The sequence below is a fragment of the Mauremys mutica genome, chromosome 7 (assembly GCF_020497125.1).
Source record: "Mauremys mutica isolate MM-2020 ecotype Southern chromosome 7, ASM2049712v1, whole genome shotgun sequence".
NCBI lineage: Eukaryota > Metazoa > Chordata > Testudines > Geoemydidae > Mauremys > Mauremys mutica.
Window position 1 is genome coordinate 96,275,639 of NC_059078.1, and position 144,179 is coordinate 96,419,817.

Below are 144,179 nucleotides of genomic sequence, written 5' to 3' on the forward strand. Positions count from 1 at the left end.
ATGTTTTGGCTCTGGGCAGTTTTCCTATGGCTTGTACCAAAGCTTGTGCATCTATTTCAAAACAGCTTCTCCCAACAGGGATAACTGTTGGTGGGCAGTGGACATCAGGTGTCCGTACATCACCTAGTATTGCCTTTGTGCCTGTTCTTAGACCCATTTGCTTGTGCTAATGCCAAAGGAACAGGCGTTAATTGATGTTTCAAAATCTGTTACAAATTTACAGTCCTGCTGGCTTCACACACTGGTTTAGTCACTGAAAAAGATTTCAGTCGTAGCCGTGTTAGTCTGTATCAGCAAAAAAAAAAAAAATGAGGAGTCCTTGTGGCACCTTAGAGACTAACAAATTTATTTGGGCATAAGCTTTCATGGGATAGAACCCACTTAATCAGATGTATGAAGTGAAAAATACAGGAGCAGATATAAATACATGAAAGGATAGGGATTGCTTTACCAAGTGTGAGGTCAGTCTAATGAGATGAATGAATTAAAGCAGGATACTAAGGGAGGAAAAATAACATTTGAAGTGGTAAGAGAGTGGCCCATTACAGACAGTTGACAAGAAGGTGTGAGTAATAGTAGGGAGAAATTAGTATTGAGGAAATTAAGTTTAGGTTTTGTAATGACCCAACCACTCCCAGTCTTTATTCAGGCCTAATATGATGGTATCCAGTTTGCAAATTAATTCCAGTTCTGCAGCTTCACGTTGGAGTCTGTTTTTGAAGTTTTTTTGTTGAAGAATTGCCACTTTGAGGTCTGTTATTGAGTGACCAGAGAGATTGATGTGTTCTCCTACTGTTTTTTTAATGGTTTCAGAGTAGCAGCCATGTTAGTCTGTATCCGCAAAAGAACAGGAGTACTTGTGGCTCCTTAGAAATTAACAAATGTATTTCAGCATAAGCTTTCGTGGGCTACAGTTCACTTCTTCAGATGCATAGAATGGAACACACAGAAGATATGTATACATACAGAGAACATGAAAAGGTGGAAGTAGCCATGCCAACTGTAAGAGGCCAATCAATTGAGATGAGCTATCATCAGCAGGAGAAAAAAAACCTTTGAAGTGATAATCGAGATGACCCATAGAAGGTGTGAGGAGAACTTAACATGGGGAAATAGATTCAATTAGTGTAATGACCCAACCATTCCCAGTCTCTGTTTAAACCTAAGTTAATTGTATCTGTTATGATTCCTGATGCCAGATTTGTGTCCATTTATTCTTTTGTGTAGAGACTGTCCGGTTTGGCCAATGTACATGGCAGAGGGGCATTGCTGGCACATGATGGCATATATCACTTTAGTAGATGTGCAGTTGAACGAGCCCCAGATGATGTGGCTGATGTGGTTAGGTCCTATGATGGTGTCCCTTGAATAGATATATGGACAAAGTTAGCACTGGGGTTTGTAGCAGGGTTTGGTTTCTGGGTTGGTGTTTTTGTTGTGTGGTGTGTAGTTGCTGGGGAGTATTTGCTTCAGGTTGGGGGGCTGTCTGTAGATGAGGACTGGCCTGTCTCCCAAGGTCTGTGAGAGTGACAGATCATCCTTCAGGATAGGTTGTAGATCCTTGATGATGCGCTGGAGAGGTTTTAGTTGGGGGCTGTAGGTGACAGCTAGTGGCTTTCTGTTACTTTCTTTGTTGGGCCTGTCTTGTAGTAGGTGACTTCTCGGTACCCTTCTGGCTCTATCAGTCTGTTTCTTCACTTCACCAGGGTAGTTTTAAGAATGCTTGATAGAGATTCTGTAAGTGTTTGTCTCTGTCAGAGTGGTAGGGGAATTTTGTCTGATATTTAGAAACTTATAAATCCTATAGAATTTCTGAAAGAGCCTGATCAAAGCCTGAGATCAATAAGACTCTTTCCACCAGGAAAGATCAAGTCCTAAAAGTCTTGGTATGATAGCTTAAGTTTAAAACATACTTTACATATTGTACTTTATATTTCTAAACAGTTCTCAGAATGAGTTACAAGATTTGCCTTTTTTAAAAATGCAGGAATATTTTATGTTGAAAACAGAGTTCATAGGTGCTAGTATTTGTCCTGGGTGAGATTGATGGAAATGACATGGCTTTGACCTTGAAAGTAAATCTTCTACCATGAGACTCCATACTAGTACAGAGTTCTACATTAATATTGTTGGGACTCCATATTACTGTGAGGTCCTGTGCTAGCAGATGCTGTTGTAGGATATGGGAACTGATAATTTAATAATGAATTTTGAAAGCTAAATGAGGAAGTTGTTGGCTTTTTTCTTGCCAAAATATATAGAATTTTTGACAGAAAAAAGGTGCATTTTTGCAGATAATGAAACTAAGTGGTTACTGGACAATAAAGTATTGATTAAAAATTCTAAAAATGTACTCTAGCCAGTCTGTAATGATGATTCCACTATCCATTCTATTATTCTTGAGTTCTAGGTGGTCATCTATCTATTGCTGCTAAGTTAAGGTTGAGATCTTTTATTATGAGCATAACATTTCACAAATGTAAATCCACGATTAATCAAATATTTAATACTTGATTTAAACTTTTGAGACATTTGGGATTTTGGTGGTTAATGAAAGCTGATGTACTGTTTTTCCACATTTTTGGTATGCTCCTGTCTAAAACTTTCTTTTATATAGCAATTTCTTTTTCTCTGTTTGCTTTTATTTATATTTATTTGAAGCTATTTAAAAGGACAAGATTGCAAATAGCTGTCATGAACTGAAAAGCTCTCTAGAGACAATTACATGAACCTGGCTTCTAGGCACGCCATTGAAAATGAGGGTTGAAATGATTCTGTGCCACCCCCATCTTCCAAATTAAGACATGCTCATATCCGGTGAGTGCATCTGGCAGATTAGGTGCATTTTTGGTCCCCACTATTAACCACAATAATCTTGAATGTCACTGGGGGCATAACAGATGCTGTTTTATTGGATATTCATCATACAGAAGGCAATGCAGTGGTAAATGTTTTCCTCACTCTGTCAGACAGCTGTATTGTGAGAGTAGCCTGAGGAGATAATGACTATAATCAGTGCAAATGCAGGATCATGTAAGATGGAAAAGTGAGTTTTTCTAAGCTTTACCTCGTTCTTTTCAGCATAGCTCTTTATGCAATATGAGCGTGCCAGGCATAAATTGTATTAGCCTCTGTCTCATTGTTGTCTATCTGAGGAGAATTTAGTTTGGTTAGTCAAAAGGTTACAGGCATTAGTGACTTCCTCTTAATATATTATCTGCTCTGGGTGGCATGTAACAGGCCAGGGCAGCATGTTCATATTTAACACAGTTTCTGAAGCTGGTTGTGGGGGGAAAAATAACCTTGCTCTGATCAATGCAATGCCTCCTTGCAATTAAAACATAGATCCACTCAGTTTGCTTATGCCATTCTGGATATGGTGAACTTTGTGGTCTTTGCCTGGAGCATGGCTAAAAATTCAGAGATTTTCCACTTGGTTTGCTGGATTAAACTTTTTTAAGATAGAAATTTTGTTTGATACTGTGCTTCTTATGTTCATCCGTTAAGTCCCTATATTCCATCTCACCAGATTTCTGTGAAAAATAGAAGTATTTAAGCATAACAAGTGTTCCTCTTCCTACCAGTATTAAACAAATATTATCTTCCCCCATCATCATTTCAGTATCTTCGCTATATATTTGCATAAAATTATTATTCAAACTGATATACTACTGATACATTCATTATGCTTCAACATCTTCCTCATTCTCATTAAAATGGGAATCTTTCATAATTGCATAAGTAGATATTTCTCCTTTACTATTTTTCTTCTTTCTGTTTTTCATTGCTGCTTTGCTGTCCCTGAACACTCTGATTTTTTAAACACATTCTTATTTTGTTTCTTTTTCCTATACAGAAAGATCAAAACATTTATTTTTCAATTTAGATGATTTTTCTTGTTTTCCTTAACTTAAATACACAAAGAACCAATTTAAAGTCTGGGGGTGAGGGAGAAAACAGAGTGAGTGACTAACATTCTGTATGTATACTGAAAATATAAAATGGTGGCTGTCCCATACCTGCCCCTGCAGCAAACAAGGAGACTCCTCTATAGTTACTCTAGGTGAAATACGCAGGAAAGAATATCTCCTTTAATTTACACGGCTAGATACACTGCAGCCTAAATCATAAGATGTCCAATATTAATAGCTATTAAACTAAAACATCTAAAATAATGGCTCAGTGGGTAAATCTATTTTGGAAGAATGATTCTATATAGTATATTTCTAACTAGGAATACCTCAATAGAGACAAAACTACATTATGTCCTGTATTGGTGATATACATGTACTTTCTTCTCTGTGCTTTGTAAGAAAATTGTGGGTTCTTATGGAAAATAATTTCTACACAGTTCATTCCACTGGGTATAAAAAAATCTCATATTGATAAAAACAATGATGGGTTATGAAGATAGGAAATCTAGCATCTCTTCAGACATCCCAATTAGAAGAGGCATTGTCCAGTTTTTAATAATGAGAATTATCCTAATAGAAAAGGAACAGACTCCAAACTTGTAGCAGGCTTGGGAGTGAAGGATTCTGTGATTACATGTCTTCTGTCAGGTATTCTTGCAAAATGCAGGATTTCAGAAAAAGCCTGTCAAACTCTTCATTTCAGAGTATAAAGAATGCAGTCAAGTAAGAAGTCATGCAACAGAGTTCAGATAAACTTTGTTTTCTGGACAAAGTGAGGGAATAATTATTCTTTTCTCCAGAGTTAAGTAGAGCTAGTCAAAATATTTCTACCTAAATTTTTTCCCATGATTAAGAAAAATTTTTTTTTGCGAAAGCAATTTCATTTTTTACACTATTTTTACACAGAAATTTTGAAATCAAACTAAATAATTTTTGTTTCAAATTTAATTTTTCATTTTAGTTAAGTTTTTGAAAACCAAAAGAAAATTCAGTTTTTAGGTTTTGTTTTTGGACTTAAAACAAGAAGTAGTGGGTTTTTAATTCCTCTTGCTGCTTTACTTGAAAATGGGGGGGGGGGGGAAATCCACTTTCTCTACCCCTTTAACTTCCCCCGCTCCACTGGAAAAAGATGAAAAAGTTTTTTAAAATCTGAGAAACTAGCTTTGATGAAGTATTCTCTCCTCCTATTTCTTACTCTCGTTTTGTTGTTTTCAAATAGAAAAGGGGGGGAGTGGGTAAAAAAGTATGAGAAATTGCTACTTTCACTTTCAATTCACATTGTTCTTGACTTCCCTTGAACCAGAACTAGGCTAGCTAGAATCAGAACTAGGCACTCAATGAGGGTCATTATACAAGAACCTAGATATGAACTGAGGAATTTTGCATGCTAGGCGGAGCTGCCTGACTAAGCTAGTACAGCCCAAGTATTACCCTTTGAGGGTTTGAATGCTTTGGTAAATTCCTTAGCTTCATCATCAAAGTCTTGTAGCAGTATCAGGAAATGGACACAAGACTGGTTCGTATCCCTTACTTCTGTGTTAGACATTTGGAATGAGCCCATGGCCAATGTCTTGTTTCTTCCTCCCTCCCCATCTCTTCCCAATTCCTTTACCCTGCCTTGTGAACCTAGCAGCTGGAGACAGGGTATCATATTTGGTAGCCTTCCATGAGAGTGGTAAGTACTGTTGGTCAGTGTGCTCTCCAGGCCCTGCCAACCTGTGAGGTGACATGCTTGCATTTCCCCTGTGCCTCAGACAGCTCCCATATGATATCTCCATCTCTGCATCTCTTCTCCTAAGAGAAAAAATAAATTTGAAACAAAAATTCTCATTTAGTTTTATTTCAAATTTTCTGTGTAAAAAAATGAAACTGGTTTCTCAAAAAAAAAAATTTCTAGAAACCTCCAAAATTATGGGAAAATTTTTAGGTAGGAAAATTTTGACTAGCTCTATTAATCTCCTAAATTTTGGCTGCAAAATCCAGAATTTGATGTTAAATTTGTCTAATGCATATAATCAATTTCCCCTTTTCATCAGGTATCCCTATTAGACTTGAGAGGAAGTCTGTTATTACACCTATTTACATAGCTATTATGGTTCACAGAGATATTTATGACGCTATAATGTTTGACTTGTTTGAGGTGTAATTTGCTGAATTCTTCTTGTATTGAAGAATATAATTATAGTGTCATAATATTCCTTGAGAAATGCCCTTTCCTTTTATCCTTCACTCTTTCTTTGATCTAATGCAGGGGTCAGCAACTTATGCCATTAAAAATCCTGCACGGTACGGCCCAGCCCGCTCTTCTCCACCCTCTGCCCCCCTGTCCCCTCCCACAGAGCAGGGGGCAAGCGGCAGGGGGCAGAAGCTTGGTCCTGCCGGCTCCCTGGCCTCTTCCTGCAGTGTGCTGGGTTTCTGCCCCTCCTCCTCTTCCTCCCCATCCGTCCCTCCCTCCCTGCCTGCCGATCAGCTGATGGCCCTTGCGAGGGAGGGGGTCGGGGCTCGCTGCTCCCAGCGGAGGCAGAGAAGAAGCGGGGCAGGGCCTTGGGGAAGGGTGGTGGTGGAATAGGGGCATATCCCCTCCAGCCTCCTGCTGTGAGTACCCCAGAACCGCAGCCCACACCCCCAGCCCTCTGCCCTGACCCCCCCATCACACACACCCAGCCCTGAGCCCTGCAGCCCTGCACACCCCCAGGCCCCTGCCCTGAGCCCTGGAGCCCCCTCACACACACCCAGCCCTCTGCCCTGAGCCCTGCAGCCCTGCACACCCCCCAGGCCCGTTCCCTGAGCCCCGCACACCCCCCAGGCCCGTTCCCTGAGCCCCGCACACCACCCAGACCCCTGCCCTGAGCCCTGTACCGCCCTCACACACACCCAACCCTCTGCTTGACCCCTTCACCCTGCCACAATCCCAGCCCTGACTCTTGCACCCCCCCACATACCCAGACCCCCTCACCCCATGCACCCCCCACATCCTGACTTTTGTACCCCCCCACATCCCTACCCCACCCCTTGCACCAAATGGGAGCTGCCCAGGTAAGCGCTCCACACCCAAACCTCCTGCCCCAACCCTGAGCCCCCTCCCTCATTCTAGCTCCAGGCCAGACCCTACACCCCGCTCCTTCACCCCCAGCCCTGTACTCAGTGCACTTCCACCCTCAGCTCAGTGCAGAGAGAGAGGAAGAGAATGGGCCAGAACCAGGGAGAAGGTAGGTACCCACTGTATGTGGGCAGGGCCGGGACCCCAGACCAGCAGCGGGCTGAGCGGGTCCGGCAGCTGGGATCCTGGCTGGCAGGAGCCAGCGGATGGAACCCCTGAGCGGCAGCGGGCTGAACACCTTCAACTTATATTGAAGTTGAGGGTGCGCAGCCCGTTTCAAGTGCACTCACCACCTTCCAGGACTGGAAAGAAAACATGACCTTGTGAGTAAGGCCCTGGATGGTGACCTAGGAAATCTGGGTTCAGTTCCAAGCTCTGCCACAGACTTTCTGTGAGATCTTGGGCAAGTCACTTTCTCTCTCTGTGCCTCAGTCCTGTAAAATGGGAATAATACTTCCTTACCTCCTGCAGGGGATTGTGACTAAAAGTTCATTAATATTTGTAAGGTGATCAGATGCTGGGGGTGGGATGTAAGTACATAATTTCCTTCATATGTGAAATTCACATTCAAGTCAAAAGGAGTTTTGGCTGTGCAAGAAATGCCACATTGGGACTTTATTTTCCATCTGTCACTTGCTACTCATAAGACTGAGGTTACATGCATAATTCTATGATGGATCATCCCCAAAGATAATTAATAAACATTTTTAATTTTCATAAGTTTCTGTAGGGTGGTTGCATTAACTGATCGATCAGACTCCATCATTGTCTTCCTCCTCATTTCCATTACTTTGGCTAACAATTAGAGGCCCTGACTTGAAACACAAATTAAATAATAAACTTCATTTTCAAATTCAGTTTAAAAATAGCTTCCAGTGTCTTTTAAAGTTACTTCTAGAGGTAGTTGCATGAAATACAGCAAGCATTTTTTTCCTTCTTTGACTAGCTGAAAAGCTTTATCTATCAGGAGTTTTTAAATACGGAGTCGTCAGATAAGTGTAGATCATTGGCTGATTTTTTTTAAAAATCACTGCAGTACTTGTAAGTAGCAATTATATCTTGAACAGAATAATTTTGTTCAAATAATTCAATTACTACTTATAGGGGGGTAGCCTAAGAATAAGAGAGAGCTCATACAGTGCAGCTACTGGAAAAGAGGAAATAAGTATTTTATGTTTGTGGCAGAACAACTAAACCTTGGAAGGAATTAGAATGACCTTTGCACATATAAGGCCAAATTTGCTCTTATATCTGTGCTATGTCACTAAAATCAGCTGGGTTGTATCATGGAGCAACTCCATAGAAATGAATGGAACTACTGCAAGATGGAGAACAGAATGAGCCATAAGGAGTAAAGTTTCCATATCCATAAGTGAACCATCTGGTTTTTGTTGTCTTGTAATTTTTGCGGAGTTATTTTTTGAGCTTTTGAAATAATTACAAGTCTTTTTCAAAAGACAAAGCACTTGTAATAGAATAATACATAGCAGATAAAATACAAAAATAAAAAGACATTTTAAGTCCTGCTGGAAAAGTCCACAAAAATAAACACCTTATAGATGCCTAATGTGAGGGGGAGGGGGAATGTTGAGCACCTTACAGCTAAAATTAATTAAGTTATTGACAGAAAAATATATAACCTAAAAAGATTATTAAAAACACAGCAAGACAATATATTATTCATATTTGGAAGCAAAGATGTATTTGTAATTTTAACATCTGAATGTAGTTCTTCAGTACAATAATTTTTTTTTGTTAAGATGAGAAAGTAGGATAATTCTAGTATATATAAAACAATTCAATTCATTGTCTTTAACACGTTTTATAGGATTTAGGAATTCTGAGGTTTGGCAGCCCAGAGAAAAGAATCCAGCTGATGAAGTTAATAGTTTGCTGTGCTATTTTTAAGTTATTAGAGGCATATCAGGAAAAATGAACTTTGATTTTATTCAGCTGCTGATTTTTTTTTTCATTTTCAGACCTCACTTACTAGTTGGTCTTTGTCATATAATTTTTTGAAAATAATAATAGCTCTAAGTGAAATCCCTGCAAGCTGCATGGAAACTTTTTAAAGACACCATAATAGAGGCTCAACTTAAATGTATACCCCAAATTAAAAAACATAGTAAGAGAACCAAAAAAGAGCCACCATGGCTAAACAACAAAGTAAAAGATGCAGTGAGAGGCAAAAAGGCATCCTTTAAAAAGTGGAAGTTAAATCTTACTTAGGAAAATAGAAAGGAGCTTAAACTCTGGCAAATGAAGTATAAAAATATAATTAGGAAGACCAAAAGAGAATTTGAACAACAGCTAACCAAAGATTCAAAAAGTAATAGCAAAAATTTAAGTACATCAGACGCAGGACACTGGACAATCAAAATGCAAAAGGAGCTCTCAAGGACGATAAGGCCATTGTGGAGAAACTAAATGAATTCTTTGCATTGGTCTTCATGGCTGAGGATGTGAGGGACAGGGACAGCTCTAGGTTTTTTGCCACCCCAAGCAAAAAAAAACCCACAAAAACAAACCTCTGAGAGTGCAGCTGCCAAAGCAAACAAACAAACAAACAAAAAACAAAAACCTCTCGGAATGCTGCCCCTGGAATTATGCTTGGTTTGCTGGTGCCTAGAGCCGGTCCTGGTGAGGGAGATTCCCAAACCTGAGCCATTCTTTTTAGGTGACAAATCTGAGGAACTGTTCTAGATTGAGGTGTCATTAGAGGAGGTTTTGGAATAAATTTATAAACTAAACAGTAATAAGTCACCAAGACCAGATGATATTCACCCAAGAGTTCTGAAGGAACTCAAATGTGAAATTGCACAACTACTAACTATAGTCTGTAACCTATCATTTAAATCAGCTTCTGTACCAAATGACTGGAGGATAGCTAATGTGATGCCAATTTTTAAAAAGGGCTCCAGAGGTGATCCCAGCAATTACAGGCCAGTAAGCCTGACTTCAGTACTGGGCAAACTGGTTGAACCTAAAGTAAAGAACAAAACTGTCAGACATTTAGATGAACATAATTTGTTGGAAAAGTCAACATGGTTTTTGTAAAGGGAAATCATGTCTCATCAATCTACTAGAATTCTTTGAGGGGGGTCAACAAGCATGTGGAAAAGGGGGATCCAGTGGATATAGTGTACTTAGATTTTCAGAAAGTCTTTGACATGGTCCCTCACCAAAGGGTCTTAAGCAAAGTAAGTTGTCATGGGATAAGAGGGAAGGTTCTCTCATGGATTGGTAACTGGTTAAAAGATAGCAAGCAAAGGGTAGGAATAAATTGTCAGTTTTCAGAATGGAGAGAGGTAAATAGTGGTGTCCCCAGGGGTCTGTACTGCGCCCAGTCCTATTTAACATATTCATAAATGATCTGGAAAAAGGGGTAAACCGTGAGGTGGCAAAATTTGCAGATGATACAAAATTACTCAAGATAGTAAGTCTAAAGCAGACTGTGAAGGACTACAAAAGGATCTCACAAAACTGCGTGAATGGGCAACAAAATGGCAAATAAAATTCCATGTTGATTAAATGCAAAGTAATGCACATTGGAAAACATAATCCCAACTGTACATATAAAATAATGGAATCTAAATTAGATCTTGAAGTCATTGTGGACAGTTCTCTGAAAACATCCACTCAATGTGCAGCGGCAGTCAAAAAAGCAAACAGAATGTTGGGAATCATTAAGGAAGGGATAGATTATATAGAAGCAATATGATATTTTCTGTCTTATTAACCCATGGTATGCCCACATCTTGAATACTGTGTGCATATATGGTCGCCCCATCTCAAAAAAGATATATTGGAATTGGAAAAGGTTCAGAAAAGAGCAACAAAATTTATTAGGGGTATGAAATGGCTGCCCTATGTGGAAAGATTAATAAGACTGGGACTTTTAAGCTTGGAAAAGAGATGACTCAGGGGGGATGTGATAGAGGTCTATAAAATCATGACTGATGTGGAGAAAGTAAATAAGGAAGTGTTATTTACTCCTTCTCATAACACAAGAACTAAGGGTCACCAAATGAAATTAATAGGCTGCAGATATAAAATAAACAAAAGGAAGTATTATTTCACACAATGCACAATCAACCTGTGGAACTCCTTGCCAGAGGATATTGTGAAAGCCAACATTACAACATGGTTCAAAAAAAAATTAGATAAATTCATGGAGGATAGGTCCATCAATGGCTATTAGCCAGGATGGACAGTGATGGTGTCCCTAGCTTCTGTTTGCCAGAAGCTGGGAAAGGGTGACAGGATGGATCACTTGATGATTACCTGTTCTGTTCATTCCCTCTGGGACACCTGGCATTGGCCACTGTTGGAAGACAGGATACTGGGCTAGATGGACCTTTGGTCTCACCCAGTATGGCCATTCTCATGATCTTATGTTCTTAATAACAGTAGAATTATTTTAAGATGACTTCAGTAAAGATATACAACATACTTTAAATATATTTACAGGGTGGATCCACTTCAACCAATGAAGCTAAAAAAAATTAAATTTGAATGAATCCTTAGTAGAAGTAGACTAGGGGATTAAGTAGGGTATTTGTCAATCTAATGCTATTTGTAAATTCTAGTTTATGGAGAACAGATACAATATTTTGAAAGGTATTCCAGTTACAGTGTTACTGTCAAAATTCTGTACAGAGAAATACTTATTTTTATCATCAATCTCACTGATTTTTCTAAATACATAGTTCATTTTTCTAAATTCATATTATATGAAACAATCTAATTTTTATTCAAATGTCTAATTTAGTTTGAAGAGTTTTATTGTATTGCAAATTGTCTCCAATAAAATATTAGGAGTGGAATATGGTGAGGAACTGGAATCAGATTTCTGTTCTATTGATTTTAACTACTTCTAAAGTGGCTAAAGCTATAAGTGATTACAGAGAGGACAAAGGCTCTGTCCCACATCCTACTGAAATCAAGGGGAGTTTTTCTATTGGCTTCTGAGGGCTTTTGATCAGGACCTAAATTAAAGGAACTTAACTAACTCTTGATGTGGTTAGCCCTGCTTACAGTCACGGTAAGATCAGGGTTGAAACATCTGTGCCAACCAAGTACCTTATTCTTTCACTGTGTGCCGCTCAAAACAAGGAAAGAGGGATGGGATGGGGTAGAAAATCATAGAATCATAGAATATCAGGGTTGGAAGGGACCTCAGGATGACATCTAGTCCAACCCCCTGCACAAAGCAGGACCAATCCCCAGCTAAATCATCCCAGCCAGGGCTTTGTCAAGCCTGACCTTAAAAACCTCTAAGAAAGGAGATTCCACCACCTCCCTAGGTAACCCATTCCAATGCTTCACCACACTCCTAGTGAAAAAGATTTTCCTGATATCCAACCTAAACCTCCCCCACTGCAACTTGAGACCATTACTCCTTTTTCTGTCATCTGCTACCACTGAGAACAGTCAGATCCATCCTCTTTGGAACCCCCTTTCAGGTAGTTGAAAGCAGCTATCAAATCCCCCCTCATTCTTCTCTTCTGCAAACTAAATAATCCCAGTTCCCTCAGCCTCTCCCCATAAGTCATGCACTCAAGCCCCCTAATAATTTTTGTTGCCCTCCGCTGGACTCTTTCCAACTTTTCCACATCCTTCTTGTAATGTGAGGCCCAAAACTGGACACAGTACTCCAGATGAGGCCTCACCAGTGCTGAATAGAGGAGAATGATCACGTCCCTCGATCTGCTGGCAATGCTCCTACTTATACAACCCAAAATGCCCTTAGCCTTCTTGGCAACAAGGGCACACTGTTGACTCATATCCAACTTCTCGTCCACTATAACCCCTAGGTCCTTTTCTGCAGAACTGCTTCCTAGCCACTCGGTCCCTAGTCTGTAGCACTTCATGGGATTCTTCCATCCTAAGTGCAGGACTCTGCACTTGTCCTTGTTGGAAACTCATCAGATTTCTTTTGGCCCAATCCTCTAATTTGTCTAGGTCCCTCTGTATCCTATCCCTATCCTCCAGCATATACCACTCCTCTCAGTTTAGTGTCATCTGCAAACTTGCTGAGGGTGCAGTCCACGCCATCCTCCAGATCATTAATGAAGATATTGAACAAAATCGGCCCCAGGACAGACCCTTGTGGTGCTCTGCTTGATACTGGCTGCCACCTAGACATGGAGTCATTGATCAGTATCCATTGAGCCCAATAATCTAATCAGCTTTCTATCCACCTTATAGTCCATTCATCCAGCCCATACTTTAACTTGCCAGCAAGAATACTGTGGGAGACTGTATCAAAAGCTTTGCTAAAGTCGAGGAATAACACGTCCACTGCTTTCCCCTCATCCACAGAGCCAGTTATCTCATCATAGAAGGCAATTAGGTTAGTCAGGCATGACTTGCCCTTGGTGAATCCATGCTGACTGTTCCTGATCACTTTCCTCTCCTCTAAGTGCTTCAGAATTGATTCCTTGAGGATCTGTTTCATGATTTTTCCAGGGACTGAGGTGAGGCTGACTGGCCTGTAGTTCCCTGGATCCTCCTCTTTCCCTTTTTTAAAGATGGACACTACATTAGCATTTTTCCAGTCATCTGGGACCTCCCCCGATTGCCATGAGTTTTCAAAGATAATGGCCAATGGCTCTGCAATCACATCCCTCAACTCCGTTAGCACCCTCGGATGCAGCGCATCCGGCCCCATAGATTTGTGCTCGTCCAGCTTTTCTAAATAGTCCTGAACCACTTCTTTCTCCACAGAAGGCTGGTCACCTCCTCCCCATACTGTGCTGCCCAGTGCAGCAGTCTGGGAGCTGACCTTGTTTGTGAAGACAGAGGCAAAAAAAGCATTGAGTACATTAGCTTTTTCCACATCCTCTGTCACTAGGTTGCCTCCCTCATTCAATAAGGGGCCCAAACTTTCCTTGACCACCTTCTTGTTGCTAACATACCTGAAGAAACCATTCTTTTTACTCTTAACATCCCTTGCTAGCTGGAACTCCAAGTGTGATTTGGCCTTCCTGATTTCACTCCTGAAAGCCATGAGAGACAGAGGATACAGGTGGGATGCAATGCAGCGCCGCATGAAAATCAAGGACCCCAGACAAGGCTACCAAAAAATCAAAGCGGCAAACGGACGCTATGGAGCCTGCCACCACTGCCCCACCAGTGACCGTGGACTCTGACGATGGGACAGTGTCGACGGCCAGTTCCTCGGCGATGTTCGTGGACGGGGAAGATGAGGAAGGGTTTGTGGAGGACGAGGCAGGCGACAGCGCTTACAGCGCTGGTTTCCCTGACAGCCAGGATCTCTTCATCACCCTCACAGAGATCCCCTACCAACCCTCCCCGGCCATTAACCCGGACCCTGAATCAGGGGAAGGATCACTCGGTAAGTGCTTTAAACATGTAAACTTTTATTCTTAATATAGCAGGAAGCTGAAGTATGTGAAAAGGAGGTCTCTATATATATGGGGATAGAACAGAAATCCTCCTGGGAGATCTCCACGAAGCTCTCCTGGAGGTAATTGAAAAGCCTCCGCAGGAGGTTCCTGGGGAGAGCTGCCTTATTGGGTGCTCCGTGGTAGTACACTTTTCCGCGCCAGGCTTTCATGAGGTACTCAGGGAGCATTGCCTCCCCGAGCACGGCTGCATAGGCCCCTGGTTTGTGCTGGCTTTCACGCAGCATGCGCTCTCTATCTCCTTCAGTGACCCTCCTCAGGGCGATCTCGCTTGGCGACTCCTGCATCTAATTAGGAAAATTACCATAATGTTACACCTGGTCCAAAGTATTTTAAAAAAATCTCCGGACAGACGGCGTAGCAGAGAGTCAGCATGCTGCTGCATGACAAGCGTAACGGGAAGCCAAAGAATCAAATGGACGCTCATGGAGGGAAGGAGGGGGGGGGGGGCTGAGGACACAAGCTCTCCCACAGTTCCCGCTGTGTCCGAAAATCATTTGCATTCTTGGCTGAGCTCCAAATGCTTCTAGGGTCAAACACAGGGTCCGCGGTGGTTCAGGGCATAGCTCGTCAATGTACAGCCACCCCCCACCCCCAGAAGGAAAAGGGAAAGAAATCCTCTCTTGACTCTTGTAAATGTCACCCTATGTGTACTGAATGCTGCTGGTAGACGCGATGCTGCGGCACGCTACGGTAGCATCCTCGCCTCCCCTCCCCCGCCTCATGGGTGACTGATGGTGCAAAACGACTGGTACCCGTCCTCATCATCAGCCTTGCGGTAGATGATGTAGTGTAATAGGACTGCTACCTGTCCTCATCATCAGCCCATAAGTAGACGGCCTGCTAACCGTCTTCATCATAGCAACAGGGGGCTGAGCTCCATCAGCCACCGCCCTTCATGTGTAAAGAAAAGATTCTGTAATGCCTGGACTATCATAGCAGCTGGAGGCTGCCTTACCCTCATTTCATTTCCCTAACAAGTCACTGTTTCTTATTCCTGCATTCCTTATTACTTCAGCATACAAATGGGGGGACACTACAACGGTAGCCCAGGAAGGCTGGAGGAGGAGGGAAGCAACAGGTAGGGTTGTTGCAGGGGCACCCCCTGTGAATGGCATGCAGCTCGTCATTCCTGTGGGATCTGACACAGAGCGGCTGTGCTCTGTAGTTCTCTGATACACTAAAACCCTAGTACAGTTGCCCCATATTCTAGGCGGGACTGTTTCTATTTTTAGATACCATAAAGGAGGGATTGACTCGGGGAGTCATTCCCAGTTTTGTCTTTTGCGCCCCCGGCCGATCTCGGCCAGGGGCACCTATGACAGCAGCAGAAGGTGTAGTGCAATAGGACAGCTACCCGTCATCACCTTGCCAATTTACATTGGCGTGGTTGATGGTGCAATATGGCTGATAACCATCTCTGCTGTCATGCAAAAGCAAATGAATGCTGCTGTGTAGCGCTGCTGAATCGCCGCTGTCCGCGGCATCTAGTACACATACGGTGACAGTGACAAAAGGCAAAACAGGCTCCATGGTTGCCACGCTATGGCGTATGCCAGGGCAATCCAGGGAAAACGGGCTCAAAATGATTGTCTGGCATTGCTTTCCTGGAGGAAGGAATGACTGACTACATTTACCCAGAACCACCCGCGACAATGAAATTTGCACCATCACGCACTGGGATCTCAACCCAGAAGTGCAAGGGTCAGGGGACTCTGCGATGGGGTCGAACAGGGGCAGAGTTTATGCTTTCCGGATTGCCTGCTGCAGGAGTGCGGACGAGATAGGTGCTGTGCATGGTGTTGTTCACAGACACAGACTAGACTGTGTTCATTGTTCGCAGAAATGTATCTTTGCAAGGAATTCACTCCCTCTTTCCCATCACACAGCTTCGACTGTCTCCAGACCTGCCACAGCATCCCCCTCACAGAGGCTGGCAAAGATTAGGCGGCGAAAGAGAGAGACACGGGACGAGATGATCGCTGAAGTTATGGGGTGCTCCCGAGCCGAGGCGGACCAGCAGAGCCAGTGGAGGGAGACCCTCTCTCAGCAGCAGCGCTCACACAGCGAACGGGAGGAGAGGTGGCGTGAAAACTGTCACTGCACCCCAGCAGAGTGCTCAAGTACCCAAAAGCTCTCATACCCTAATTTTTGAGAATTCCTTCCCTTCCTGACTCACCCTAGCCCCAATCCCAGTTTCATCCCCTGACTGTCTGGTTAATTATTAAAAATACTTTGCTGTTAATTACTGTTTCCGTCATGCTTTTTTACACAACGCTGCGTTTGAAGGGGTGGGTGGGGAAGGGGGTAGGGTATTGCATAGGACAGTCACCTTTAGCAGGGTACAGAGACGGGGGCAGGATCAGCAGCAGGTCACACACACAGTGCAGTCAGTAGGCACCCTGGTCGGTATGGGAGGGGGTTTGCAGGTTCTGTGTGGGTGGGGGGGGGGTACGTGACTTTGTAGCGGGGGAGGGGGGTTACAGATCTCATGCAACAGTCCCTGTCCTGGACCACAGAGCCACGCAGCAGAGGAATCTGTATCCGTCCTCCCCCGCCACAAGGCCACATAGACCCGCACACAGAGTTCCAAAAAGGAGGGATGGCAGGCTCCGTTGAAACAACCAGTCCGGCACTGCAGACCGCTCTGGGAGCAGGAGCCTGTCATTCCTCGAGTTTAGAGGTGGTCTTTACATCACCGCACACTCTACCAAGCACAGTCTGCGTCCCAGTTTCAACCCTTTAATGCAAAGTCATCAATAAAGAAACCTTTGTAAAGTTACAGTGGAACATGTATTTTATTTTTAAACGTGTGTTGGAAGTGGGGGAAGCGGGGTGGATGGGGTATGTAACTGCAGATGCTGGTCAACAGTAACTTGGTAAAGAAACAGGGGCAGGTTCAGCTTCTCTGTAAAGAAACTGAACAGTCACAGGTCACGCTGCTCGCTGGTACTTGAAGAGTTCCTTGTCGCTGTGCAAGGTGCCTGCATAGGGCTTCACGAGGCAGGGCATTAGCGGGTAGGCTGGGTCCCCGAGGATCACTATAGGCATCTGCACATCCCCAAGAGTTATTTTGTGGTCCGGGAAGAAACTACCTTCCTGCAGGCGTCTAAACAGAGCAGAGTTCCTGAAAACACGCGCGTCATGAACTTTGCCTGGCCACCCGACGTTGATGTTGGTAAAACGTCCCCCATGGTCCACCAGTGCTCGCAGCACCATTGAAAAGTAGCCCGATTTCTCAGCAGCTGACTGTGGAAGAGGTGGACGATAAGGTGCGAGGAGTTGACAACGGCCATAAGTGCAGCGATGATCGCAGTGGGCTCCATGCTTGCAGTGCTGTGGCGTCCGCGCTGTCACTGACCAGAAAAGTGCGCTAACAGATTTCCCGCCGGCGCTTTCAGGGAGGGAGGGCGTGATTGACGGTTCAATGATGACAGTTACCCAAAACCACCCTTGACACATTTTTTCCCCAGCAGGCATTGGGGGGAAATCCCAGAATTCCAATGGGCAGTGGGGACTGCGGGAACTGTGGGATAGCTTCCCACAGTGCACCGCTTCCAAATTCGACGCTGGCCCCGTTACTGTGGACTCACACAGTCGAATTAGTGTTTTTAGTGTGGATACACAAATTCGACTTCGTAAGGTCGATTCCACAAATTCGACTTAAGTTCATTCGAAATAGTCTTGTAGTGTAGACATACCCTGAGAGTTCAGTGTCAGTGAGGCATCCAAGAGTACTCCTAGACTATGGACTGAATTTACCCTAAAAGCAGCAAAGAATCCTGTGGCACCTTATAGACTAACAGACGTTTTGCAGCATGAGCTTTTGTGGGTGAATACCCACTTCTTCGGATGCAAGTAGTGGAAATATCCAGGGGCAGGTTTATATATGCAAGCAAGAAGCAAGCTAGAGATAACGAGGTTAGTTCAATCATGGAGGATGAGGCCCTGTTCTAGCAGTTGAGTGAAAACCAAGGGAGGAGAAACTGGTTCTGTAGTTGGCAAGCCATTCACAGTCTTTGTTTAATCCTGAGCTGATGGTGTCAAATTTGCAGATGAACTGGAGCTCAGCAGTTTCTCTTTGAAGTCTGGTCCTGAAGTTTTTTTGCTGCAGGATGGCCACCTTAAGATCTGCTATTGTGTGGCCAGGGAGGTTGAAGTGTTCTCCTACAGGTTTTTGTATATTGCCATTCCTAATATCTGATTTGTGTCCATTTATCCTTTTCCTTAGAGACTGTCCAGTTTGGCCGATGTACATAGCAGAGGGGCATTGCTGGCATATGATGGCATATATTACATTGGTGGACGTGCAGGTGAATGAACCGGTGATGGTGTGGCTGATCTGGTTAGGTCCTGTGATGGTGTCGCTGGTGTAGATATGTGGGCAGAGTTGGCATCGAGGTTTGTTGCATGGATTGGTTCCTGAGCTAGAGTTACTATGGTGCGGTGTGCAGTTACTGGTGAGAATATGCTTCAGGTTGGCAGGTTGTTTGTGGGCGAGGACTGGCCTGCCACCCAAGGCCTGTGAAAGTGTGGGATCATTGTCCAGGATGGGTTGTAGATCCCTGATGATGCGCTGGAGGGGTTTTAGCTGGGGACTGTATGTGATGGCCAGTGGAGTCCTGTTGGTTTCTTTCTTGGGTTTGTCTTGCAGTAGGAGGCTTTTAGGTACACGTCTGGCTCTGTTGATCTGTCTCCTTATTTCCTTGTGCGGGTACTATAGTTTTGAGAATGCTTGGTGGAGATTTTGTAGGTGTTGGTCTCTGTCTGTGGGGTTAGAGCAGATACGGTTGTACCTCAGTGCTTGGCTGTAGACAATGGATCTTGTGGTGTGCCCGGGATGGAAGCTGGAGGCATGAAGGTAGGCATAGCGGTCGGTAGGTTTTCGGTATAGGGTGGTATTAATGTGACCATCAATTATTTGCACCGTAGTGTCTAGGAAGTGGACCTCCTGTGTAGATTGGTCCAGGCTGAGGTTGATGGTGGGGTGGAAGCCGTTGAAATCGTGGTGGAATTTTTCCAGAGTCTCCTTCCCATGGGTCCAGATGAATTTACCCTGTGTGTGTGTGCGTGTGTGTGTGTGTGTGTCCCCAACTAATGGTGACTGCAGTATGGTTGCAAGTTCTTCAAAATACTTTCCTCTGCCTACTAGCATCACCTCTCTCTCTTGCTCAGCTTCAGCTTCATTCAGCGGTTCTTCATCAAAAAGCTGATTTCATCCAAGCTTGGGTCATCTTGGTGGTAGTGGTGTGGTCATATGGGGTGAAGAATTGGTTGAGTTGTGTATCATATGCATGTTGCTGGCATTTGAGTCTGACCAGTTCAGCAGGTGCTTGCATGTATATGTTGAAAAAAGGAGCTGAGATAAAATTGATCCTTGTGGAACTCCACAAGGGAGAAGTCACCTAGTGATGGATGTGCAGTTCCCTATCAATCATTGGGTACGTCCCTCCAGGTAGGACTTAAACCATTTTAGCTCATTACCCTTCTATTCCCTCATACCCTCGAACACTTTGTCGTGTCTATTTGGACTGTAAGCTCTTCAGAGCAGGAATTGTCTACTTTTGTGTGTGTACAACAGGCCCACCGACAGCAATTCTCAGCCCCAGGGTCAATGGGTCCCCTAGAAAGGGATGTGCCTGCTCAGCTGCCTTCGCCATGGCTGGTACCACCCCACATATGCCTAGGAGCCAAGGCTGGATTAACTTTTTGTGGGCCCGGTGCCAAACATATTTGTGGGCCCCCATGTGGGCAATGGAGCATGGTGCGAGGAGGTCAGTATCCGGAGCGAGGGGCCAGCCAGGGGCAATGGGGCATGGCATGGAGGGGGTGGCCCCACTCTGCCCAGCCTAGTGCAAGGACACTGTTTACAAACTGGCAGCCAACAGATGCCCATCCGTGTGCTGCCAGCGTGCCGTTTCCCCTCTGGGGCAGGCCCATGCTGTGTCACACAGCCCCCCCACTCAACACCCCCCAACTCCCTATGCCCAGCCTCCCCTGGACCCTCTATGCTGAGTGCCCTGCCCACAGCCCCACCACAACTGCCCAGCACCCTGTACACCAACATCCCTGCCCAGCATTCTCCCTACCCACAGCCCCACCACAGCTACTCAGCACCCCCCTTGCCCAAAGCCCCAACACACACAGATCTCCCTGACCCTGCACTACCCAGTACCCTTCCTTACAGCCCCACCACAACTACACAGCACTCTAAACAGACCTCCCCAATGCCCAGCACCCCAACACACATAGGTCACCCCCATTGCCCAGAACCCCCCCCCCACACACCCAAGAGACCCACTCCCCCATGTCCTGCCCCGCAGCTGCACTCACTGGTCCTGCTGAGCCAGCGAAGAGCAGGGATCCCCCCTCCCAGCACAGTCCTAGGGGGCAGAACAGCTGAAACTTGGGATCACAGAGTGGTCCCATCCCCCGGGGCCCCACCCAGCCCTACTTGGTCGGCCCCGGCGCCCAGGGCAGAGAGGAGGTGTTTCCTTTCAGGGGCGCCGTGGGGCAGCCCCTGACTTCCCCAGCCCACCACTTCTGCAGAGCGGGGCCTCATGGCCTGCATGGGCGATTTTAAAGGGCCTGGGACTCCTGGCTGCTGCCACTACTGCAGCGGCCGGGGGGGAAGGCCCTTTTTAAATCAACCAGGCCCCTAGGTAATTGTCCCCTTTGTCCCCACCCTGTACATCAGGCCCGCCAACAATGTTGGAATAATGGATCCTCAATCCTGACTGGGGCCTTTAAGAACAATCAGAATATAAATAACTGTCTGTATCATGGTTGCTGTTAGGAAAAGATTGTGAATACATTTTTATTGCCCTTTTATTAGTACACTTTATTGATTTCCTTTTCTCCTAATAGTTGACTTTCAGTTTAATCAAATGCTATTGCTGAGAATGTACTCTGAAAATTCTTTAGCTAACTTATTTGGAAATAATCTACTTTTTCAATCACCCCACTGCAATCAGTTTAATGAGACCCAGCTAACTCCATAGATTGTTATACATCCTAGACACAAAAAAAGTCCTGGATAAGACTAATTCAGAAGTGCAAGCTTGGAACAATGCTGCTAAAGATTTGAAATGAAAATGTTTAGAATATATTAATAGAAAACAGTAGGAGAGTGCCATAAATACATTCCTAAACCTAGTGAAAGTGAGACACTGAACACAGCACACTACAATGAAACTCTGAGTTCAATCAGGAAATTAGAGAGAATAATTAAGGATAATCAACAAGAATTCTGGTTTGTGAAGGAATAATCAAACTCAGCTGACATCATAATAATCAAGGCGGAAATAATGATTGTGTCCATAGCAGAGGAGGATTTTTTTGAGTTAAACTCTAAACTCCCATTCGTTCTAGTCATTGTACCCTGTGCTTATTCCATTAAAAATCACTCTGGTACCATAGTCACGTATAATGTATGTCCAGATATGAGGTACTTAAAGAAAAATGTTTTATACCCATTCCTTTTTTATTCTTTGGCATTGTAGCCATTCAGATTAATACAACTATTCATCCCCTAAAGGAATAGTCAGTGAGATGTTAAAAGGTAAGAAAGATCGCACCCTGATTCATGTAGAATACAGTGCTATTCCACAAGTAAGGGTCAGAAAGCAGGACCCATAATGTTTGGAAAGTTTCTGACATTGTCATCTTCAGAGCATACCCTTACAGTCAGTTTGGAATGTTTTTCTTGATTAGCCCTTTGCATATTTATGGATATTTGATAACAAAATATCTTAAAGACAATTTTCCTTTAATAATATTATGACAGGCATGACTCTAGCAACTACTACTATTAAAGTTGCAACAGCTTCCATTGTAATCCCTTCTTTTCAGATATTCATATTTTTCTAAAACATTCATTTTTTGATTGAAATTCCCATCGCTAGGAGGTGACTTTCTTTAGAAAGTGTCAGCAAAAACCTTCAATGATTTGAGATGGGAGAGAACAAACAAGTCACTCGTCCTGCTGGGACAAATTTAAAAAATCCTTCTGTGATGGGGTATATAGACCCTACACTGAAATGGTTACCAAGGGGTTAATGGACAGAGCAGCTACTTACCCACCTCCTGCTAATTAATTAACCAGCAACAGTTGGGATAAAAGTCTACAGCTCAGGAAGAAAGGGACTACTGCAGGGGAGCCTGAGGATTGTGTCCTGGCCAGAAAGTGGGAGGAAGCAATGCGAGGGGCTGGAACTGCCAAGGACAAAACACTGGAACCAGCTCTTTGAAAGGGATCTGAAGGAAGATGTAGGTAAGAGATGGCCCACGGAAACAACAGTGAGTCTGAGAGAGCAGGCCTTAGCTGCTTAGTACAGGCTCCCTGGGCTAGAACACAGAGGAGAGGGTGGGCCTGGGGTCCCCTACCTGCCTCCAAGGGAGGGACGTAAGCCCTCCTGACGCAAGGAACCAACAATCTCAGAGCCCAGGGTGAGGCTGAAGACATGGCATAAGGTTGGTGGACTTCATTAACCTTGAAGGGTGTTGTTAGTAGCTACTGGTGTGTAGCTCTGCTCTTGTTTGATGATGATAACAGTCGGCTGTGTGCATGTTCCCTCTGTGTGCTGCCCCGGCGCTGCGCAGATAGCTGACACAGCAAACCCCAAGAGAACCCCCAAAGACCACAGACTCTAGTAAGGTACGAAGGAACCCAAGCCAGGTTTATCGTCAAACAAAGCACAGTAATAGTTTCCTATAGACTCTACAGGACATACTAGGAATATGTGCCCCCTGGCAATGGACACAGTCCAGTCAGTGGCGGGACTTTCCACTGCCCCCGAGGCTGGCCAAAGATGCGCACTCTGGGACCTACTTTTATACAGTTAGGCCTGGTCCACACTAAAAAGGGGGTTCGAATTAGGGTACGCAAATTCAGCTACGGGAATAGCGTAGCTGAATTCGAAGTACCCTAATTCGAACTACTCACCCGTCCAGACGCGGCGGGGTCGAACTCCGCGGCTCCCCTGTCAACTCCGCCACCGCCGTTTGCAGTGGTGGAGTACCGGAGTCGACCGCGGCGCTTCCGGAGTTCGAACTATCGCGTCTAGATCAGACACGATAGTTCGAACTCCGTGAAGTCGAACTCACCGCGTCGACCCGCGCGGTGAGTATGGACCTGCCCTTACAGGACAGATTACTCATCCCTACTGATGTATTGAGGTACAGCCTCTTGGCTCATTAGGGTGCTGTCTCCCCCTTGATCATGTTGTTCCAGACATACAGATCTATCCATCATGCTGTCCTGTCTTTAAGATGCACCTGCCTGTTCCTTGTTATATCTGTGGAGTGTCCTGATGTCATCTTGGCACAAGTTCCTCTTCTCGCTACTTCTGTGAGTGAGGCCTGCCTCTGGCTCACAGCCCAGCTTTTGCTTAGCAGTGCCTGGAAGTACTTTGGTTCAGGTTTTTAGGCCTCAGACTAGGCCTCTGACACAAGAGTTTGTTTCAGGGCCTCATCTTACTACATTCGCCCACTTTTTGTCTTTTTAAGGGGAGGATGTTTACGCATCATCCCGGAAAAGCATAATGCATGACCTGAGGACAACCAGTGGGCTAAACACTGTTATTTGGTTATCCCATTTTACCATCCATACACTCATGCCCCATCCGTCGTTCAGTCTGCACATTCCCTCGTACGACTGATAGACAGATTTTATTGTCCAATTAATTTTAGTCCCTTATTGTGGGCCTGGGAATGTTAGGTCCGTGGCCGTGACTGAGGAATGTAGTATTATGATTGAGCTTTAGAGGCACTCCCACATAATTAATATATATGAATAATATGGATATGGCATATATATTGGTAGTGCATATGGGCATGTATGTATGTATGTATACATATAACAACACTTTATATCCAAGCATAACAATTCTTTTCCACTTTGTTGTTGTAGTTTGGCCCTTGTGGTACTGTAGATAGCAACCCACTTTTATTAGAGCAATTACAGTTACCATTTGTATTATTATTAATAGTAGGTTGAGTGTTTTGTAATACTGGGATAGGGATTGTGATAATGTGCCCCACAGTGCTATATATGTGAGAAGTAAAACAGTTGTAAGTGGCTAACTATGATCTAAAATGCACAGATAATGTTAATGATTTCTGTAAACCAGTTGCCTCACTACGAATGTCAGTGTGTGGAATATCACATCCTTGTATCAAGAGGCTATGCTTGTTTTAGCTGATTACAGTTGGGGTCTGTTTACTAGCATTTGCCGTAAGCAGCATGATCTAGCAGCTATAGCACTGGGCTAGAATTTGGAAGACCTGGGTTCTATTCCTGCCTTTGCCATTAGTCTTCTGAATGACATTGGGCAAATCACTTCTCTGTGCCTCAGTTTCTGATCCCTAAAATAGGGATAATGATGCTGATCTGTTTTGTAAAGTACTTTAAGATCTATGGCTGGAAAGTGCTGTATAAGAGCTAGATATTGTCTGGTAAAAATCTTCCTCTAGCTGCAGTGAAGAGCACAAAGAATAATTTTCTTTGGTCCTTTTAGCCCAAGGCTATCCCCATGACCTCACTCCTGGCTATCTTGCTCTGTTCCCTCCCTTTGATTCCTCATGGTGTCTGGGGGCCTGTGGGTCACTCCATTGTCCAGAGTCTACTCTTTCTAAAGTTCTCACCTCTTCTTTCGAAGTCATTGAGTCATGCCCTGAAGCTTTCTTTTTGTCTCTTATGTCTGTTTTACAGAGAGAGACATTCTGTTACATGTGAAGAACACCACTGTACAACACTAAATTGTACTGTATTATTACTATGTTTTGCCTAGATTTTTCTGAACCATATTTTTGTATAATAACATGCTGTTCCACCCTGGGGGACATTAAGGACAATCACAGCTTCGTATACACTGACCTTTTAAAGACCCGGTTGCTGTACATGCATGTTCTTTCCCCTCATTAATTTCTGTTCCATTAATATTAAATTTTAAATGCATTTGATTTTCAATTGAACAGATTTTTCTTTACAGCGATTTTGTTACTGAATAAAATTCCCTTTGGAAAATCATCTTTATTAGATCCTAAGACATGCTGCAGACTGCCTAGCAGTTCTGAAAGCACCCTCTTACTTGTTACTATACAATGTGACAACTCACAGGATCAGTGACAAAACAGTGCAATAATCATAATGTACAGCAAGAACCACAAAATTAATAGGTGCATTAACAGTGCTCTATTCATAGATGTAGGGTTACCATACATCCGTATTTTCCCGGACATGTCTGGCTTTTTGGATCTCAAATCGCTGTCCGGGAGGAATTTCCAAAAAACCGAACATGTCCGGGAAAATAGGGAGGCATGGTAAGCCTAGAGTTATCTGTAGGAGCTGTGTGTCTGGGATGCTCGCCCGGCCCTGGCTAAACGTGTAACCCGCTTCCCCCTGCTGTGCGAGGGGTGCTGTGGCTTTGATGGTCTCTGGCCGGCCAGGAAGTGATGTCATTGCTCTTCCGGCCCCACCCTGGCAGGGGGCATGGCACTGTGGGAGTGGGAGCCAGGTGGGCCGCTGCCTGGCCCTGGGCATGGGCCCTGTTGCTGTAGTAGATGAAGTAGATGGTGAGGGAAGCTATGCTGGTTCATGGAATTTTAAAAAATGGTGAGAAAATTATGGGATATAGGTGACATTATGGGATGTAGACAGTTGCATGCTGGGAAGTTGACCCTTTGCTCCCAGTCATCCCAGCATGACTCATTTCTGCCCAACATGTATTGCCAAAACTTCCCAGAAGGCAGTGCACTGGATAGTGCTGGATTGTACATTGAGATATTATCCAGCTTGGTGAGCACACCTAGCTCCTTTCTAGCTGGGTCTCCTGGGCCTTGCTCACAGATGTCCATGTTCCTACAGCTGGGCCATAGCTGTACTTGCACAACCTCTTCTTCACACAGGCCCAGGAGATCCAATATCTTCTGTCTACTCCAAGCCAGAGACTCTCTGGATCGTATCACCAGCATGATCAGCTGGGCAGTTGCACACAACAATGAAGAGCTGCTAGGTGTGGTCACCAAGCTTGACAACCAGGAAAAGGTATTTCAGAACTTTGCAGGGCTTTAAAAGGGAGGGGCTCTTCCAGTCTCTCTGACCCCTGGGCAGTGGAGTTCAAAATTGTAAACAGAGTGGCTAGCGTGGGGCATTGTGGGACAACTGCTGGAGGACTGTTAGAGTCAACATAAATAATGCAGTGTCCACACGCATGCTGTGTCAACCTAAGTACGTTAACCATAGTTCAACCCTGCTCAGGAAGGGGTTGTTACTGCATTTCTCTAACAGGGTGCTTAAATCAGTGGGAGACAAATTTAAGTGTAGACACATACAACTAGATCAATGCAAGGTGGCTTATGTCAACTTAACTTTGTAGTGTAAACCAGGCCTAAGACACCCAAATTTACAAGGCAGATGGTAATACAACCCCTTATTGATCTATGTGATCCCCTAAACATTACAAGCATCAAAGCAGATCACCTGATAAAAACCCGTTATCAGTTCACTGAACTCCAGTAAGATATTAATTAAAAAAAGCACAACCACTTATACCTGCTATTGCATGTTACACTTCACATGCAGTTTTACAGCCTGTTGGGCAGGTGAGCATTTGAGCATGTTCTCTCTAAATGTGGACAATAGGGCCAAATTTTGAATAAAAAAGTTAGCTATCAAAGCTACTTATATTGTCTGCGCAATGATATTGCATTTTCTACCATGTGGTGATGGAACCCATGTGAAACCCGTTAGCAATTGGAGAGTAGGTATGCACCTCTTGTTCCAGTACAAAGACCCATCTGAAAACTGATTAACTGAATACTGAAAGGGGAATGATCAATAAAAGATATGGTAGACTTGTCTTAAATTAGAGAGCAACCTAGAAAGAGCCTGAGTAATGATGGTGGAAAAAATCCTGAGTGCATGTATTCTGTGGCTATGGTCAGAAAGGAAGGGACTGAGGGCACTGACAGTTCCCATTGGATGTGTGGGAGAGGGTTTCATGCCAAACTGCTACTGCCTTAGAGGACTGCAGATTTCAGGCACTAAGGGAGTTTTCTAATGTTTCAAACCAGCAATATGAGACCCAAGAGTGAGAATCCTGTGTGTGTATTCTTTGTTGATGAGTATGCTAGCACTGCTAGTATCTTTACAAAGAGAAAGGACTGAGTTCCATGTCCACTCAGGCCAGAAGAAATAAGGAACAGCTAGGGGCCTTTTAATTCCTTGGTTACAGAAAGTTGGAATGGAAGGGTTTTTGCACACTCCCCCGATGGCCAACTCCTTTGAAAAGAGTTCCATCGGTGATCTTGCATTGAGAATTTGCTGAGGCAATTAAATAAATGGGAGTTTTGCCTGACTGAGTGAGAACTTCAGGAACTGGCTCATAGAAATTATATATAATTCCTAAATTGATTCAGTTTTATCAGATTATCCACTTCAATAGAAGACTCCACTCAATTTTGTGTATTTCTGTATCAATACGTGTGTCTGTAACCTACTGGTTGACCAGGTATTTCACCCTTCCAGAACTTATGGGTGGTGGGGATTGTAGCTGGAGGCCCATACTTGGCAGCTTTCATCTAAAACATCCTGTCGATGGAGCTATCATCTTGTATTCTGTTCAAACAGCTTGGATATCAGAAAGTTTAAGCAGAAGAGCAGATCGCAGTAGAGAGTGGGGCTGACTGGCACGTGTTGAACTGTACAGGAGGCAAGAAGAGGAAGGTGTGGAGCAGGGGAGAGTGCAGGGTCTGGAGTGAGACAGAGAGAGGGTGGGTGCCAGAAGATGTATTGGTTGTTGGTGAATAGCCAAGAAAAGCCTGATTTGAACAGCATTTAATGTCAAACTATGAATTATTCATCCTAAATCAGCATGTGTTCTAACACTGAAGAAAATGTCTTTATTTGTAGTGTCCCCACTTTAAATTCCTTCTTTGGTTTAACCCTGGAATATCAGATTTTTTCATTTTAACATTGCAGTGATACCTTAGTATGGATTGTGAGCATACTCCCTCTGAAATGTTGCTATTTTGGGGGGATTTTTTTCAATAAAACTCTATTAGGTAATTCACATTTTCTGTGCACAGCAGCCAACTTAAGTATTTCAGTTGAAATAATACATTTGCTTTCTGACGTCATTATTGATCACCTCATTTTGAAATTTGATTGCCCTCCTGCTCCTATCTGGTTGCTATGATGATAAAAAATGAATTTCTACACATTCATCTCACACTCAGTTCTTGAGCAGATTGTTTGTTCCATGGTTTTTGTTCCTAGAATAAAATTTAAAAAAAAGACACCCTCCAACAGGAAAAATACTGGGAGAGATGTTCAGCTGGTGTAAATTGGCATAACTCCGTTGCTATCATTACCCTAGTTCTTTAAGACTCTGATGGGTTTCACAGAGTTCCTTGGAGGAGAGCAGAGAGAAATTCTTGATCTTCAATTCCAAGATGTCTTTTGACCTTTGAGCAGCAGTAGTAGCAAGTATATAGCAACTTTATCTTTGATTTTGTGAAAGAGCCCTCACTGAGGATTTGCCAGTTGCTTCATCTGCAAGGGGTATAGAACCATTAGAAACAATCAGATAAATTAGTGTAGGAAAATGACTAAATTGCATAATTGATCATCCTTCTGCTTTTGCAGCTCCCCACAATACATATCCTAGTGATTTGTCCACACTGGTTTGAGAGACTAAAGAGGATAACCATGAAAAAATAAAATGTTTTTCTAAAGTGAAATTTAAGACCAAAAGTGGTCTTGTGCTACAATAGAGCTTCCACAGTTGTGTTAGCCTTATTGATGTAGTTTTATCTAAGCTTTATGGCTCTGATCGTGAGTCTGGAACTACACTGAGTCGAAGACATGGGCAGGTGAAGCCATAGGTGATCTTTTCACCTCCTGATCACTGAAGCTGCTAAGGACAGTCTTTAGAATAAGCTAGAAGAGCACTGGGGCTCCTCTAATTTACATTTGGCTCCATGAGCTCCTAAGGCAGGAAGATACTGGTTATAAGCTTTACAATATAGGGTTCTTCATTTTTAAACTATTTGGATGCTTTACATTTTTGATGAGGCATTTAACATAGTAGTGGAAAGACACAGATTTCCTAGGCATGGTACCCTATATTAGAGAGTAATGGGATATTTTGGCTATGGAATAGGATAAATGTGTCTATTTTGATTATCAATCAATAGGGAGTATTGATCCCTCCCCCCACCCAGAGTAAACCTAACAAGAATCAATTGTCTTGTCAAGGGAAGAACCATTCTTTTCTACTTATAATGCAATATTAATTTTTTACAGAACAGTCCAAGTTCCTGGGAACAGAAGGGAAAGCAAACTGAGTTTGTGTAGTGGGAGCCATGGGATTTTCAGAAGTATTCTATTACGTTTCTGATAAGGCTCATGCTGAAATTGCCAACAGAAAAGTTACAATTTTTGCTTCTTAAATATCTTTATTATTAATCATTTGCATTTCTGTAGCATCTAGGTGCCCCTAGTCATGAACAAATACCTCACTGTGCTAGATGATGTACAAACATGGAACAAGAAGACTGCTTGCCCCCAGGAGCTTACAATCTAAGCATAGGACAAAAGAAAACATGGATGCAGATGGACAGGGGAGTACAAGGCAACAATGAGACAATACTGATCAGCATGATGGGCTGTATTCTCAGCATGCCAGCAACCTAACAGCTGTCAATTTCTGTAGGTATCACAGCAAAGGGGGGGTTTAAAGAGGATTTGAAGGCAGATCGAGGTGGCTTGGGTGTCTATGGGGAAAATTTCCCAAGTGTGAGGGGCAGGAAAAATTCAGGATTTAGCAAGAAGGTTCTTGTTTGAAAGTGTAACAGATGGTCAATGGAAGCTGGCATCATGGGTTGAATGGAGGTGGGAATCTACAGCTCAAAGCGAATGAGAGATGATAGGTACTGAAGTGGGGATAGACTGAAGGGCCCTGAAAGAATACCAGCAGCTTACATTTGATGCAATAGGGAAGGTGGTACAGGGATGACTGAGGGGGTGACCTGGTCTAAGGGTATGTCTACACTACGAAATTAAGTCAATTTAATAGAAGTCAATTTTTTTTTTAGAAATTGATTTGATACAGTTGATTGTGTGTGTCCCCACTAAGTGCATTAGGTCAGCAGTGTGTGTCCACAATACCAAGTCTAGCATCGACTTTCAGAGCGTTGCACTGTGGCAGGGCCGCCCAGAGGGGGGGGCAAGTGGGGCAATTTGCCCCAGGCCCCGGGCCCAGCAGGGGGCCCCACGAGAGTTTTTCGGGGCCCCTGGAGCAGGGTCCTTCACTCGCTCTGGGGGCCCTGGAAAACTCTCGCAGGGCCCGGGCCCCCGGAGCTTCTTCGCTCCCGGTCTTCGCTGGCGGGGGGGAGGGTTCCTTCCTCTCCGGGATAGAAGGACCCCCCGCCGCCGAATTACCGCTGAAGTGGGACCCGCCGCCAGAGTGCAGCCGGGTCTTCGGCGGTAATTCGGCGGCGGGGGGGGGGTGTCCTTCTGTTCCGGGACCCGCCGCTGAAGTGCCCCAAAGACCCGCGGTGGGGGCTGCACTTCGGCAGCGGGTCCCGCTTCGGCGGTAATTCGGCGGCGGGGGGTCCCCGCCGTGGGTCTTTGGGGCACTTTCGCGGCGGGTCCCAGAACGGAAGGACCCCCCCCCCGCCGCCGCCGACTTACTGCCGAAGCGGGGGGCCCCCACCGCCGAAGACCCCAGGCCCCCGAAATCCTCTGGGCGGCCCTGCACTGTGGTAGCTATCCCACAGTTCCCGCAGTCTCTGCCGCCCATTGGAATTCTGGGTTGAGCTCCCAATGCCTGATGGGGCAAAAACATTGTCGTGGGTGGTTCTGGGTACATGTTGTCAGGCCTCTCTCCCTCCATGAAAGCAATGGCAAAAAAACATTTCTCGCCTTTTTTTTCCTGGGTTACCCGTGCAGATGACATACCACAGCAAGCATGGAGCCTGCTCAGCTTACTGTCACCGTACGTCTCCTGGGTGCTGCCGGCAGACATGGTACAGCAATGCTACACAGCAGCATCCCCTTGCCTTGCCTTGCCTTGCAGATGGCAGACGGTGCAATACGACTGCTAGCCATCATCGTTGTCCCGTGGGTGCTCCTGGCTGGCCTCGGTGAGGTCGGTCGGGGGCACCTGGACAAAATGGGAATGACTCCAGATCATTCTCTTCTTTTAAGTTTCGTCTAATGGAGATTCAGTCCTGCCTGGAATATCAGGCCAGCTGGAGGCTTCTGCCTCAGGCTGTTCTCCCAATTGGCAGCACCGCGCGGTTGCACCTACCCCAGCCTACCCCTTGCTCCCATGGCTCATGAAGCCTGGACAGTAGTAAGGAGCAGTTCAACTATAGGCTGAACAAGTGCAGAATGGTGGTAGAATGTGCCTTTGGATGTTTTAAAAGCTCGCTGGTGCAGTTTACTGACTCAGTTAGACCTCAGCGAAACCAATATTCCCGTTGTTGTTGTTACTGCTTGCTGTGTGCTCCACAATATCTGTGAGAGTAAGGGGGAGACGTTTATGGCAGGGTGGGAGGTTGAGGCAGATCACCTGGCCGCTGATCACGCGCAGCCAGACACCAAGGTGGATCAGAGAAGCTTTGAAAACCAGTTTCATGACTGGCCAGGCTACAGTGTGAAAGTTCTGTTTGTTTCTCCTTGATGAAAACCTGCCCCCTTGGTTCACTCTACTTCCCTGTAAGCCCCTTTGCCACAGCACTTGCAGAGTCAATAAAGTCACAGTTGTTTCAAATTCATGCATTCTTTATTAATTCGTCACACAAATGGGGGGATAACTGCCAAGATAACCCGGGAGGGGTGGGGGAGAAGGGAAGCACAGGGGTGGGGTAGTTGTAGGGGCACCCCCTAGAATGGCATGCAGCTCATCATAGAAGCGGCATGTCTTGGGCTCTGACCTGGAGTGTAGGGATATTAAAGAAGGTTTATATTAGACATGGTTTATATGAAAAATAATTTATTGTTAGAAATGATTTATTGTTAAATGATACTTTATAACTGAAGGTTTATATTAGAAATAAATGTGATTCCCAACATTTAGCCTCTAACCTGCAAGCCACCATCTGTGACTGTGTGAAGCCTGCTCAAAGAAATACTTTGTATAAAGCTTGTTAAACATTAATTAACTCTAAGTAAGCCAAAACAGTAGCTGTTATAGTATATAGATAGAGACCCCCACGCTCTGTAAGTTTTCATCTCACTTTATTTTTGATTGTTAAAAGACAGGGAGTCACTCATAAATTGGTAACACCCCAAAAGGTAAAGAGACAGTGAAATAGATGTGATTAAGATAGAGAATGTATGTAAATGAGTGCCTAGTTTAAATAATGAATGAATGGTTAGGGAGTTACCAGCCTGAAGAATTCAGTGTCGGCTGAAGAAGGTGTCAAGTGGGATCAACCAGATGACCCCCGGAGGGCAAACTGGAATCCACCCCACCACACATCAAAGGAAGGAAAAACAAACATAACATGGAGCCAGCCACCTGCTGATTGATTTAGCAACAGCAGAATGAAGCAACTCTCATGGACTGACATAGGAATAAATTCCTATAAAACTGGACTCTGAAGACTGAGGACTTTGAGTCTATGGTTCTGCTGCCAGCCTCCAGGAGCATCAGATGCATCTGACACAGACTCGGCTCCATCCTCATGACCAAGATGCCTGGCCAGTAACTTGGCATGAGCAACATCTAGGCTGGTAACTATAACATCTGTACAGAACCTGAATGAATGTGTGTGTGTGTGTGTGTGTGTGTGTGTAAGGAATAAGTAGTGATAGAAATAAATAGTAAAACAACGTTGTTTGCTTTTATCTTTTGCTTTACTATTATGTTTACAGTAAATGTGGCATCTTTGCCTTAACCCTCTTAATAAGATCCTGCTAGTTTTTATTGGTATAACAGGAGTGGCCATTTGCTTCTCTGGTTCTTTGGTAGGCTTGCCTGAGCTCCTTAAGTTTCACACAGCACTGCTGCGGGTCTGTGTTATAACCTCTTTTCTTCATGCCCTTGGAGTTTTTTCAAATATTCCGGTATTTCATCTTTTGGAACGGAGTTCGGATAGTGTGGATTCGTCTCCCCATACAGTGATCAGATGCAGTACCTCCCTTTCGATCCATGCTGGAGCTCTTTTGCGATTCTGGGACTCCATGGTCACCTGTGCTGATGAGCTCTGCATGGTCACCTGTCCTGATCAGCTCGACACGGTGGCCAAACAGGAAATGAAATTCAAAAGTTCACGGGGCTTTTCCTGCCTACCTGGCCAGTGCATCTGAGTTGAGAGTGCTGTCCAGAGCAGTCACAATGAAGCACTCTGGGATAGCTCCCAGAGGCTAATGCTGTTGAATTGCGTCCACACTACCCCAAATTTGACCCAGCACGGTCAATTTCAGCGCTAATCCCCTCATCGGGGAGGAGTACAGAAATTGATTTTTAGGAGCTCTTTAAGTCGACAAAAATGCCATTGTCATGTGGACGGGTACACGGTTAAATCGCTCTAACGCTGCTAAATTTGGCCTAAACTCCTAGTGTAGACCAGGGCTAAGAGAGAGGCTAGGAAAATGCTCTTTGCAGCAACATGCTGAATGGTTTTGAGGTGGGACACAAGATTGGATTTGTCAAGCCAGAGAAGGAAATTGCAGTAATCGAGATGTGAGCGTGGATGCGAGTTTCAGCTGTGTGGATGGATAAGAGAGGCCATATTTTTAAGATGTTAAGCAGAAAGACATAGACTGGATATGAGGACTTAAAGAGAGGTTGGAATCAAAGGTGACCCTCATATTTTTAAGTTTAGTAGATGTAGTAATTTTATCATAGGTACTGATGCTCCTATTTCAGAGCATAAGCTAATACAGTATGAAGCATCTGTTACTGGCCACTGTTGGAGAGAGTACACTAGACTAAATGGTCTAAACGAGCCATTGATCTATTTCAGTTTTTATGTCCTTCTTAAATGTTCCGTAGTGCACCTTAGCTGTACATACCCTATAAATCAGAAGGAATGTGGTATTGATTTTGATGACACACTATTGGATGATGACAATACCGTCAGCTTCCCTCCCCCGCCTCAGAAAAGGAGAAACTATTATTGCAAAAGATGCAATCTCTGGCTGCTGGAGCATACCAATTTAGAATTAGAAAGATCCTAATTAGAAACATTCTTCAGTTAATGTACTGCAGATTTCAGGGGGAGCAGGGTGTGTGTAAATCCAGATTTACAGCAGAACTAGACTCTAGTTTAAAAATGGAAATCCTAAGGCAGTCATCTTAAAGTTTGATAATGAATCAAATCTAAACACTGCTCTTGTTCAGGTCTGAACCTTTTGTGGGGTGCTTTCTGTATAAAGAGAGCCGTTAGTGGCACCTAGTGATGCCTTTGTATTACTGACAATGAGATTAGAAACACTAATGAATAGCTAATCTCAACAGCAGATTTTCACAAACAATATTATAATTAAAATGGCTACCTTTTCCTTCCTAATACACATTGAAAGTAGGATCCTGTGACACCTTGCCACTGTAAAGAGTATTGTCCTCTTATTGTCTCTCTCTAGCTATCAGATAGTGGCAGTTGTAGAAATGGTTTGAAGAGCTATCAGACAAAGGGCAAAAACAAAAACAAATGTTCCTCACAAGGCGGATGCTTTCTTGATTAGTGAAGGAGAGACTGAATGAGATGGCAGATGCTTCCATTTATAGTGTTGGGAGCTGGGCGATGTGTATTTTGAAGCTGACTTTTCACTTCATTTTGTATCTCCACAAACCTATGGGAGGTCCTTGTATGTGCCAAGGAGATAAGATATGCTGATCAGATAAAAAGCAAGTCTACTATCAAAGGAAACAAATTGTTAGAATATCTCTCAGATGATAAAGAAAAGATGCTATGGTGAGAAGATAAGAGTAGAGAGAATGAGGAGATAAATCAGACTGCATTAAAAGAGGGAGGGATAGCTCGGTGGTTTGAGCATTGGCCTGCTAAACCCAGGGTTGTGAGTTCAGTCCTGTAGGAGGCCACTTAGGGATCTGGACCAAAAATCTGTCTGGGGGTAGGTCCTGCTTTCAGCAAGGGATTGGACTAGATGATCTCCTGAGTTCCCTTTCAACCCTGACATTCTATGTTTCTAAGAGTTTACAGTGTACTACTATTATAGAATTCATTACTTTACAGCCATGAGAGATTATCCTGGTTAAAATATCAGTCAAGATTTTTTCCCCTTTTAAACTGTTTATCACATTCATGCATCCAAGGTATGGTTATTAGCAGTTAAGAAAATTATGGTTCTTTATTACTGCAGGGCAATGTTTTGGATACCATATCTCATACACACTCAAAGATTGCTATTGGCCCTTGTTCATTTTCTAACATATGTTGTTTCCCAAATATCTCACACTCAGACCTCCTGTGTTTCAAACTATTTCCTCACAGATAAACAAGCACACATTTTTTTCAAGTTGAATCTTATTTGTAAAATTTCCTACCCATGGCCCAGGTCATCCTCCTCTTCTGTTCATTGACAGAGAGACTGTGCACAGATCTCCCTTCTCCCATGCAGAAGGGAAGGGGTTATCAACTTCTGCAATGTTTCCTCACCTTCCTCTCCCCTCCCCCCCTTCTCTGCCCCCAGTGGACAACTCTCAGGGGTTCATGGGTGGGGTAGGGAAGTAATAGGTGGAGACTAGCTGGGAGGACTGAAGGCAGGATTTGTCAGGCTGCTGAAAAGGCGGGGATTGAGTGAAGGGGGACATAAATTATTTCCCCTCTTGTCTCATGGCTCTCTGAGGACTTTTACTATGGCAGAGGATAATCAAGGTCCATATAGACTCATAGACTTTAAGGTCAGAAGGGACCATTATGTTCATCTAGTCTGACCTCCTGCACAATGCAGGCCACAGAATCTCACCCACCCACTCCTGGAACAAACCCTTAACCTATGTCTGAGCTATTGAAGTCCTCAAATCGTGGTTTAAAGACCTCAAGGTGCAGAGAATCTTCCAACAAGTGACCTGTGCCCCATGCTTCAGAGGAAGGCAAAAAACCTCCAGGGCCTCTGCCAATCTGCCCTGGAGGAAAATTCCTTCCCGACCCCAAATATGGCAATCAGTTAAACCCTGAGCATGTGGGCAAGACTCACCAGCCAGCACCCAGGAAAGAATTCTCTGTAGTAAATCAGATCCCACCCACTCTGATCCCGGGATATGGGAGGCAGGGGGGCCTGCAGGTTAGGGCAGGTTGTGAGATCAGATGGGGGTGTCTATCACAAAAATCCACATGACACCCCAAACGTTAGCTTCTGCAATTACATTCCTAACTTAGCTGGCTGATGTTAGAGCATTCATGAAACCTTTTTAGACAAATGTTTTGTGTGTTTAAAAAAGAAAAAAAGAAAAAAAAGCAGATTTGGGTCAACTAAAACATTTAGCAAATTCATGTCAAATTTGCTGACCTGTTAGCCATGAAAGAAACACATCTGAGTCAAAATATTTCACATCAATATTTTCAACACGAAACATTTTGACTGGGATTCAAATTAATTTTGTTTTGAATTTTAATTCAGTTAATTTTTTAAAATTGTGTGTGTGTGTGTGTATATATATATAAATAAAATTTGTTCTACCCAAAACTAATCCCCTGCCTCCTTTTTTTTGTGTGTTCCACTGAAAAAAATATTATTATTTTTTTAATTTGCGTTGACCAAAACAATTTTATAATTCTTTATTTGGTTACGGAACCGAAAAATCAGTTATTTGCACAGTGCTAGTTGATAGCTCCCTATTGGTTGTACTTTTGAAGAAGCTGAAGAGAATAATACATTATTTCTGCAGTAATTTTATGCTTCTAAATTATCCAGTGTTTTAATATGGTAGTATTAAGAACTTGGGTACAGTTGGATTAAAAGTGGGAAGATTTAGTAATGCTTATTTTAAAGAGTCAAATATAATAACTGGAAAACAACTTATTCTAAAGATCCACATATTTGGAGGATGGCAGAATACACACAGATTAGTTCATACACAAGGGGTACTATTGGCTCCTAATTCCAAACTTCAGCAATTTGCTTTGCCGATCTGGCAGGAGAATTTCACTTTATTTGTATGTGAATAAAACTAGATGACATGGCACAGCCCATAGGTGCTGGAGCTGGGGCTGCTACTTCACTCCCTGGCTTGAAGTGGTTCCATTATATACAGGGTTTACAGTTTGATTCAATGGCTTTCAGCACCCCCACTTTAAAATTGTTCCAGCACCGCTGGCACAGCCTGGAGGTCTGTGGCATAATATTGGCATACTGGACATATTCTTAGGAGTGATTTGAAATGTGGATTACATATCCAGATTTTTCTTCCTCTGATTATGCTAAATTTGGTGAAACTTGAGTCAGAAAATTAAATTTCTTTGTTACAGCATAAGAACGACCATACTGGGTCAGACCGAAGTATCCTGTCTTCCAGCAGTATCCTGTCTTCCAACAGTGGCCAATGCCAGGTGTCCCAGAGGGAATGAATAGAACCTGTCATCATCAAGTGATCCATCCCGTCGCCCTATCCCAGCTTCTGGCAAACAGAGGATAAGGACACCATCTCTGTCCATCCTGGTTAATAGCCATTGATAGACCTATCCTCCATGAAATTTAGTTCTTTTTTAACCCTGTTATAGTCTTGGCCTTCACAACCTCCTCTGGCAAAGAGTTCCATAGGTTGACTGTGCGTTGTGTAAAGAAATACTTCCTTTTGTTTGTTTTAAACCGGCTGCCTATTAATTTCATTTGGTGACCCCTAGTTCTTGTGTATGAGAAGGAATAAAGAACACTTCCTTATTTACTTTCTCTACACCAGTCATGATTTTATAGACCTCTGTCATAGCCCCAAGCCATCTCTTTTCCAAGCTGAAATGTCTCCGTCTTATTAATCTCTCCTCATACCCCTAGTCATTTGTTGCCCTTGTCTGAATCTTTTCCAATTCCAATATATCTTTTTAGAGATGGGGTAGTCACACAGTAGTCAAGATGTGAGTGTACCATGGATTTATATATAGGTAATATGATATTTTTCCATATTATCTATCCCTTTCTTAATATTCCCCAGCATTCTGTTTGCTTTTTTGAAAGCCACTGCACAGTGAGTGGATGTTTTCAGAGAACTATCCACAATGACTCCAAGATCTCTTTTTTTTTTTGAGTGGTAGCAGCTAATTTAGAGCCCATCATTTTATATGTATAGTTGGGATTGGAAAACATAACATGTATTACTTTTCATTTATGAGCATTTAATTTCATCTGCCATTTTGTAGACCAGTCACCCAGTTTTGTGCAATCCCTTTGTAACTCTTCACAGTCTGCATTGTACTTAACTATCTTCAGTAGTTTTGTATCATCTGCAAATTTTGCCATCTCACTGTGTACCCCTTTTTCTACATCATTTATGAATGTTATATAGGACTGAGCCCAGTACAGACTCCTGGGAGGCACCAATATTTACCTCTCTCCATTCTGAAAACTGACTATTTATTCCTACCCTTTTAACCAGTTACCGATCCATGAGAAGATCTTCCCTCTTATCCCATGATCGCTTACTTTGCTTAAGAGCCTTTGAGGGACCATGTCTAAGGACACTATATCCGTTGGATCACCCTTGTGCACATGCTTGTTGACCCTCTCAAAGAATTCTAGTAGGTTGGTGAAGCATGATTTCCCTTTACAAAAAACATGTTGACTTTTCCCAAATCATATTCATCTATGTCTGATAATTCTGATCTTTACTATAGTTTCAACCAGTTTGCCCGGACACAGCATAGGACACAATTAGGATACAGCATAGATTTCAATTCTGTTTTGCGTTAATGGAAAAACTAATTCCCTTCATCTCCATTTAGGAGTACTTGTATACTGCAGAATGAAAATAATAACAAATGTCCCTCTGTATCTACAATAAATACAACTTGGACTCCACAGCAACACCTCTGCAATAATGACATATGCAGAATACTATACTTTCTGTTAAAAGAAAAACTGCTTTCTATTGATATAATAGTTTTCCTAGCTGCTACAGTGCTTGAATAAATTAGTGAGCATAATTTTAGTAATCAGATAATTCAGACACTTTTCATCCAAAGATAATGTCTAAATATTTCATAACCTAGAACTCACAGATCAGAAAAAAAAGACAACAGAATGTAGCATCAAAATTAGTTTCACAGCAATTTAGCTTATTTTTTCTTTTAAAAATATCAGTAATGGAGTTAATAAGTTTTTTCTCTCTGATCTGGATCCAGGTGGTCTCTTTCAGATAAGAGCCTGTAAACACACATTAATATATTTAATTTGGAACTGTTCACTAGACGTCATACAATGTGTCACTGGAATAATTAACTCTTGTAGACACTACACAAAGGCTCCCATTGGAACATAAAATCACATTTGTGAGAGGAGATGGCTTGTGAGAGGAGTTTATCTGTCATTACGAGAGAAACATTTTGACAAGTTTTACAATCTAGAATCAAATTAAGAACGAGAGTTCCATTTTGAAAAGCAAAAAACCTCTCTAAATATCCAACAATGCAAACTGCTCATTGTCAAAGAATAAGTGATTTCAAAAATAGTTCAAAAAGAAGCTTAATAAAACAAGCTTATTAAAACAAGAACTCAGTATAGTTACTCTACTTCAGCCTTTTATATTCAAAACTACAATAGAATGTTTCAAATAAAGAATACACTTTTACCAAAAGACTGTACTCCAGACCACAAGCTAAATGGTAGATAGACTTCTCTACTTTAGGAAACTGCCATATGGTAGTCTTATGAAAGAAGGTGGGAGGGAAAGCTACCTACATTAGTGTACATGCTTAGAAGTCTTTCTTGGGGAAAAAAATGGAAGTTATTTTGAGATGCGGTGTTTGTGTCAACTTCTGGTGTTCAAGCACTGGAGATCCGTATGCTTTAGTCAGTAGTGCTAAAGACTGAATTTTGCAGCTTCTTTAGGCTATGTCTACACTACAGGCACAAGTGCGATTCCCAGTTTGTGTAGCCATACATACACTAGTTAAGCTAGTGCACTAAAAATAGTAACGTAGCCACAGTAGTACAGATAGTGATAGGGGCACAGGCTAGCCATCTCAGGTACAAACCTGCCTGAACCCCTGGGTATGTACTCGGGGCAACTGGCCTATGACTCTTGCTGCTGGCAGGGCCGGCTCCAGCCACCAGCCCAGCAAGCAGGTGCTTGGGGCGGCCAATGGAGAGGGGCGTCACGTCCGGCTTTTCGGCAGCAATGCAGCAGCGGGTCCCTCACTCTCTCTTGGAGCGAAGGACCAGCTGCTGAATTGCAGCCGAAGACTGAAGTGGCAGCGGTATAACTGATTGCGATCACGGCTTTTTTTTTTTTTTTTTTTTTTTGCTGCTTGGGGCAGCAAAAACCCTGGAGCAAGCCCTGGCTGCAGGTACAAGACTCAAGTGAAAATTCTGCACAGATTATATCCCCAGAAAATTAGAATTATAAGATAAATAATTATATCCCTCTTCACATGCTATTATGATTAATATTCACAGTATCACTGATTATGGTGCAAGGTGCTTTCTAGACACTCAGATTCCAAAACAGTCTCTGCTCCAAGGATCTCACTATCTCAGAGCTGACATCATGTGTCTGCAATGCTCCTCTGCCAAGTACTTTGGCCAAACCGGACAGTCTCTATGCAAAAGAATAAATGGACACAAATCAGACATCAAGAATTATAACTTTCAAAAACTAGAGGGAGAACACTTCAATTTCTCTGGACATTCAATAACAGACTTAAAAGTGGCAATTCTTCAACAAAAAAACTTCAAAAACAGACTCCAACGACAAACTGCAGAACTGGAATTAATTTGCAAACTGGACACCATCAAATTAGGCCTGAATAAAGACTGGGAGTGGATGGGTCACTACAAAAACTAATTTCCCCCTGCGGATACTCACAGCTTCTTGTCAACTGTTTGAAATGGGCCACCTTGATTACATTGGCCTCATTAACACTACAAAAGTGATTTTTCCTCCCTAGGTATTCAACCCTTCTTGTCAACTGTTGAGACTAGCCCACTTCCACCTTAATTGAACTGGCTCATTAGCACTGACCCCCTGCCCAACACACAATTGGTAAGGCAACTCCCATCTTTTCATGTGCTGTGTATTTATACCTGCCTACTGTATGTTCCACTCCATGCATCTGATGAAGTTGGTTTTAGCCCACGAAAGCTTATGCCCAAATAAATTTGTTAGTCTCTAAGGTGCCACAAGGACTCCTCATTGTTTTTGCTGATACAGACTAACACAGCTACCACTCTGAAACCAGAGTACAAAGTGCTTCTTATGTTATAAATTTTGAGGCTGGTTTGTTTGGTAAATGGGGTGTAGCTTCTCTCTTAAGAACTGGGTTCTAGTAAGCAAGAAGCACATTTCAGCCAAACTGCAGTAACAGGCATCTCTTTTTCTTAGAGCAAAAGATTAAAAGATGCACATTTTAAGCAGTGCATGGAAAAATTGTTGTTGTTTTTTACTCCTGTTTACATGAATGGGAATTATGTGGCCATATCCCCAAGCACTGCTTTTTCATGGTATGTGTAGGAATATAGGCTCATATTAGAGTTGGGTGAAGTGTGGTTTTAAATTGACTTGGGATATTAGCATGAACAATTGGCCCAAACGTGGAACCAGAAAGAATGAAATAATCAGAGAGAAGAGTTGTTGTTGTTGTTGTGTTAAACCTCAAAATACCAGTGTTATCTTATTTAAAGATTGGGCTGAAGTAATAGAAATGAAACACGCTTAATTGGGTCCCAGCTCAGTAAATTGGCTAGATGAGAAACTCGTTCATCTGTCCTTAGCTGAGGTCTTATGTCACTTCTTTGTTAAAGGATATAAAAAAGTAAACTCTTAAAGGGTTCATTGCTAATACTTGACTGACCAAATTGGAGCGAACCAATATGGATCTGAGCACCCCTGAGTTTAGCCCTTTTGTAAGTATCGTGATCAAATACTTATAAATGTTGTTACTGTTTAGATGCCATAAATAGCTTGTTATTTAGGTGTTTTAGGCATGTTTAGAGCAATTGTGCATATATCATTTGGCCTTTGGATTTAACAAAGGAATTTATGGTTAAATTAGTGTCTTTGTAATACCCTGCATAAATAACAATTCCAACAGTATGCCCTGAAGTATTCTTTGCTATTTACCTTCAGCATTTAGGAAACTCCAGCAAGTACCGAATGCTACAGCATACCTCCTCAGCAACAGTGGCTACTATAAATGTATCACACTCGTATGAGTGTGTCCTCCACTGCCTACAGTGGCTTCCTATAGAGTATCTAATCAAGGACAAGATCCTCAGTCCTTATCGTCAAAGTTCTCCAAGGCATGGGTCCAGGGTATCTAAAAGATCAGTTAAAGCTCTGATTGCCAACAATGTTCCTCTGAGACAATAGAACTCTCTACAAAAAGGGTGAAACTCCTCTGTGCAGGAGACAGAACTCTCTCACGGGCTGGTCAGTACTTTTTTTCCCATGGGTCTGAGAGTTTAAGCAAAGTTCAAATGGGATCAGTGAAGGGCTCAGGTCTTTCACCTAAGGTGCTGTCTTCATGCTACTCCCCCAGCTCCATTGCACTGCCCCCAGACTTGGACACTGCCGCCCAGCCATCACATGTGCAGGAGAAGGGCTCTACTGCTGCACCACTTGGCTCTGTTTACTGCATTGTCATTAGTTGTTTGGGAGCTGGGCGCACATCAGGTCAGTAGACACCTGAGGGTGTGAGCAGGGTGTATCCCCACCGAGGGTGAGGCCATAAACAGAGTTGGGGTGTATGACAGCAAACCCCCTCCCCTATGTGTGATGGAGGGGCCAATGAGTTGGCAGTGCCTATGTTGGGGGAGAGGGGCTGCTCGCTGGTGTGGAACAGAGTTGATCCTGGGGAGCAACAGCTGCAGCAGGTTTGGTGGGGCCCTGGTCCAGCCATCACCTAAAAGTTGTGGAGGGGATGGGAGGAGCCACTGGGCGCATGCACCCTTCTCCTGCTCACCAGCAAGCACCTTGAGGGACAGGTTCACAAGATGGAGCAGTAGGAAGAGACAGGAGCAGGGAGAATCAGGGATGGGAGGGCAATAACAACCTTCATGGCATGGGTTGCAGATCCAGCAACTTGCTAAGCCCCCAGAAAGGCCCCCAACCCCACTGAATCTCATTGCACCCCAATATCAGACCCCCAAACCTACTGAGTTGCACTGCATTCTCTGGCCCTCATCCCCCTAGCCTCAAGGATGGTCGGTTTTTGTTTTGCCTCATTTTAAAAAAAAACCCAGTAAATGGGTATTGTTGCCCAATTTTGACCCTGAGCAACTAATCAAAGTTTGGAGCCCTGGGTATGTTCCAGCTGGAAGTGGAAATTGTATCAATACCAGACTCCATCAGTCTTGTTTACTTACAAGGAATGTATAATGTCCTGCTCCTCCAAACGCAGGAGGAACCAAGCACAAAAGAATCAGTGTCTTAGCTTACAGCCCCACGCCTCTTTAGCCAACACCAGACCCAAATGCACTCTAGCTTTTTCCAGGGTCATGTTGTGTTGTGCTCACAGGCTAGTGCTGGGTTTTCTTGGTGTTTGTGTCATATCAGGACTCCCCCGCCCCACTGCAATTATGGTCTGTTTTCAGTTTTTCTGCGTTCTCTCTAACACACATGGGCGTGCATATGTACAGCTGCCCACAATACCCAGTGCCACCCCCAACCACATTGATAACTCTCTCTCACAACTATTTTAAATGAAGTGTGTTCATGCATCAGTTTGAGGTTTTAACGCAATCCATAATAAGGTTTTATGAGCTCAAATCGACTTAAGTAATGCATGCATGTATACAAAAATTGCAATTTGTCTGCATCAAGTACATAGAAACTTATTTTGACTGGGATTACCAGAGACTCAGCACCATGCAGACACCAGGGTAAACTGACCTAAGCTACGTTGACTCCAGCTACGTTATTCACATAGCTGGCGTAGTGTAACTAAGGGTACGTCCATACTACCCGCCCAGATCGGCGGGTAGCAATCGACTTCTTGGAGTTAGATATATCGCGTCTCATCTAGACGCGATATATCGAACTCCGAACACGCTTCCATTGACTCCGGAACTCCACCACTGCGAACGGCGGTGGCGGAGTCGACGGGGGAGCTGCGGACGTCGATCCCGCGCCGTGAGGACGGGTAAGTAGTTCGAACTAAGGTAGTTCGACTTCAGCTACACTATTCGTGTAGCTGAAGTTGCGTACCTTAGTTTGACCCGCCCCCCCACAGTGTAGACCAGGCCTTAGGTTGACTTACTCCCCTAGTGAAGACAAGCCTTAAGTATTACCTAGACCATTCCTGACAGGTATTTGTCTAACCTGTTCTTAAAAATCTCCAGTGATGAAGATTCCACAAACTCCCTAGGCAATTTATTCCAGTGCTTAACTACCCTTACAGTTAGGAAGATTTTCCTAATGTCCATCCTAAATTGCTCTTGCTGCAATTGAAGCCTATTGCTTCTCTCCTATCCTCAGAGGTTAACCAGAAAAAATTTTCTTCCTCCTCTCTATCGCAACATTTTATGTACTTGAAAACTTTTATGTCCCCTCTCAGTCTTCTCTTCTCCAGACTAAACCAACCCAAGTTTTACAATGTTCCTACAAAAGTCATGTTTTCTAGACTCTTAATAATTTTTGTTGCTCTTTTCTGGACTTTCTCCAGTTTGTCCACATCCTTCCTGAAATGTGGCACCCAGAACTGGACACAATACTCCAGTTGAGGCCTAATCAGCCTGCAGTAGAGTGGAAGAATTACTCCTTGTGTCTTGCTCGCAACACTCATGCGCTTGGCATGCTGGGGCCTGGAGCCGCCCCTGCTTCACCCACTGTCCCCCTAAATTCCATGGAAGCCTCTATATGAGAGTTCTCTGGACTTTGGTCATTGAGGGTTGAGAGCTGGTGGGTGGAGCAGGGGAGGTAGAGTTGATGCATGTGGCATAATTCCTTGGAAGTCCACAGGATTTTCTGTTTTAAAATAAATAAATGCTGCACAGAAACACATTCCCATCTTTTAGACGTGATAGGGGATTTCAAAGATGGATAGCAAGTAAGACATGGCTCTTCAGAAGCCACATTATCATGGAGGCCAAAGTGGGATTGGGGCAGGATGCAGTGTAAAGAGAGAGAGCCTTCAGGGATATCCAGAAGATCCTGTGGATTTAGGCAGTCAACAAGTGGAGGCAAAGACTGAATCCTGCCTTTCTTTGGAGGAAAATCTGTTAGTGGGAATTCAGAATTTCCAGTCTTCAGTATATAGGTTTTTCCTATAGAAAGAATGATCTAGCCATAAGGTTTTTTTAATGGTTTTTACAGGTTTTACCTGTCAGAGTAATTAATATTATTTAATGAAAGGATTACTTTGGTCTCACCATTTGTTTCAAATACTTTTGCATTTATTTTCCCTGTATCAATTTAATATGAACACCCACAAATAATTAGACTGTGTACCTGGGGTACTAGAAATGGCTGCTTAATGTTCCATTAAATTAGAAATTCAACCATAGCTATTTTGGATTTGTCATGCTGCCCAGAAGTAAATGAAATCCCAGGGGATTATACTGGAATTTTGCTATTTTTATAAACATTTTATTATGCAGTTATTTGGTGCCAGGAGGAAATTTAAAATGGTGTAACTTGTACATTACATGAAAATTAATTCAAAAGAGATGAGTTGATACACTAACACATCAGTATTAGTGAAGCCCATTGCTTTTGGAGCCCTCTCTTAAAATTCACAGCTGTTGTACATGATAAAATTGCCAGTGATCTCTAGATTTCAATTATTAAAATACCCAGCTTATTCTTCATAGGGACCGTGGGAGGAAATGTATATGCTCTTATAGAGGTCAGCTCACCTCTTTGGCAGAGAAATTTTCAGAAGTGATCACAGAAATCTTCTTTCTGGAATCCTTGTAAATAGTGTCCTGTAAGGGAGGATTTGATGGCTCTGGTGAACTTGTGGGGTTTGGAGAGGAGGAGAGAGGGTGTTAGACCCTCCTAACCTCTCAGAAAACAGCCCAACCCCCCAGAACTGTGGAGAGAGCAGCCACACAGGGTTACTTTTACACTTTTAATCTTTAGACCAGGTTTATCTTGTTCTCTTCCACACAGTTTGTTTTTTGCTCCCTGGGGCAAATGTTGGGCAGGGTCAAGGCCTCTCCCCCAAATGCACCCACATGCCCCTTCCATGGTGTTCAGTGCTGCTGGCAGCGTGAGTCGTAGGCTGTTCTCAGGTAGTGCTAGTTGCAGCAATGGTTTAGTGCTGTGTGAGACTGTTGCCCTCTCCTCCATCAACCCCCTCTGTGTTGGGGTAGCTGAGTTAAGGGATTCCTGAGCTGTGCTTTGAGGCGGCTAACTGAATCTGTGGATGTCAAACCCAGTGGTTCTCAGCCAGGGATATGTGTACCTGTGGGGATACTCGGAGGTCGTCTGGGGGTACTCAACTCCTCTAAATCAGTGTTTCTCAACATGAGGGTTGCAACCCTCAGGAAGGACAAGTTTAGATGGATTGCAAGTGCAGGACTGGCATTAGGGGTGCCAAGCAGGGCTTCAGCCCCTGGTGACGGGGCTTGGGCTTCAGACAAGTCTAACAAGTGAAAAACAGATTCAAGTATCACACTGAAATCATAGAACTGGAAAGGCCCTCGAGAATCATCTAGTCCAGTCCCCTGCAGTCAAGGGAGGACTAAGTGTTATCTAGACCATCCCTGACAGATGTTTGTCCAACCTGCTCTTAAAAATCCCCAATGATGGAGATTCCACAACCTCCCTAGGCAATTTATTCCAGTGCTTAACCACTCTAACATTTAGGAAGTTTTTCCTAATGTCCCACCTAAACCGCCTTTGCTGCAATTTAAGTCCATTGCTTCTTGTCCTGTCCTCAGAAGTTAAGAAGAACAATTTTTCTCTCTCCACCTTGTAACAACCTTTTATGTACCTGAAAACTGTTATCATGTCCCCTCTCAGTCTTCTCTTCTCCATACTAAACAAACACAATTTTTTCAATCTTCCCTCTTAGGTCATGTTTTCCTTTTTTGTTGCTCCTCTCTGGACTCTCTCCAATTTGTCCACATCTTTCCTGAAATGTCCAGAACTCAACACAATACTCCAGTTGAGGCCTAATCAGCGTGGAGTAGAGCAGAAGAATTACTTCTCGTGTCTTCCTTACAATACTCCTGTTAATACATCCCAGAATGATGTTTGCTTTTTTTTTGCAACAGCGTTACGCTGTTGACTCATATTTAGCTTGTGAGCCACTATGACCCACAGATCCCTTTCCGCTGTACTCCTTCCTAGGCAGTCATTTCCCATTTTGTATGTGTGCAACTCAGGGCCAGTGCAAGGATGTTTCGCACCCTAGGCGAAACTTCCACCTTGCGTGCCCCCGCTCTGAGGCACGCCCCCTTGCGGCAGCCCCCACCCTCCACCCTGAGGCACCCCCCCACCCCAGCTCACCCCTGCTCTAAGCAGGGCTGCCCAGGGGGGGGGGGGGCAAAGGGGGCAATTTGCCCCGGGCTCCGCAGGGGCCCCCAAGAGAACAGCGGAGGCTCCCGCCTCCGCCCCTCTCCTGGAGCCTCAGCGCATCAAGCGCCGAGTCTCCGCCGGGGCCCCTGAGCCCCGCCCCGCTCAGAGCCGCGTGGTGAGGGGGCGGGACCGGGAGCTCCAGGCTGAGCTCAGCTCCCTCCGCTCGGCGTGGCCCAGCCCCGCCCCCTCACCACGCGGCTCTGAGCGGGACGGAGCTCAGGCCCCGCTGGCCACACGCTGCGGCTGTTCCGGCGAGGCGCTGAGACTCCGGGTGAGGAGGGAGCCGGGGGTAAGAGGCTGGGGCCGGGGCCGGGGCCGGGGGCGGGGGGGAAGCGGGACCCGCCGCCGAAGCGCAGCCCGGTCTTCGGCGGCGGGGGGCCCCTTCCGTTCCGGGACCCGCCGCCGAAGTGCCCCGAAGACCCGCGGTGGGGGCCCCCCCCCGCCGAATTACCGCCGAAGACCGGGCCCCCGGAAGAACGGAAGGGCCCCCTGCCGCCGAAGACCCCGGGCCCCCGGAATCCTCTGGGCGGCCCTGGCTCTAAGCACAAGCACCCCGATCATACCGTCACCGCTTCACTTCTCCCACCTCCCAGGCTTGCGGCGCCAATCAGCTTAGGCGCCGCAAGCCTGGGAGGCAAGAGAAGTGAAGCAGCCACTGCATGCTCGGGGAGGAGGCGGGGCAGGGGTGAGCTGGGGCGGGGAGTTCCCCTGCATGCCACCCCCACCCCTTATTTGCTGCAGGCGGCCCTCCCCACGCTCCCCTGCCCCAGCTCCCTCCGCCTAAATGCCGGTGGCGACCGGGACGGCCGAAGATCCGGCCACCACGGTCGCTGCCAAAGAAAATGGCGCCCCCCACAAATCCCAGTTCCGTAGGTGACTGCCTAGGTCACCTAAATGGTTGCACCAGCCCTGGTGCAACTGATTGTTCCTTCCTAAGTGGAGTATTTTGCATTTGTCTTTGTTGAATTTCATCCTATTTACTTCAGACCATTTCTCCAGTTTGTCCAGATCATTTTGAATTATAATTCTATCCTCCAAGCTTCTACCCCTCCCAGCTTGGTATTGTCCGCAAATTTGTAAGTGTGCTCTCTATGCCATTATCTAAATCATTGAAGAAGATATTGAACAGAACTGGACCCAAAACTGATCTCTGTGGGACCCCACTCATTATGCCCTTTCAGCATGACTGTGAACCACTGATAACTACTCTCTGGGAATGATTTTCCAATAGTTTTGCACCATCTAGGTCAGGGGTCTCAAACATGCGGCCCGCAGGGTTATTTTCTGCAGCCCGTGAGCTCCTCGCGGGCCCCCCAGCGTTTACCTAGATCGGCTCTGGCCTAACGTGCACCAGGGGCAGGGCAGGCTCCCTGCCTGCCTGCACTGCTCGCACACTGCTCCAGGAAGCGGCTGAAACATGGGGAAGAGGGGTCAGAGGGGTCTGTGAGCTGCTCTTGCTTCAGGCAGCACCCCCAGCAGCTCCATTGGCTGTGGTTCCCCATTCCTGGCCAATGGGAGCAGCTGGGGGCGGTGCCTGAAGCAACAGCAACACACAGACTCCTGTGCCCCTCCTCCTCCAGGTTCCAGCTGCTTCCCGGAGCAGTGCGGGGGCAGGGCAGGACAGGGCAGACAGGCAGGCAGGGAGCCTGCCCTGCCCCCGGTGCGCACCAGACCAGAGCCTTCCCCCTGAACCCATCCTGCAGCCAAACCCCCTGCCCTGAGCCCCCTGCTGCACCCCATACCCTCCTTCATCCTGACCCCCTGCCATACCCCGCATCCCTTCTGCACCCCGACCCCCTGCTGCACCCCTCACCCTTCCTGCACCCATATCCCAACTCCGTGCCCTGAGCCCCCACCACACCCCACACCCCTCCTGCACTCCCGGAGGTCAGGGAGGGGGCGGAGTTGGGGTGGCAGGGTAGGGGTGGGAAGAGGTGGGATGGGGCGGGGCCTCATGAAAGGGGTGGAGTGGGGGCAGGGCCGAGGGTGGTGGGGGGGATGTGTCAGTAATGCAGCCCTCGGGCTAATGTACTAGTCCTCATATGGCCCTCATGCTCATTTGAGTTTGACACCTCTGATCTAGGTTGTATTTCCCTAGTGTGTTTATGAGAAAGTCATGCGAGACAGTATCAAAAGCCTTACTAAAGTCAAGATATACCACATCTACCACTTCCCCCCTATCCACAAGACTCGTTACCCTGTTAAAGAAAGCTATCAGGTTGGTTTGAAATGATTTGTTCTTGACAAATCCATGCTGACTGTTATTTATCACCTCATCTTGTAGATGTTTGCAAATTGATTGCTTAATTGTTTGCTCCATTATCTTTCCAGGTATAGAAGTTAAGCTGACTGGTCTGTAATTCCCCAGGTTGTCCTTATTTCTCTTTTTATAGACGGGCACTATATTTGCCGTTTTCCAGTCTTCTGGAATCTCTCCCATCTTCCATGACTTTTCAGAGATAATTGCTAATGACTCAGATATCTCCTCAGTCAGCTCCTTGAGTATTCTAGGAAGCATTTCATCAGGCACTGGTGATTTGAAGACATCTAACTTGTCTAAGTAATTTTTGACTTGTTCTTTCCCTATTTTAGCCTCTGATCCTACCTCATTTTCACTGGCATTCACTATGTTAGACATCCAATCGCCACCAATCTTCTTGGTGAAAACCGAAACAAAGAAGTCATTAAGCACCTCTGCCATTTCCACATTTTCTGTTTTTGCCTTTCCCCTCTCACTGAGTAACGGGCCTACTCTGTCCTTGGTCTTCCTCTTGCTTCTAATGTATTTGTAGAATGTTTTTTTGTTTCCTTTTATGTCCCTAGCTAGTTTGATCTTGTTTTGTGCCTTGGCTTTTCTAATTTTGTCCCTAGATACTTGTGTTATTTGTTTACATTCATCCTTTGTAATTTGACTGAGTTTCCACTTTTTGTAGGACTCTTTTTTTGTTTTAGATCATTGAAGATCTCCTGGTTAAGCCAGGGTGGTCTCTAGCCATACTTCCTATCTTTTCTGCACAGTGGAATAGTTTGCTCTTGTGCTCTTAATAATATCTCTTTGGAAAAACTGCCAGCTGTCTTCAATTGTTTTTCCCCTTAGACTTGCTTCCCATGGGATTTTACCTACCAACTCCCTGAGTTTGCTAAAGTCTGCCGCCTTGAAATCCATGGTCTTTATTGTGCTGTTCTCCCTCCTACCATTCCTTAGAATCGTGAACTCTACCATTTCATGATCACTTTCACCCAAGTTGCCTTCCACTTTCAAATTCTCAACCAGTTCCTCCCTATTTGTCAAAATCAAATGTAGAACCGCCTCTCCCCTGTAGCTTTCTCCACCTTCTGAAATAAAAAATGGTCTCCAATACATTCCAAGAATTTGTTGGATAATCTGTGGTGTTCAGTGTCATGCGGTCTGGCCATATGCCCTTACATACCTTGCTGAGTCATAGCAGGCTCATAAGCTGTCTGGAGCATTCTCAGGGAGGCTCACCAGGTGGAGGATAAGCTTCTCCTAAGGCCTATTGTTTCTCCTGATGGCTCATTACCTTGAAAAGGCCCTTCCCAACCATCTGTCTAGACTGGAAGCATCTTGCCTAGTGTTTCATCTGACAAAGTGGGTATTCACCCACGAAAGCTTATGCTCCAATACATCTGTTAGTCTATAAGGTGCCACAGGACTCTTTGCTGCTTTTTACAGATCCAGACTAACATGGCTATCCCTCTGATACTTGCCTAGTGGATGTCACTCAGGTGTAATTACATTTGAAATACAGATACATAGTCAATATTCATAACTTTACATGCAAAAATGATACATGCATACAACTAGAATAAAATCATAACTTTTCCAATGACACCTCACATGACCCATCTTGTACAAAATGCATCATAATCATACAATTATGAAGAATATAGGCTGCAGTGTAACAGGAGAGAAAAAGGAATGAGGAGGAATATTGAGAGACAGTGGGATACAGGCAGGAACAAAGGGGACAGGGAGAACACAAGAAGTGTAAAGGGAATGAGACAACATCAGAGAGTAAACAGGAAAGAGAAGCTGTTTGTCAAAGAAAAAGAGGCACAAGAAAAAGAGAGAGGAAAAAACAGGCTAATGAATGAAAGAATAGCCAGAAGCCATGGAAAATAGACAGGAAATCTTATGTCAATGGTTACAATTAGTTGGAAATGGAAAATGGGAGAGGGAGCGATGGAACAGAAATGTAAGAAATGAAAAAGCAATTCCTCCCACAATTTCTAGGAAAAGTTATTTCATTAACTTTTGCTCCATTATTGTACGTTCCTGACAAATGTCCTATTGTAACTTCCTGTCCAAATGTCCACAGGGATCAGTTCTGGGTCTGGTTTTTTTTCAATATAGTCGTCAATTATTTAGATAATAGCATAGAGAGTACACTTATAGAGTTTGCAGATGAAACCAAGCTGGGAGGGGTTGCAAGTGCTTTGGAGGATAGAATTAAAATTTAAAATTATCTGCACAAACTGGAGAACTGGTCACAAGAAAATTGTTCTCGTTAACCGCCTAGGATAGGACAAGAAGGAATGGTCTTAAATTGCAGCAAGGGCTGCTTAGGTTGGTCATTAGGAAAAATTCCTAACTGGAATTAGGGTGGTTTATAACTCTGAACAAAGCACAGTTCAGGCTCCAGATCCAGCAGCTGACACTCCAGGCCATGCTTCAGCATCAGCTGAGCTGCTCCCTACTCAGCCCCGGCATGAGTCTGCAAGCTTGTCCCGCTCCTGGCAGAGAGAGAGAGAGAGAGAGTGTGTGTGTGTGTCCCTCCCAGCGGGTGGGAGGGGTACGGATGAAAGCAGTGCAGACCCCAGCACTATTCCTGTTCTGCTGGCTGGCTCTTGCATCTTTCTGTAAGTGGCTGCCCCACGCATAGGGGTGGGCACAGGCAGCCCAGATATGCCTACCTTTATGATGCAATACAGGAACAGTATAGTATTTGCTGCTTTTTTGGGAGGGGGAAGGGGGGGGGGTATCTCTGCTGCTGCCTTATTGGTTACTTCTGGTTTCACTTGGAGTCCGATTGACCAGTCAGTCTGCAACTCTGGTGTCTGTATCTTTGCAGTTCTACTTTAATACTTAGTCTTGCGATGAATGCAGGGGACTGGACTAGTTGACCTCTCAAGGTTCCTTCCAGTCCTATGATTCTATATTCTAGATGTTTGGGAGAAAATCTGGCTAGCTAGTTTGAGTACTTAAATTAATGGCTATTTTGTATTAGATAGTTCAATATCTGGAATACAAGACAAAGAAAATAACCTGTAAACAAGAGTTGCCAGTGGTGGTTAGTCCCCAGGCCCTTGGTTTATTTGGAGAATTGTCAGGGTTCGCAAAATTGCAGATGCTGGCAGCTGTGAATGGATGGACTCCAACACAAGCAGCTGGATTCTGTTTCTCCTCTAGTAGAGAATGCTAATGGTTGCATGAAAATCCCTCTGTATTTCATTTAAATTAAGTCATTTTAAGTTTCACCATCACCCTAAAATGCTATCTTGTTGTACCTCCCAAAACAGGCTGCTTCTGTTCCTCCACTGTAAATGTTCCACTTGAAATACAAGTGTCTATCTTTATAATTCCTGCAGAACCAGAAAATTATACACACATCAACAGTAGTACAAGTAAATAATGTGCATTTAATATCTTGAATGTTTAACATGCCCAAAATCCATGCAAGCTCAGACAGTCTAGTAAGCTTTTCGGGTATTCTTCCCACTCAATCTTTGATTCTGATGGAAGTATGAGCAGTAGTTCCAGGCTCCATTATTTCTATCATTGTTTCACTTACTGTCATCTTTTAAGGAAAGAAAAATGTACAATCAAACATTCTAGCTTTTTGAAGGAAAACCATAAAGTCATCTAGTGCACGAATGTCACACTTGGAAAGAGAAAAACTGATGTAAAGGCAACTCTGATCTTCAACAAACAGACAAAAGTAAGCGGGGGGAAAAGGTTTAAACTAACCAATTTTGTGGGTTTTTGTTTGTTTGTTTTGTTTTAAATTGTATGGCACTTTAGTAAAAGCATGAGGGTCATCCATGGGTGAGCCATTCCAAGGAAATTAGTTTCAATATAATAAGGGCATATGTCCTTGCAGTGCTACTCATAGATGCCAGACAATCCATTCCAAATGTCACTTGTCAGTGCGTTAAACTGGGCTTCCTCTGAGAGGCTGTCAGTGTAGATAGTGCTGTTGTTGTTCATAATGTGTAAAACAACATGTTATGTTTCTATTTGGGCAATATAAAAACAATTTGAAGCTCCCTGTGCGTTTTTTAGTGCAAAATGATACTAATTGGTTCAGAAAAACTCCATTAAAAAAAGATGAACAGACACAATGCCAGGCTTTCTGATAGGAAAGCATTTATACATTATTGATACTGTGGAGGCAAGTATCATTGTCCTTGCTTCATATTACACAGTAGAAAGATATAAGAATATTTATAAATGGATTGTTAGCTTTGGTGATTCATTCAGAATTTGCCTGAGCTCTTTCAATATACACCTCTACCGCATTATAATGCCACCGGATATAACACAGTAAAGCAGCCCTTTGGTGGGGCGGGGCTGCGCGCTCTGGCGGATCAAATCAAGTTTGATATAACGCGATTTCACCTATAACACGTTAAGATTTTTTTGGCTCCCGAAGTCAGCGTTATATCGAGGTAGAGGGTGTAGTATGAAAGCCCATTGATGATGATGGTGATGATTATTTGAGTGCCTACAGACACCCAAGCAAGCCTTATTGCGTTGGGCATCGTATAACACTTACGAAGACGTGGTCCCTGCCCTGAAGAACTCAGTCTGTGGCCCTGATCCAGCAAAATACTAAGTATCTATTGAACTTGCAATGTGTACCCCATTGAATGAATTTAAACGTAAGCATGTGTTTAAGACCCTGATTCGGCACTTAGGCATATGCATGTCTTTAAGCACATCACTAATCCCACTGAAATTAGTGGGCCAATTAAAATGTAATGGGATGCCAAAAGTTACATGTGCTTAAGTACTAAGGGCCTAAGTGCTAAAGACCCAGTCATGCACATACCTAGCTTTACTCAGATGAGTAGTCAGTACCCTTTTCACAGGGTCAGACCCTAAGGCCCCATGTAGATACCAGGTATAGTTGACATATTTCAAAAATTGGCAATGGATGGTATTTAAAAATATATAATCAGTAGGTGCATACGTTACACTCTTATTATTACTTACGACAATTGACAGAAACTACGCTTATTTGGGGGCGGATGCCGTCACCCCATTTTGATTCTGTTAACTGATTTTCTCCAGAGTAATTAAAGACATTACTCCTTAGTGAGGGCTATTTCCAGTCAAATTTCTCTTTCCCTATTTTCAGACATTCTGCTTAGAGCATTTCAAAAACATTAACAAAATGTATGGGGAGGGTGAAAATGTGAGGGTTTTTTTTTTAATTTTACCTTCCCCATGCTGAACCATGGAGAAACTTAATCGTGGTAGGAAGTGATTCTTACAGGCTAAACTGTGATACTTCACTCATGCTAAATAGGGCTTTACACCAGTCCGTGAGTAGTCCTTCAGACCTCAGTGGGGCTAACTTGTAGAATAAGATACTGTTCAGTGTGAAAAAGGGTATAACAATCTGGTGCTTTCTGAGTGTGAGACTAAACTATATGCATATCCCTTATTTTTTTAACAACATATAACATTTTCCTTAAGCAAATGCAGATGAGTATATTAAATGATAAATAAGAGATCCTTATAGAATATTCTAACTTAGAGAAAAGGTCTTTCTAAGCCTCATAAGTAAGGACTATAAAGATCACTGAGTGGCTTGGAGTTTTGTGGGTTTGTTATTTTAGGTTTTAAAAGTGACTTTGAATTATTCAAAGGTCAATGTCAGCATTTACACCAAGTGAAATTAAAGGCACGCTATTATCCTATATCCCACCACTCTCCATCCATCTTCTGCTGCATGCAATTTTTCTTTTAACCTGGGCAGTATTGAGAGAATCTCTATGTATGCTGTATTTATGTAACTTTTGTTAGTGTGAGCATAAACCAATAGACTACACCGGTAGATTAGCAAGCAGGAGCTGTCAACTTGAAATCAATTTCTCTATTAATAAAATGCCTTCACTGCAAATATTGATAGAATTATTCTTTTCTGAGAGCAAATTGCAAAAAAGAAGCGAGATAATGATCCAGAAACAAAACACCTGCTTTTTTCCTAGATCTTCTAGTTACCTTTGTAGAGACAGAACCACAGAATTGTCCCCTGTGGACAGATAAGATGATAGTTCAAACTTAGTATCTGGCAGTTGTGTACAATGAAATAGTTTAGAATAGCAGATCAACCCTCTTTTAAAAATACCCTAGATTTTATTCAGGTAAAGTAATCAAACAAATATCTAAGTGCAACAACTACTGATTCTACTTATTAAAAATGCCTTGGGTCATAACTTATCAGAAAATTAGATTGCTTATCATAACCCCTATAACTGGACAATACTAAATATTCCTTGGTTTAAAGATGAACCTTGATAATATTTATGACATCATACTTCAAATAAATGTCATAAATTCCCAATAAACTATCAAATATAGCAACTACAAGTAAGGGCTTGTCTCCATAGGAAGAAAAGCCCAGAATGGCAAGTGCAGAATAGTTATTCTACATTAGCTCCCAGTGTGGACGCTCTTTCACACTGATTGCCTTTGTGCGGTTTAGCTTAATCATTCGATTAAGCTAAACCACACAAAGCCAGAGGCATTCAGTGCAGAGTAAGTGTGTCTGCACAGGAAGCTAGCACAGAAGAGCTATTGCACTTTAAATTTACATCTAGCTATTTTTCACTCATTTCCCCATGTACACAAGCTCTTACCCAGGGGCGACTCTAGACATTTCACCATCCCAAGCAGGGCGGCATGCCGCGGGGGGCTCTCTGCCGATCGCCGGTCCCGTGGCTCCAGTGGACCTCCCGCAGGTCCACCGGAGCCGCGGGACCAGCGGACCCTCTGCAGGCATGCCGCTGCAGGCTGTCTGCCTGCCGCCCTCCCGGCGACCGGCAGAGCGCCCCCCGCGGCATGCCGCCCCAAGCACGCGCTTCGCGTGCTGGGGCCTGGAGCCACCCCTGCTCTTACCAAAAGAACCAGAAGTAAATAATATTTCAGGCAGGAGAACATTTATTTTAGCTAGGTTTACTCAATTTAGTGAAATAACCATGAGTTTAGGATTTGTATTCATTTTTTGCATTAACAGATGGTAATTTGCGCAGCAAAAGTTCTACCATTTATCTGGATTAAAAGATATTTCATACAGGGCGTGGCAATATTTGGTTTCTGCTTATCTGAGCACTATATTTTTATCTTCCTCCATTGTATGGTCGCTCATGAAGAATGAATGCAATTGTTCAACTATTCAAGAGTGCTTTTCCACGCTGACATTTTTGGTGCTAGTAGGATAACTTAGATGATCTTCTTTTCAAAGACAATGAAACATGCATATACCTTTTGGCATTAAAATAAGAACCAAATAGTTGGAGGTCTTTACCCAGTTCTGCCAATAAACCATAAATACTAGTTTTTCAGTAGTTGCATTTTAATCACACTCTTTTAAAAATTACTTCTGCACATGCATCCTTCAAACCCATAGCTGTGGTACCCTCTAATTTGGGGAGCTAGAAATAAGATGCTCAGCTTTAATTTTTTTTAAGTAAGGTTTTAGTCAATTGTCTAGCAAACTACTTGTATAAACATCAACTGACAGCTAGAGAATAAAGGGACACTTAGCTGTGATCCACTTCTCAAGTAGGAGGTAGGAGGGGTCTTAAAGATCCTCCCCTCCCTCATGTGTCACTTTAAATAAAGGTTTCAGAGTAGCAGCCATGTTAGTCTGTGTCCGGAAAAAGAACAGGAGTACTTGTGGCACCTTAGAGACTAACAAATTTATTTCAGCATAAGCTTTCGTGGGCATCCGAAGAAGTGAGCTGTAGCCCACGAAAGCTTATGCTGAAATAAATTTGTTAGTCTCTAAGGTGCCACAAGTACTCCTGTTCTTTGTAAATAAAGGGCGAGTCAATTAAATTGCACTTATCCCAAGGAATAAATATGTTTAATCCTTCCTATAATCCATCAGACAGTCCTGTGCATAGTGATGTGATCACAGTGGACAAGAGTAGTTTAGGTTTTTGAGAGCAGCAACAGATGTTCTATAGTCCTATGCCAAAATGCAAGGACTTCTCAGACCTATTTCTAATAGTACCAATACTTCAGATTCCTAACTGACCGCTTCCACATAAATGACGTAAACCGAGTGCCTCAATAAACATATTTTCTAGTTTCATATACCTTCAGGCAGAGAAAAAATGTTAACATCTGTTTGAACTGCAGAATAATTTCGAAGTTTGCTTGCTTTAAATTGTTGATCTGTAGGCTGAGTTGGCATAGCAACATAACAATGACAATTTTTTTGTGGAGGCAGTAAGTAGTATTCTAAACAGCATTTGTCAATCTTGCTATTTTAGAAATAGATACTAATCTCTCCTTTGTCAAAACTCAGCCTTGATTCTATATACTATTGCTGTCAGATTTACTGTATTAGTAGAAATATGTTTTCCAGGGAACATTCATATTACAGCATATTTTGAAGCCCATCATGTAAACCCCAACTGCTCAGCATATTTATAGCAATTCAGTATTACAGAGAAAAGCAGTAGATATATTAATATTAATAATAATAAGCAAAGTGGGGCTAGCTAGTCATAACAAATCTGTTTATTTGGGGAATTCAAAACCTTTTTCTATTTATGAATTTCTGCAGACTGGATTTGTTATGAATTTGTACATTATTCAGATTTGAATAGTTTATGCAAAAATATTTCAGCCTATGCATAGCTCAGTGTATTGCTCCGCCGCTATTCACTGTAACAATTGCCTGGTATATTTGCTGTTCATAATTTTAGTCATGTTTATATGATTTCTCACCTAAGTCACATGTCAGTTTCCCTGCTCCCTGACTGAAAATTGAAACTTTTACAAGCTTCACAGCCTTGGCAAAGCTCCCCCAGCCAGACTCTCACCAGGTTGTTGTGCTGTTGATCTGGGTAGGCTCTAGCACTGTCTTTGGCACAGCCTCTCTGTTTGTTTGGTACCCCTTCTGGAAGAGGGACTCCATGGGCCAGCTGCCTTAGGCCCCAAGGCCAGTACTGAACACTCCCTAAGCCTCCCACTATTTTAAGCACACTCTTCCTAGAGCTCCACTGTTGTGGGCACTCTAGTTTATAGTCTGTACCTTCAGGGACACATAATATTTGAAGCAAATAAACATAGAATTTGCAAAAGGATTTCTAAGACAATCGATTTACTTTAGAGACAGCACAATAAACAATAGGTAAAACAATAAACACCTGCTCACTGTTCCCTGCCTCAGTTTCCTCACAACTCTTGAGTATTCTTTAGGATTTGGGTCAGTTTTCTTTTAGGATTCCAAGTCCTCTCTTTTTGGACCGAAGTCTGCTTTTGGACCAGGGCTTCCCCTCCTAATCATGATGTGTGTTTCTCTGACCCCTGCTCTGGCTGGTCTGGACAAGACCTGCTGTTATATGCATTCCTTGGTGGATGCCAGATTACAGGATCCTGAAGAGTGTGCTGTACTCTGAAATTCACAAAGGGTCTAGAAAGAGAGCCAGACCGCTGTGCAGATTTCGGGATGTTTGTAAAGATGACTTAATATCCTTGGGAATCTCTGTGGGTGATTGGGAAAGGGGTGCAGAATGCCACTCTGGTTGATGGAGTCGGCTTGTAGATGGCATTACGAGGCAGACTAGATCACCGGTGTGATGACTGGTGTCACAGGAGGAAAGAATCTGCTGCTCAGATTCAGAGCATTCCTAGTGTGTGGATGTGCCCTACCTATGGACAGGACTATCACTCGTGCATTGGACTCAGCAGCTATCAAAGAACTCATCGGTGCATACACCATGCTCTGTAAAGACAGGGCCGGCTCCAGGCACCAGCCCAGCAAGCTGGTGCTTGGGGCGGCCAACGGAGAGGGGCGGCACGTCTGGCTCTTCAGTGGCAATTTGGCGGCGGGTCCCTCACTCCCTCTTGGATCAAAGGACCAGCCACCGAATTGCCGCCGAAGACTGAAACGGCGGCAGTAGAGCTGATCGTGAGTTTTTGTTTGTTTGTTTGTTTGTTTGTTTTTTTGCTGCTTGAGGCAGCAAAAACCCTGGAGCCAGCCCTGTGTAAAGAGCAACACTGCAATTGATAGTGAATGCTTCCAAACTCAGATAGAATGAGTTACAATTGTGCAACCTGGATGTGACAAAAGTGTGTGTCTCGGTGCTCATCTGAGAGGACTAGTTGAACCTCCTAACAGGATGGACATGGAAGAAGGAATTGCTTACTATTGTGGCAGCTTCCAGGAGTAGTGAGGTGCCTAGCTAGGCCCTGAGACTTTGCACCACCTTGACTATCTACAATATGGCGCTCTCAATCATTAGTGGGGATAACATACTGGCAAGTTCCCCAAAATGTTTCCCCTTGTTTAATAGTATTATGTCTATCTTTCCTGTAAAAGCAGCAAAGAATCCTGTGGCACCTTATAGACTAACAGACGTTTTGGAGCATGAGCTTTCGTGGGTGAATACCCACTTCGTCGGACGAACTTGCATCCGACGAAGTGGGTATTCACCCATGAAAGCTCATGCTCCAAAACGTCTGTTAGTCTATAAGGTGCCACAGGATTCTTTGCTGCTTTTACAGATCCAGACTAACACGGCTACCCCTCTGATACTATCTTTCCTGTGGTTTTGTTTTGAGCTATTCATATATTTGCCCATAGTCCCACAGTCATTATGGCAGCAAGGTGGTCTCAGTTTATTTAATGAGGTGTGTTGTCTACATTGAAGTTCAGATATCCTAGAAAAAAGAATCTTGGGGTTTCCATTGTCAGGCTAGGTAGGATCTGTTGGTTCTTCTGGGAAATTGTCCGGGCTGTTGTTGGGTGTTTTGGCTGGAAGTCTGCATATCAGAAGTGTTCCTGGGTTCAGTGTACCGATGGTTATGAGAAGTGAAATCTTAGCCCAATTGAAGTCAGTGTGAGTTTTTGCCATTGACTTCAGTGGGTCCAGGATTTCACCCAAGATGCATACACACCATATATCCATGGTTGGACTAAATGCAGGAACAAATGTTGCACTAGATACCTTAGGGTGACTACTTGGGCAGCACTTAGTTTTGTTGTTTTGAAACGTTGAGTGCGTCTCATTTCCAGGGGCTGAGGGAATTACTGACTTTTTAGCACATCACCGTATGTTTAAAAGAACTTTTATTTGCTTTGGTGAGATCAGCTAAATCAAGATAAATGTCTCATGGGGATATGAAAGCTCATTACTATAAATGCATCTCTCCATGTGGATAATGAAGGCCAGGATAAGAGCTAAAGAAAAAACAATGGCCTCTGCAGGCCCAGTGACATTTCTACTGAGTGGATTGGCTCACTACAATATTAATATCTATTTAAGCACTTCCAAGTTTTGGAAAACAAAAACATTTAATGTTTCAAACAAAAAGTAAATTTAATTTGATATGAAAATGATTGTAGCATAACTGCAACATCAAAAGATCAGACCATGCAAAAGTTTCCTAAATTTATCAGAGGTACTTGAAACTGTCGCATTTGTTTATACAGTTACCTGCTCAATAACCCAATTCATTTTTATAATACACTGTACAAAGGCAAATATTTTATATATCAACCTTCATGTAAAAATAGCTTTCAGCATATTGAGCCAGATCCCCTCTTTGAAGTCAATGGCAAAATTCCCATTGATTTCATTGGGAACTGAATATGCATGTTATTTGGAAAACAACTGTTTGTTCACTCTTGGCAGACTAGATGTACAGATTTAAAATGCATGCTACTTCCTCATCCATAAATGCTTAGAAAACAACTCAGATGTTTACACATGCTTATTATGAATAGAAATGTGTGAACAGCTGGGTCATTTTATTATTCTTTTTAGTTAGTGTGTGTCTCATATAAATAATGAGGAGATGGGTGTTGAGTAGCAGTTGCATGGGAGTTTAGGGAATGTGTCTGAGGTCAGTTACCTTGTCACATTGCTGAGTTATTTGTTCTGATACAGTGGAATTATTAAATCCTTTTTACATAATATATTTTTGAAAGATTGGTGCCTGGAACATTATATAGTCACTTTTTTTAGCCTTTAAAACTCTCAATAAATATAAAAAACTGTTCAGAGGTTTCTCATTCAATAGCTCTCCCCTTCCTCATGCATGAACTTTTCAATAAAAGTACCTTGCAGAGGGACTATTATTCATTTCAGAGGTGCAGGATCTGTTACTGAGTATGTACAGTTATCCTTTAGCTACTGTAGCATATAGCTGCAATAATAATCCTCCAGTCTTGACACTGTTAAGCCTCCAGCTGTGAATAAAGACTATAGGAGTTAATTGTTTTGACACATGATCTTTGGAAAAATTAAGGAATTAGCTGTTTGGCAGCTATTAGAATATCTGATATGCTCAGCTGCCTAAGGATGCCCTTCAAAACCTGACTAAGCCATGTATATGTAGTAAAATGACAGCCAGCACAAGATCTATGTCCCACAAAATCCCACTTAAAATAGAACTTACGTACTTCATTGGCACTTAAGTGTTGCCTAGGTCATGTTCTGTCTCTCTCTGCAGAGGGATGAATTTCACTCATGGTGAACAATGAGGGGCCTGCTTTTAGGTTATACTGAACTATGAAACACTGATTCAAAAATATTGATACTGTGGGTGAGAGAGTCTCCTGCACTGACATCCTGCTCTAAACTCTACCAGCTGATAAGTCCCCATCTGCCAACTGTGGAGAGCCAATGTACAGCATGTCCTGTCCCTAGAGCCGAGGGACAATGAGTGTGCAAGCTCCTCTACCCTCATCATGTCTCAACCCTGATCTAAGTAGGCCACAAGGTGAGAGATTAGTCTCCATACTAAGCTAATTTTGTCTGAGTATTGTCACTTAATTGATAAAGGAAATTCTCTGCTTTATGTTAAGCACATTAAATATGCTATAGTAAAAATATAGACTAGTAAGAAATAAGGTAAAAATTCCAATTTTTGAAGAAGGGAATACTTTTCCTGTGATTATACCAATTGTTGTCAATTCATATGAATAATTTTATGGGAATGTTATGGGTTGGGAAAAAAAATCCCAGTTAAAATTACTTAGAATAATGTGAGATACTAAGAAAAATGCCAAAATCTAGCACTCCTGGTTGTTAGTTTATTCCTCACAACTAAAAAATTAGGCATATTTATTTTAAAACTGAAGAAGAAATAAGTGTGCTGAGGTTCTAACAGCATTAAGTAGCTGAGCTATACAAGTAGAAACCATACAGAATTCTGTGCATCCTTATGGAATTAAGGGGATGCAATTAGCAAAACGCTGCATTGTATCACTGAGAAATGTTTTTTTACATCATGGAATTGGAGAAAAGTAAACCTACTACTTTTTTCTTTTTTTCCTTCATTAAAAGAAAGTGGTCCTAGGTTTGGAGGGATAAGTGCTAACCTTTCTCTGTAGTGAAATAATGGAACAAATATGAATTTTTAAAAAATCACTAAACCTTTAGACTAAAGGAATTATGAGAAATACAAAGTATGGGTTTATAAAAATTAGATCTTATCGCCATAGAAACTGAATGTTTCTTTTTGTAGAAACAGGCCCATACAACTCCCAAACATTAGGAGTGTTCAGAATCTGGCTCTGGACTCAGATCTAAATTTTCCAAATGGCTTATACAGTTTCTTTCTACTGAGTGAAATCAAAGTCTCACAGGTTTGAGGACACTGAAACTTCAGGGTGTTTGAAATTTGAATACAAAAAAATTAGATGGCTTCACATTGTAAAATTTGTAGAACTAGAAATTAGTGGCTGCATGTAAAGTAGTAGGTGTAATGGAGTTGGATTTTAGAACAGCATTTCATGAAATGAAATCTTAGTCTCAAAATTAATTAATTTGGCTTGAAAATGAACACGACCATCTGGCTTGAAAACTGTCCAAGGGACCATGAACAAGAGTTATGATCAATGAATCATATTGATAGGAGAAGTCTAGTTAGGATATCACAAAAGGATATCGTGAGGTCTGGCTTTTATTAATGAAAATATTAAATATCTACAAGAGGGAGTAAAGAGCATGTTATTGAAATTTTCCGATACTAAGGGACAGGTTGTGATGGCCTCTGCTTGGGAGGAGAGGTTTGGCATACAAGAAGCATCTCACAATACCAGTCCCTGGGATCTGGGAAGTGCAGGAACTGCTCATTACTGCTTCCCTGGGGTGGGAGGGGTTGGTGCAATTTGCCTGAGAAAAGCCCGGAGAAAGACTTCTCTGTACCTTACACTGGTCAACAGAGAGTGTGTGTGTGTGTTGCGGGGGGGGGGGCGGGGGAAAATACATTAGGGAACACTCTGTGTCACTCTAATGTCCAATGCAAAGTGCAACCTTCCTTCCCACCACCCAAATGGTCATGTAGAGAGAGCAGCAGAGAGAGATTGTGCCTGCCTGAGGCACAATTTCCCTGGTGCTACTCCTGAGTAGGGCAGCTCTACATTGCTCCAGTGCAGGGCTTTCAGATAAATGCTAAGAGCTAGCCCTAATCTGGGGTGGGAGGACCGAGAAATAACCCAAAGACACTTACAAACATGGTCAGACAATGTCAAAATGGAGCTCAACTTGGAAAAATGCAATAAGATTTAAGACAAACACAGACCTACATATTAATAAACAAAATCCAGGTGAAAGACTCAGCCAGAATCCTGAGCTGAGTGGAACCCCCTGAAAGCAGGGACAGAAATGTGCTGAACACGGGGACTATACCTATCACCGATGGCAAGGAAAAAATTTCTAAGGGGGTGCCATTCAAAAATCTAGAACAATAGATCGGAGGACAGGCAAAATGCTAACTATTTAACTATGCGGTGTAGGCATAGCTATGTCCTGAATATTAGAGACACGAAGTAGGCGAGGTGTGGTATCTTTTATTGGACCAACTTCTGTTGGTGAGAGAGACAAGGTTTCCCAGACATGAAGAAGAGCTCTGTGGGCTCAAAAGCATGTCTCTCTCACCAACAGAAGTTGGTCCAATAAAAGATATTACCCCCACCCTCCTTTGTCGCTCTAACTATTTAACTAAGGCCATGTCTACACTAAAGAGCTTCCAGCAGCACAGCTGTACCAGTGCAGCTGCGCTGCTGTGAGATTGCTAGTGTAGCTGTTCTCTGCTGAGGAGTTTTTGGGGCCTGATCCACAGCTACCGCCACTCATGGAGTTGGTTTTATGACCCTCTCCCCTCATCATAAAACCAACTCCATGAGTGGCGGTAGCTGTGTTGGAAGCTGTCCTGCTGACATAGTGCTGTGCACACTACCACTTATGCTGGTAAAACTGATGGTGTGGGGTTTTTTGTTTGTTTGTCCTCCTCTCCTCCCCCCACCCCCCGGCCAATATAAATGTTGCCAACATAAGTGGTAGTGTAGTAGACATGGCTTACGTTTTCATACACAGATTTTTCTCCTGCCTTCCAGATATAAGTATGGCCCATCAGCTCAACAAGTTATGATGCAAGCCTTATTTACAAAGTGAGTTCAGTGGGGGTCTCTCATATTTCTGGCTTGCAGAAAAGGCTGCTCTGGAGACTAAACAAATACTGCCGCAGAGGCAGCTCAGTCCTCCAAATAAGCCCTCTTCAGCCAGTAAAAGATGGTCAGTCACTTCTCCGTGCCATAACTTATTCTTGCCATGTGCAGCACTTTCATCCCAGCATTTAACCCAGTTTTGAGCAGTCCACTCTACTTAATTGGGTCACTTCTGTGGTTTTGCGTGTGTTGGCAGTGTGACTAGAAAACACTTTGAAATTTTATATCAGAATAGCAAATCTCATATTTACTAAGAGCAACAATATAAATGATTTACTTAAGCAGCAATAGGTTGAATTATTTGGGGGAGCCTACAAAAAATAGCCCATCTTAATTAAACATCCATGCTTACAAAAAAGCTTAAAATGTCTTCAAAAGTGGCCTCTTTAGGAAAGACATTCAGTGCAGCTGCATTTCTATTTCATTGCCATGGTAATTACTATGGTAACAGTTGAAATGATGGCCACGTAAACCAGATAATACATAATTAAATTGCCACATAAACTGAAAAAAGATTATGCCAAGGCCTTCATTTTGGGTGTGTAATTAATGCTCAGTTAGAGGTCAGATAGGACTCTATAGATTCTTATCTTATTTAAAAAATCAAAATATAAAATAAATGTGATTAAACATAGAGAATTAAGTACAAATTCTTCAGAAATATACTATTCAGAGAAAATTAAATTCTAGAGACAGAGAATTTTAAAGTTGTTAACGTACATTGATAAATTAGGCAATCTCCTTGTTCATTCTTATATTCCAGGAAACAGAATCCTATCATTTGGAAACTCTTATGTAATCTCACTTGATTCTAAAATGCTAACATTATGTGTGAACTGGTCTTAGTGGCCAAACGCCCTTAATAGCATGATAGCCCACTGCTGATTTTTACTCAGTTATTTTGTCAGGGGTACGGTTTATCAAGATTTAGCCCCACATACTAGTTACGTGAGGGAAATGCTATATTCCTACTTCTGATTCTGATTGCATGCTGCACCTCTGCTTTCTATTACAGCCACCTCCTCTCCCATTTTACAGTACTGCCTCTCAGCTCCCTTGCAGGTTGTCTTTTGACACTCAGTAAACTATTTATAATTGATCCTTCAAAGGAGCATGAAATTGGAAGTTGTTTGTGCTGTGAAGAGTTTTTGGGGCCTGATCCACTCTCTGTTCCACCCCAGCCGTTTTACCCTGCTCTTGTGGTATAAAGGAGGTGAAAATGGTCCTGGGTAAATACATAAGGGTATGTCTACACTAGCAAGTTTCTGCATCGCAAGTTATACCACTTTTATTAAAACGCTGGAATTAAACTGCTGTTCTGTGTCCATACTGTGCTCCTTGTGACAATGGAGCGCATCCGCATCAGCAGCTCTTGCAACGGCAAAGACAGCAGTGCATTGTGGTAGCTATCCCACTGTGCAACTAGCCGCAGGGTGCTTTGGGAAGGGGTTGCAATGCCTCATGGGGCAGGCACAGCGTCATATGATGCAGGTTTCCCAATCCCATTATTCCATGGGCATCCTACTACATTGCCCCTCTCCACCCCCGTTCAGTTGAAAAGCAGCTGGCAGAGTGTGTGATAGGGAGTGTGTGTGTGTATGGAGGGGGGGAGAAAGACAGTGTGTTTGCGGGACAGAGAGTGTGTCAGCATGCTGTCTTGTAAGTTCAGACAGTGTCAGGAAGCAACCAGTCCTGAGGCAAGAGGAGGGGGAAACCCCGACATCTGCCCCCACCTCCCTCCCTGGGCTGTCTGCACACCAATCTCTCTCTCTCACACAGAGTCTGCCACTGTGTTCAACAGCAGGAGCATTCCACATGAATGGTTTGCTTTGTGTCCTGGGGCAGATCAGCACAGCACGCAATGGGTGTCAGAAACAGTGCTCTGAAAGGGGAGGGGTGCAGGTCTCCAGGGCAGCTGAGTCCAAAACAATGAGCAGAGCAGTCACTTGAGGCATTATGGGGCAGCTCTGGAGGCCAATTACAGCGCAGAAAGTAATCAAGTGTCTACACTGCAATAGAGCGCTGGAGCCTCTGCGCAAATAGCCTTACGACGCTCGTCAAGGTGGGTTTTTTGCAGCGCTGCGACTGAGGAGTTTCTGCGCACAAAGTGGCTCAGCAGTGTGTGCACATCCGCAGTTTGAGCGCAAAAAGCTGCTTTACTGCACAGAAACTTGCCAGTGTAGACAAGCCCCAAATGTAAATGCACTCACTGGATGGTGTAGAGCTACCAGAATGGCGCTGATTGTATGAGAAGTTACCACAGTATTTAGAGGTGAAAAAGACCAGATAGGTTATTCATTCCACCTTCCTCCCAGCCCCCATCATAAGGGGCATGCCAGAGACAGGAGGGAACCTGGAGTAGCAGTTGGGCATGGGTTCCCTCTACTGGCCACTGGGAAAGTGACACAGATTGGGCAGTGGATCTGATTTCTATACCTGTAATTTAACAAAACTCTCCTTCTCAATTTCTACCCTAATAATCACTTTACCCCTTGTTGTATCTCAGTTTGTATCCTGGTAATACATTTTCAGTCATGTCTCCTATCTTACCCACAATTTAAATGCATCATAAGACCTATCTTAGACACATTGTCAGCTGTAATTTTCAAAACTGATTATCTTTAAAAAGTTCCTGGTCTGACAGAGCACCTTGTGATTCATATAGCCTTGTCTGGTACTTACCATGAAGGGGATGGAATATGCATTTTAATTAAACAATAATTGATCCCTACTAAATAAATGCAGCTGCATATCTTAAATAATATATTCAAAGAACAAGATGAAAATAGTATCAAAAATACAGTTAATTTTGATCTATTTCTCAGATAATTTGTATGACAAAAATGGATTCATGGTGTCTTGTTTTCGCTACTATTCTCACTTTCATTCTGGGAATCAAACATCAGAATTGTAATGAATAATGTAGCATACGAAAGGAGGAATGCATTGAGATAGTATGATAGGGCTGCTTAAAAGAAAAAAAATGGAGGTAAGACACATTCAATCATGCTAAGGTTAAGCAATACAGTGGAAGATCTTGTATATGTGTGTATGCTCCTTGTTCTAAAGCAGTGAGTTAGGAAGTAGGTGACATCTTTATGGTTTTGGTTTTTTTAATAAAAACATGTCAATGCTATTTATAACCCAACTTAAAATGCAAAGCCAAATAAAACTTTCTATTTAGAACTGAGCTGATCATGTGTAACCTAAACGTATCTCTCAGGGGCATGTTTAGACATAGAGGCTTTAGCCTACTATGCCTAACTCCAGGATATTCTAAGATGCCAAAGCACTCCTTTGAGAAGTGTTGCTTTGTTTAGGACATAGCAATCTCAAAAAATAAATTGATATAACTAATGGAAATTGAGTGATGCTACTTTCTTAAATCAGGGCCGCCCAGAGAATTCCGGGGGCCCGGGGTCTTCGGCGGCGGGGGGCCCCCGCTCAGGGGCGGCTCTAGACCCCAGCGTGCCAAGCAGGCGCGTGGGGCGGCCCTTTACCTGGGGGGGCGGCATTTGGCTCCGGTTGAGCTCCCGCAGGCATGCCTGCGGCAGGTCAATCGGAGCCGCGGGACGAGCGGACCTGCCGCAGGCATGACTGCGGCGGGTGCCGCGGCTCCGGTTGACCTGCCGCAGTCATGCCTGCGGGAGGTCCAGCCGAGCCGCGGGACGAGCGCCCCCTCCGCAGTCATGCGGCAGGTCCGCTCGTCCCGGGCTCCGGTGGACCTGCCGCAGGCATGCCTGCGGGAGCTCAACCGGAGCCGCGGGAAGAGGGGAAACACTCCAGGGGCCCCGGAAAACACTCGTGGGGGCCCCTGCGGGACGCGGGGCCTGGGGCAAATTGCCCCTCTTGCCCCCCCCTCTGGGCGGCCCTGTCTTAAATACAGTATCTGCTATTGTACCCAAGACCTGATCCTCCTAAGTTCCTCCTGCAAACAGCTACAGTGTTTTATTACTTTCCCTTTTCCCTAAGATACTAATGAAACAATCTTTTCACTATTTTCTATATAGGTTGTCCTCCACCTTGTGACCTACATAGATTCCATTTGACAGGATATAGTGCTAGCTGTTGATGCTCTGTATTCTTTTTCTGGTTCTGAAACTTAATTTATTTCTCTCTGATTTTTATGGTGCTTCAGATATGGAAAAGTGCTATTAGGGCACCTGAGCAAATACAGACTTGTGCTTTAATATATGCTTACCCGTGATTTGTCTAGTCCAGTATTAAATGACTTGAGAAACAAGGCCTCCATCATTGGCCTTGAGACTATTTCACAATCTAGAAGATGTCACCAATAGTAATTTAATATTCAGCCTATATTTTCCATTGTTAAATTTCATACCTTTAAACCAGAATATATTAGGATCTTTTGTTTAAAGCAAAACTCTGAGGAGAAAAAGGAAAAGCTTTTCAATTTGTGCTGCTTATGCTTACTTATACTTTTCCCTTCTAGCAGAATAAAAATTAAAATAAGATACCCCAAAGACAACAAGGAGTCTTATAGTTTGATCACAATATCTATCAGGGCTTGGCTACACTTGAAAGTTGCAGCGCTGGGAGTTACAGCGCTGGTCGTGCAGCTGTGTAGGGACAGCGCTGCAGTGTGGCCACACTTGCAGCATTTGCAGCACTGTATTCAGAGGTGCATTGTGGGCAGCTATCCCACAGAGCACCTCGTCCCATTTTGGCGCTGTGGGTTGTGGGAAGGGGACGGAAGGGTGCGGGTCATTCCGCTTCCTGTCCCAACGCCCCATGGTGCATCGCTTCACATCCCAGCAGTCACAGTTTTTCCGGCCACGTTTGGCGCCATTGTGAGTCTCTTGCTGCGTTTTACTCTCTGTCTGTGAATCGCGATTTCTGTGGGAAATGGAGCCCGAGCTGCTGAGGACTGTGCTGATGAGTGTCGCCAGCACAACACGTTTGGCAGTTGAGCTCTTCCTTCAGCTCCAAAGTGACAGTGAGGAGTCCGACGATGATATCGAGTCGCCTGCCGCGTGTGATACTACATTGCTTGTGGCATTCACGGAAATGCTCAGCACCGTTGAATGCCGCTTTTGGGCTCGGGAAACCAGCACTGACTGGTGGGATCACATTGTCATGGAAGTCTGGGATGACGAGCAGTGGCTGCAGAACTTTCGGATGAGAAAAGCCACTTTCATGGGACTGTGTGCTGAGCTCGCCCCCACCCTGCGGCGCAAGGACCACAAGATTGAGAGCTGCCCTGACGGTGGAAAAGCAGGTGGCTATTGCAATCTGGAAGCTGGCAACTCCAGACAGCTACCAGTCAGTCGGGAACCAGTTTGGAGTGGGAAAGTCGACCGTTGGAATCGTGTTGATGCAAGTTTGCAGGGCCATTAATCGCATCCTGCTAAGAAGAACCGTGACTCTGGGGAACGTGCAGGACATTGTGGATGGCTTTGCACAAATGGGTTTCCCTAACTGTGGAGGGGCGATAGATGGGACGCATATTCCTATTCTGGCACCCCCACACCTAGCATCTGAGTATGTTAATCGGAAGGGGTATTTCTCTATGGTTCTCCAGGCGCTTGTGGATCACCGTGGGCGTTTCATTGACATTTACACAGGCTGGCCTGGAAAGGTGCATGATGCACGCATCTTTCAGAACAGTGGCCTGTTCAGGAAGATGCGGGCAGGGACTTATTTCCCAGACAGGAAGATCACAGTAGGGGATGTCGAAATGCCCATTGTGATCCTTGGAGACCCCGCTTACCCGTTACTGCCTTGGCTCATGAAACCCTATACAGGGAAGCTTGACAGGAGCAAGGACCGGTTCAACTACAGGCTGAGCTGGTGCCGAATGACTGTGGAGTGTGCTTTTGGCCGTTTAAAAGCTCGCTGGAGGTCTCTGTATGGGAAGCTAGACTTGGGGGAAAGCAGCATCCTCGCAGTTATAGCCGCATGCTGTACCCTCCATAATATTTGTGAAGGGAAGGGTGAAACATTCAGTCAGGCATGGACCACTGAGGTTCAAGTCCTGGAGGCTGAATTTGCACAGCCAGAGAGCAGGGCTACTAGAGAGGCCCAGCACAGGGCTACAAGGATTAGGGATGCCTTGAGGGAAGAATTTGAGGCTGAAAGCCAACAGTAATGTTTGCTGCCTTGCATGGGAGTGAAGTACAGTGGTTACACTGTTAGGATTCCATTATCCCTAAAATGATTTGCAGTGCCTGTTTCTTTACTGGGCTAAGGTATCTTTCACTATCTGCAATAATAAAGACTGTTTTCAAAGCAAAGAATTATTTTATTGAAAAGAAAAAAACTTCCTTGACAGACACACAACATTTCAGGAACCTAAAAGGGCAGGGGGGTGGGTTGGTGAACTGTACAGTCATAAGTTTGCAAAAGTCCTGTCTGGAGTGCTGTGCAATGACTGCTGCACTTCAGGGTGCATATACTGCATGGTGATGGGGGTTGAGTGCAGAGGGTAAGGGTCGTAGTTCTCAGGGCTGGTTGGTGAACGTACAGGTGTTGGAGGCAGCTGGTGGTGGTAAGAACCTGGATGCTGGGGAAGCGGGTTTGGAGCTGACATTGGGGCAGAAGGGAAAAAGCTTTGGGACGGGGGGAGCGGGGGGGGGGCAGCACGGTAGTGCTCTGCCTGCATGGCTACGAGTGACTGGATAGAGTCCACTTGGCGCGCCAGGATGCCTAGCAGCTGGTTTGTGCTTTTCCTCTTGGCCACTGCGTTTCTCCGCCAGTGTCTCTGGCGGATCCTGCTTTCCCTTTCTCTCCAGTCCTGCAGGTTTTTACTCTCTCTAGCAGAGTGATCAATAACTGTTTTCAGCATGTCTTCCTTGGTTTTTCGCGGCTTCTTCCTCAGATTTTGTAGTCTTTGTGCAGTGGTGGAGCCAGGCACTCCAGCAGTCAAGGTCACTTTTTGAAAGGCAAAAATGGCAACAGTTAACAGGGGTAGCATTGTTCATTATCTCATCCAGACAGTAATTCCCACACACTGAAGGAGTTTACAGTCTTCACTTTAGCATACTTTTCCCATACCAAATAAGAGCACATATAACACAACAGGAGCCACGAAATGGTGAGTAAGGGATACTGATTGCTTCAGGGCTGTGCAGGGGTTTCTGTGCATTGGGGACAGCAAACAGCTACAGGGGGGATCTGCACTAAACAGTCTCCCAACATTTTCCACAGGAGTTACTCCTGGAAGATATCTCACTGCTGCGGGTCACCAGGGAAGAGCGGGAAGGTCTTCTACAGCAATGCGGATTCCACCCTGGCCCCTATGCAGCTTGCCTGTGTGCAGCAATGGTCCCCCCACCCCTTGCGGCACAGTGGCGCAGACGCCTTAGCCTGACTGGGACAAGGACAACAGTGGCTCTCCCTATAAACCTGCACAGGCACATTGCCCACGCTCTGGCTGAATCTTTTGAGGAGATTACTGCAGCCGATTACCGCGACGTGATAGACCACATCAATGGGCTATTCCACATCTAGGCATGCATGCATGCGGCCTTAACCCCCCCTCCTCTCCCAAAACATTTCCACCCTGAAAATAAAAGCCGCTTACCGGTAACCCGCTCCTCTGCTTGTCCTTCACCAAGTGCTGGCTGCTGCGATTGGCTACCTTCCTCCTGGCTTGAGAAGAGCTCCTGGCTGCATGCCTCCTGGGACTCTGGGGTGTCTTCCCCCATCCCAGTAGCTTCACTCGCGGTTTCCTCCACCCACCCCTCCTCCTCCTCCTCCTGCTGCTCCTGTCCCCCACCCTGCTCAGAAGTGTCCATCGTGGTCCTGGGATTGGCAGTGGGGTCACCCCCAAGTATCACGTCCATCTCCCTGTAAAAACAGCAGGTCGTGGGGGCAGTGCCGGAGCGGCGATTTCCCTCACGAGCTTTGTAATAGGCACTCCGCAGCTCCTTTACTTTAACCCTGCATTGCAGCGCATCCCGCTCATGGCCCCTATCCAGCATGGACCTTGATACCTGCCCAAAGGTATCATAATTCCTACGGCTGGAGCGCAGCTGGGACTGCACAGCTTCCTCCCCCCAAACACTAATGAGGTCCAGCAACTCGCCATTGCTCCATGCTGGGGCTTGTTTGCCGCATGGAGGCATGGTCACCTGGAAAGATTAACTGATTGCACTCCACACCTGGCTGCAGCAAACAGGAAGGGGATTTTTAAAATTCCTGGGGCATTTAAAGGGCAGGTCACCTGAGGCCAGAGCAGTAGAGTGCAAACTCATGAACAGAGTGGCTGAACAGGAATTCTGGGATATCTCCTAATACCCTGGAGGCCAATTACAGCGCTGGTGTGTGTCCACACCTGATGAGTAGTGCTGGATCACCAGCGCTGCAATCGCTACACCCCAAGCAGACCAGGTGTTCAGCCAGCGCTGCAGCCAGGGAGTTGCAGCGCTGGATGTGCCTTGCAGGTGTGGACGGTTACTAATTGCAGCGCTGGAAAGCCTCCACCAGTGCTGCAACTTTCAAGTGTAGCCTAGCCCTCAGTTATAACTTACTCAGAGAGGTCACACGAGGAAAGATGGAATTTAAGCCTCCTCACATACCATAGCTCTAGGAGCAGAGAGACCATTTTAGACCATAGGTTAATGTCATAGGATTAGAGGTAATTGGCATCAGCAGAAAGTTGTGCAACAAGGTATACTGGTCTCTTAAGGCCCATTGGTGGAGGGCAGTGTCAGGGGCCAGGTACCCCATTCAGGAGTTCTGCAGCAGACAGAGACCTAGGGAACGACAGCAATAGATGGTGAGAGAGGAAGTAGCCCCAGGGTAACAGCCCCAGGATATGCTAGAAAAATGACTCTGTGGTGCACCAAGTCTGAAATTGCTGTAGTCTCTATTATCTACTATCTCTGCTGCTGTAACAGTCAGCATGCCTGCACTTCTCCTGTTGCTAGGAAATAGTTTTTCCAATCATATAGATAAAGATGTCTCTTCTATTGAACTAAACCAATCACAATCAGCAGCAGCATCTATTGATGGCAATAATGAAACTCAATTTCTGTACAGAGCTTAACACCTGACTGCTACCTGGTACATATAAAGAACTTTCTTTGTGCAGTCATCCATTAAGTAAACATTACATAGATACAGGAGTACGATCCATGATATTATTAGAGGATAACTTGTGCAACAGAATCATATAATTTACAGTCTTCTTATTATTTGTATTCTGGTAGCATCTGCTATGTGGTAGGTATTTCCCAAACACAAACATTCTATACCTGTTGGAATTATTGATATGGGAAACCACCAAATACTAATTTAACCATAAATTCCTTAATGAAATCCAAAGGCCAAATGGTATTTATACAATTGCTCTAAACATGCCTAAAAAGCAATCTACTACATCCAAACAATAACAAAACATTTATCATCATTTGAATACAATACTTACAAATGGGCTAAACAAAGGGGTGATTAGACCCATATTGGTCAGCTTCAGCATAGTCAGGCAAGTATTAGCAATGAACCCTTTAAGAGTTTACTTTTTCTATCCTTTAACAAAAAGGTGATTTCACTGCCAATTACTGACTTCAGTTTAAAACCAATTTGAGACAGTTCATCCTCATTTCCAGTCTTGATCCAGATAAGATTTACAACCTCCTTTCTTCCCAAGGCCTTTCCTCCCCTCCTTCTTGCTGTTCAACAGTTTTTCCCATTCCACTTGGGTTCACACAGGCTTTAACACTGGCGTGTGGGCTGTGTTGGTTCATTTAAAGACGGATTCTCTTTGATTTAAAACCATCTGCAGTCACTCCTATTGGTCAGAGGCCTTCTTTTTAGAAACTTCCCTTATCTCATTATTTATTTTTTTTTGAACCACACATCCGCCCTACTTTAATCCTTCTGGCCCTATAACTCATTATTTCCAAGGCCTGCCTTCTACTTGCTAGTTAGGGCCTTACTTAACCAAACTTAAGCTAACTTTTTAATTCTTTAATTTTATACTTATTCTACAATACACAAAGAAATTATAATCAAAGAATTACAACATACGTTTCTTGAAGGATTGGGAAGAATAATAATAGTCAAAATATTTATTAGTACATTGTTTTTTAAAAATTAAGCTATTCCCCAAGGCATCTCTGCCACTATTAATTCTCTGATTTCTTCATTACAGTAGGAATGGAATCAGGATAAAGGCATAGACCTGGGCAAATAAGATTTCTCAGTTTCCTGACAATTTAGAAAAAAATGGAAAAAACAAATTGTTTCAGGTTAAAAAAAAAATTTCACCAACCTGAAACAAAATGTTTTGTTTTCAAGCATTTAGCATTTGGGTATTTTTAAATAAAACTAAAGGAAAATATGAAAGTTATTTTGAACCAAAAATCAAAATGTTTCCAAATGAAACTTTCCTTTTTTAACATTTTAGGTTTTTTTAACCAAAACAATTTGGCAAAATTGACATATACATAAAACATTAGGTGTTACCAAATCTGCATGCTTTGCCTGAAAAAATTTAATGCTAAGAATTTCACCCAGCTCTATAAAGGAGCAAAACATAGCTTGAATCTTCCCTCACAGAGTAATTCTCACCTTTATCTCCATTACTTCTGTATTCTACTGGGGTATTTTCCAAGTTTATGTTGGATGTTATGCCAGTGAGTATAATTAAAAGGACTTCAAAATTGCTAACATTTTTGAGCTTCCTTAAATAGTCAGCCAGTCAGGAATTATTTGGCTATGTGAGTTTTCCCATTTCTTTCTTCTCCCATATGCATCTAGTTTTCTTAAATATTTTTCAGTATTCCTTTAACACTTTTTTAACTTCAGTTCCTCTAATTCAAAGGACACATGGTCTGCTAGCTAGAGAATGCAGTTCCCAGAATGAGCTAAGCAGGAGCAAAGTGCCCCCCCTCTCCCTGCACACACATGGATGTGCCTTGCCGGACCAGTAGAATCTTGTTCTAGATGACAGGATTCATGGCACAAAGAGCACATCTTCTTCAAGTGTCCCCAGCCCACTCCACCTCTCAGCAGTTGCCCAAGCCATATTTGGTTCTAAATATCTGAGACACACTTTTTATGAACAACTATACTTCGATAAAGCATATTTAAAATATTTTAAGTACTTTTTCTTTTAAACTGCTATTTTATAAAGTTTTTGGGTGCCCGTCTTGGGATTTAGTAAAGCCAGGCCCCTGTAACCTGTGTCAGGTTGGGCACCCCAAATCATTAGTCACTCTTTAGTGACTTTTAATAGGTCATTCTACAATCAAAAGTCATTGATGGGGAACCACAAGTGAAGGCCCGCTGATGTTATATCTAAACCAGAGAGCTTTACTTGGGATTTTCATCAACTTTGCTGTCTCAAAGCAATGACACTGCCTCAATGGGTCATGGGCTGAGATGTGGTCATTGATGTCGCTGACCTCCAGTCCTTTGAGAGCCTTACAGATTAAAACTAAGGCCTTGAATTAATGATACAAGTCAACTAGAAGCCAGTGGAAATGCAGAGTTACACTTTCACTTAGAACATCCAAATGCTGACATTTGTGAATGTAATAGGACACCAGCTGTGATCCTTCCAATCACTGGCTACAGGAGAACAAGCTCCTGCCTGAGCAAGAATAAGAGGATTCCAACCACTTTATTCTCTGGTTGTAATAAAAGTGGCCCATCAAATTTTTATACCAAAATGGCTAATTCTATTCATGTGTTTTCTTTTAAAAAATGAAAGTTATTTTCACTTTTGTGTAACTAAAATGAAAACACAATCCCTTATCTTCCAGATGCAAGCATAACAGTTGACTGTCACATTCATATATCACAGTAGGAGTTGAGATGTCCTAAAAAAACACACTTATTTTATTGGCTTTGTATTGGCTCACAATGGAGTCCTGAGGAGACTCACAATGGGATGACTCATACATAATTGCTCTCTGAAAACTACATGTCAGGAAAATCAACCAGAAATCTCACTCTAAGCAGCTGCATCATCACTATAGATGGACATAAGGATGAAATGCAAGCTGCTTTTCTCTCTGTGGAGAGATACATAAGAGACATCTCCAACTCTTAAGAACCTACAAATGTTTCACAGAGGTAACAAACACAGCCATTAGAAAGGGGCACTCAATTCAGCAGGCAAAATGCCATCTTTAAAGTCAGAAGTATGCTTTTAAATTATAGGATTATGTTCCCTAACATTAAAGAAAGCAAGATTTTAATAACAGGGAGAATATTCCCTTTCCTAGAAAATTCATAGTATTTATCAAAATTCTACAGAAAATAGTACTTTTGTACATCTAAATTTTTATATTTTCATATGCTTCCTCTTCGCTTACATTTTTCATCTGTAATGCTTCTTATTACTATTATAAATCTGTATGTGAAATACAATTTGTAATAGTTGCAGCTTAGAGTTGTTTCTAAATAAAGTATGCAATAGCAAATCAAATCTATGGAGATTCTTGAGCTATTTAGAAATTGCACATTATTTGTGATATGGAAGGTAGAATCAAGTTTCCTAAGTTTACTCTAACTGAACAACAAACAGTGAATCAATTAACTTGGTTATAACTTCAAATCTCTTATTATTGATGCTAATTAACAAATCTCATCTGAGCTAAACATTGTCTTCTTTACTTTGAGAAATAATGTTAATGCACAGTAGTAATTTAACATTTCATTTTTTCTGCAAATTACTAAAATTACATGAAATGTTTCCTCAGAAAATCAAAAAAGAGTCAAATGTAAATTTTACCTACACTTATAAAAAGGCAAAAAACCATCACTTCACGTATTCATGAATTTTTCCCATTAAAGAAGTTCAAGTTGTATGAAGAATTAAGTAGGAGTCACTCTATAACCATTCATCTCAAATAGATTTAAAATTAGTCTGTCTCAAGAATTGTTTACATATCTGCAAACAACCAAGAGTCTTCAGTTTTTCTCTATATCTCTAGCCATATCCATCTTCATTTCTTAGATGTATTGGCATCAGAAGAGACTGTAAAGAGAATAACCACCAAATCTAGTAATGCTGATGAGGTAACACCACAGTGCTCTCCTGAGAACATTGCTATTTGGAGGATATACTTATGGAAAAAATGGTGTGGTCCACTCTGCGATGCCCAAGTTTGGGGTTCCCATGGATAGGGAGCATTTCTTTAATTTTAAAGATGAGAAAGGGGGGCTACCCAAATAGCTTGGAAGACAGTGCAACTCAGTCCTTGCCTATGTCTAGATTGAATAATATCTAGTTTACATTGTTGTCATTAGGCAGCATATGATTCAATTTGGAGGGTTAGGATCTGATCCAAAGCCCACTGGGGTTGATGAAAATACTTTGGATAAGGCCTTCAGTGCTTGACTGTTACAGTGAAGTAATCGTACACATCCCTGAAAATACTGCAGCTTTTGTGTATCTTTTGGAATTGGAATTGAGCAAATATAGTATCACTTTAGAGGGTCTTAAGTGTTCTTTTTTGTTCTTAAGACAATCTGCTACACTGTGTAGCAGTGCACTGAGAATCACCGGAAGTGAAATATTAAGCATCTGCATGACAACCAGAAGATTTGGAGGGTCTCCTATGCAGGCAATAAAAGTAAATTTAGCTGGACACACAGAGTGGGTCAGATGTATCCTCATTCATTTCCTCATCTAAACCAGGAAACTAGAGCAAATTGGTCCTAACATCTACTTCTGTGGCCCTCTAATTTCAAGCCCCATTTAAAGGGTAAAGACTGTTTTTAAACAAAATATAATGCTCTATTTTACGTTCATGGAGGATAGGTCCATCAGTGGCTATTAGCCAAGATGGTTAGGGTATGCATGCAACCCCATGCTCTGGGTGTCCCTAAACCTCTGACTGTCAGAAGCTGGGACTGGATGACAGGATCATTCTATAATTGCCCTGTTCTATTCATTCCCTCTGAAGTATCTGGCACTGACCACTATTGGAAAACAGGATACTAAGCTAGATGGACCATTAGTAGGAGCTGGTATGGCTGATCTTACAAATTCTTATTAATATAAGATATATAAGAACATAACATTCCCATACAAATTACTTGTTGTATTGCTGAAAATGATTTGATAATGCCACATATAGCTATGCTCTAATATAGGATCTAGTAATGTATTAGTTTATTCAGTTTATGTAAATTTACTGAGAGGCATGAAGAGAACCTGAAACATGATTTGAAGAAGCAGACTGTAACAGCATGGTCTGCCCTGTAAGGGCTAGGAGGCCTTGAGTTTGCCAGTCTTGTTCAATTAACCCTGCGCTGCTATGCCTGTGTTAGATGTGGGATTTTAAAGGCGCTCATGCAGGGACAGTAACATTCCTACTAGGATGACTGGACGTTCCAACCGGGATAGAAGCCTAGGAGGCTGCAGTTGGCCTGAAGAAGCAGCTGGAAGTCAAACTAGGTGATCATGACCAGGGGCAGCTCTAGCAATTTCGCCGCCCCAAGCACGGTGGCACGCCGCGGGGGGGGGCGCTCTGGTGGTCGCTGATCCCGCGGTTCCGGTGGACCTCCTGCAGACGTGCCTGCGGAGGCTCCGCTGGTCCCGCGGCTCCGGTGGAGCATTCGCAGGCATGCCTGCGGGAGGTCCACCGGAGCCGCGGGACCAGCGGACCCTCCACAGGCACGCCTGCGGGAGGTCCACCGGAGCCGCCTGCCGCCCTCCCAGCGACAGGCAGAGCGCCCCCCGCGGCGTGCTGCCCCAAGCATGCGCTTAGCGCGCTGGGGTCTGGAGCCGGCCCTGATCATGACGGTCCCTTCTGACCTTAGTCTGTGAGTCTCTGAGAACGGGAAACTGGCACGGTGCTGCAGACTCATCCAGGGCCACAAGAGGGAACTCATGGGGTGGATGTCCCTTTTACAGAGGCAATGAGCCAGAGTGACATAAAGTGGTTAATGTTTGTGGGGAGATTCTAGAGATTCTGAAAGCTAAATTTAGACTACTAGGTAGAAGGCTGCAATCCATGACCTCAGTAGTAGTTTTCTCAGAAATGCTTTCAGTTCCATGCAAAAGTCCAGCTTGGCAGAAGGAACTTCAGGGTCTCATGGGGTGAGAGGCAAAGGATTGTCAAAAATTAGCTAAGAGACAGAAAGTAATAGGATTAAATGATCTATTTTCATCATGCAAAGGCTAACAGTGAGATGTCTTGACATTCCATGTTAGGTCCTGTGTTGTTTAATACATTTATTAATGATCTGGAAATTGGGGAGGAGGGTGAGTGGCAAGGTAGCAAACTTACAGGTGATACAAAGTTATTTAAATTAATCTGGACATGAGAGGACAGTGAGGACAGGGCTGATGAAAGGATATTTTGCGCCCTAGGCGAAACTTCCACCTTGCGCCCCACCCCCCATAGGTTCATTGAGGGGCAAATCCCAAAGAGCCTTTATAGACCCCAGGGGCCAGACATGCCCTGGGGCTGCTCCCCAGACCAGGTTCCCCCATCCCCACCCCCTGAACTCCCCTGGAGGGTGCACAGCCCCTCCGGTGGCCCCCGCCCCATCCCACCCCGGCAGCCCGCACCCCGAGTCCACTCACTGGCTTTGCCGGGCTTGGGCTGCTGCAGCAGCTCAGCAGGGAGGAGCCACCTTCTGGAGGCACCGGAGAGCCAGAGCGACCCGCTTGTGGGGGTGGTGAGCCCCAGCCATGGAGGAGCTGGTGCAGCGCAGGGGGGCAGCAGCCCTGCAAAGGCGGAAGCACCACCGCTAGTGGGGAGCAGACGTGCCCCCTGCCCCTCCTGCGCAGGCTGCGGCCCGTCGCCCCCCCTCTTGGGGGGCTCCTGCAGCAGATGCCTGCGGGCAGAGGCCCCCTGGCTCCCCCCTCACCACCCTCGGGCTCTGCAGCTCCCGGGAGTGTGAGCCGCCACCACCGCTGCCCCTCCCGGAGCAGGCTCAGGTCCCCGTGCCCCGGCAGTGGTTCACATGCCCGGGAGCCGCAGAGCTCAAGTGGGGAGCTGGGGGGGTACATGGGGACCAGCGCCCGCACGCATCTGCTGCAGCCTGCAGGATCCCCCGGGGGGGGGCACCAGGCCGCAGCCTGGGCAGGAGGGGCAGGGGGTGCGGCTGCTCCCCGCTAGCAGCACCGCTGCTTTTGCAGGGCTGCTAGTTTGCCTAGTGGTTGCACTGGCCCTGAGTGAGGAACTTCAGAGAGACCTGAACAAGCTAAGCAATTGGACAACATGGTGGCAAATGAAACTGACTGTTGATAAATGCAACATAATATATATTGGAGGAAAAAGTTAAATTACACACTTCTAAATTAACTGTATCAACCCAAGAAAGGGACTTGGGTGTCATTGTAGACACTCAGTGAAAACCTTTGCTCAAGGGAACATTCAATGAAGTTAAAAGGTAGGAAACTTGAAATCAATAAAAAGAATTTCCCCCACACACACACACACACGATGTGGCATTGGGAATGGGTGCCAGAGTTTACAGGAAGTTATTGGGATTAAGAACTTGACAAGATTTAAAAAAGAGATTGGATGTTAATATGAATATCCAGAACAGCCAGAGTTATAACAAATTTTGTGGAAGGGCTTCAGGGCTTAAGCCAATCTCTAATTGTTAGAGGTCAGGAAGAGACTGACTGTGGGAAGGGGAGTACCTCCTATCCGTCCACTGTGTGTGTGTGTGTGTGTGTGTGTGGTGGTGGGGGTGGGAAGTGAGGGGGGATTCTTACACCTTTATCTGAAGCATCTGGTGCTGGCTAGTGTCAAAGACAGGATACTGTCTGGGATGGACTTTGGATCTGATTCACTATGGCAATTCCTTTGCTCGTACGCTCCTATCCCAATAAGAGTTTGTCTGTGTAGGCGACAGAGCTTTCTTGGAGGTCAGCTCAACGCTGTGGAACAAACTCCCACAGGAACTAAGAATCAGCACAAACCTCGCTACCAGCACCTTCTGGATAGCAGTGCACCCAACAGCCCCACTGATTTATCTATCAACACCAGACTAGTTAGCTACTGGCCTATGGCAGTCGGGGGTGGCAAACTTCCAGATAGTGATGGCCACATGCTTCTCCACTGAGGGCAGCTCTCATGAAGGTGTTCTGCAGTTCCATGGGGAGCATTGCACAGATTACTAGGAAAGTAGCTTTTGACACCCTGAAGTTCTGCCATCACTGCTGGTCATCCCAAGTCTGCAGCACTGTCTTGTGCTACCAGTCAGTGCTGGCTGGTCAAGCCCAAAAGCAGTGGTCCACTGAGAAAAGCTGCCCCAAGAAAAGATTTAGACATGTCTGCTTGATTTCATCCTCCTCCTCCTCGGTGCTTTCTGTTGGCCTGGTACTGAAGTCACTGCATTGAAATTAGATTGGCTTGCAGCAGCCTGTTTATGTTCATTGCCATGAGGATCAGAGTGATAGTCAATGTTTCCTCCATGCTGCCTGGCAGCATTTTGAAAATTGGTGCTGGTTAGCTTACAGAACCCACATGGATGATGGGAAGAAACAAGAGGAATCATGGGAACTACTATGTTCGACCCCAAACTCAAGAATTCCGTTGCCTTGTTCTAGGTATCCCACAGTGTGTAGCACAAAAAAAAAAAAATTCCAAAATAAATAGAGCACAGTTATGGAAGAATACACTATAGGATGTCTGACCAGAATGCTAAGCACTTATTTTGAAATGTTGCTGTGGTGTGCGGTTGCAATGACATGAGGCAAAAGTACCTTAATCACAGGATAACAATGCAGCATGTATGCAATGCTTGCTCCACACATGTATCCATGTTGAGTGATTGGCAGGAAAACCCACACAAGTTTCAAGTGTAAATATGTCCTTATGCATGTACTTAACTTTGCATACATGAGTAGTCTCTGGGATCACTCATGTGTGGATTACACATCTGCATAACTGTATGCAGGATAAGGGATCCAAGTAACTTTAGGCTATCGGGTTTATTACTTTTTTTGATGCATTTTGGCAGATAATACCTTTATTTGTAAGAACATTTTGCTGCTTTATCATTTTAAATAAAAATACATTTTAATATAAAATTCCCCTTTCTTTGAAATGACCTTTCCCAACCTCTCAGTTAATGAAGAAAAAATGCTATTATATAATACATATTTTTAAGTAATTGAGCTAATTTTAGTATAGTTATACTTAGTTTTAACAAGTCCAACTGGCACTGTTATAAAATCACCATTCACAGCCTTGCATATGTGCAGTAACCATGGTATCTTTCTACACTGTGTAAAACCAGTACCACAAGCACAGCTGAGTGGTAGACATTGAGCTTTTAATGGTACCTACTGTAACTCATTATTTATAATTTTTTTAATTAAGCTATTGATATTTTACTAATAACAAGAGAACAGAACATTTGTTGTTATTTTCAATAACTTCATCCTATCTGCTGCTGATGCCACTTTGTCATGTGCTCCAGGCACTGCATGTCCTGCTGAGGATAACTTCCCAGATTCTCCCACAGTGTACTGATACACAAACAGTTAGGCAGCATGGTGAGAGCAGAAACTCAAACACGGCTGTGATGACACAAAAGCTGTTGTATGGACACACACTGAATTGCATTATTTGTAGCCAGTTAAAGTGGCTTTACTTCAACCATTTTTTTCTAACCAGTTAGAAGTTGTAGTGCATAGCAACTGATAAACTTAGATCTAGACTATAAACTAAAAGACTCTATAGTCCTATCTACAAGACGTGCTACCTTCTTTGTTATATTTATAGAATCCACCCCCACTCTCAAGACACTACTTTTTTCTTGTTAGGAACAGCTGGTGAAGTATATGGGCTGTTTGATTTCTCAATTATCTCAACATCTATTACTTCAGCTAAATGATGCTTTAAGTTTTCAAACGCTGCTGGAGATGCATTAGATGATCATTGTGTTATTAAAACGAGATGTTTTCCATCAGTTAAATCTAGAGTTTTACACAAGAGGTGCAGAATATCTAATCCGAAAAAATGCAAGTAGTACTTCATCTTATTAAACTAAATGAAATGAATGCTATGATTGGATAGCACTCAAAACTTATTTATGGTTGCTCACACAACTTAACTCTGTTCCATTGTACTTGTGTATTCCTGTGAAACAGTCTTTAATTATAGAGCTCAGAATATTTTTTGTGCAGGTTCCTTGACTCTCATAGTGCAGAGCTCTGCTTGGCTTACACTCACATGAGCAATATGGGAGAAAGGATGCAAGTAACCTTCCCCCCATGTGTCCCATGTAAGGGATGGTGTCGCAGGGTATGCACACCCTCTTTGGGGGTAGAGGGGAAGGGGAAGGATTGGGGTAGTGATACCACCACAGTTACAGTCTACCAGACCGTTCTTAGGCTGACAGCAGTACTGCCTGCGGGTTAAAGTCTGCCTGACTGCCTGGGGATTTGGGGCTGTGCAGCCTAATGGCTAGAATCAATATGGCTGCCCTTGGGTTCTGGGCTGTGCAGTCTAATGGCCAGAGCAATATGGCTGCCCTTGGGGTTCAGGGCTATACAGCCCAATGGACAGATTCAGGGGCTGCTACTAAATGGGGGTGGGGACTCAGGCCCACCCTACTCCACCGAGTCCCGGTGAATGCATTTGCCACCCAGTCGGCGGGTATCCTACTGCAACATGCTGACCTTATCCCGCACTGCGCCTCCCTGGGTCACTTTCTACTGTGTCTCCTGAAGCTGTAGTCCACATATCATTGGGGTTTCCGGGTCCCCAGGCACTGGTATCTCACTGGAACTCTGATTCCTGCCAGTCAATTGTAGGAGCAGGTCCCTGGTCTGGTTCCTGGGATCTCTGGTTTCCACAGTCAGGGGCTATAGCAGCTCCTGGCCTGGAGTCTCCACCAAGTGTGCTTCCCCCTCAGTGGCCAGCCCAGACTGAGCTGAAGTGCTCTCCTTTATACTAGCACTGCGATTGGAGCATGCCCAGCATGGTCTGAGGGGTGGGACTTCTTCTGCCTATAGTGTGGGATTAATCCTTTCTCGCCTAGCGCGAGGTATGCACACTCCGTCACAGATGGGCAGAACTGCAACACCTACACTCCTGAGAGCATAGAGCTGTAGTTGCAGGAAAAGCATGTGAATCATTTGTATTTCTTAGAGGTTCTCTTAGGTAATAATGGATCATATCTGAGGCAAATGCACATATATTTATTTTTCTTCTGGAAAATACAATGAATAAGTGTTGTGCCTAAAATGGAGAAAAAGGGCTTAGCACCAAACAATCAATGGACAGGCTTTAGCTACCTGTGAAAATCATGGATAGTGGCAAAGGAACACTTACTCAAAGTGCAAAATCTGAGAAGGACTACAAATGGTATCTCCTGATTGCAATGAGCATGGTCAAATGTATGACAATCTTGTCGTAGCCGTATTGGTCCCAGGCTATTAGAGACAGAAGGTGGATGAGGTAATATCTTTTATTGGACCAACTTCTGTTGGTGAAAGAAACAATCTTGCAATCTTGCACAAAGCTCTTTTTCAGGTGAAGAGACCTGAATAATTCAAAAGCTTGTCTTTCTCACCAACAGAACCTGGTCCAACAAAAGATATAACCTCACCCACCTTGTCAATCTTATTCTCTTGATAAGAATTGATTTATGTTGCACAATTTTCATCTGTCAGTACAGTCTGCAAGCAAAAATACCTTTTCCTCCTTGATATACTGTGAGCCCTGATGATATTTCATCAATGTAATTATATTACTTTGGCCTTTTTAATGTGTCATTGGCTGGTTATTCTTACTTTCCCTTATAGAGCTTTACTAACCTGTGATCTAGAAAGCAAGTCTTCTATAATTTAATAGAAAAGTATAACCTTTTGATAGAATTTTTTTAAACCACTCCATAAAATTAGAATGTAATAGAAAATTCTGTTGAAGGGCCATAATTCTCTGAGGATGCAAAACAACTATATAAGAGATGTTATTCTGTAAGTTATGTATGATTGTTAATGTAACCGTTCTATAGCTTTTTTAACTATCAAATTCTATAGTGTGTTAGAATAATATTTATAGAAACTCATTAGTTTAATCCCTATTAAATCCTGTAAAATAAAACATCATACACAGTTTGCTGGGCATGAGCAGACTAGGGCCATCTCTTCAGCTAGTGGAAATCCTCAACTGTAATGAAATCTGAGGCTATACTGATTTTACATTAGCTGAGGATTTACATTAGCCCTAGGTATTCTATTCTTATTTCAAAGTGCAAACAATCTCCACCCTGCTTGCTCTCTTTGCACTGTCCAAGTCTCCTTACTAATCACCCCATTATGTTTTCCATTTCAAGAAAGAGCAAGACGTGTACTTCCAGTCTAGGTGGAATTTTATTTTAGATTAAAGAAAACAACAAAGAACAAATCAAAAATTTCCATGAGACTCAAAGCAGAGTGTTTGTTTCCATCTGTAAGATTCTCCATCTTGGAAGCCTCTCCGCCTAGTCCCCTAGTAAACAGGCAGAGAATTTGTAGAGCAGGGCACAGAAAAAAATCATAGCTACACATATCTCAGGCTCCTCTGTATCCTTATCTTGCTTTTGGCTTTATAATACCTACACTGCTACTTCTTATGGTAGAACCATCTCCCCTCGTATGCCTGATGGCCTCCCTTTCCTTCAGTCCTCCTCAAATTTACCTTCATGAAACCTTTTAAAATTATCTTTGCCAGATCCAGTATCACCCAAAGGTCAGATTATGAGAAACCCTTCCTCAGCTTTGGAGGGGCACACAAGAAGTGCAGGGATTTGCTTGTTCCTACTCCTCCTGGGGAATAAACACCAATAAGGTGGAGTCAAGGTGTGAGGAGGGAGAAAGATCTGTGACCTTCCTCCTTTCCCCCCCATCTCACTGGCCTATGTGGCAGTGCTGGCAAACCATGCTCGTTTTGCCCCATATTCACATGGAGCAGCCCTGAAGAAATTGTGACAGTTACTTAGCATATTTGATGAGTCAAATTCTTTCAGTTATAACCATGCAACTCCAATGAATTCATTGAGGTTAAAGAGAATTAACTGACAGCAGAGGTTGACCCTAAGTAAATTCTTATAGGGATCATATGTGCTTGTATAGCACTTGACAAACCCAGCTCAATCTTGGGCAAGGTACGTAAAATTTTCTGGGTAAATATTCTGTTTCTGTCCATCACTTGTAATCTTATCACACACCAGAGCTTTTGGTGCCCATCTGATCACTGGCCATGCAGTGTTATTGCTGGGTACACAGGTTTTGGAATTTGTTGGTCTTCCATTCTAAATTGGGAGAGTCTAGTCACCTGAGTACATACCCAATATATTGGATGGGTATGTACTCAGGGTGACTAGCCCTTTTCGCCACTTCTGCCTCTGTGGTACACTCTAATTTTAGCATGCTAGCTTGATGAGATATGTCTCCTTGAGCTGGAAATTATAATCCCCAGTTTGAAGTGTAGACATTCAGCACATACAGACTGGATAGTTAGAGTAACAGATTACATAGCCAGTGATCATCTAGTCTCACTTCCTGTATAACAGGCCATAGGACTTCCTGAATTAATTCCTGTTGAATTGTAACATATCTTTTAGAAATATTCATTCTTGATTTAATAATTACCAGTGATGCAGAATCCATCAATGCTAAGATGTTTTAATCATTAATTACTCTCAGTGTTAAAAATTTGAATCTCATTTCAAGTCTGAGTTTGTCTAGCTTCAGATTCTACCAAATAGATCTTGTTGTACCCTTTCTGCTAGATTTAAGGACTCTCTGTTATCAAATTTCTATTCTTCAGCTAGGCACTTATAGACAGTAATCAAGTCACTTCTTTTATAAACTCTTTGGGCTCCTTGAGTCTTTCACTATAAGGTATGTTTTTCAATCTTTTAATCATTCTCATGGCTCTTCTCTGAACCCTCTCCAGTTTTTATAAACTTTCTTCTTGAATTGTAGACATTAGAACTGGACACAGTATTTCCGTAGCAATCGCACCAATGTCAAACAGAGATAATATAGCCTTCCTGTTTATACACCCTAGGATCACATTAGCCCTGTATTGGTCACAGCCTAACACTTGGAGCTCATTTTTCTGATTATCCACCAGGACCCCAAATCCTTTTCAGAGTCACTGCTTTTCAAGATAGTCCCACATCCTGTAAGTATGGCCTATGTTCTTTGGTCCTAGAGTACTTTATGTTTGGTTGTATTAAAATACATACTGTATGCTTGTGCTGAGTTTACCAAGCAATGCAGATCTTTCTATATCAGTTCATTATTTACCATTCCCACAATCTTTGTGTCATCTGCAAACTTTATAAGAAATTTATTTTTATTTTCTTCCCTATGCTGCGTTAAATAGCACAGGGCCAAGATCCCTGCAGGACCACAATAGAAACACATCTGCTTGAAGATGATTTCCCATTTACAGTTACGTTTTGAGACCTGTTAGTTGGTTTTTAATACATTTAATCTGTACTCTGTTGACTTTGATTCATTTTGTTTTCTTAATCAAAATGTTGTGCAGTACCAAGTCAAATGCCTTACAGAAGTCTATTACACTGACATTATTCACATCCCTGCTTCTCCACCTGCCCTCCACAGCCACCTTCTCCAGCTGCCCTCTCATTGTCCTTGTCAATATAATTACCCATTTTACAGCTGAAGAAACTAAGACTTGTCTTCTATGTACTGTGGCCTGCTAGATTCAACTTGAATATGGGAGTCAGGGGACCCGGGTTCTTAACCCTGGTTTTGACACTATCTGGCTGTGTAACTTGAGAATGTTATTAACCCCTCTGAGCTGAACATCCCAATCCCTAAAATGGAGATGATATTTACTCACTTCTTGGACATAGCTAACAAGCTTTGTAAAGTGCAAAGAATATACATGTAAAGAATTATTAGGACAATCAATGGTAAAGATGGGAATGCAATTTACATTATCTCTGTTTCTTAACCCTATTCTCATTCTATCCCTATGGACCATGTGGATTCTAAGTGGCATAACTAAGCTTTGTCCAAATTCACAGGTGTGTATTTTTCAAGCAAAAGTGGCTGTTCAATTTCTCACAAAAATTATTTGGTTTTTCACAAAAATATTTTGCTATAAATTTTGTGAAAGACTGTAGAACTTTCATGGAAGTTTGACAAGCTTCAAAACCAGCAATTTTTATGATAGATGTTACTTTACTGCACTTTTCCATGTGCTTTTGTATATGCATTTGTATCTATCCCATAAAATGTATGTATGTTGAGCTAAGACAAAAACAGAATGCTTGCATATTCTGGCCTCAGTTACAACAGCATAAATCTAGAGTAAATCAATTTATTTCAGCTGGTTTCTTACAGTCAAGTTTTTCCATTTATTAACATGAAGACAGGCAACAAACTTTGTTAACTGTGTCATTATAAATGGACTTGAATGGAAAGTGCAATAATCAATGCCATTTAATGCAAACGTCGAGAATTCTCACTGTTTTTAGGGTTGCAATTCTCAAATATAGAACATAATTTATCTAATCACTTTTCCTTATTTATAAAAGTTGCTACAAAATATTTAATAGCTTTCTATAAATGGCTGTGAGAATCAGTGCAGCCTTAAAGAAACTGTATTTGGTCTGGAATGAATGATGAATTTCAAGAAAGCATAATACAGGACTTCATTGGCAGATTAATGCACTAGTTGTTCATAAGATATTTTGTTCCCAAGGGCCCTGATTTGAGTCAGGGTGATAAGCAGCTACAAACAGGTTTCTTGATGATATGATACTTACAAGCGCATTTCCTTTGGTAACAAGGAATGGAGTTACACTCAGAAGTTGTTTTCTCCTGCTTCTGTTCACACTGGTTTTGCATGCTAGAAATACTGTCAGGAGTGTACTATATATTTTATTGGCTATATAATTGTTCAGCTGATCAACTCCCTCCTCTGGCTCTAGAGGGAATGTGCATATGCTTAAAGTTTGGCACTGTTTCAATACCTTACTGAAGTGAAACTGTTGTTCAGTCAAAGCTTATGAAAAATCTTCACATTACTTTTGCTAAATCATGTGGACAGTGATTGTTCTAATCTCTTTCATACCTTTTTTCTGGTAGATCAAGGGTGGGCAAACTTTTTGGCCTGAGGGCCATATCTGGGTATGGAAATTGTATGGCAGACCTGAATGCTTGCGAAATTGGGGTCAGGGTGTGGGAGGGGGTGAGGGCTCTGGCTAGGTGTGCAGACTGTGGGGTGGAGCTGGAGATGAAGGGTTTGAGGTGTAAGAGAGGCTCTGGGCTGACACCAAGGGGCTCGGAGGGGGTAGGGGGTTGGGCTGGGGTAGGGAGCTGGGGGCACCGGGGGTGGCTCAGGGGTGCAGGTTCCAGGTGATGTTTACCTCAAGCGGATCCTGGAAGCAGCAGCATGTCCTCCCTCCGGCTCCTACAAGGAGGCATGGCCAGGCAGCTATGCTGCATGCTGCCCTGTCCACAGGCACCGCCCCTGCAGCTCCCATTGGCCGCGGCGCTTGGGGCAGTGTGCGGAGCGGAACTCCCTGGCTGCCCCTATGCATAGGAGCTGGAGGGAGGACATGCCACTGCTTCCAGGGGCCACGCAGACAAGTCCCAGACCCCGCTCCCCAGCGAAAGCTCGAGGGCCAGATTAAAACAGCTGGCGGGCCGGATGCGGCCCCGGGGCTGCAGTTTGCCCACCCCTGTTGTAGAGTCTACCTAATTTTTCAAGCATGTAGGAAAAAATGCATTTGACATTTTTTCTTGCTGTTTATAAGCTTTTGCTAAAACATGCCCAAACACTAGAGACTTGTTTTGAATAGCTAGAAATAATTGGAAGGTTTTCAGCTTCTAGATAGATTCAAATTCTGGCAGAAGGCAGAAGTTTAAGTTGATTTCCCAAATGCATGTAGCTCATCAAGCCTGCATTACTGTCTTTTGTGGTGTTATTGTTTGTTGTTTTGTTTGGTGATGGTGATTGTGGCTGTTTCCAGCTTAACAAGAGATTAATGTCTATAGAAAAGACATACTGTACAGGACAGATATTTTTTAAAAGAATATAGATCTGAGAAAAATCAAAAATGGTCTTTGAGATAGCAGTAAAAACAAAAGTTCTGTTCAGCGGTTTGACTGAGGCAATGTTCTCATTAATTTCAAAGGAAGCTCTTCCTGTGTAAGGAATAAGGCCATGATCCTGCAATTTTTTGCTTGCAGGCAAAATATTATGCCTGTGAACAAGTGGCAGGATCAGGGCCTAAGCAAAGTGTGCTGAATAAATGAGAGCCCAGAGCCCCAACATTATTAAATAAGAATGAAATCTTCTGCATTCATTTTTAATTTATAGGAAGAGTATTAAGGGTATAATTATAACACCTCCTGCAGTCTTCACTGAGAGGCAATTCCCCACCAACTTCAATGAGAGTTTTGCCTGAGTGGGGACTATGTAAAAAAAATTTAATACGGCCTTCAGGACCCACTGCTATTACTTCTAGCGAACACCTAATTTGTCAATTTATAGTCAGAGATTTAAAAAAACCAGAATGGAAAATGAAGAATGTGACTTGTGACGTTCTTGCTAGACAGTAACTGTTGTCCTGGCCCTTTAAAATTTCACTGAAAAACATTGCGAGATATTTTCCAAGACACTCCCTTCCAAAGGGGAATTTTAAAAAGATTTGACTTCAGTGAGCAGCTGGTGCCTAAAGTTAAATATGTGCTTATGTACCTTGGTGAACTGAAGCCCCATGGCTGTGATTTTCATGGCTGAATCATTTTATACCATTAAGCAGTATATGCATTCAGTAGAATACCAAGGCTGTCCTTCAATTGGATTCAATAATTGTTCAGTTATTCAAGAACATATGAGATCTAACTCCTCCTGATGTGTAGGTTATCCTTTGCTTCAGGAACAGTTTTGCTGCTATAGGTCTTGTAACGTGTGGATGTTCTTCAAGGAAAATGACTTCAAACACCATGCATGTGACCAGATACATTTAGTCACCATTAGCACATTTTCTATAGTCTATTTCTTTTAAAATAAGTCATGGATAATCATTTATATACTGCCAGTCTCAATGAAAATAAATTTGGTGGTATTAATCTAATCCTATGAAAATTTAAAATATGAGTTTGCTATACACTGCTGCTTTTTTATTGCCTTTGTTAATTTTCCTGAACAAGAAAAAAACAAAAAGCCCCACAGAACCAAATTACCTTTGTAAAATTATATTTTGAATTCAGAGAGTGACAACTTTTTTTGAATCTCATAAAACTTCGGAGAGTCAGCTTAAAAGATTATTATTTTTCAAAAGCTGTGTTTGTTAAAATGATTGACAAGTAATTGAAGTTAGTGCTGTATGGGAATCATAATGTGTAGAGTTTTCAAGAAAATATCTCTGCAGTATAACCTGATTGAGCCCCCGACTCAATTTAAGAATGAAGCAACTGTTCTGTATGGTAGGTGTGCAGACTCATGCCTTGAAAATGTGTGGCAATACTGGCAAACAAAAATAATCTCCACAGTAGAATCTAACAATATAGGTAGAAGGATTATGGTCAAGAAGAATGGAAAACATAGCAAACCACTGTAGTTAAATTTTAATGTCCCAAATGAGAAAGCTGAGATCTCAAAACAGTCTTCACAGAGAAAGCTTCCCCTATTTTTTCTGTGTAGTGGAGACTTTAATTAAGTTCAGAACAAATTTAAGATGGGAGACCAATTTTGATCAATATGGCACCTTCCTCCAATACATCACTTAACATAAATCAGAACTATGTCCAACTGATAAAAGAACTCCTAGAAAAAGACTTTCAAAACTGTTCAGTAGACCACAAGAAGCATGCAAGAATAGACTATTTCCTGATTCCTAAAATTTGAAAGCTGGAAAATAGTTATGTTCTGAATTATCAGAGCATAAATTTTTACTATTTGATGTGACAACCATATGGAGAAATAAATAGGATGATGCAGACTAGAAACCTAAATCCATTATTCAAGAAGTTGTGTTTACTGAATAAGCTTATTTTGGTGGGGTAATAGAAATCATTTTAGAGCCATGGACTTCTTACAGAACACATTGAACGTGTGTGAGACACACTACATTCTTGCAGAATGAATCATCAGATTAGTGAGGAAGAACTTTAGAATGGACAGTACCTACAGAGAATGTTTATAATAATAGCTAACAATAAACCTGAGAACGAAAAAAAGTATATTATGCCATTGTGACAATTCCACAAAAAAATTCAGCTTGGGCTGTATTATCTTTTCTGATTTAGTCTCCCCTATGATCCCATGATTCTTCCCATGCAATCCCTGTTCTTCCACTCTTCCCTATGAGCTATCCTGTCTATCCAAGAAACATGGATTATTATTGTTATAAATTCTTAAAAAGAGGTAATATCCAAACTATGAATTGCCTCTGAGAGATGCAGATTGAAGTTTAATTAATAATGCTAGATTTACTTAGATTTAGTGGGTCTCCTGAGCTCAGCAGGTAAGCAAGCCCATCTGGATTCCTTAGTGGAAAATAAATATTTTCTCTCCTTGGTAGCTGTGGAACAGTGTAATAAATATTTATGTGGCCTTCTCTTCATCCTTTGCCTCTAATTAGTGTAGGTAAATGTAGTAAAATAGCTTGGAAAAAGGTCCTCAGGAGTATCACTTGGCTACAAATCATGTTGATTTGGTAAATGGAGGGAGAGGAGTGGGGTTTCCTGAAATGAATAATTCTGCCTACCTGAAAGTCTCTTGTTACAGTCCTATCTCAAATAAACCATACAGTAACACTTCTCGTAACTGAGAGGAATAGAGGGAGAGGGAAGTGGGGGCTTAAAAATTGTGAAAATACACTACAGACCTAGAGAACATTATTTGCTTCCAGGGATGCAAATAAGCCATCAACAAGGGCTTAGGGACAATGCAGACAGGTACCAGTGGGAAGTGAGCCAGTGAGGTACCTATTAAAATCAGTGGAAGTTAGTTAGGGGCCTCACCCACATAGGCACTTTTCTGAAAATCCCACTAAGTGCCTGTCTGTATCTTTAGGCACTTAATATCCTTTGAAACTCTGGACCTTAGTTACTGCAGATAGATAGCCAGGACATGCAAAATGTATGCCAATCTGTGGACAGGCAGCCTCAATTACTTTTGTCAGGGCCAGGTTGTGACTGGGAACACCACTTCCACAAATGCCCCAGGTGCAGGGTGATACCACCCCAGACCTTACTCAAGGTCATTTCTTACCAGAACAATCTATCCATAAAATGTTAAAATGAGGCGCATGAATCTACTTGTACTTGATAGGGAAGCAGTAAACAGCTACAGTAACAGTCTGATTACATTATCTGGCTTTTATCTGATGCATAAAAAAAACCTGTGAGCAGAAGAAAATGAACTTAATTTTAACACTGTACCTGTTTATAAAACTCTGCTGCCATGGAAACTTGATGCTACTGCTTTTCTTTGCATCAATCTCACACCTCAATCTCTGTAACAACCTTCAGATAGGATTGTTCTTTCCCCATCCAGTCTATGGTCAGCACTCAGATTTTAACTGCTTAATGCTCTTAGAGGACTTTATGCCTGCAACAACTTCTGTGCTTGATTATTGGCTTTTAATTTTCCATTCTGATGCTCCCAACATTATCATTAAGATTTTTGTAAAAAAGGTTAACACCCTAGAAGAGCAAAACCCTGTTTTATTCCACACAAAATAGCTTCTGTGAAGAATCCCAGTGGAAGAAGTTTGCTTCTGCTGGAACATAAAGCAGGGATCCTCATTTCCAAATGTAGTGCCACTGCTACTTGAACTACAAGAATAGCCATGAGTTGAGGGCATGTAGTCAGAAGCTTAATCCAGAGCAAGTGAAGATATGCTGCTGGATTGGGAAAAGCAACTAGAAAAGATGGCAAGAGTGACATCTGCTCTTCAGGTTGAAGAAGTGCACCCACTATTTGTGATAGTTTCACAGTCTTGGAATTTCATTAAATTGTGAGCTTCTCTTGAAAGGGACTTTCTTCTGGCTGGGTGTGATTGAAAAAAATCAACTGGCTCTTTCTGTTATTGCACTTATTCCTATTAACCATGCCTTTGACACCTGAAGGCTAGACTGTTGTAACGTGCTCAGTGTGGGGAGGCACAGTGGGACCACTCAGAAGCTTAAGTTAAATGCAAAATGCTGCGATCCACTTGTTGAGAACAATGAGTGTATAACCACCAATACTTCAGGAAATGTACTGGTGTCCAATAGGTAGATTTCAAGTGGCTGGCAATAACCTAAACAGAATGGAATTGGATTGAGTGACCTGAATATCCATCTCTCTCCTCAGGCCGTGCTGGCACAGTTGAGAACAATGGAGGTACTCAAGTCGGAACCCCAAGTTATAAATCAGAGGGAGTGCCTGGATAGGGCTCTTTTCTAAGAGGATCAATGTATCTAGAATGCAGTTCCCTCCTTGGTCCACCAGACCTGGATTTGCTAAGTTTTTGGGCAGTCTGCAAGGCTTCTGGGTTTTTTTGGGGAAATCCTGTAAGCTGAAAATGAGTAAATGGAGTTGTGGTGATCTGAAGTATTCTAACAGTGCATGATAGCTTTTCCTAATGGCTTGTGTTTTTAAAAAAATAAAAATTAAGGAAGTGCTTCCAGTGCTAGATAGGTGCCAAGAAAAATTGCTTTTGAATTAACCTTGCATATACTGTATGTTGTCACAACTCTTCTGTAAAGATAAGGCATGCTATAGATCAGAGATAGTCTTGGAGTGACAAACATCAGTGGGTTGGCACAGGAGATGGAAGAAGACTGGGAGATGAAGAGAGTCCTTACCCAAACCTCTGAATCTTTAGAAGTGATATGGGATTACTCTTGTTTTACTGAAAATCAGTTTTCCTATCCCTGCTTATGAAAAAATAGAGATGTCCCTGTTTCTGAAATCCAGCATGCTCCATCCAGGGCCAGTTCAAATACACCTTGTGTCCTATGTGAAGCCATTCATTTGGAGTCTCCAGCTATGAGGTCCAAGATTCTGTAAGTGATCTTCTTCCCAGCACCTATGATGCAAGCTGGAAAGGTATGTTCAGTCCCTTGGAGGGGAATGGGTCTTGAATCCAGATAGTGTGTGTGTGGAGGGAGCTGGGGGAGGGGGTAAGCAATGGGGATTTCCTTTTAAACAGGAGAAAAGAGGAATGCAATGTGCTTAAGATCATGATCCCCTGTAAGTGGGATTCTCCACAGGTGGCTCAAGAAGCTGTCAGCATGAAGCATCACCTATTCCATACCACGCACCACCAGAACATGAGCAGTAAACACCATGCTAGTGTTAGCAAAACTCAGCCAAAAAGCTTGAAAGCAGCACTAAAGTGACAGTATTTAGAGACCGTGACATTAGTTCATATTCAGGTACATGGAAGAACTCTGAAGACAACATAGCCACTCCAGCAGCAGTCAGAACAGTAGCATTTTTAAAACATTAGCCAAACACCAGTGTGTAATTAGTTGTAGATAAACGTGGGAGCAGCCATTGCAACTAGCTCCAGAAGAAAAAACGAAGCAACTGGGACGCAGGAGGTAACTGTTATTAAAGTGAACAAGCTTAAATTTCAAGACAGGTTATCAGCAGGAAGCTGAGCTAGTCAAGAAGTAACATTTTAAACTGAAGTGCTTTAAAAAATAAAGCTCATCCTGAAACCATCCCCTGACCTTCAACCTGAACCTAAATGGCTCAGCACAAGTAGGGGTGGAAAAATAATTAACAAGGTAATTGGGGAGTGGGTAAAATATCATGTGATCATTTGAGAGTGATATCCTACCCATACTCTTGTTTCTTCTCCTTTGTCATTTATTAGAATTTCAGAGGCCCAATTCACAAGAGCAGAATTCAACACAATGCTATCTTATCTATTTCAAGATTTCATATTGCTACCCATCACGGTAGTATCTGAGCACCTTTTTGCATACATCGATTGGCAATAGTGAAATCCCTAGCAGACATCATGGAGTCTCTGGCTCTTCTCTTTTCTGCAGTATAGATACTCTACTTGGATGTAATGACTTGCATCACCAACAGCTGAGAAAGAGGCATTTTGAAATACAGTAAATGAATGCATAGCACTGTAAGAAATGCACAATAGAGTAGGTTGATTATAAATCTGGTGCACAACTGTTTTTTTCCTTGACAGACAAGAACAATGAGGTATTCCTATTTCAGTTCAGATAATGAACATGGCTGTGATAGTCTCTACTGTAAAAAATTAAAAATCTCACCTTATGATATTAGCTTCCTCTTGCAAGGACTCTCCTTACTGCTCCCTTTCCCCCCAGAACAGCCTTTTTGCCCTGCCTGTCCCCATCTCCCCAGCATAGTAGCCATAACCTTATCAAATGATTTTGTAACCAATTAACTTTAGCCCATAATGCTCCACCATATAAATCAAGGCTTTGCTGTGTGCTCTTGGTCTAGTGTGCTGCATTGTACAACAAGCATTAACTTTTTTTGTTGTGCTAATTTTATCTGGCATGGCTCTAAACTTATTTAATTCACTACTAAGAGACAGACAGTACTAGTTTTGCAACACAAAAATGTCTGAAATGAGCCAAAGAAGCAACTGGTAGAAGATTACTTAGCGGGCTACTTGACTATACCGACCACTGAAATAGTAAACATGATTTAGAAAGTCTGTTTTTCTAGAATTTTAGAACCAGTCTTTATTTTTCCTATTTTAATAGAGGAATACTAGCCTTCTCTGACATGAATTTGTGACTTGATGCAATGGGTAGTAGTATACAGTATCTCTTGCTGTTCTTCGATTTGCTAAATTCATAGAAATTAGAGATGGAAAAGTGTTAAACCATCTACTCTATCTGCTCATCAATACAGGACATGCTAGCTAAATACACCGTCTTTATCCATTCATTTTTGATAGTCTCAAGCTGCAGGCACATAGGGACCCCCTGGGGCATCATGCAACCCTGGCATATAAGCCCTTTCATGAATTTATAAAGCCACTATCACTACCAAGCCTGTTGGAAGCTGATGGAGAACTTTACTCATCTGATAGCTAGAAACCTTTTTCTCATTTCCAATTCATGGCCAGTTTATACCCACTTGTACTTGTGTCAACATTGTCCTTTATCTTACAAAACTTCTCTCTCTGCTATTTGCCCCTTGATGTATTTATAAAGAGAAATCATATTCTTTTTGAGCATTCATCATCCTGCTACCCGTGGATGAAGATTCTGCAGTCTAACAGATCTCACTGTTCAGGAATTTTTTATGGCATTCAACCTAAATTTCCCATTTCTTCATTTCATCCCATCACTTCTAATACTAATGCCTTGGTTCTTGTCACTCCTCTTGGTGTTCACATAGATAGTTACCTTGTCCCCACCCTGCCTTTGTCATTTAACCAAGCTATCCACAGTTTATTGTTTTACTATTTCCTGCAGCCCGGTAATCATCTTGCTCAATTAGCAACTCATTTAAATAGGGATTAAAAATTGTTCCTTCCTATATCTTTCTGGCATTGAGCAGCGCTTAGCTGAATGTAGTATTTCATGGGCAGTCTCACTAGAACCATCTAAAGGAGGATTATTGGCTCCCTGCTCCTGTTACAGTATCTCTGCATGAGCTGCCCAAATTAGCATTGATCCTTTTTTGCTGCCACATCACATTTGTAAATTGAGATTTAATTTGCTATCAGTTATTACCTCCTGGTCCCTTAACATTACTGCTTTCTAGGTTACTCCCTCCTCTTTCCAGGTTCTAACTCCAGTTTATTTTCTGCCCCCTATTTCCAATCTCTCTAGGTCACTATATCATTTCTCTCTGCTCATTAAAGTCTTTAATGCTATCCGGGTTAGTATCACTGTAAATCTTATTAATATCCTAGGTTTAGTTACACATCACATGGTTAATGAACCGGGGCAGCTCCAGGCCCCAGCACGCCAAGCTCGTGCTTGGGGCGGCGTGCCACGGGGGGCGCTCTGCCGGTCGCTGGGAGGGCGGCAGGCAGGGTGCCTTCGGCAGAGTGCCTGCGGAGGGTCCGCTGATCCCGCGGCTCCGGGGGACCGCAGAGGGTCCCCCGGAACCGCGGGACCGGCAGAGCGCCCCCCCTCGGCATGCTGCCGTGCTTGGGGCGGCGAAATGTCTAGAGCCACCCCTGTAATGAACATGTTGAATAAAAGACTTGATCCCTGTGACTGTCCCACATGTTGAAGTTTATTTGTTTTTAACTGTCCTCCTGCCAGTTTTTAATCTGCTTGATAGAGTTCATATGCAAGTCAAACTGAACTAATTTTAAGGGTAAGATTCCATGGCATGCTGGCCCAATTATCTGTTCCATCTGAGCTCTGCTCAGTGCAAGAATAGAGAGAATGGACAAAGGTGGCTTGAAACTATTTGTGTGTTATTTGTATTCTCAGCACTGCTGGGACCTGTCCAGGTCCCATCTGAATTAAAGTGATTTCAAGGCTGCTTTATTGACTGCCCTGTTCCAACAGCTCTGTAGGGTCTAGACACACACACCCTCGCTCCAGCAACATGTCCTCTAAACCACTGGTTGCAAAGGGTAGGGCAGCATAGAGCCATTCCCTCTGCTCCTTGCTACTCCAAAAAGCCTTTTGATGCTGGCTGTGTTCCTCAGGTCACATCTGACTCCTTTGCAGCATCTTCACACCATCAGAGCAGAGTAAATAGGCTGGGCCACAACTGAGAATTGTTCCTACTGTACCAAATACTTTACTAAAACCTAGATGGATTATATCTACTTTACCATTCGTCTGCTTTTTTGTAATTCTGTCAGACAAAGCAATCAAGTGTCTTACAAGATTTGTTCTTTAGAAATTTGTCTATAGTTCCATCATCCCCACTTTTGTTTACTTCTCCTCTCAATATTCATTCCATTATTTTACTAGAGACTAAAGCTGGATTTACCAAGCAGAAATTGCAAGGATCTCACTTCTTTCCCTTTTCAGAAATTGGTACCTTATTTTCTTTTTTGCTCCCAATTGTGTGATACTTTCCCATAACTTTTGAAAAGTAACTGTTAGTGTTTTCATAAGTCTTGTGGCACCTTATAGACTAACAGATGTATTGGAGCATAAGCTCTGGAAATTTCCACTACATGCATCTGACGAAGTGGGCATTCACCCACAAAAGCTTATGCTCCAATACGTCAGTTAGTCTATAGGGTGCCACAGGACTCTGTCACTTTTTACAGATCCAGACTAATACGGCTACCCCTCTGATTCATAAGTCTTGTTAGCCAATTTTTTATATGCTAAGGTGTCTCCTGTCAGGCTCTGGTGTCTTGTATATATTGAAGTTTTGCAAGTATCTACTTGCCTGCCTTTAGTAATATCTATTTTTTTTAAGTCTTCATATTTCATAATTTAAATTCTTTTACAATGTTTCTTGTTAAAGAAGGATTTTGAAAAGGAGTTTCTACTCTAAAATCCCTGTCATCCTCCTTTATTAATGGAGCAACTTTCTTTCTTATACTCTTTCCCTGACACTTTTGTAAAACTTTTTATACTCTGTAATCCATTCTAACTTGTTCTATCTCTTAATTTTCGTTATCTTTTTTCTTTTACCCCTTCAAAGCCTGATTGACACAGTGCATTGTTGTTTAGTTGCTTCCCTTCTTTTCCATTACCAGTAAGTTATTTTCTGTCCTCGGATCTCTGAGCAGTCCTTGTGAAGTGACATATGCTGCTTACAGATTGCTGCTTTCTTTTTAAAGGAAAGTTTCTAGGCTTTTGCATGTACTTTATGGTTTTCTCTGTTTTCATTCATCATCTGGATTTTGTATTCCTCCCATCACATCTTGTTTAGTAGATTTCTCCTTTCCCCAAAAGGAAAGGAGAAATTGGTCTCTTATGGGAATTAGGTGTCTAGGTGCTTTTGACAGTCCTGGTAGGCATCTATCTGCATCTCTAGGTGCCTGAATACCTTGAAAATCTGCCACTAGACATCTAACTCTGCCAGGTTAAATTCCATTTTTGCCTTGTTCTAGTGTTGGCTGTTTACACAACAGGCATCTTAGAGCATAAATACTGTAACTTTTGGAGCAACTGCTATAATCTGCTTCTGGAAAATGTGACTTCTTGGGGTTTTGTGGGTTTTATTTAGTAGTTTATTTTTTTCTTAAATCTTTAACCAAGCTGTGTCTACACTAATTCAAACACTGAAATCATATACCAAGTTGGATTACTTTCAAATAGCTACTTGTGATTCACTGTTCAAAGACACATATAGTTCCCAAATATATTTCCAGTAGGAGTATAATGACAGCATCTAGGTGGTACAGTAGATTATTTGTAGGGTATTTGACTTAGGTCTATAATGTCATCCAGTTCATCTTCCTGCCAGTGCAGGATTGTTCCCTGCAGGACATTTTCTAGAATACTGTTTGTTCTAGTTTACATGTCCCACACAACTAAGCTTCAGCACTGATCTTAGAAGACTATTTCACAACCTAAACACATCTTGCTCTCAGGAACTCTTTCTTGATATTTAGCTGAAAATTTCCTCCTCTTAATTTCCTCCTCCCACTGAGGATATGGTTCAAGTATTTTCTGACACAACCAGAGCTATTCCTGATAGAAGTGTATCCATCCCAATACATTCATTCTTCTAGGAAGTGTGATAGACCCAGGCCAGTTGGTAGCAGCAGAGTAGTCGAAGGGAGATATACTGGCCACTGGATAAGCAGTTTTCTGTTCCCTGAGTGACCAGAGCAGGGGTTGCTCCAGGCTAATGAGAACACCTGATGCCAATTAACCTGCTAAGAGGCAGGTGAGGCTGTTAAGCGTCTGACTCTAATTAAGGTCCCCTCTGATGCTATAAAAGGGCTCACTCCAGTCAGGCCAAGGAGAGCCAGGGGAGAAGAAATGCAGCTGAAGGGCTGGTTAATGAAGACACCCTCAAGTCATTGGTAAGGGAGCCCTGAGGTAAGGGTGAAGAAGGGAGAAGCAGGAGAGCTGTGGGGAAGTGGCCCAGGGAAATGTAGCAACTCTGGCAGTGAAAGGTTGGCTGCCAACAGCTGCTACCATTAGGGTCCCTAGGCTGGAACCCGGAGTAGAGGGCAGGCCCAGGTTCCCCCCAACCCACTACTACAGGAACAGCTCCTAAGAGGGGAAAACTAGCCTCTGTCAGGACAGAAGGCTAAACTGATTTGGTATGAGGCCATAGGAGTAATAGAGACTGTGGGAGTTCTCTCACCAACCTCCTTGCTGGCTTATGATGAAAACGGCTCAGTAGACTAACCCTGGCCCTAGAGAGAGAAGGGCTACGTGGAGGGTTGCAGTGAGCCTCTGAAGCTAGCATAAACTGCCTGGAAGTGAGGGACCCACGGTGACAAGGTGGGAGCTCTGCCACCAAAGTTAATTTTAAAAGGTGGTGCATGCCATTATATTATGGTAAATAAAGTAGAAAGACTTTATATTTTAAAAGCTAAGCTCTCACCATCTTTCATTCCCTTTCTCTCTTTAGGAAACAGACCATTGGGTCTGAGTTGCAAAGGATCTCCAAAAAAATAGTTTTCTTCATTAAGGATGTTAAGAGATTTGCTGAGGAAATTGGCGAGATCATTAAAAAGCTAGAAAATCTGAGCTGATAGAAACTCATCAGTGTTGAACCATAAGCAATACATATAATCTAACAAATCTGGTAGAATTCTCCAAGGAAATAATCAAGTTGGATTTCAGCAAGCAACCATACAACAGCATATCAGGCAATTGCCCATGGATGGAGAAGAAATTGTAATGTTGAAAGGTTTTGGGTCAAAGCAAGGAAGTTAAAATGCATAAATTCTGTATGTAAATGCTTTAAGCATTAGAAAATTAGTATTACTTTTCTCAGCTGTACTTTCTTTAAAAACTTGAGCAAAAAACTAAAAGGGTCTTAACATTGACTCTTTACTCATTATGCACACACCTTTGTTCCATAGTTTTTTAAAATCATAGGTTTAGTATTATATCCAACCTGCCAACAGGAAAACAGCTGAACTCTCCCATATCTGAAAATAGCTATGTTTTGTTAAACCACTCAGCAAGTATGTCAGACTGACAAATTAGGAATCAAGATCTAGTCCTAATAATTAATATTCTGTTTTCCTGTTTAATAAAGCTTCTACACAGAGAACAGTAACTTTTTACTCCTCTTATGGAAAAAAGACTTTAACAGACTAAATGCTGTTCCCCACTAAAGTCAATAGAAAAACTCTTATTAAGTTCAAGGAGACAAATATTTGCCAGCTTGTCCCTAGCAGAATGTATTACCAAAAAATTAACATTTCTAGTAGGTTCTTTACACTAAAAACAAGTGAATTGTGACTTTGTAATAGGGTGCGCTGGGCCCAGTGAGACAGTTATGTGATCTAAGAATGCTTTGCTGCAGGAACAGGGTGTTCTGAGTGCGGTAGTTACCAGAGTTGCCTGAGAGTTATAGGACTTCCAATGATATATGCTGGGTAGAGGCTGGTGATGCAGGCAGCCCATCGTTCAGAGACTCGGAGGAAGTAGGAGTTGCCTGTAGTTCTTGTACTCCTAGATGGTTTCCCTTATACCAAACTCTTCACACTGATTTAGACTAGGCCCAACCTGTGGATGCATGCTTTGGGTTCTTGCTGAAGTTAATTGGAGCCCCCACCCCAAATAACTGAGGACTCGATTTGTGTCAAAGTCACCTATATAAGGAGATTGAGTATCACTTTTTCCCTTTACAGCTTGAACTGTGTACTGGGGCAAAGCCACAAGTGGCCTGGGTTGGCCATTCCGTTAGCACCCAGGCCCATGCAACTCTGAGCTTGCGTGAATGCAGAAGCCAATGTCCACATGCTTATAAATCAGGAAATCCTGGCTAAAGAGCAAGTGGCTCTTGGCCTGTCTGTGGAATGCCAAAGCCAGCTAGGAGCCGAGGGGAATGAAGCAGCTCGCCCCTCCCCACTGCTGCCTTCGCCTCGTGCTGCAAACTTCTCCCACCTCCACACAACTTTGGTGAGAGCCAGGCCCCTCACAGGTGCCGACTGCCTCCACCTCCAAGATAACCTATGCCTGCCCATGGGGCTGCAGGGATTACTCCTCTCCACTGGCCACCCCACCCCCAGGGTTCCCTGGACTCAGATCCCTTCTCTGCACTCAGTTACACACATCCCCAGTCCTGTCCCAGCATTCATATATAATATGCAATAATATAATATAAAAATATACATGGTTTGCTGTAATATCAGCACCAACCCAAATTTCTACTCCCAGCTACTCCACTGACTTGCACTCAATGCCATTTTCATAGATTATAAGGCCAGAAAAGGAACCATTGTGATCATTTAGTCTGATCTCCTGTATAACACAGGCTCTAGGACCTCCCTAAATTAAATCGTGCTTCAAGTCGAACATTGTATCAAATGCTGTGCGTCTGAAGAATTTGTTCACAAACACTACATCTTCTCCTCCAATTAAAGTTTTATTCTAGGATGACACAAGAAAGCATTAACTCCTGGCATACTGGGGGGGGACCCAAGTCCCAGTTACAATCTCACTTCCAATGAGATTTACATGCAAGTTATACATTAAAGTAAATTGGAAGATTAGAATTGGGCTCTGACCATCTCTTAAATTCTCAGAATGAGAAGCATTAATTCTACTTAGGGTCTAAAGGGGAACTTGTTTATTTTCATATATACTATAAAGTTGCTGCCTCTTTTAATAAAATGGTATTGCACTTTTACAACTATGAAGTTTATTTCTGTCTCCAGGTTCAAAGTACATTGAGCTGTGGGGCAGGTCCTGTGCCAGAATAGGTGCTCCCAGTTTGGCTAATTAAGACTGCTGGGCTTCAGGGAGGCTATAAAGAACCCAGGAAGAGATACCTGGTGAATCAGAGCTACTGGAGTCAGGAGACTGGAGGAGGTCTCCGGGAAGCTCTCTGCAGGTGCTCCCTGGTAGGAGGAGGAATTAACAGGAAGCCAATGGAGGGCTTAGCTCGCTGACTTTCAAGAGCCAAAGCCAATGCTGAGAGGCAGAAAAGGGCTTAGAGCTAGGAAGTTAGTGGAGGGACTATCCAGCCATCCTTCCTGAGCTGAAGAACCAAAAGCCCTTGGGAAAGGCTGAAAGAAAGCAGAGCAGCAAGACAGGTTTGCTGGCTGACTTCTCCAAGCTAGAGTACAATGAAGGCAGGAGGAGCAACAGAGGAAATACCTACCTACTTGCTCTAAGCTGGAGAGCCAAAGCCAAGGGCTAGAGAGGGCTGAAGGCAGGAGTGCAACATGGGGACTCACCTGTTGTCACAGGAGGGTGCTGCAGGTGGAGTTGTCGTATGATGACATTCAGTACTTGAATTGAATACTACCATGGAATTACAAAATCAGTATGGAAATAAGACACATGCACTGTGGAATAAAAGAAAGTTTTCTGAGAATTAGACCAGCACTCTGCAAATCCCAGGTGTGTTGCTGCTGCCCAGATACACATGTATGAAAAACAAAGTTCAAAAGAATACAGTAGAACCTCAGAGTTATGAACACCAGAGTTACGAACTGGCCAATCAACTGCACCCCTCATTTGGAACCAGAAGTACGCAATCGGGCAGCAGCAGAGACCAAAAAAAGAGAGCAAATTCAGCACAATGCTGTGTTAAATGTAAACTACTACAAAAATTAAGGGAAAGCAGCATTTTTCTTCTGCATAGTGAAGTTTCAAAGCTGTATTAAGTCAAAGTTCAGTTGTAAACTTTTGAAAGAACAATCATAACTTTTGTTCGGAGTCACCAACATTTCAGAGTTACAAACGACCTCCATTCCTGAGGTGTTTGTAACTCTGAGATTCTACTGTATCCATAGCAGGCCAGAGACATTATTAAAAATAATATCTAGATATTAAAAACTGGAAACTGAAGCTAGTGTGGAATGAGGCTGCCTACTTGCCAAGTGGAGCTTCAGGCAGACAGCATATAGCGCTCATTCTTCATGATCCGCAAGGAGCAAGTGCAAGAGCGCTAATACTTTCAGAAAGATCTGTTTCTACCGCAGGTGTACTGAGGTTCCTAAGTGGTGTTCATCTCCTGTGGCTATGCCTCCTAAAGTAAATTGTCATCCTCCAAATATTGAAAACAAGACACTTTTTAAAATACAAAAACTGTTTGCAGCAGCAAATAAGAACAAGAGCAAAAGCAAAACTGTTTTTAAGCATTTCCTTTGATATTTATGGTAGTAATTGTAAGTACATTAGAAAATTAACACCACAGGTATTCTTTGTGGGGCCAGACCTTGTGGCACTCAGTAGCCTAGTAGGTAAATGACTGGATTCTCAGGACTAGCTGAGTCTCCAGATAACAAGACTGGCTCAGACTATTATGGTTCCTAGCATGAGTTAACGGAATTCGAAGGCTGTAACACCCAACTCCCAATGGCCTCACGACGCCATTCTGATAGCTCAGGATAACTGTAGCAAAGAGGCATTGTAGCCATTCCCTCTTCTGGCTTCACTGACCATGTACTTTATTATAACTAAGAATTAAATAAATGTTTCTTTGTAAAAATAAAATATGAATGCTACACTCTCTCGCAACATGATCTAGCAGAGGTTTGCAGGGGTTGTCGTGTCAGGGAAGTGACAGGGGGAAGGGTTTGGCAATGGTATACTCATCTGCAGTATCATACTGAAGTGTTTGAAGAATGAATATACTTTTTCAGAATTCTAAGGGTTAAAACCTGTTGGAGTTGCTTGCCTGTTGATTTTTTTTCTATCAATATCTTATAGGTTTACAAGATCTAGTCACTTAGGTTAGTTTTTTCAAAGATATGAAAACCAATCTGGCCAGAGCAATGCAGTATACAATAGCAGGTTATCAGAACCTTGTTGGTATGGTTTCTTGTTGGTATGGCCTCAATTCTGACTTCATTCTTCCAATACTTTAAAAGCAGGATAATTACAAGAGACAAACTTCTGCTTAAGTCAAGAATCCTATCAGACAAATTTCCTGAAATATGTAGATATCATCCACCTCTCCATTCTTTGAGTGTTAAAATATTTTAATTCACCCTGAAGATTTGAGCTGTGTGCAGAAATTTAATTCCTTTTCCGTGAAGGATTTCAAAATTTGGTTTGGCACCAGTTTGGAACCAACCCCCAACATTTCTAAATTCTCTGTGAAAGGGAATGGAGCCTGAAAGCTGTGGGGTCCCCTGCTCTGAGGCAGTCTGGCAGGAAGACTGCCTTGGAGCCTGCTAGGCAAGTTGGCAGGATACTAGACAGGTTGCTGACAGAAATGTGCCCAGCAGGCAGCATTTCATCAGACCCCCATTGTGTTCTATCAGAACTTCATTGACATCAAACTGTCTCTGCAGAACATTTTCATTGGAATTTGCCAAAATTGAAAAATGTTTTGTCTGAATTCTTCTGATCAGCTCTACTGAAGATCAAACATTGATCAATGAATCTTTGTTGAACTTCAGGGAATAATCAGAGAATTAAAAAAGAAACTTAGAATCCTTCAGCATCATTTGACAACATCATCCACAAACCTCCTTCAACATGCAATTGTTTACAAACTGTTTATGGATTTTAGTTCATGAATGTTAAAATCCCACCCCACAGGCCAGATGCAGCCCAGCTGGCAAACTCATCTCTCCTTCATGTCAGTTACTCACCAAAATTGTCTGGTGCCTGGAGAAGTTTTGTAGTTCTTGGTGGAGGCAACAGCCGAGGTGCTGTAGTCCACCGTTCTGCCTGCGATCCATGGCATTCTGCAGATGGAGTAAGAGCCATGCATTCTTCAACCAGGGTTGGTGATCCGTAACAATGTGGGCATTGACTTCTGCATTCACACAGGCTCAGATTTGGATGGGCCTGGGTGCTAATTGGGTGGTCCATGGCCTATTCACTCCCATCCATGGCCACACCCCAGGTGCAAGTTTTTGATTATGATACTGAAAAACCCTTAATCTAGCTCAAGTTTGTGCACTGTGAACAAGGTGGACATGTTTATTAGCATTGCAAAATTAAAACTACAAAAGTACTAAGCATAGCAGTGCTGCATTTGTGACATCCTTTATGTCCCTTCAGGATTGACACGGTCTTGCAAAAGCGAATGCTTTGTTTTACTGACTCGTAGCAACAAGAGGACATCTTTTGTTAGAAACAACAGCATGATAAAATAACATCTCCCTGCTACCGTATTCATGCTTAGACATTACATTGGGATAACTATATTCAAGCAGGACAAAACTCCGTTGTGATTCAGAATAAAACTTGGTATCTGAAGATAACTAGCATACTGCTGGCACCACAGATTTTGAAGTCCTTCAGTGCTGTAACTTCTTGATGCCAGCAGTACTCCTACAGACCAAAGTCATGCTGTCTTCAGTTTAGTTAGCTAATCAGTGGATTAATTAATGTCAGAAGTGGTAAGAAAATGGAAATCTTACTTGAGAAGTGCATTATTATGACAATATTTAGGGTGTGTTGCAGTTATTACAACATGACTGTGGATGGATACTGGATTGTTGTTATTAAGGTAGAAGTTAATTAACAACTTATGAAAAGCATCCTTTAACATCAAGTACCTCATTTTTGGGGTGTCCAACTTTAGATATGTGACATATTCTCAAATGTGAATACCTAAATTTTGCCATTAATTTCAGTTGCCTTATTTTCAGAGATACTGAATATCCCCAACTCCAGCTAAGATGCTTGCTATCTTTAATTATTTCCTTACAGATAATGAGGCATCAGCGTTATATGCTGTCTTCGTGAAATTCCATCTGGCAAGTGGGCTGTCACATTCTGAACTAGCTTCAGTTTCTGGGTGTTAATATCTTCATCGTGGTTTAGAATGTAGTGCTAGCTGAATTTATAGATGTCCGCCCTTCCATTAGAATAGCTCAAAATGTAATTTAGACAGCAGTAATCTCGCATTCCTGCAAGACTTTTGGGGCGGGGGGGTTGCTAAAATTGTGAGTAGTTTAAAATACGTTAAATGCTTCTAAACGAAGTGTACAGCAATTCAATTAAGTGGAATACTGATTTCTATTTAGGATTTAATTAGAAATTGAATGCAGGTTGGAAAGAGAACAACTTCCTTTTGCTAATTAGAAAACTACATTTGCTGTTTGCAATTAATTTAGTATGATGCTTTGTAAACTTCTTACAGGTACATGTAATAAAATTATTATATAGCTTGTAATATGTTTATTTACTATAAGCCAAGCAATATCTACAGCATCATACTTTATTTCAATTGTGTAGGTATTGGACTTGTTTAGTGTTAAATACATGCAAAGGTTAGCATCACTGTAGCTTTCTGCACATGGTACATTGTTGTTCATTTGTGCATGGATGAGCTGGACACTTCATTCTTGCACTTGCTACTTTCCCCCTTCCATGCTGACTCAACTAGCACTGTGATTGGTATTTTCCCTACAAGTTGGTGAATTCCTTTTTCAAGATGTTGAAGGTCCTGGGAACAAATGCAATCTCAAAACCAAGTCTTTCTCTTACTGAGGACCATTTCACCAGCCAGAGTGACCACGGTTGATGGCATGTGTCATAGGTTTGTTCCCCACTTTGAACTTTAGCGTCCAAAAGGTGGGGACCTGCATGTACCCTTCTAAGCTTAAATCCTAGCTTAGATCTGATAGTGCTGCCACCAGCCAGAAATTCCAGTGTCTGGCACACTCCCTGTTCCCCCAAAACTTTCCCTGGGGAACACAGATCCAAACTCCTCTCATCTTAACACAAGGAGAAATTAACCATTCCTTCCTCTCTCCCCCCCCCCCCGACTTTCCCCTCCCTGGGTTGCCTTGAGAGGCTCCACACTGGTTCAAACTCCTTGAATCTAAAACAAAGAGGGATTCACCTTCCCCCTCCTCTTTTCCCCCCACCTTTCCCTGGGGAGTCAGACTAATCCCCTGGGGTCTCAAACAAGGGGAAAAATCAATCAGGTTCTTAAACAGAAAAGCTTTTAATTAAAGAAAGAAAAGTAAAAACTATCTCTGTAAAATCAGGATGGAAATGCTTACAGGGTATACAGCTTATAAAACTAAAGGGGCTCCCTCCCCCCTAGCATAAGTACAAGTACAGCAACAGAGATAAAATATCCTTCCAGCAAATACACATTTGCAAATACAGAAAACAAACAAAAGACTAACCCGCCTTTTTAATTAATACTCACTATATTGAATAGAAGAGACTATTTTAGGAAGCTTGGAGAGCCTGGATGTACGTCTGGCTCCTCTTAGATCCAAGAGAGAACAACCTCCAAAACAAAGAACCCAAACAAAGATTTCCCTCCACCTAGATTTGAAAGTATCTTGTCCCTTCATTAGTCCTCTGGTCAGGTGTCAGCCAGGTTCACTGAGCTTGTTAACCCTTTACAGGTAAAAGAGACATTAACCCTTAACTATCTGTTTATGACAGCATGATACCAAGTATCATACCCCAATCCCTTCTGCCCCAATTTTTCACACTTGCTATCTGGTCACCCTAGGCTGCATCTGCTAATGAGGATTTATTTCCAATGGATTTTAAAATGTTTTCATCACCTAAATATTTATCTTGATTCTAGCTCAATAAGACATCTGAAAACACATGGTTACAGCACTGGCATCTCTATAACCCAGTTGGAATAAATAATAAAAAAATACATCAGCTGCTTTGAATGATTTTTGTATAAATGAACTGATTTTCCTTTATTGAATGCTTGAAATGAAATGTTAATCAAGAGAATTATAGGACTATATGACCAGTGGTGTAAATACTTTCATGCTACAAGCCCTAGTCAGCATATTTAGTAGCTTTTTCCCATGTAAGATTCGTAACTCCCTGCCAGGTTATTTTTTTAAATACATCACCCTGCTATTATTAGTCAGAGCCAGCATTTCCTTACTTGCGTGTTACTTACATAAGACGTTGCCCTTATGGTTGTGAAATACAGCCAAAGAAAGTCACTTTTTTTATAGCTCACCCATTGCTATTGCCAGGGGCGGCTCTAGCCATTTCGCCGCCCCAAGCACAGCGGCACACCGCGGGGGGCGCTCTGCCGGTCGCCGGTCCTGCGGCTCCAGTGGACCTCCCGCAGACGTGCCTGCGGATGCTCCACCGAAGCCACGGGACCACTGGAGGTCCACCGGCAGAGCGCCCCCCCCCCACGGCATGCCGTCCCAAGCACGCGCTTGGCGTGCTGGGGCCTGGAGCCGCTCATGGCTATTGCTTTATATTTGCTGTGATTGCATAAAGAGTAAATAGTTTCTTTAGAAATACCTAGGGACATAAAAACTTGGGATAAAATGTAGTGGTTCTTTTCATGAGAGAAGGCTACCAAGCATTCATCCAGCATTGTTTTTGAAACAATCATTAAAAATCATGCTCAACTAACTTTTTTTTAATGTTATTTAATTCTAGAACATTATAGTGTCTCTTTCAAATGAAAAAAAATTGCAAACTTGCCTGCTTTCTTCAAAATGATTTTGTAGGTCCTGACCTTGCAGTAAATTCCACATGATTGGGCTCCTGCAGCCATGTACAGATCCACAGAATGCGGTGGGGCTCAGTATGAGCCTTAGTGTACAGCCACACAGGATCTGGCCATCTCTAAGGTCTCTTACTCATGATTACTTCTGGGAGATGGTCTCTTTGAGCCTCATCAGCAGCGGACATTGGCTGCAAGCTGGAATTGAAATTTATGAACACAGCTTAGTCAAATCACAAGGGAGGAGTCCGCACAAGCCACATTCTTTTGTACATATCACAAGTCAATGTCTAGATTGCTCAGCCATCTTACAGGTGCATCATCGAGGGTAGTAAGGTGTTGCAGCATAAACGCCAATCTTCTAACTGTGCACTCCCCCAGAACATTTGACCATTTGCATTGCTGCCCTGCAGTCACGTTGTGAAGATTAGGCTATGCCAAATTTCTGCATTGTGGCAGCCATTCTGGCCATTCCATTCAGCGACATGTTAAGCCTGATCCAGGACCTGCATCCCAGGTTGCACACAGGTGAGAGTAAAATAGGGCTTCTGAAGTTTATTATGCCTGTCTCTCTATCCCAGAGTTATTGCCACTTTGCAAGGACGTAGTTGTAGAACTTCATATGCCATTGTTCATCTAAGATTGGCACTGGACCAGCAGCATGGGACATGAATGCATGTATAGCTGCCACAAAAGGATGTCTCAAATTTAGTTGTGGCAAATTAGCAGGAATGGCAGATATAGGTGTTTTCTTCTGGAGACAGGCAGATTTTCTTGTGGGAAGTGTGTGTTACTTATTTCAACCTATTGCAACTGTCAGCCTTGTGTGCAGCGGGTTGTTTTCTTCTGGCTTTGCCCTCCATGCAGTTTTAAGGGTGGTGGCATTTCATCAAAGTTTTGAGGGAGCTCATAAGCCAATACACACAAATTAGAGCTTAAAGTGCAGCTAAAGGGGAATAAAGACAATCTGAGGAATTACAGACCAGTAGGTTTAACTTCAGTACCTGGGAAGATAATGGAGCAAATAATCAAGCAACCAGTTTGCAAATACCTAGATGATAATAAGATAAGTAACACTCAACAAGGATTTGTCAAGAACAAATCTTGTCAAACCAACCTAATAGCTTTCTGTGACAGGGTAACAAGCCTTGTGGATAGGGAGGAAGCAGCTGATGTGATATATCTTGATATTTTGATACTGTCTCACATGACTTTCTTATAAACAAACTAACTCATACAGCCTAGATGGAGTTACTGTAAAATGGTGCATAACTGGTTGGAAAACCATTCACAGTGAGCAGTTATCAATGGGTCACGGTCAAGCTGGAAGGACCTATTGAGTAGGGTCCCACAGGGATTGGTCCTAGGTCCACTTCTGTTCAATATCTTCATAAATGATTTAGACAGTGGCATAGAGAGTACACTTAGAAAGTTTGTGGATGATACCAAGCTGGGAGAGGTTGCAGGTGCTTTGGAGGATCAGATTAAAATTCAAAATGATCTGGACAAACTGAACAAATGGTCTGATGTAAATAAGAAATTCAATAAGGACAAATGCAAAGTACTACACTTAGGAAGGAACAATCAATGCGTACGTACAAAATAGGAAATGACTGTCTAGGAAGGAGTACTGCGAAAAGGAATCTGGGCATTACAGTGAATCACAAGCTAAATATGAGTCAACAGTGTAACACTGTTGCAAAAAATGATCATCATCTGGGATGTAAACAAGACACAAAAAGTAATTCTTCCGTTCTACTCCACGCTGATTAGGCCTCAGCTGGAGTATTGTGTCCAGTTCTGGGCCTCACATTTTAGGAAAGATGTGGACAAATTGGAGAAAGTCCAGAGAAGAGCAACAAAAATTATTAGAGGTCTAGAAAACATGACCTATGAGGGAAGATTGAAGAAATTGGGTTTGTTTAGTACGGAGAAGAGAAGACTAAGAGGAGACATGACGACACTTTTTCAAGTACATAAAAGGAGGAGGGAGAAAAATTGTTCTCTTTAACCTTTGAGGATAGGAAAAGAAGCAATGGGCTTAAATTCAGCAAGGGAGCTTTAGGTAGGACATTAGGAAAACCTTCCTGACTGTCAGAGTGGTTAAGAACTGGAACAAATTCCTGAGGGAGGTTGTGGAATCTCCATCATTGGAGGTTTTTAAGAACAGGTTAAGCAAACACCTATCAAAAATGGTCTAGTTCAGGGGTAGGCAACCTATGGCACCTGTGCCAAAGGTAGCACGCAAGCTGATTTTTAGTGGCACTCACACTGCCTGGGTCCTGGCCACCAGTCTGGGGGGCTCTGCATTTTAATTTAATTGTAAATGAAGCTTCTTAAACATTTTTAAAACCTTATTTACTTTACATTCAGCAATAGTTTAGTTATATATTATAGACTTATAGAAAGAGACCTTCTAAAAACATTAAAATGTATTACTGGCATGCAAACCCTTAAATTAGAGTGAATAAATGAAGACTCGGCACAGCACTTCTGAAAGTGTGTCTGACGAAGTGGGCATTCACCCACGAAACCTTATGCTCCGATACATCTGTTTGTCTTTAAGGTGCCACAGGACTCTTTGTTGCTTTTTACACTTTTGAAAGGTTGCCAACCCCTGGTCTAGTCATTACTTAGGCCTGGTCTACACTAGGACTTTAATTCGAATTTAGCAGCGTTAATTCGAATTAACCGCGCACCCATCCACACCAGGAAGCCATTTAATTCGACCTAGAGGGCTCTTTAGTTCGAATTCGGTACTCCACCCCGACGAGGGGAGTAGTGCTAAATTCGACATGGCCATGTCGAATTAGGCTAGGTGTGGATGCAAATCGAACTTACTAGCTCCGGGAGCTATCCCACACTGCACCACTCTGTTGACGCTCTGGACAGCAGTCCGAGCTCGGATGCTCTGACCAGCCACACAGGAAAAGTCCCGGGAAAATTTGAATTCCTTTTCCTGTCTGGACAGTTAGAATCTCATTTCGTGGTTGGACATCGGGGCGAGCTCAGCAGCACCGGCAGCGATGCAGAGCTCTCCAGCAGAGGAGTTCATGTAATCTCTGAATAGAAAGAGGGACCCAGCATAGACTGACCGGGAACTCTTGGATCTGATCGGTGTGTGGGGCGAGGAGTCTGTGCTTTCGGAGCTGCGCTCCAAAAAACGGAATGCAAAGACCTACGAGAAGGTCTCCAAAGCCATGAGAGACAGAGGATACAGCCGGGATGCAACGCAGCGCCGCGTGAAAATCAAGGACCCCAGACAAGGCTACCAAAAAATCAAAGCGGCAAACGGACGCTACGGAGCCTGCCACCACTGCCCCACCAGTGACCATGGACTCTGACGATGGGACAGTGTCGACGGCCAGTTCCTCGGCGATGTTCGCGGACAGGGAAGATGAGGAAGGGTTTGTGGAGGACGAGGCAGGCGACAGCGCTTACAACGCTGGTTTCCCCGACAGCCAGGATCTCTTCATCACCGTCACGGAGATCCCCTACCAACCGTCCCCGGCCATTAACCCGGATCCTGAATCAGGGGAAGGAGCAGTCGGTAAGTGCTTTAACCATGTAAACTTTTATTCTTAATATAACAGGAATCAGAAGTATGTGAAAAGGAGGTCTCTCTATATATGGGGATAGAACAGAAATCCTCCTGGGAGATCTCCACGAAGCTCTCCTGGAGGTAATCGAAAAGCCTCCGCAGGAGGTTCCTGGGGAGAGCTGCCTTATTGGGTGCTCCGTGGTAGCACACGTTTCCGCGTGAGGCTTTCATGAGGTACTCAGGGAGCATTGCCTCCCCGAGCACAGCTGCATAGGCCCCTGGTTTGTGCTGGCTTTCACACAGCATGCGCTCTCTATCTCCTTCAGTGACCGTCCTCAGGGTGATCTCGCTCGAAGACTCCTGCATGTAATTAGGGGAATTACTGTAATGTTACGCCTGGTCCAAAGTATTTTAAAAAAATCTCCGGACAGACGGCATAGCAGAGACTCAGCACGCTGCTGCGTGACGAGCGTAACGGAAAGCCAAAGAATCAAATGGACGCTCATGGAGGGAGGGGGGACTGAGGACGCAAGGTATCCCACAGTTCCTGCTGTCTCCGAAAAGGATTTGCATTCTTGGCTGAGCTCCAAATGCTTCTAGGGTCAAAAACAGTGTCCGCGGTGGGTCAGGGCATAGCTCGGCAATTTACGCAGCCCCCCACCCACCCCCAGAAGTGAAAGGGAAAACAATCCTCTCTTGACTCTTTTACATGTCACCCTATCTTTACTGAATGCTGCAGATAGACGCGATGGTGCAGCACTCAACACCAACATCCTTGCTCCCCCCACGCTATGGATGGCTGATGGTACAATACGACTGGTATCCGTCGTCATCATCAGCCTATTGGCACATGGGGCAGTGCAAAAGGGCTGGTAACCATGCTGACTAGCATCGGTAAGGTCAATCAAGGGCGCCTGGCCCTAATTTTTCCTGGTAGATGGTACAGTATGGCTGATAACCATCGTCATCATAGCAACAGGGGGCTGAGCTTCATCAGCCCCCACCCTTCATGTGTAAAGAAAAGATTCAATTGCCCCTGGACTAGCAGCAGGATGCTGGGCTCCTCTCCTCCACACTCCTTAATGTCCTATCTGGACTATCATAGCAACTGGAGGCTGCCTTCCACTCATTTCTCACTAACAAGTCACTGTGTCTTATTCCTGCATTCTTTATTACTTCATCACACAAGTGGGGGGACAATCTATGGTAGCCCAGGAAGGCTGGGGAAGAATGGAATGAACAGGTGGGGTTGTTGCAGGAGCACCCCCTGTGAATAGCATACAGCTCATAATCTATGCAGGATCTGACACAGAGCAGCTGTGCTCTCTGGTTCTATGATACAGTGGTTCTCTAGTATACTTGCCCATATTCTAGGCAGGACTGATTCTATTTTTAGATATCAAAAAGGAGGGATTGACTCAGGGAGTCATTCCCAATTTTGGCTTTTGCGCCCCTGGCTAAGAGCAGCCAGGGGCATTTATGACAGCAGCAAATGGTGCAGTGCAAAAGAACTGGTAACCATGCCCATCTTATTACCAATTTATGGTATGGTAGATGGTACAGTATGGCTGGTAACCATCTCTGCTGTCATGCAAAAGCAAAAGCATGCTGCTGTGTAGCGCTGCTGGACCGCCTCTGTCAGCGGTATCTAGTACACATATGGTGACAGGCACAAAAGGCAAAACAGGCTCCATGGTTTCCACGCTGTGGCGTCTGCCAGGGCAATCCAGGGAAAACGGGCTTGAAATGATTGTCTGCTGTAGCTTTCCCGGAGGAAGGGATGACTGACGACATTTACCCAGAACCACCCGCGAAAATGGTTTTTGCCCCATCAGGCACTGGGATCTCAACCCAGAATTCACAGAGACAGACTAGACTGTGTTCATTGTTCGCAAAAATGTATCTTTGCAAGGAATTCACTCCCTTTTTCCCATCACACAGCTTCGACTGTCTCCAGACCTGCCACAGCATCCCCCTCACAGAGGCTGGCAAAGATTAGGCGGCGAAAGAAAAAGACAGGGGACGAGATGTTCGCTGAAGTTATGGGGTGCTCCCGAGATGAGGCGGACCAGCAGAGCCAGTGGAGGGAGACCCTCTCTCTGTACCAGCGCTCACACAGCGAACGGGAGGAGAGGTGGCGTGAGGAAGACAAGCAGGCGACTCAAACGCTGCTTGGACTAATGAGGGAGCAAACGGACATGCTCCTGCGCCTTGTGCATGTTCTGCAGGACCTCAGGCAGGAGGACAGAGCCCCCCTGCAGTGTATCTGCAACCCCCCTCCCCCGCCACAAAGTCCCATACCCCCCTCACCCAAAATAACCAGAAGGAGGGGCACCAGAGGCCGTGTAAACTGTCACTGCACCCCAGCAGAGTGCTCAAGTACCCAAAAGCTCTCATACCCTAAATTTTGAGAAGTCCTTTCCTTCCCGCCTCACCCAAGCCCCCATCCCAGTTTCATCCCCTAACTGTCTAGTTGATAATAAAAAATACTTTTCTGTTAATTACTGTTTCCGTCATGTTCTTTTAGAGGAGACTGTGTTTGAAGAGGGGGAAGGGGGTTGGTAATTTGACAGGACAATCACCTTTACCAGGGTACAGACATGGGGGCAGGATCAGCAGCAGGTCACACACACACTGCTGTCAGTACGCACCCTGGTCGGTATGGGAGGTGGTTTGCAGGTTCTGTGTGGGTGAGGGGGTACGTGACTTTGTAGCGGGGGAGGGGGGTTACAGATCTCATGCAACGGTCCCTGTCCTGGACCACAGAGCCACGCAGCAGAGGAATCTGTATCCGTCCTCCCCCGCCAAAAGGCCACATAGCCCCCGCACACAGAGTCCCAAAAAGGAGGGATGGCAGGCTCCGTTGAAACATCCAGTCCGGCACTGCAGACCGCTCTGGGAGCAGGAGCCTGTCATTCCTCGAGTTTACAGGCGGTCTTTACATCACTGCACACCCTACCCAGCACAGTCCGTGTCCCGGTTTCAACCCTGTAACGCAAAGTCATCAATAAAGAAACCTTTGTAAAGTTACAGTGGAACATGTATTTTATTTTTAAACGTGTGTTGGAAGTTGGGGAAGCGGGGTGGGCGGGGTATGTAACTGCAGATGCTAGTCAACAGTCACTTGGTAAAGAAACAGGGGCAGGTTCAGCTTCTCTGTAAAGAAACTGAACAGTCACAGGTCACGCTGCTCACTGCTCGCTGGGACTTGAAGAGTTCCTTGTCGCTGTGCAAGGCGCCTGCACAGAGCTTCACGAGCCAGGGCATTAGCGGGTAGGCTGGGTCCCCGACGATCACTATAGGCATCTGCACATCCCCAAGACTTATTTTGTGGTCCGGGAAGAAACTACCTTCCTGCAGGCGTCTAAACAGACCAGAGTTCCTGAAAACACGCACGTCATGAACTTTGCCTGGCCACCCGATGTTGATGTTGGTAAAACGTCCCCCATGGTCCACCAGTGCTCGCAGCACCATTGAAAAGTAGCCCTATTTCTCAGCAGCTGACTGTGGAAGAGGTGGACGATAAGGTGCGAGGAGTTGACAACGGCCATAACTGCAGCGGGATCCGTGCTCAAAGTGCTGTGGCGCCCGCGCTGTCACTGAGCAGAAAAGTGCACGAACAGATTGCCCGCAGGCGCTTTCAGGGAGGGAGGGAGGGAGGGAGGGAGGGCGTGATTGATGGTTCAATGATGACAGTTACCCAAAACCACCCTCGACACATTTTTCCCCCCAGCATGCATTGGGGGGAAATCCCAGAATTCCAATGGGCAGCGGGGAGTGCGGGAACTGTGGGATAGCTTCCCACAGTGCACCGCTTCCAAAGTCGACACTGGCCCCGTTACTGTGGACTCACACAGTCGAACTAGTGTATTTAGTGTGGATACACAACTTCGACTTCATAAGGTCGATTCCACAAATTCGAATTAAGTTGATTCGAAATAGTCTTGTAGTGTAGACATACCCTTAGTCATTCCTTGAGTGTAGGGGACTGGACTAGATGAGCAATTGAGGTCCCTTCCAGTCCTACACTTCCATGATTCTAAGACAACCACTAATAATATGACAAGTATCAGAGGGATAGCCGTGTTAGTCTGGATCTGTAAAAGCAGCAAAGAATCCTGTGGTACCTTATAGACTAAGAGACGTTTTGCAACATGAGCTTTCGTGGGTGAATACCCACTTCTTCGGATGCAAGTGGTGGAAATTTCCAGGGGCAGGTTTATATATGCAAGCAAGAAGCAAGCTAGAGATAACGAGGTTAGTTCAATCAGGGAGGATGAGGCCCTGTTCTAGCAGTTGAGTGAAAACCAAGAGAGGAGAAACTGGTTCTGTAGTTGGCAAGCCATTCACAGTCTTTGTTTAATCCTGAGCTGATGGTGTCAAATTTGCAGATGAACTGGAGCTCAGCAGTTTCTCTTTGAAGTCTGGTCCTGAAGTTTTTTTGCTGCAGGACGGCCACCTTAAGATCTGCTATTGTGTGCCAGGGAGGTTGAAGTGTTCTCCTACAGGTTTTTGTATATTGCCATTCCTAATATCTGATTTGTGTCCATTTATCCTTTTCCTTAGAGACTGTCCAGTTTGGCCGATGTACATAGCAGAGGGGCATTGCTGGCATATGATGGCATATATTACATTGGTGGACGTGCAGGTGAATGAACCGGTGATGGTGTGGCTGATCTGGTTAGGTCCTGTGATGGTGTCACTGGTGTAGATATGTGGGCAGAGTTGGCATCGAGGTTTGTTGCATGGATTGGTTCCTGAGCTAGAGTTACTATGGTGCAGGGTGCAGTTACATGCTGCAAAACGTCTGTTAGTCTATAAGGTGCCACAGGATTCTTTGCTACTAATAATATGGGCAGTTGTATTCAACTGTGAATCAACAAGATGCATATGCTGACTTCTTCCTCAAACTGCTGCATGATATTCTGCTGAAGCAAATACCAGCCCCAAGACTGAATGTTTGTAGAGCATTTGCCTCTCCTCCCCAGGATGTTCCTAATAGCTTCTGTATCTAAGCAGTGCAGGAGCCAATTTTATTTTTTAGATGTTCTAGATGGGATTGGTATGTTAGACGACGGTCCAGTTTGACTACTAAATAAGTGACAACTGGCTGATAAGGGAGTGTATGATACTCAGAAAGGACTGTAAGTGGTTGATTAGTCAGGTGATCGTTCAGATGGAAAGTTGTGCCCAGTATCTTACATTAAATGAATCTAAGTCTCCACTGACGGCAGTGAATGGCCAGAGCATTCATGCCTTGGCTGAGAGACCCTTTGATATAATGTAGATAGTTACCCACATCAGCAAAATAATGTCATCTGCATATACATACTTATTGGCCTTTGTTATTGTAATTATATATGTTGTAAAGGAGAGGAGTTAGCATGGATCCTTGCAGAAGTCCATTACTGAGATGCCTAAACCATCTGACAATCTCTAGTTTACAAGATGAAGCTCTCATTTGTTACCATTTCCATGATGAAGACTATTCCCTGTAAGCCCAATGTGTGGTTCAACAACTTGGCAGTCAGCCCCACATGCTAGACAGTGTCATATACAGCTGACATTCACCAGAAGAGTGCCAACTTTCTTTCATTCACAAAGTCTTCTGTCTTGTGTTAAACAAATTACTTGATCTTGGGTACACCTTCCTTGTGTGAAGACAGCCTGAACAAAGGGTAATTGTGGGTCAGTAACCTCACTGATTCTCATCAGAATCAGTCTGTCCTTAAGCCTATATGTGGCACAGCGGAGAGAGATGGGTTGATTGCTTTTAGGTTCTTCCAGCAGTTTTCCTGGCTTTGGAATGCCTACAACCTTTGCCCTGCACTGGATTTTTGGGATGCAGTTCTTTTGGAAATATCGGTTGAGGAACTGAAGCAACCAGCTTTTGGACACAGGTGAAACAGGAACTCCATATGGATATAATCCAGGCCTGGGGCCTTTCCTGTTTTCTTAAGCTTTATGGCCTGGTCCATCTCTTTGTCTGAAAATGACCCATCAAGTTTGAATCCACACACAAGGAGGCTGCCCCCTCTCTGTAACCGTATCCAATTCTGTGTACAGCCATTAGCCACTGACTGGGATGTGATAGCATTTGCAGTGGAAAATCTTTTTACTGAGACTGGAATCTCCAGAGAGTCTTTTGATAGTCTACCAGGCTTTCCAGCTAGAATAAGCACCATGCATCTTTGTGACTCTCTCTCTCTCCATTGATCGTGCCTGGTTTGATCCAGTAGTTAAATGAGTTCCTTGCTTTTATTAATGGTCTCCTGTTTGTTACCAGCAGATTTAAATTCCTGGTAGAGCTTACTTGTCTCTGATCTCCCACGGATATACCGTCAGTGATAGCCTCTAGGGATCAATTTCTTAGCAGCTCCCTGAACTAATTCACAGAAAAGTTAATAGGGTCTTTATATTGGCTTTACATGTCAAATCCAACTCAGCCAGTTCATTGACAAATGTCTCCAGTTCTGCTTGAATGACTTCCCACTGGGCTTTCTATAAGCTATTTGGTATCTGCAGGCCCATGGTGATAAAACACAGCTGAGGCTGACACTTTGGGAAAGTTTCAAGCACCTTCCACTCTATGACTATTGGTGGCTGTTGCCAGGAAGATGAAAAAGTGCTGTCAGATGAAGAGCCTGTTGCCCATCAGTTACCATGAAAGCTTTGCATTTTTCTTTGGGTTATAGAGGAGTTGTAGGTCTGCAACTGATGCCCACTCTATTAGACTCCCTCCTTCTGCATTGTTATCAAGGTATCCCAACAGACATGGAGGGAGTTGAAGTTGCCACAGTAGATGGGAGGACCTGACAAAGTGGACAGAGTGGGGGTTGGTAGGTTTGTAGACACTGATCGACATAAGCTCTTTCACCTTTATTGCTTGCCAGTCTCTGATGTCATTTGGACTAGATGTTGATATAGTGACCATAGATAGCTGTTCTGTAATATAAGATGCCAACCCATATTGCTTGTGATGGTGTGATCCACGACAGCATAGCCTGAAAGTTGCGCATTGGTGGTGGAGTTCGTCTCCGAGGCAAGATTACATGTGCTTCAAGGTCTGTAGCTGGGTGGAGGAGATTATTCCTTTTCACTGCCAAATCCCCTTGATATTGAAATGCAGCATGTTGAGAATCAACGCCAGTGCTACGATTTGCAGCCCTGAAAAGGGCCCCATCGGAGCATAGACCTTTTGGACTGATTGTTGATTGTTGATTAGAATATGGGCCTGTGTTTCACATTTTGTCTACTTACATTTCGCTTCCTGCAGAAGATGATGTTCACTCTTTCATTCATTCTTTCTTCCTTTCCCCTAGCCTAGTCCAAGAGTAGAAAGTGGAGACAGAGAAACTTCTCACTCAGCTCCATTCCCCCCAAGCCAGGCACAATATCCATCTGCATTCTGGGCAAGCACGGAGACGGTATGAGTGGCTCCAAAGTGATTGAGCCTACCCCTCACCTCAAGCCTATTCACAGGGGTTATCTGGCCCCTTCTGACCCAATCAAACATCTTCCTTGGGGTCAGCATTTCTGTTATCTATTGGCATGGTAAAAAGTCATAACTTTGAGTGGGATTTTTCAGAAGTATGCAAATGATTTTAGGAGCACAAGTCCTATTTAGCCATAGTGTGAAGGATATGTGGGTAATTAAGGAAATGCTTTTTTTTTCGGGGGGGGGGCTAAATTATGGGCTGACGTTTTGGGGGATTTAGGAGGTCGGGGTACTCTCTGAAGAACAGATTGGAAAAGTTCAAATATTTTTCCTGGTAGCGTTTGTGAAGAAATAAAAATGCCAGTGTATCTAACAGCAGTTCTTAAAATGTATTCAACAAAGCAAGCAAATCTTACTAGGGTCATTCACAGTACAAACACAGAGGTCTTTCTTTCTCATAATAAACATAATGAAAAAATCAAGTACACTTCCAGACTGCACAGAGGTGATGTACTTAATTTAATACTCCTGTTAAAATTAACCATGATTTTGCCTTAGCCAGAATTAGATCAGGCACTTCCATTTAATTCCCCCACAGCTCCCAATGTGCACTCCTTAGAGATCAATTTATAGTCCTAATACGGTTAATATTCAATTTCCTAGCTTCTCAGTTTGTATATCAAGGACACAGAGCAGGTAATTGCAGGATATTAACTTGCCCTTGTCAGTTTCCATTAAAGGAATAAGTGCCTCAAAATGATTTGTGATCATGTCATTTTAGGAAACTGTCACGAATTGTTTGAAGAGATCATTAACCCACAGAGTATGTTTAAGCTTTCTAACTGAACCCCAAATATGGGATTTATGTCTTGATCAGCCATATTTCTTGGCTATCTTACTCCTTGATAAAGCATTAATAATACTACAGAATGGTGCATCCTATGGTTGCTATGAGAAAGCATTTTTCCACATATAAAAATGTTTTAATTACTAAAGAGCATTTTGAAAGTGGTATAACCTTAGCGGAATTATTCAAAATTGCAGTCCAAATTACCTTGATCTTTTACTCTAAATTCTCATGCTGTCAACTCTAAAGGTGAACCTAAACTGAAATAATAGAAATCACTGCTCTCTATGCTCATTGTTGTGGAAAATATAATTGCTGCCAAATTATTTACTTGAATCATGTTCAGCCATGCAAATCAATTACTTTTAAATGACTGGTTAGATCAAGTATCATTTAGTATTTGGCATCATTGTCATGGAACAATGTGAGGAATTAAATGGAAGTGCCTGATCTAATTCTGGCTAAGGCAAAAAGTACTGCAGAAAAGGATCGGGGGTCATAGTGAATCACAAGTTAAATATGATCCAACAGTGTAACACTGTTGCAAAAAAAGAACATCATCTGGGCTGTATTAGCAGGAGTGTTGTAAGCAAGACACAAGAAGTAATTCTTCCGTTCTACTGTGCTGATTAGGCCTCAGCTGGAGGATTGTGTCCAGTTCTGGGCCCCACATTTTAGAAAAGGTGAACAAATTGGAGAAAGTCCAGAGAAGAGCAACAAAAATGATTAGAGGTCTAGAAAACATGACCTATGAGGGAAGATTGAAAAAATTGGGTTTGTTTAGTATGTAGAAGAGAAGACTGAGAGGGGACATGATAACAGTTTTCAAGTACATAGAAGGTTGTTACAAGGAGGATAGGACCTCTGAGGATAGGACAAGAAGCAATCAGCTTAAATTGCTGCAAGGGAGCTTTAGGCTGGACATTAGGAAAAACTTCCTAACTGTCAGGGTGGTTAAGCACTGGAATAAATTACCTAGGGAGGTTGTGGAATCTCCATCACTGGAGATTTTTAAGAGCAGGTTAGACAAACACCTGTCAGGGATGACTGTAAGGGACTGGACTAGATGACCGCTCAAGGTCCCTTCCAGTCCTATGATTCTATGATTCTATTTTTAGTGCTATTCTAAGACCACAGAAAAAATAACTTGACGAACATTTTACAATAGATTTTAAAAAGTCACCTGGGAAATTTGATCTTAAGCTTAACAAAACAACAAGGAGCCTGGTTCTTCTCTCACTCTCACTTAGGTTTAAATCATGAGTGACTCTGTTGCAGTCAATACAGTTTCACTGGTAACTCTGGTATGGGACTGTATCTCCAAAACCACAGTGCCTCATTGACATCTAGGAACATGATGCATATTTGGCTTATATTGATTCAAAAGGAATACTGCTAACAACTGAATCACTAGCACCATTTTCTGCAGCCATACATTATCCTGGGAGAGTTCCCATCCAAGTGCTGACCACCCCAGATCCAGTGTTGCTTAGTTTATAAGACTTGACAAGAGTTTCAATAATTCTTCTGTATACTCAATGCAGTGGATTGGTACTAACAGTGTTAGTTATTTGCAATAATAATTATAAATGGTGAAAAAAAATAGTGTAGCTTTAATATTCTGCTTGTTTATGGAGTAGAAGCAGATAAAAGCAAAGACAGCTGTACCTTCACCATTGCTTCCCCCTGCACGTTTCATTACACTAAAAAAGACAACAATTTTTATTCATTTTAAGGAACAATAAATAAGAATGGATGATGGTTAATGAAATGTAAGCTAGTTAGACCAAAAAAATGTGATTTTTAAAAAAGAAAAGGTCACAATCAAAACCAAATATATTTTGGTTTTTGGTTTGTGAACATTTTTGAGATTTGTACTTTTCAGGATGAGAATAAAAATTTAAACTCTAAAAAATATGAAAAGGAGACCAGAAAAGGGTTTCCCTCCCAGCTCTATTCACAAGTACAGATAAAGTCAAATCTATTTACTTTTGAAATATTGATTGCTATTTGTGTTAAGTGCTTTTGAAAGGTGGTTCAGGCACTTAGGAGCTTAATTCCCACTGATTTTGAATGAGACTTTGCCTATGGGCTTGTCTACACATACAGCAGTGCAGCACAGTGCGCTGTTGCAGCGCTTCTGATGAAGACCCTCTATGCCAATGTGGGAGAGGCTCCCATTGCAGTAGGCGGTAGCTATGTTGGCAGGAGAAGCTCTCCCACTGACATAGAACTGTCCACATCAGCGCTTATATCGGTGTAACTTACGTCGCTCAGGGAGGTGGTTTATTCACACCACTGGGTGACGTAAATTATGCCAACAAAAGCTGTAGTGTAGACATAGCCTCAGTCACTTCTGAAAGCAAAGACTAAGGCCTGATTTATGCTAGAAAATTAGGTTGGTTTAACAACATTGGTCAGGAGTGTGAAAAATCCACACCCCTGAGCAGCATTGTTAAGCCGATCTAAATCCCTGTGTAGACAGCACTAGATTGACAGAAGAATTCTTTCATCACCCTAGCTACTGCCTCTTGGGGAGGTAGCTTGCCTACATCAATGGGGAACTCCTCCCATCAGCATAAGTAGTATCTACACTGAAGCACTGCAGCACGCTTGTGCCGCTGTAGCATTTTAAGGGTAGACGAGCCCTTAGTCTCCTAAATCACTTAAGTACTTTTGAAAATTTTACTCTGTATTTTTTAAGAGTTTGAATGATAAAAGTAGTAATTGAAGCTCTGGCTTTGTATCAAGGACAACAGAAATTTAATCTTATATTTTTTTCTCAAGGAACTTCTAATTCTCTAATATAGGATTTTTAATAAAAATACAAGTTTAAATATTTGTCCTGTAACATTCACTTTAAAAATACAAATGCTGTTGAGCCTTACCACATGTTAGTCACAATTTGATTAATAACTATAATTGGTTTTACAGCCTGGAGATTATCAATCCAGTACATTTTTTAGGAATATAAATTTATTTTCTATACCTGTTCTTTTGATTGTGTACACATTACTTGAAAAATACTCTGATTTGAAATAGTGCCTTCTGAGCTTTACTTATCAGTAATCCTTATTAGTACTATTTATATTCTACTAGCAGATGTTGCTATGTAAGCCTTTCCACTGGCTTGTTTGCAAAAATAATTCACTAAGTATCAAACACTGTATTTGATGTCCCACAGACAGCTGTGCAGGTGTTCCAATACTCATTATTAGCTCCTACCTTAGAGACCTAGTATTTCCACTCTTCTGACAGGTTATCTAACATACTAATTGTCTAAAAATAATGAATGTGTTGCTTTCCAAATGAGTGAACTGGCAGAGATTATTCCAGGTCTGCCAACAGACAGAAGAAACTATCTACTACATAAGCTATGGAGATTCTCCACTCAGCCCCTGCATGCCCCTTATGCAGGTGTTTGCAAGGAGGTTGTGCAAGGCAGTAATGGCTGTCCTATGAAATGATTGTGGAGTGTGGGAGGGGGCAGGAATTCTCATCTGGCCTGATAATGGGCTTTCATAGTCCCTCTGTGCCATTTCAGTGTTGTGATGAGGAGAATCCCTCACACAGCATAGAGCATCCCCCATGTTATCTTTTACAGTGCCCAGAACAATGAGGCCTTGATCTGATGTCTAATACAGCGATGCAGTCTAATAGGCTCTGGCTCTTGTACTGAACTGTTACCAGCATCATACTGCTCAGTGGCTTCTCACTATAAATAGCAGCAGTTTCCTCCAGAAAAAGAGGATTCTGCAAAGACTCTAGTATGTTAACTTGCCTGAAAAAAAAATCACTCTGAAAATTTTATCTTCTTATTATTGTTAAGGAAACTTCAGTAACAGTCATCATTATTCAAGAATACAGTACTAGACATCTACATATGCCATTGAAAACACTGAATGCCACCTTACTAGTTAAAATAACAGATTATTTCTCCTTATGCTAACAATAAATAAATCTATTCACAGTAGACATTAGAGTGGATTGGAACACTTTTGACAAAATGCTTCATAGAGATGTACTGATTATGTCAGAGATGGAGTGTCTCTCTCTCTCTCTCTCTCTAGCCTGGTGGTTAGGGCAATGGACTGAGAGACACAGGTTTAAGTCCCTGCTGTGCCTAATTCAGAGTGATCGGGGATGAAAAAACTCTGCTTTGACTCAGGCAGAGCAGGGACTTGAACCTGTCTCTCTCAGGCCACTCACCCACAGCATGCTCCTTGTGTAGGTGTTTGCAAAGGGGTTGTGCAAGGCAGTAATGGCTGTCCTATGGGGGCAGGAATTCTCACCTGGCCAGCTAATAGGCTTTCATAGTCCCTCTGTGCCACTTCAGTGTTAGGGTGACCAGACAGCAAATGTGAAAAATCGGGACAGGGGGTGGGGGGTTATAGGAGCCTATATAAGAAAAAGATCCAAAAATCAGGACTGTCCCTATAAAATTGGGACATCTGGTCACCCTACTTCAGTGTTGAGACAGGGAGAACCCCTCACACAGCATAGAATATGTCAGTGTTTTAGATAATTAGTAAGCAGGGACTTAAGCCTCTCCCAGGCTAGTTCTACACACTTGAGTGCCAAGTTATCTTGTATAAAACACTCTCATAACAGTTAATGTTGCTGGTTTAAAGGTTTGTTAAGTAGCTCAGCAAAAAACAAATGTTTCCTGTCGTTCCCACCACCACCACCGCCGATGCACATTCTGTACTGGGCCTCCTGGACTAACAAACACTGGTGGCTTGGTGCTGTTTCTGTGCCTTTCTGGCCTGCTTCAGGGGCCAAAACAGCTCTAGCACAACATAGAGAAGCCCCAGCACATCCCTGGATGCCTCTGGATTGTAGGGGACTCCAGAATCCCCATAGTACAATGTGCTATGGCTCTGCCCTGAGCCCCACCTCCAGCATCTTCCTTACAATGGAGCTTTTCCAGGAGGCCACAGAGACTTGCTTATGGTGGCCCTATGCTGTCATTGCTCAGCAGGAAGTGTGCCCTAACCAGTTGTGTCTTATTAACTGGCCTGGAGTGGGGGACAGAATCTGTCCAGCTCTAGCCAATTGGTTCATTTTATCATTCATTTATTGTGTGTTTTATGGGTTGGGATTATAAAAGCATAAAATTATTTAGTAATTAGAATGAATAAGTATGCATTAGGTATCCAAATAAGTGGGGCAGAAATGCCAGGCCTACAAGCTGAGGCTTGTAAGATGTCAGCTTACCCATACTAGGCCATAGGCTTAAGAAATGCTTGACATAAGTGATCAAAGAATGACCCAATGCCACAAGATTACTGAAAAAGAAGTGCCAGTGGTATTGTGAAAAATTAACAGAGTAATTTTTTGCTTACAAGATACCTAGTAGTTACTTATTTTCTAACACATGCCCTAACCACAGGACGTACTATGTGCCTAAATGCTAATGAGATATAGTTAAAATCACATTATAAAAAAAGAGTGCCCACATTAGAAAAATTGAATTTACTATGGGAAAACTCCAGCAGGAACCATCCCTCTACTGATAATCAATTGGTAAGGTAGCCATCAGACCTTAAGAATATTGTTAATGATGTAAGTATAACTATATTTGTAACTTGTGCATAGGTCTTAATAAAATTTCTATATGCCTGAGTAACCATAACTTTAATTGTAACTTTAATAAAATTTGTAAAACAAACTAGACCTTGTACTTTGAAATGTATGTGTGGTCACTATGTTTGGTCTTTACGTGTTCCTAGAAACTCTAAATTTAAAGCAAGTAACAAGGGTAACTTTCACTCTGTTAGGCTTGAAACTGTAGCCACTGTAGAGCCGAACGCACAACGGCGTAATACAACATTACAAAATTTGCTTTAAATAAAATAAAATTTTACACCGGTATTGGGATTTGAGTGTGAGGATAAGGCTGCTTGGTGGTGACTTGTTTAAGGTACTGCAGAGCTAGGAAGAGCATGCCAAGTGCCCTAATGTATTTTTGTTTTACCTGACTAGGGTATAGACTGGGAACAAATTTAGTCAAATCTAGTTTGATAATTTAGAAAAGAATCCTGACTTCAGAGGAGGTTTGGAGCTCTCTACATTTTCTATATACTTAATGTTCTGGACAAAACAAATTATATTTGATAATACTTATTTGTAGCCTGGTTCCCCAAAATATAGGTTTCTGGACATTGTACTCTCAATAAAAATCCCATATTCTCATTTCACTTACATGTGCTTTCATAAAATAACATGCTTTTAGGGAGAGAAATAGTTAACTGTGAAGATGACTATAATCACTGTGGTTTAGTCAAATTAGTCTCTCAAATTTAATATGCCTAGAATTACATAATTCAACAGAATAACTGTAGTGAATGACTAATTTAAAATACCATAGGGTGGTTAGTTTTACCTTGATAAATTAAAGCTTTAGGAAAACTGAGAAAATGTGACACCTAAGATTTTTGTTAAATATCAAGCTGTGTAGGAGGAATGCACACTTTAAATTCATCTCTCAAGTAGAGAAACCATTTACTATTCCCTTGCTTATTAAAGGATAATTGTATTACTAATGTAGCATCCAGATGCCCAGTTCGGGATCTGGACCCCATTAAATGCAGTTTAATGAGCTGATTCTAAATGAAACATTTCAAAAAACTGAAATATTCTAGTTCAAGTTGAATTGACCTGAGATGAAATACTTCATTTCAATTTTCACAATGAAAGAATGATTTTCCACAGAAATGTTTTGATTTAAGAGCAAATTTCCTACCAGCTCTCCATAATAAGCCGGACCCTCCACTGGTGCAAATGGGATTGCAGGTGATTTTCACTGAAGTAAATTGTATTAACTTTAATTAAACTAGGCTAATTTACACCAGTTTAGGATCTGGACAATATTGTTAGAGAACTGGAGAGAGAGAGGGGAGCTGGGAACAGGGCCACGGCTTTACCTTCACCCAGAAATACTCATGTGCTCTTAGCCATGAGGGTTGATTCATTCATAGGTACTTTTGGGGGTGTAGGGAAGTTTCCCATGTCCTCTGTCACTCTAGCATATCTGTACAATGAGAGGCATTGTTAATGTCATGTGTGTGAACAAGCACCAGGATGGGGATAGCACAAAATCTTCTAAAGGATTGTTTGGGGATTGGGAAAGGAGGGGTTAACTCAGGTCTGCACAGTGAGGCCTACCACGCTGGGTCAAGGAGAGTGGTTTTGGTTGGGAGAAAAGGGAGTGAAGATGGAGGGGTTTGCTGGGCGAATTTGCCTCCAGATTAATGTAGAGTTTGGAATTAAAAAAAGCTAAAAACTAATGTGAATCTCAGTCACTGCAAAGTCTTAAAAGAAGTTCTGTGTTTTTGGCATTGTATGGAGAGGAAGAGTGCAAATCAGAATATAGACGGACAAATTCTGCTTGGTTAGACTGATGTAAAGCTGGAGTTAACGTCACACAAATCAGTGGAATAACCTTATATATATAAGTGAGCAGAATGTCTACCTTCTGCCTTACAGCAGTAACTTCCAAGAGCCCATATCATGCTACCGATTCTTAAGCAGATTTCTTCTTTAAACCGGTGAGGAGTTTTTATTAGTTAAACAAGTCACTTTTAAAATTATCTTATACTGTTTCCATAGCATTTATTTCTGTAAGCCTGGCCTTGAATGAGACCACCATGGCTTGCATTCCTTGTAAAAATTATCGTCCTTTTAATATTTATCTTAAAGGTTAATTATTAGACATGCTAGACTGCATTAATGAACACATTATTAATTCAGTTCATTATGTGACGCTTTAATCAGCTGGATGCAGGAAGCATAGTGATGAGTCAATGTATAAACACTGAAACAACTTCACAAAACATACAGGCCCAGATTTTTAAAGGTATTTATTTATGTCTACTTCACTTAGCCTTGCAATGCCTAACTGATTTAAGAGTCCAAGTCTCATTTTCAAAAGGGATATAGGCACTTAGGAATCTAAATCCCAGCCAGTGGATGGGATTTAGACTACTAAGTGCCTACATCCCCTTTGAAAATGAGATTTAGGCTCCTAAACCTCATTAAGCTTGACTAGATGCGCAAAGGCCTAAGCTAAACAAAGCTGAGGAAATTCTCCACACTTGTGTTTATACAAATTGGAGGAAGTTTTTTTCTTTCTAACCAGTTTCAAATAAAAGTTTCTTTTACAAAGTCCACCTTGCTACATTTGTACTGGGTTGTCTATGCATTGGAAGTGATTCATTAAAAAAAAAAAAACAGAGACAATGTCAAACATGTGCTGGCCTTGTAAGCCTGAATATGACATTGGGTGAGATTTTCAAAAGCATCTATGGAATTAGGTAACTAGCCCCTTTGGAGTTTTTTGAAAATTCCATCCATACTTATTCCTATGGCACTCATAATCACAGCTTCTAGGAACAGCCTTCCACTTTTAACTTATTTCCAAAATTACCAAATTACCTTTTATGACTAAATCAACTCTTTGAACATGTATAATAATGCTATAAAATGGATGATACTATGGGTTATAACAATTCCTTTAGTTGAAATAGGCCAAACAATTCAAGTGCCTGAGACAAGGGTTTCATGGAAATGGTCCCATTCCTCAATTGACAATGCAAAGTGAAACAATTTGAATTCCAAATTCTTTTTCCCCCTCATACTATGTCCTTTTCATATCTGTCTGGTCCCACAGTGATAAATGCATCTCACAAGACAGTTCAGTAGCCATTACTTTGGGACAGTTTTTTTTTTAATTTATAGAGTAAATAATCCTGTTAGTTCAAAAAGTGGCCCAGATTGATGTCTTCAGGGGAAAACCTGCCAAAGCCTACCACAAGCTTTTCCTGATGGAGTTCCTTTATATTTTCCTCTCGGATTTTCTCCCCACATGGAACTCAAGTCCATTTTGGAATGCATGCTATGCCTTTGCATGGCCTGTTGGCTCTTGCAGCCCGCCTCTGCTTTGTCAGCAAAGCTCCAGTAGAGATTGCTTGCAGGACTTCCTTTGTAGAAACTCTCTCATAAGAGAGAGGGGATGGGAAGAGGTCTCCTGCATCAAAGGGCACCAACTCAGAAGTTATTATTTATTTGCATTACCATAACTCCTCGGACTCCTCCTGTCATGAACATACAGCTAAGGGTAGCATAAAATCCCTCCTTTACCTGTAAAGGGTTAAGAAGCTCAAATAACCTGGTTGGCACCTGACCAAAAGGACCAATGAGGGGAGAAGATACTTTCAAATCTAAGGGGGAAGGTTTTTGCTTTGTGCTCTGTGTGGGTGCTCTCTCTGAGACAGAGAGAGACCAAGCAAGTAATCCAGCTCCTACTGAAATGATACATCTAATATTACAGAAATACTAAGTAACAGCAAGGAAATGCGTTAGATTATCTTTTGTTTTAGCTTGTGAATTTTCCCTGTGCTAAGAGGAAAGTTTAGCCCTGTTTTTGTAACTATGAAGTTTTGCCTACAGGGGAACCCTCTGTGTTTTAAATCTTATTACCCTGTAAAATTACCTTCCATCCTGATTTTACAGAGGTAGTGCTTCTACTTTTTTTTCTCTTTATAATAAAGTTCTGGTTTTTTAAGAATCTGATTGGTTTTTAGTGTCCTAAAAACCTGGTCTGTGCTCACTTTGTTTACCTATCTGGTTGGTAGATTATTCTCAAGCCTCCCCAGGAAAGGAGGTGAAGGGGCTTGGGGGGATATTTTGGGGAAACAGGCACTCCAAGTGGTCCTTTTCCTGAATCTTTGTCTAAGGCCTGGTCTACACTAGGATTTTAAATCGAATTTAGCAGCGTTAATTCAAACTAACCGCTCAACCGTCCACACCAGGAAGCCATTTAATTCGAACTAGAGGGCTCTTTAGTTCGAATTTGGTACTCCACCCCGACAGGTGGAGTAACGCTAAATTCGACATGGCTAGTTCGAATTAGGCTAGGTGTGGATGGAAATCGAACTTAGTAGCTCCGGGAGCTATCCCACAGTGCACCACTCTGTTGACGCTCTGGACAGCAGTCCGAGCTTCGATGCTCTGAGCAGCCACACAGGAAACGACCCGGGAAAATTTGAATTCCTTTTCCTTTCTGGACAGTTAGAATCTCATTTTGTGGTTGGACATCGGGGCGAGCTCCGCAGCACTGGCAGCAATGCAGAGCTCTCCAGCAGAGGAGTTCATGTAATCTCTGAATAGAAAGAGGGACCCGGCATAGACTGACCGGGAACTCTTCGATCTGATCGGTGTGGGGGGTGAGTAGTCTGTGCTTTCGGATCTGCGCTCCAACAAACGGAATGCAAAGACCTACGAGAAGGTCTCCAAAGCCATGATACAGACAGAGGATACAGCCGTCATGCAACGCAGTGCCGCGTGAAAATCAAGGACCCCAGACAAGCCTACCAAAAAATCAAAGCGGCCAACGGATGCTACGGAGCCTGCCACCACTGCCCCACCAGTGACCATGGACTCTGATGATGGGACAGTGTCGACGGACAGTTCCTCGACGATGTTCACGGACGGGGAAGATGAGGAAGGGTTTGTGGAGGACGAGGCAGGCAACAGCGCTTACAACGCTGGTGTCCCCGACAGCCAGGATCTCTTCATCACCGTCACGGAGATCCCCTACCAAGCCTCCCCGGCCATGAACCCGGATCCTGAATCAGGGATAGGAGCAGTCGGTAAGTGCTTTAACCATGTTAACTTTTATTCTTAATATAACAGCAATCTGAAGTGTGTGAAAAGGAGGGCTCTGTATATATGGTGATAGAACAGAAATCCTCCTGGGAGATCTCCACGAAGCTCTCCTGCCGTTAATCGATAAGCATCAGCAGGAGGTTCCAGGGGAGAGCTGCCTTATTGGGTGCTCTGTGATAGCACACTTTTCCGTGTGAGGCTTTCATGCGGTATTCAGGGAGCACTGCCTCCCAGAGCACGGCTGCATAGGTCCGTGGTTCGTGCTAGATTTCACGCAGCATGCGCTCTCTATCTCCTTCAGTGCCCGTCCTCAGGGTGATCTCGCTCGGAGACTCCTGCATCTAAGTAGGGGAATTACTGTAATGTTACGCCTGGTCCAAAGTATTTTTAAAAAATCTCCGGACAGACGGCATAGCACAGACTCAGCACGCAGCTGCGTGACGAGCGTAACGGAAAGCCAAAGAATCAAATGGACGCTCATGGAGGGAGGGGGGACGAAGACGCAAGGTATCCCACAGTTCCTGCTGTCTCCGAAAAGCATTTGCATTCTTGGCTGATCTCCAAATGCTTCTAGGGTCAAACACAGTGTCCGCGGTGGGTCGGGGCATAGCTCGGCAATTTACGCACCCCCCCCCGACCCCCAGAAGTTAAAGGGAAAACAATCCTCTGTTGACTCTTTTACATGTCACCGTATCTGTACTGAATGCTGCAGATAGACGCGCTGCTGCAGCACTCAACAACAACATCCTTCCTCCCACCCCGCCATGGGTGGCTGATGGTACAATAGGACTGCTACCCGTCCTCATCATCAGCCTATTGGCACATGGGGCAGTGCAAAAGGACTGGTAACCATACCAACTTGCTTGGGACAGGTCAATCGAGGTCGCCTGGTCCTAATTTTTCATGGTAGATGGTACAGTATGGCTGGTAACCGTCCTCATCATTGCAACAGGGGGCTGAGCTCCATCAGCCCCCACCCTTCATTGTAAAGAAAAGATTCAATTGCCCCTGGACTAGCAGAGGGATGATTGGCTCCCTCCTCCACACCCCTTAATGTCATCTCTGGACTATCATTGCAGCTGGAGGCTTCCTTCCACTCATTTCTCACAAACGACTATCTGTGTCTTATTCATGCATTCTATATTACTTCATCACACAAGTGGGGGGACAATGGTATTGGAACCCAGGAAGGCTGGGGGAAGAACGGAATGAACAGCTGGGGTTGTTTCAGGAGCACACCCTGTGAATAGCATTCAGCTCAAAATTTATGTATGATTGGCCAGAGAGCAGCTGTGCTCTCTGGTTCTATGATACAGTGGTTCTCTAGTACAGTTGCCCATATTCTAGGCAGGACTGATTCTATTTTTAGATACCCAAAAAGGAGGGATTGACTCGGGGAGTCATTCCCAAATTTTGCTTTTGCGCCCCTGGCTGATCGGCCAGGGGCACTTATGACAGCACCAAATGGCGCAGTGCAAAAGGACAGGTAACCATGACCATCTTATTACCGTCTTCTTACCAGTTCATGGTATGGTAGACGGTACAGTATGCCTGGTAACCATCGCTGCTGTCATGCAAAAGCAAAAGCATGCTGCTGTGTAGCGCTGCTGGTCCGCCTCTGTCAGCGGCATCTAGTACACATATGGTGACATACACAAAAGGCAAAATAGGGTCCATTGTTGCCACGCTATGGCGTGTGCCAGGGCATTTCATGGAAAACGTGCTCGAAATGATTGTCTGCCGTTGCTTTCCCGGAGGAAGGAATGACTGGCGACATTTACCCAGAATCCACCGCGCAAATGATTTGTGCAACAGCAGGCACAGGGGTCTCAACAAAAAATTCACAGAGACAGCCTAGACTCAGTTAATTGTTCACAAAAAAGTATCTTTGCAAGGAATTCACTAACTGTTTCCCATCTCACAGCTTCCACTGTCTCCAGACCTTCCACAGCATCCCCCTCGCAGAGGCTGGCGAAGATTAGGCGGCGAAAGAAAAAGACAACGGACACGATTTTCGATGAATGTGTGGGCTGCTACCTAGCCGAGGCGGACCAGCAGAGGCAGTGGAGGGAGAAAGTCTCTCTGTACCAGCGCTCACACAGCAAATGGGAGGAGAGGTGGCGTGAGGAACACAAGCAGGCGACTCAAGCAATGCTTGTACTAGTGAGGGAGCAAACGGACACGCTCCGGCGACTTGTGTATGTTCTGCAGGACCGCTGCAGTATCTCTGCAACCGCCCTCCCCCGCCACAAAGTCACATACCCCCCTCACCCTAAATAACCAGGAGGATGCCCGCCCTGGGCCGTGAATACTGTCACTGCACCCCAGCAGAGTGCTCAAGTAACCAAAAGCTCTCATACCCTACGTTTGCATAAGTCCTTCCCTTCCGGACTCAAACAAGTCCCAATCCCAGTCCCATCCCATAACTGTGTACTTAAGTAATAAAAATACTTTGCTGTTAAGTACTGTTTCCGTCATGTTTTTTCACTGAAGACTGTGTTTGAATGGGGTGCGTGGGGAAGTGCGTTGCTAATTGCATAGGACAGGCACCTTTCCCAGGGTACAGACACGGGGGCCGGATCAGCAGCGGGTCACACACACAGTGCAGTCAGTAGGCACCGTGGTCGGTATGGGAGGTGGTTTCCAGGATCTGTGTGGGTGGGGGAGATGTGACTTTGCAGCGGGGGAGGGCGGTTACAGATCTTATACAGCGGTCCTTGTCCTGGACCGCTGAGTCACGCAGCAGAGGAATCTGTATCCGTCCTCCTCCGCCACAAGGCCACATAGCCCCCCGCACACAGAATCCCAAAAAGGAGGGATGGCAGGCTCCGTTGAAACAAGCAGTCCGGCAATGCGGACCGCTGTAGGAGCAGGAGCCTGTCATTCCTTGAGTTTAGAGGCGGTCTTTACATCAGCGCACACCCTACCCACCACAGTCTGCGTTCCAGTTTCAACCCTTTAACGAAAAGTCATGAATAAAGAAACCTCTCCTCAGTAACAGTGTGACATGTATTTTATTTTTACACGTGTCTTGGAAGTGGGGGAAACGGGGAGAACGGGGTATTTAACCGAAGAGGAGAGTCAACAGTAACTGGGTAAAGAAACAGGGGCAGGTTCAGCTTCTCTGTAAAGAAACTGAACAGTCACAGGTCACGCTGCTCGCTGCTCGCTGGTATTTGAAGAGTTCCTTGTCGCTGTCCCAGGCGCCTGTATAGGGCTTCATGAGCAAGTGCATTAGCGGGCAGGCTGGGTCACCGAGGATCACTATAGGCAAATACACATCCACAACAGTTATTTCGTGGTACGGGAAGAAACTACCTTCCAGCAGGCGTCTTAGCAGCCCACAGTTCCTGAGAACACACGCATCAGGAACCTTGCCCGGCCATCCGACGTTCATGTTGGTAAAACGTCCCCTATGGTCCCCCAGTGCTTGCAGAACCATTGAAAAGTAGCCCAATTTCTCAGCAGCTGAATGTGGAAGAGGTGGACGATAAAGTGCGAGGAGGAGAAAACGGCGAGGATCGCAGCGGGCTCCATGCTTGCAGTGCTGTGGCGTCCACGCTGTCACTGACCAGAAAAGTGCACGAACAGATTGCCCGCAGGCGCTTTCAGGGAGGGAGGGAGGGAGGGCATGATTGACGGTTCAATGACGACAGTTACCCAAAACCACCCTCGACACATTTTTCCCCCAGCAGGCATTGGGGGCTCTACCCAGCATTCCAATGGGCAGCGGGGACTGCGGGAACTGTGGGATAGCTTCCCACAGTGCACCGCTTCCAAAGTCGACGCTGGCCCCGTGAATGTGGACTCAGAAATTCGAATTAGTGTATTTAGTATGGATACACAAATTCGACTTCATAAGGTCGAATCCACAAATTCGAACTAAGTTGATTCGAAATAGTCTTGTAGTGTAGACAAGGCCTAACTCACTTGGTGGTGGCAGCAGTACTCATCCAAGTACAAGGAAGTATTTGTGCCTTGGGGACGTTTTTAACCTAAGCTGGTAGAAATAAGCTAAGGGAGTCTTTCACACGGGTCCCCACATCTGTACCCCAGAGTTCAGAATGAGGAGGGAACCCTGACACCCCCTCATTGCCCAGGATCCCATTGTAATAGGCAATGTACGTACACAGAACAAAAAGATAGTCCCTCCCCGAAAAGTCTTAAAATCTAAGTATAAGACAAGAGATGAATGCAGACAGATAGAAACAATAATACAGTATTAGTCATGATAGGCTGTGGTCTCAGTACACTAGCAGCCTAACCATTGCTAATGTTTTGGATCAACGTCATGGCAAAGGAGAGTATTGAGGAGGGATTTGCAGGTGAATAATGAGGTAGCTTTGCCAGTGTTTTCAGGGAGCACCTCCCAAGACTGGGGGCACATTGGGAGAAAGCACAAAGGCATTTGCTTGAAAATGTAACAAGTTGCCACTGGAGGCTGGCATCATGGGCCAATCAGAGGCGAGCATTGACAGCTCAGTAGTGAATGAGAGATGACAGGTAGGTTGGGGGTTGACTGCGAAGGGCCTGAAAGTAAAGCTTTGCAAAAGGTTTGAAGATACTGGGAGTGATGCCTATTTCCCCTCTCCAGTTGTGGATCCCAGGGAGAAAAGAGGAGGGGATAATATCAGAAGACATCTGATAGTCCTTCAACCCTGCATAAATGATGAGATCTGGGACCAAATGCTTGAAATCCACATTCTGTCCTTGATTGTGTTTGTGTGTTTGTCACGGATTTCAGTGGACAGTGCCTGGGTATACATGAGGACAGACATTTCTGTTAAACAAATTATAAATCAATTCAACTAATAGGTTTTCCTTTTGGAAAATGTGTGCACACTAGTAATTGTTACCCTAAACAGACAACCTGAGCCATTCGGCAGCTTTCCCACTAAAGAATACCCCTTCCTCTTCCCGCCCGCCCACCCACCAAACTCAATCAATAGGAGATGGTCCACAAGTAAATAACTGTCTGAAATATACATTCTAAAAACAAAACACTTCAGTATAAAGAACAAGTTAGGTTGCAGTGTGATTGATGACAGTGTAGTAACGTACAGCACCATTTACAAAACCCAGGCTCCAATGGGTATAAAGAAGTATATATTTCATTACAACATAGAAAACTTAACTTTGTCCCAGGGGTTGTATTTTATCATTTTTTGTTATCTTGATTTCATTGTACTTTAAGTTTCACTTACATATATTTATCAATTGACCGTAACGTATTTTAGCAAGTGCTTCTATTGCTATTGAGAATAATGCGCAATATGCAGTTCAATAGGAAAATGATGTACCAATTTATGCTGAAATTATGTATGTGGACTTGTATTTGGAGCTTAGCGGTTTATACACATAATCAATAATTATCATTCAAAAAAGTTTTGTTTTGTGTTTTTAATGATATTACTTGTGCAAGAATTATATTGCGTGAGCCACAGAGGTTACCTAAAGGAACGTGTACTTGGTCACTTGATAAAAATGTGTGTGTTTACATGTGCAGTGTGAAATTTAGTATGTCCTTATCCATTTACTTGCTTTTAGGTGCTTGGGTTTTGTAAATGATGTGATAGGAAGCAACATTACTGTCCTTAGTGACCTGTTCTGGTTTATGAAACCCATGTTACTTTGTTTTTCCAGTTACCCAGGTGGGTGTGGGGAGGTTTAGTGTTTTTTGTATCTTTTGTGTAAGTAAATAAAGATACAGCATCAGATCCTTTGGTGTAATGCAGCCATAAATGTGACTCAACAAACCCAGGCAGGATCACTGTAATGCAGAGGTGGGCAAACTATGTGGCCCGTGGGACCCGCCTGCCCAACCCCTGAGCTCCTGGACTGGGAGGCTAGCACCCAGCCCCTCCCCTGCTGTTCTCCCCTCCCCTGCAGCCTCAGCGTGCTGCCGGTGCAATGCTCTGGGCGGCTGAGCAGCGCAGCTGCAGAACCCGACCCGATCCGGTGCTCTGTGTTGTGCTGTGGCATGGCTGGCTCCAGCTGGGTGGCATGGCTGTAGTGCCATCAGCCACCAGTGCTCCAGGCAGGTAAGAGGATGGGTGGGGGAGGTGTTGGATAGAGGGCAGGGCAGTTTGGGGTGTGGATAGGGGTCAGAGGGCAGGGAAGAGGGGGGTTGAATGGGGGCAGGGGTCCCAGAAGGCAGTCAGGAAGGAGGGAGGGTTGGATGGGGTGGCGGGGGGCAGGGGTTCCAGGGGAGGGCAGGGGACAAGGAGCATGGCAGGGGTTGGATAGAAGGCAGGGGAGTTTGGGGTGTGGATAGGGGTCAGGACGGTCAGAAGGCAGGGAACAGGGGGGTTGAATGGGGGCAGGGGTCCCGGGGGGGCAGTCCGGAAGGAGGGAGGGTTGGATGGGGTGGGGGACAGGGGTTCCAGGGGCGGTCAGGGGACAGAGCGCAGGGGAGGTTGGATAGAGGGCAGGGGAGTTTGGGGTGGTGGTCAGGGGGCAGGGGTGTGGATAGGGGTCAGGTCAGGGTGGTCAGACAGTGGGGAATGGGGCATTGAATGGGTGCAGGGGTCACAGGGGGCAATCAGGAAGGAGAGGGGGTTGGATTGGGCTGCGGGAGGCAGTCAAGGGTGGGTGTTCTGGGGGACAGGGAGTGGGGCAGGGGTCCCGGGGGGGCCATCAGGGAATGGGGGGGTTGGATGGGGTAGGAGTCCTGGGGGGCCGTCAGGGGGCGAGAAGCGGGATGGGAGATAGGGGGCAGGGGCCAGGCCACACCTGGCTGTTTGGGGAGGCACAGCCTCCCCTAATCGGCCCTCCATACAATTTCCAAAACCAGATGTGGCCCTCAGGCCAAAAAGTTGGCCCGACCCTGCTCTAATGCAACCAATAGATAAAAACAATATTAAGTAGTGACTAAATCCCAATTAAAATCCAGAAGATACAAAATATTTGCTCAAATGATTAATAGGCAGCCATCTTACAACTGCCTACTCTGTATAAAAGGCAGTAAAACAAATTATATTCTTCCAGCAGGAGACAAATAAATTGTGGGCTTATATAAGAGTTAGTAATAATGCAGTCTGCATTTCCTTGAAAAATTGTGCCCTAAATTTTATACTGGAGCCAGAAGTAGTACAGACATTTATGATTTTCTGTTGGACAATCTCTCTTATCTCTTCCTTTATAGTTTATTCTGCACAGTTATGATGCACTTTGAGCTTGAGTCATCAGAGGAAACACAAACTGTAATGTGTAAATGGAATAAATTAATTATAATTCACTATCTAGATAAAAATGGTTCTAGAAAGGGTCAAAACATGACATTCAATAAAGAGGCACAATCCTGGAAGGTGCTCAGAAAAATTTTGCTTTGTTCCAATTTTATGCAACATCCATCTCTGATTTTTTTAAGAGTAATTCACTTAGTCTAAAATGCAGCTGGGATCATGCTTCCCAGCATGGGTAGACAGACATGTGCTAGCTCTGCTCAAACTAGCACACTAATAATAGCAGCACAGCTGGGGGTAGCATGGGCAGCAGCCCCAGCACATAGCCAGTGAGTCTGGGTGGGTTCGTATTTGATCGACTAGTCTGAAATGTAGCCCAGGCTGTCCTTGGCTACACTGCTGGTTTTAGTGCACTAGCTTGAGCAGAGCTAGTGCATCTGTGTACCCATGCTGGGAAGCATGCTCCTAGCTGCAGTGTAGACAAACCCTCAAAAGAAGAATTAATGTAGCAGCAGCTACTTTAGCACACCAGACTGCATGATACACACTAGGTGTGGGTGGTTGCTAAAATATCAGTAAGAGTATGTCTGCACAGCATTTTGGAGTGAGTCTCCCAGCCTGGGTCAACAGACTCAGGGTAGTGGAGCTTGCACTAGAGGTCTAAAAATAGCTATGTAGACCAGGGGTGGGCAAACTATGGCCCGGGGGGGCTGCATCCGGCCCTCCAGACATTTTAATCTGGCCCTCATGATTCCACTGGGAAGTGAGGTCTGGGGCTTGCCCTTCTCCGGGAACCATAGCCAATGGGACATGCAGGGGCGGAGCCTGTGGATGGGGCAGCCGGAGGGGTGACATGCCACTGCTTCTGGGAGCTGCTTGAGGTAAGCACCACCTGGAGCCTGCACCCCGACCCCCTGCTGCATCCCAACCCCCCGCCCCAGCCCTGATCCCCCTCCCACCCTCTGAACCCCTTGGTCCCAGCCCAGAGCCACCTCCTACACCCCTAACACCTCAGCCCCATCTCAGAGCCCTCATCCCCCCTGCCCCATACACACTCCAACCCCCTGCCCCAGCCCAGATCCCCCTCCCGCACCCAGAACTCCTCATTTCTGGCTCCACCCCAGAGCCCGCACCCCCAGCCAGAGCCCACACCCCCTCCCATACCCTAAACCCCAATTTCATGAGCATTCATGACCCACCATACAATTTCCATATGCAGATGTGGCCCTCGGGCCAGAAAGTTTGCCCACCCCTGCTTTGAAGTTGTGGCTGCGCAGCTTTGAAACCTAACGAGGGGGTGGGCTTCAGAGCCCAAGCTGAGCTGCAAACTTCAAAGCACTGTCTATATAGTTATTTTTAGAGCGCTAGCACAAGCCCCACTAGCCCAAGTGTGTTGACCTGGGCTGGGAATGCTGGGTAAACAGACTCAGGGTAGTGGAGCTGTGTAGACATACCCTAGGACTTCATTGAACCACCTAACATGCTGCAGAGCTCTCAGTGTAATTATATGTTTATCTCCAGTATATTATTCTGCCTTTGGATAGCTCTGTGTGCTGTATCGAATTCCAGACAGGGTGTGATCGTTGGTAAACAAGGGAAACAAAGCTGGACGTTAAGCTGCATGGAAGTCTGTTTCTCTGTAGCTGATAGCTGACTTCTTTAATAAATAAGTGGTTTTATTTATCACAACATCTGGGATCACTTACAAAAGAACTTACACTGAACATATGCTCGGCTTTCAATAGCATATTGTAACATGCTTTATTTTGATATAATCTTCCATTACCGTTAGCAACTGACAGAAACTAAGCAGGTCACTAACAAATGTAGAAATATCTAAGAACCAAATTAAAGCATATGGGTAAAATTCAGGCCCAAATTAAGTCAGTGAGAATTTTGCGACTGACTTCAGTAGAGCTAGGATTTCACTATGTGTGTGTACCACAGAGGGAAGGGGAGAATGACCTGTGCTGCTTTTTTTAAAGAGCATTAAAGGCATTGTAATCAGATATTAAGGATGATCTGGTTTATACTAACAGGGCCAACAGAAAGAATTGAAGACCCAAGCAAATGGTCCAAGGACTTGTAGAAAAGTAATTTGTATTTCTTTCTGACGAAGTATGAGAGCACAGAAACTGGCAGCTGCACGTGAAGAAATACTTAAACAACAGATCAACAAAACTTACTTTTCTTGGACCTAAAACCTAGTAGCTAGACAAATCAATATGAATTATTTCTGATAAAGAAGTCATCAATTAAGTCAAATTTGCCTCCAGTGACTTTGTATTTTTTTTTCATTAGTTATGCAATGTAAAAATCT